The sequence below is a fragment of the Salvelinus namaycush genome, chromosome 32 (assembly GCF_016432855.1).
Source record: "Salvelinus namaycush isolate Seneca chromosome 32, SaNama_1.0, whole genome shotgun sequence".
NCBI classification, from domain to species: domain Eukaryota; kingdom Metazoa; phylum Chordata; class Actinopteri; order Salmoniformes; family Salmonidae; genus Salvelinus; species Salvelinus namaycush.
In genome coordinates, this window is record NC_052338.1 from 23,141,140 (window position 1) to 23,254,506 (window position 113,367).

Below are 113,367 nucleotides of genomic sequence, written 5' to 3' on the forward strand. Positions count from 1 at the left end.
GACACCTGCCAGTTGGTCAGCACATGCCCGGAGCACACGTTCAGATAATCCGTCTGGCCCTGCAACCTTGTGTATGTTGACCTGTTTAAAGGTCTTACTCATGTCGGCTACGAAGAGCGTGATCACAGTCATCCGGAACAGCTGATGCTCTCATGCTTGCCTCAGTGTTGCTTGCCTCGAAGCAGGCATAGAAGTGATTTAGCTCGTCTGGGACGGCTTGTCACTGGGCAGCTCGCGGCTGTGCTTCCCTTTGTAGTCTGTAATAGTTTGCAAGCCCTGCCACATAAGATGAGCGTCGGAGCCGGTGTAGTACGATTCATAGCCTTGTATTGGCGCTTTTGCCTGTTTGATGGTTCGTCGTAGGGCGTAGCAGGATTTTTTTATATGCTTCTAGGTTAGAGTCCCGCACCTTGAAAGCGGCAGCGTGCACGCATGCCTTTTCTTATAGCTGGCCCCAGTGGGAATCAAACATTGGAGGCTGCTGAGGGGAGGACGACTCATATTAATGGCTGGAATGTGATCAAATGTGGTTGATACCATTCCATTGACTCCATTACTATGAGCCGTCCTCCCCTCAGCAGCCTCCTCTGGAATCAAAACAATGACCCTGTCGTTAAAAACCATAAACTCTAGCAACTGAGCCACACAGGAGCCTACATGTCCTCACAGCCAGTCTTTCTCTTCACGTAGAGGAATGACCTCAGACAGAGGTTTAGACTTAGCATGGTCCTGGTGTTGGTCTCCATTGACAGGTACATTACAGACCTCCTCCAGTGTCATTCTGGGAGTCACCGACGCCTTCAGTCTCTACACCAGGAGAGAGGAACACATTCATATATCCGTCCATCTATCCATCTGTTCATCCATGTGTCCATCCGTCCATCCATCCAGACATTATCCATCCATCTTGGTGGATTCATGTTCATTCATAGGGTGGCAGGTAGCCTAGCGGTTAAGAACATTGGGCCAGTAACTGAAGGGCCGCTGCTTTGAATCCCTGAGCTGGCAAGGTAGAAAAATCTGCTGTTATGCCCTTGAGAAAGTCAGTCCAACTCGCAACAGCTGAAGACATGGGCCTTGATTAAGGCAGCCCCCCTCACCTCTCTGATTCAGAGGAGTTGGGTTAAATGTAGAAGCTGCATTTTGGTTGAATGCCTTCAGTTGTGAAACAGACTAGGTACCCCTTTCACATACAAATTTGTCTACCTTACCACTAAACAAGTGCCTTTCCTTCCAAGAAGCTCAGGCATGGCTCCAAAAGGTAGCGATATGTCTTCCCTTAACAAAGTGGGCTGTGCTGGACAATGGCAATGGCCAGTATGGCCTGCAGGTAGAAAATGTTGGTGAGGGCCTCCCGAGTGGTGCAGTGGTGTAAGGCATTGCATCGCAGTGCTAGCTGTGCGACTCTTATAAAGAAACGGTCTGAGAGATGTGTGAGTTATTGCAGTCAAAACAGGAGGTCTGTGAGAAAGCACCTCAAAGATAAAAGAGATTCATAGACACAGAACCCTGCAGGGAAGTGAAAGAGATAAGAGACTAGTCAGACATACCACTATAAATCAACTTGGGGAGTGGACATTTACTGCTGAGCCTTTAGATAACGCTGAAACTATTGTTTGTATAGCTGTGTATGCATGGGCTTTGTCTCATGAGTAGAAGGTAATGGCGTAGGCAGTGACATCACTAGGGGTTGACTGAAAACATAATAAAATAACTTGGACCCTTTTCTATTTTGCAGAACTGCGGAGAGACATCAGTTGTATGTTTGATGTTTGATCTTTGACTTCTGCCTACAGCTGTATTTCGATTCAAATTGTTATGATTTCTAAGTGCACATTTTGAGTATTCCTTATTTGTTAAGTTAAAAAACGGCGCACAGAAAAATGGAACCAACAATATAAAATAAATCTTTAGAAAATTAAGATCACAAGACATTTCCATTGAAGACATGTTCAGCATTGCCAGATAATGGGGCAGATAGCCTATTGGTTAGAGCGTTGGGCCAGTAACCGAAAGGTTGATATATCGAATCTCCGAGCTGACCAGGTAAAAATCTGTCGTTCTGCTCTTGAACAAGGCAGTTAACCCACTGTTCCTAGGCCGTCATTGTAAATAAGAAATTGTTCTTAACTGACTTGAAATAATAAATAATGAATATTTCTTGGACGCAAGAGGAGTTGTTTTGGAGAGAAAAACCAATGAATAATGTCATATAACAGGGCATAATCATTCAAGGCCAGATGAAGCAAACAGATACAGCACATTCATTCTGAAAAAGAGCTCACATTGGAACACTTACCAAATATCCAGCTTAGGGCAACAACTTCAGATAAAGAAGTGAACATCAGTGTTATAACCACAGCATGGTCTAACAATTGGAAGATTTAGACCCTGCCCTGTAAAGACCAAGGCCCAATGGGATAATAGGATATTATTTGTTTGAATAGGATAATGGCACCAAGATTACCTCTCTTGAAACCAGATACACATATGCATGCATGCACACACACACACACACACAAAGAGAAATAGAAACATGCATTGACACGCGCACACACACACACACACACACAGGTACACGCTCACACCTTAGTAATGCAGTAAAGGCCAAGCAGGAAGGTCAAGCAGTAGACAAAGTAATAGGGTCACCACCTCTTTATACACCAGCCTGAGAAGACTCTTTGGAACAGAGCTGTCATAATACAGTTCCCACAACCCTACAAGACAAAACACACATCAAACTATACACAAGATAAAACACACAAACTATAGACAAGACAAGACACGCATCAAACTACGGACCTGACAAAACACACATCAATCTATAGATGACAAAACAAACATCAAACGACAGACAAGACACACATCAAATTATAGACGAGATACAAATCAAACTATAGACAAGAGAAAACACACAAACTATATACAAGACAAAACATACATCAAACTATAGACAAATCAAAACAGATCAAATTATAGACACGACAAGACACACATCAAACTATAGACAAGACACACATCAAAATATAGACAAGACAAAACACACCAAACTATATACAAGACAAAACACATATCAAACTATAGATAAGACGAAACAAAAACACATCCAACGATAGACAAAACAAAACACATCAAACGATAGACAGGACAAGACACACATGTAATTATACACAATACAAAACACACATCAAAACTATAGACAAGACACACATCAAACTATAGACAAGACAAAACACACAAAGTATAGACAGGACAAGACACACATCTAATTATACACAAGACAAAAAACACATTAAAAAACAGACAGGACAAGACACACATCTAATTATAAAACAAGACAAAACACACATCAAAACCATAGACAAGGAAAAACACACATTAAAACTATAGACAAGACCACACAAATATCAAACTATAGACAAGATAAAACACACAAACTGTAGACAAGACAATACAAACATCAAACTATATATGAGACAAAACAAAACACACATCCAAAGACAGACAAAACACACATCAAACTATAGACAGGACAAGACACACATATAATTATAGACAGGACAAGACACACATCTAATTATAGACAAGACAAAACACACATAACAACTATAGACAAGACAAAACACACATAAACCGATAGACAAGAAAAAACACGCATCAAACTATAGACAGTACAAGACACATATAAACTATAGACAAGACACAAATCAAACTATAGACAAGACACAAATCAAACTATAGACAAGACAAAACACAAAGCAAACGACAGACAAGAAAAACATCTAAATTATAGACAGGACAAGACACACATTTAACTATAGACAAGACAAGACACACATCAAAACTATAGACAAGACACAAATCAAACTATAGACAAGGCAGAACACACATCAAACTATAGACAAGACAAAAAACACACATTAACTATAGACAAGACAAAAAACACACATCAAACTATAGACAAGAAAACATACAAATCAAACTATAGACAAGACAGGACACATAAAACTATAGACAAGACAAATATCAAACAATAGACTAAACAAAAACACATCCAACGATAGACAAGACAAAACCCACATCAAACTATAGACAAAACAAGACACACATCAGACTATAGACAAGACAAGACACACATCAAACTATAGACAAGACAAAATACGCAAACTATAGACAATATAAAATACAAATCAAACTATAGATAAGACAAAACACACATAAAACAATAGACAGGACAAGACACACATCTAACTATAGACAAGACAAAACACACATCAAACTATAGACAATGCAGAACACACATCAAACTATAGACAAGACAAAACACACAACAAACTACAGACGAGAAAGAAACACAAAACACACATCAAACTATAGACAAGACAAAACACACATCAAACGATAGACAAGACAAAACACCAGTCAAAATATAGACAAGGACAACATACAAATCAAACTAAAGACAAGACAAAACAGACATCAAACTATAGACAGGACAAGACACACATCTAATTATAGACAAGACAAAACACACATTAAAACTATAGGCAAGACAAAACAAACATCAAACTATAGACAAGACAAAAACACATCCAACGATAGACAAGACAAGACAAAACACAAATCAAATGATAGACAAGACAAAACACACATCAAACTATAGACAAGACAAAACACACATCAAACTATAGACAATATAAAATAGAAATCAAACTATAGATAAGACAAAACACACATCAAACTATAGACAAGACAAAACACACATCAAACTATAGACAAAACAAGACACACATCAAACTATAGACAATATAAAATAGAAATCAAACTATAGATAAGACAAAACACACATCAAACTGTAGACAAGACAAAATAGAAATCAAACTATAAACAATATAAAATAGAAAACAAACTATAGACAGGACAAAACACACATCTCATTATAGACAAGACAAAACACACATCAAAACTATAGACAAGGAAAAACACACATCAAACTATAGACAGGACAAGAAACATCAAACTATAGACAAGACAAGACACACATAAAACTATAGACAAGACAAAATACACAAACTATAGACAATATAAAATACAAATCAAACTATAGATAAGACAAAACACACATAAAACGATAGACAGGACAAGACACACATCTAACTATAGACAAGACATAAATCAAACTATAGACAAGACAAAACACACATCAAACTATAGACAAGACAAAACACACATCAAACAATTCACGAGACAAAACACACATCAAACGATAGACAAGACAAAACACACATAAAACTATAGACAAGGACAACATACAAATCAAACTAAAGACAAGACAAGACACACATCTAATTATAGACAAGACAAAACACACATTAAAACTATTGGCAAGACAAGACAAAAACACATCCAACGATAGGCAAGACAAGACAAAACACAAATCAAACGATAGACAAGACAAAACACACATCAAACTATAAAGAATGACAACATACAAATCAAACTATAGACAAGGAAAAACATACATGAATCTATAGATAAGCCAAAAACACACATCAAACTATAGACGAGACAAAACACACATCAAACTATAGACAAGACAAAACACACATCAAACTATAGACAAGACACAAATTAAATAATAGACAAGACAAAACATACATCAAACTACAGACAAGACAAAACACACATCAAACTGTAGAGAAGACAAAATACAAATCAAACTATAGATAAGACAAAACAAACATCAAACTATATACAAGACAAAACAAAAACACATCCAATGATAGACAAGACAAGACAAAACACACAAACTATAGACAAGACAAAACACACATCAAACTATAGACAAGACAAAACACACATCAAACTATAGACAGGAAAAACATATCAAAACAATAGACAAGACAAAACACACATCAAAGCTATAGAAAAGGAAAAACACACATCAAATCAAATCAAATCAAATTTTATTTGTCACATACACATGGTTAGCAGATGTTAATGCGAGTGTAGCGAAATGCTTGTGCTTCTAGTTCCGACAATGCAGTAATAACCAACAAGTAATCTAACCTAACAATTCCACAACTACTACCTTATACACACAAGTGTAAAGGGATAAAGAAAATGTACATAAAGATATATGAATGAGTGATGGTACAGAACGGCATAGGCAAGATGCAGTAGATGGTATAGAGTACAGTATATACATATGAGATGAGTAATGTAGGGTATGTAAACATAAAGTGGCATAGTTTAAAGTGGCTAGTGATACATGTATTACATAAAGATGGCAAGATGCAGTAGATGATATAGAGTACAGTATATACATATACATATGAGATGAGTAATGTAGGGTATGTAAACATTATATTAAGTGGCATTGTTTAAAGTGGCTAGTGGTACATTTTTACATAATTTCCATCAATTCCCATTATTAAAGTGGCTGGAGTTGAGTCAGTATGTTGGCAGCGGCCGCTAAATGTTAGTGGTGGCTGTTTAACAGTCTGATGGCCTTGAGATAGAAGCTGTTTTTCAGTCTCTCGGTCCCTGCTTTGATGCACCTGTACTGACCTCGCCTTCTGGATGATAGCGGGGTGAACAGGCAGTGGCTTGGGTGGTTGTTGTCCTTGATGATCTTTATGGCCTTCCTGTGACATCGGGTGGTGTAGGTGTCCTGGAGGGCAGGTAGTTTGCCCCCGGTGATGCGTTGTGCAGACCTCACTACCCTCTGGAGAGCCTTACGGTTGTGGGCAGAGCAGTTGCCGTACCAGGCGGTGATACAGCCCGACAGGATGCTCTCGATTGTGCATCTGTAGAAGTTTGTGAGTGCTTTTGGTGACAAGCCGAATTTCTTCAGCCTCCTGAGGTTGAAGAGGCGCTGCTGCGCCTTCTTCACAACGCTGTCTGTGTGGGTGGACCAATTCAGTTTGTCCGTGATGTGTACACCGAGGAACTTAAAACTTTCCACCTTCTCCACTACTGACCCGTCGATGTGGATAGGGGGGTGCTCCCTCTGCTGTTTCCTGAAGTCCACAATCATCTCCTTTGTTTTGTTGACGTTGAGTGTGAGGTTATTTTCCTGACACCACACTCCGAGGGCCCTCACCTCCTCCCTGTAGGCCGTCTCGTCGTTGTTGGTAATCAAGCCTACCACTGTAGTGTCATCCGCAAACTTGATGATTGAGTTGGAGGCGTGCATGGCCACGCAGTCGTGGGTGAACAGGGAGCACAGGAGAGGGCTCAGAACGCACCCTTGTGGGGCCCCAGTGTTGAGGATCAGCGGGGTGGAGATGTTGTTACCTACCCTCACCACCTGGGGGCGGCCCGTCAGGAAGTCCAGGACCCAGTTGCACAGGGCGGGGTCGAGACCCAGGGTCTCGAGCTTGATGACGAGTTTGGAGGGTACTATGGTGTTAAATGCTGAGCTGTAGTCGATGAACAGCATTCTCACATAGGTATTCCTCTTGTCCAGATGGGTTAGGGCAGTGTGCAGTGTGGTTGCGATTGCGTCGTCTGTGGACCTATTGGGTCGGTAAGCAAATTGGAGTGGGTCTATAGACAAGACAAGACACACATCAAACGATAGACAAGACACACATCAAACTATAGACAAGACACACATCAAACTATAGACAAGACACACATCAAACTATAGACAAGACACACATCAAACTATAGACAAGACACACATCAAACTATAGACAAGACACTCATCTAACTATAGACAAGACACACATGAAACTATAGACAAGACAAAACACACATCAAACTATAGACAAGACAAACCAAAACACTCAAACTATAGACAAGACAAAACACTCATCTTTTAATCTTTCACAAATAACAGATTGTGTTAGTGTGTGTGTGTGTTTGCGTGTGTGCGTGCACATGTGTGTGTGTGCTTGTGTGTGCATGTGTGAATATACCTTACATTACAGACTTAAAACTTTATTGAAGTTTAGGTTGTATAAAACATAACAATACAATAGAATGAGGGGTTACAGATGTTTTTAAAGGTTTCTATGAACCATAGAAGTTGGCTCAACAAGTCTGGACATTTTAGAGTCAGTGATTACTGCAAGGCACTCAAAGAGGTGAGAAAGATGAGAAACTTGGGCTTGAGTCCCAAATGGCACCCTATTCCCTATATAGCACACTACTTTTGACCAGAGCCCTATGACCTCATGGGCTCTGGTCAAAAGCAGTGAATAAATATGGGGAATAGGGTGCCATTTAAAATGCACCCTGAGTTATTTACCTCCTATTTTCATTCTCTGTTTAGAGTTACGTTAAGCTGAGTCCTATTCATTGTGAATTCTTATATGTTATATGCTTCAAACACATCAATCTCACTCCCCGGGCACACTGTACTCATCCTGGTCTGACCAGGTAAAAACAACATCCTCGAGGTTAATCTTATAGAATGAGAAGAGCGAAGGGTTTCCCCCCATATCTCTGGCGTAATTAATGGAAGAAGCACAGTTGGCTGCAGCGTTTAGTTTAGTTCAATGATAAAGAGAGTGGAAGGTACTACGTTTACAGGCCTGTTTCCTAGCTCTTAGCCATAATGTCAAGATAGAAGAGGGAAGGGAGGGGAGAGAGAGAAAGAGAGAGGGGGGAGAAGGAGTGACCCATAATAAAGTAAATGATGTGGCAGAGAAAGCAGACCAGTTTGACCTCCTATTGCTTTCACAGGTTTGACCATTTTCATTAAGTAATGGAATTACTGAGTAACTCATGTTATATCATGATAATACAATTATACTTTTCTCTAAACACGTCACTACAATAAACACTATTCATAACAATTTTATAAAAACATATTTAACTGTAGAAGGAAGCATGATATAATGTATATTGTAAAATAGGAGGTTTATGTGGACATGTAGACTCCAGGTAAGTGTCCTGTTTGGCAGAGCTGACGTAGACACTTATCTACTGCCATTGAGTTAAAAAAATAACAGGTGTTTCAGTAACACCAGGTTCATTTGTCAAAGAACACATTTTTTCTCAATACTGTCCCTAGAAAAGAAAAAATAATGAAATGCTACGTCACGCATAATCAAGGCACTGTCGCATGAAAGTAATGATGATAGTACAATACTACACTATAATAGTGGTCCGGCAGGTAGCCTAGCAGTTAAGCGTGTTGGGCCAGTAACCGAAAGGTGGCTTGTTTGAATTCCTGAGCGGCAAGGTGGAAAAATCTGCTGTCCTGCCCTTGAGCAAGGCATTAACCCCCAACAACTGCTCCCCGGTGCCATTGAACTGGATTAAGACAGCCCCCTGCACCTCTCTGATTCAGAGGGGTTGGGTTAAATGTGTTACACACATTTTGGTTGAATGCATTCTGTTGTGCAACTGACTAGGTATCCTCTTTCCCTAATAAATCAACTCTTCTCTCTCGCATGTTTTTACAGGCTCATACATCTCTCACAAGGCTCATCAAACAACCCTGACAGAAAGTTGTCTAATACTGACCTCTACTGGACAATATTAGAAGCTACACGCTATAAACCATAGCCTGGGACAAGTTTTTCAAAAGTTATCTGATCGGATTTCTGCAATCGGAGAGGATTAAATGCATAGAAATGGAACGAATAGAACAGGCGTCCCCATTTAACTAAATTATATGCCCTTTCTTTTTATTCTATTTCTTTGCATTTAATCAGATAGCTTTTGAAAAATTGGGCCCTGGGCACTGGATCACAAGTTATTTACCATTGTGGACAATCAGGTCAATTGTGAGTGAGAGTAATGTATACACGGACAGCTGATAATAAAGGCAGTGTGTTTGGTGCTAGTAGTTCTGTTTCACAGGTTGTTGCTGTGATGTTGTAGGCCATGGCAGAATTGGGCCATTGGTAAGGCAGGGCTGGAGTCATACTGTCCAGTAAGTATTCAAGGCTCATGTTAATGTCAAGGCTGGGGTCCTGGGAGTCGGGCTAAGCTGTGTGCAGGCTCCTAAAGATGCTGGGTCCCGACAAGGCTTGGCTAAGGTCCTAAGGATACTGCTGGGTAAAGCTCAGAAAGTCTAAGTGCACACTGTGGGAGAATGGTGGAGAATTGGGATGCAGCCTAATAAGTCAAGTGTGGGTGAGTTAGTCAGAGATACTGAGTCCTGGTTCTGGATGGACTGGATCAGTCAGGGTGCTGGGCAGGGCCAGTACCAGGGTCCCTCTCCTGCATGGCTCTGTCCCCCTGTCCTCTCAGCGCCAGGTAGCGTTGGACTACCACAGCCCAGTCTGTCACTTGCTCCACGCGCACCTGGCCAGCCAGCCTGGAGCTGGAGGGGAGGGGCTGGGCCTGGCCATCTGGGGGGCATAGAGAGAGTTTGAAAGATAGGAACAAGAATGTAGGAACTATGTTTGTTGGAACTTTTATTAATGAGAATCAAGAATGTAAGATGCTCAAACATGTATTTTCTTTCACGTGCCATGCATGTAAGTATCAGATAATATTAGAACCACAAATCACATATGCATTACCAAATGATTACTTTGAACAGTTAATTGAAGTGAATTGAAATACATAAAATCTGTGAATCTCAATCAATTGAAATCAGTGAATTGAAATGGATCAGTACAATCAGAGCCTCACCCTCAGGTAGAATCTGTGTCCTTTTGTTGGTCCTCATCCAGCCCAGGGAGGTGTGAGCTGGTATGTCCAGAGAGCGGGGGTCAGGCCCAGGCAGACCCTCTGCATCCTCCTCTTCAGTCATCAGGTCCCGGCCCTCTGTAGAGCAGATCTTACCTGGGGGGTTATACATAACACATACTGAGTGTACAAAACATTAAGAATACCTTCCTAATATTGAGTTGCACCCCACCTTTTGCCCTCAGAACAGACTCAATTTGTCGTGGCATGGACTCTACAAGGTGTGGAAAGCGTTCCATAGGTATGCTGGCACATTTTTACTCCAAAGCTTCCCACAGTTGTGTCAAGTTAGCCGGATGTTCATTGGGTGATGGACCATTCTTGATACACACAGGAAACTGTTGAGCATCAAAAATCCAGCAGCGTTAGTTGTTGACACAAACCAGTGTGCCTGGCACCTACTACCATACCCTGTTGAAATGTACTTAAATCTTTTGTCTTGCCCATTCTTCCTCTGAATGGCACACAATTCCTGTCTCAATTGTCTCAAGGCTTAAAAATCCTTCTTTAACCTGTCTCCTATTCATTGAAGTGGATTTAACAAGAGAAATCAATAAGGGATCATAGCTTTCACCTGGATTCACCTGGTCAGTCAATGTCATGGAAAGAGCAGGTGTCCATGTTTTGTACACTCAGTGTATATATAATACACGATGTAGCATTACACTCATGGTTTGCCTCCTTGGGATCATTTGTAGTTGTTAAAACTGCCGATATTGAATCTATGAATTCCCTGAACAAGGTAGGAACACTAGTATGAAACTCACCTCCATGTTTGCAAAGCACCTTGGCGAAGAAGAAGAGGTTGGTGAAGAGGTTGAATGGAGACGGCGTGCCCGACTTCCTACTCATGTCCCGTATGAGCACGGCCCGGCCAAACTTCCACTCAGTGTCCGAGCGGGCCTGAATGCGCTGGTAGGTGTCACTCATCATGGCAATGAGCAGGTTGATCAGCACGATCACCGTCACCACCAGGTAGATGCCAAACGCCAGTTGGGCGACCACGCCGGCAGCTGGGGGCGAGCCCACTAACGTAGGCATTTCTTTAGGCTCCGTCAGGCCGAAAAGGGCAAAGAAGAGCAGGACCGACACCTCCCGAGGGGTGTGGCCTGCTGTCTCCGGCTTCACAAAGGTGGCATTGTAGACGGCACACAAGCTCATGGTGAAGGCGGTGTGGAAGAGCGCCAGGATGACGGCAAACCTTCCCAGATCCTTCATCAGGTCACTGATGAGGACAGAAGCCAAAAAAATAAAAAATAAGGCCTTATTATTGCAGATAATACTTAAGTGAACAATAACATCATATTTACAGAGGTACAATGCATTTGGAAAGTATTCAGACCCCTTGACTTTTTAAACATTTTGTTACGTTACAGCTTATTCTAAAATGGATTCAATAACGTTTCTCCCTCATCAATCTACAGTCAATACCCCATAATGACAAAGGGAAACAGGTTTCTAGAAGATTTTGCAAATGTATTAAAAATAAAAAAAACAGAAATACCTTATGTAAGTATTCAGACCCTTTGCTATGAGACTCGAAATTGAGCTCAGGTGCATCCGGTTTCCATTGATCTACAACTTGACTGGAGTCCACCTGTGGTAAATTCAATTGATTGGACATGATTTGGAAAGGCACACACCTGTACCACAGTAAGGTACCACAGTTGACAGTGCATGTCAGAGCAAAAACCAAGCCTAGAGGTTGAAGGAATTGTCCGTAGAGCTCCGAGACAGGATTGTGTCGAGGCACAGATCTGGGGAAGGCTACCAAAACATTTCTGCAGCATTGAAGAAGTTTGGAACCACCAAGTCTCTTCCTAGAGCTGGCCGCCCGGCCAAACAGGAGAATGGCCTTGGTCAGTGAGGTGGAGATGGGAGAACCTTCCAGAAGGACAACCATCTCTGCAGCACTCCACCAATCAGGCCTTTATGGAAGAGTGGCCAGACGGAAGCAACTCCTCAGTAAAAGACACAAGGACTCTCAGACCATGAGAAACAAGATTCTCTGGTCTGATGAAACCAAGATTGAACTCTTTGACCTGAATGCCAAGCGTCACATCTGCGGTGTGGTGAAGCATGGTGGTGGCAGCATCATGCTGTGGGGATATTTTTCAGCGACAGGGACTGGGAGACTAGTCAGGATTGAGGGAAAGATTTTTAATAAATGTGCAAACATTTCTAAAAACCTTTATTTGCTTTGTCATTATGGGGTATTGTGTGTCGATTGATGAGGGGAAAAAACTATTTAATCCATTTTAGAATAAGGCTGTAACGTAACAAAATGTGGAAAAAGTCAAGGTGTCTGAATACTTTCCAAATGCACTGTAGGAGCAGAGGAAGACCTGTTTAGTTAAAACGTGTTGCAGTATCAGTCCTGCTGACATGTTGATCTGCTCCTACCTAGTAAATAGCCTACTTGTATAGTTTTCTCCACTGATCTTCTCTCACCTGATGATGATGGCCCAGGGGCCGAACAGGTGGTGGAAGGTCAGGAACTCCAGCAGCTGGATGAAGCCTAGAGTCATGGCCACGGCTAGTAGGACGTTCCGGGTGAAAAGGCAGTGGAGATGGGAGGGGGGCCAGAGCTGGAGAACCAGGGCCAGGAGATGGCAGAGCAAGGCAGCGGCGGAGAAGCCCAGGACAAGCACTCGGATCCAGGCTAGGCCGTGGCGCTCCCCTGGCTGGGTGAGCTCAGACACCAGCATGCCCCCCAGCCAGGCCAGCAGCAGCCACTCACTCCATCCAGGCAGCAGGTGACCCAGGTGGATGGGATTCAGCGGGGGGTAGGCGATGGTGAGGATGAAGAGGGCCAGGAGAAAGACGTGGGACACCAGGTAGCTCATGAACTTCACGATGGGGATGGTGTTGAACCTGGTGTGGTTTTGAAAGATTTTACATTAAATCCTAAAATAATATTAAATCCCAAGATAATATTGTCTGGCAATCAACTATCATACAAAACTGTCATTGATTCCGCAGAGGAGTTTATATGTTTTAAGTTAATTGCTGAATAATTGATTCATGATTGGTCAAAAATAACGAGTCTTAGTTCTCTTTTTGTAACTGGTAGAGTTTGAGATACAATGTTTGAATGTAAACACATCCCACTCGGCACAAACTGGTTGACTCAACGTTGTTTCAATGTAATTTGTCAATGTATTGTGACAAGGAATCTAAGTGAAAAACACATTGGATTTGAAAAAAAAAAAAATGTTTTGAGGGTGGAATCTCAACCACAGGATTATGTCATCATTGTAAAAATTGTACATTATCAGAAAAAAAAACCTTGCTATTTATTTGGTCTCCCATGCAGGGTTTTAACCAAGCCTGGCCCTGCTTAGTGTTGACATTGGTCACTGACTACTACCAATGTGCTATCGCAAGAATGATTATTGAGAGATCTCTTAATAACTAAATATATTCACTGTTGCTATCTAAATTATTCCAAAAAGTAGGTTTAACAGAGCAAATGAAATGTAACCATACTTTATAGGTCATATATTATCATTGAGACTATTTAGGTCTATACAGCATTTGGGAAGTCAACAGCTATTGTTTCAATTCAACCCATGGTTTAACTAAAAATAGACAATACACATAGCCCTAGGGTTTCAAACTTTGGTTGATTTCAAATGTAATCTTCAAGTTAATCCTTAATATGTTAGTCACGTCTCCATCTCAACCAAAAATCTAAGTTAAAGAATACGACTAAATCAAATCAAACTTTATTTAAAGTACATTTAAACTTCGATAATATTAGATTTAGACCTATTCTTGAATTTAGATGTTTGGTTGAGTTGGAGATGTTAATCCAACATATCAATGATTAATTTGTAGGCAAACCGGGTATTGAATTGTGTTTGTTGTCAACGCAACCAAATGTTAACATTTAAAGGATATTTATCTTCTGCTTGGATAGTTCCATCTGTGCCACTGACTTAGTCTGGCTTTAATTACAGTTTGTCTACCTAATTAGTAATTGATATGTTCGATTCACGTCTCCATCTCAACCAAAAATCTAAGATAAAGATTAGGACTAAATCAAATAAAACTTTAAATGCACTTTAAATAAAGTTTGATTTGATTTAATCCTATTCTTTAACTTTGATTATTGATTGAGATGGAGACTTGAATCCAACATATAAATTATTGATTTGTAGAAAAGCTGGAATTAAAGCCAGACTAAATCAGGATTAAGCCAGCGGCTCAGATGAAACTATTCAACCATTATCCTTTAAATGGTGATATTTGGTTGCGTTGACAACAAAACACAATTCAATATTCTTTTGTAATACAGTAAATAGCCTAAAGTTAAGGCAAACTACAAACTAATGTAACAGCATTTATTCAACCTTAAAATGAGTAACACATCCATGGCCACATTTTGAAGTTAGCCTACTGTAACTATAAATGTTTTCTTATGTAATCATAGAAAGCGTGCATGTTCAAGATAGCATGCAAAGGTCTCAGGTCTGTGGAGATCTTCACAACATAAATATCCGTGCAGAATCTCAAACAGCATTGATCACTTGCACCATGTACTTTTAATGTAATCTCAACTGCTATCCAGGTCATTTGGTTCTGCTATTAGATGAAGCACAGGGATAACACATCCATTTGTTGTATAAATACAAGATATCTGACATTGTTTTCCCATTTTGCTTTTAAATGGTTGAAAGCACAGTGATAACACATTTAGATGAACCAAAAACCTGACATTGTTTTCCCATTGGAATTTGGTTCTGCTTTTAGATGGTTGAAAGCATAATGACAACACATCGGTAATTCTACAAACTTCTGGCTGACTTTTTGAGTTGGTAAATAAAGGTTGAAATCTCATTTATCAATGTCCACGTTGAAATGACGTTGTGTGTCCAGTGGGTTAGCCTCAAAAGGGCTCCCATTAATAAAGGCTATGAACCTGTATCTATGAAAGTCTACTCTGTACCTGTGTTTGAGAGGCAGTGAGAGGAACAGCCACAGTGGAGGGCAGAGCAGCAGGCCAAAAAACAGCAGCAGGATCCTCCAGGAGTCCCACTGCAGACTGCCATACCACACCTCCGTCATGTACTTCTGGACAGCCGGGTGGGCCACCACTCCCTTCTGCCTCCCCTCGATCAGGCAGTCCAGCACGCTGGCCCCTCTATGGTCCACCGCCCTGAGTACGGCGCCGGCTCCCCTCCCCCCGGTCGAGGCCATGCTGAGCAGGTCGGAGGCCAGGCTTTCACAGTGGTGGGCTGCCGCCTGGAGGTCCACGTAGCGCTCCTTCTCCCTAAGGGCGGCCAGGCCCAGGGCTCGGGACAGACGCACGGCCGTGTCCAAGGGAGCAGCGGAGTGAAGAACTAGCTCCTCCAGAGTAGTGTTGGAGTTCAGCTTCCCACACACCATCAGGTCAAACACAAACTACAGACAACACACACCATCAGGTCAAACACAAACTACAGACAACACACACCATCAGGTCAAACACAAACTACAGACGACACACACCATCAGGTCAAACACAAACTACAGACGACACACACCATCAGGTCAAACACAAACTACAGACAACACACACCATCAGGTCAAACACAAACTACAGACAACACACACCATCAGGTCAAACACAAACTACAGACAACACACACCATCAGGTCAAACACAAAATACAGACAGCACACACCAACACACCATCAGGTCAAACACAAACTACAGACAACACACACCAACACACCATCAGGTCAAACACAAACTACAGACAACACACCATCAGGTCAAACACAAACTACAGACAACACACACCATCAGGTCAAACACAAACTACAGACAACACACACCATCAGGTCAAACACAAACTACAGACAACACACACCATCAGGTCAAACACAAACTACAGACAACACACACCATCAGGTCAAACACAAACTACAGACAACACACACCATCAGGTCAAACACAAACTACAGACAACACACACCATCAGGTCAAACACAAACTACAGACGACACACACCATCAGGTCAAACACAAACTACAGACAACACACACCATCAGGTCAAACACAAAATACAGACAGCACACACCAACACACCATCAGGTCAAACACAAACTACAGACACCACACACCATCAGGTCAAACGCAGACTACAGACAACACACACCAACACACCATCAGGTCAAACACAAACTACAGACAACACACACCAACACACCATCAGGTCAAACACAAACTACAGACAACACACCATCAGGTCAAACACAAACTACAGACAACACACACCATCAGGTCAAACACAAACTACAGACAACACACACCATCAGGTCAAACACAAACTACAGACAACACACACCATCAGGTCAAACACAAACTACAGACAACACACACCATCAGGTCAAACACAAACTACAGACAACACACACCATCAGGTCAAACACAAACTACAGACAACACACACCATCAGGTCAAACACAAACTACAGACGACACACACCATCAGGTCAAACACAAACTACAGACAACACACACCATCAGGTCAAACACAAAATACAGACAGCACACACCAACACACCATCAGGTCAAACACAAACTACAGACAACACACACCAACACACCATCAGGTCAAACACAAACTACAGACACCACACACCATCAGGTCAAACGCAGACTACAGACAACACACACCAACACACCATCAGGTCAAACACAAACTACAGACAACACACACCATCAGGTCAAACACAAACTACAGACAACACACACCAACACACCATCAGGTCAAACACAAACTACAGACACACACCAACACACCATCAGGTCAAACACAAACTACAGACAACACACACCATCAGGTCAAACACAAACTACAGACAACACACACCATCAGGTCAAACACAAACTACAGACAACACACACCATCAGGTCAAACACAAACTACAGACAACACACACCATCAGGTCAAACGCAGACTACAGACAACACACACCATCAGGTCAAACACAAACTACAGACAACACACACCATCAGGTCAAACACAAACTACAGACGACACATACCAACACACCATCAGGTCAAACACAAGCTACAGACAACACACACCATCAGGTCAAACACAAACTACAGACAACACACACCAACACACCATCAGGTCAAACACAAACTACAGACAACACACCATCAGGTCAAACACAAACTACAGACAACACACACCAACACACCATCAGGTCAAACACAAACTACAGACAACACACCATCAGGTCAAACACAGACTACAGACAACACACACCAACACATCATCAGGTCAAACACAAGCTACAGACAACACACCATCAGGTCAAACACAGACTACAGACAACACACACCAACACACCATCAGGTCAAACACAAACTACAGACAACACACACCAACACACCATCAGGTCAAACACAAACTAGGTACTCATCAACAACATTGATTTAAAAATATGTTCTGGCAGTGCCTGTTCTATTAAAATTGCGGTTTGCTGACATCTTGTGGTTAGACTAGAAAGAAAGTAGAAAATATAGGGAGAATATTGAAAGGGAAAGGGGGATACCTAGTCAGTTGTACAACTGAATGCCTTCAACTGAAATGTGTCTTCCACATTTAACCCAACCCCTCTGAATCAGAGGTGCCGGGGGCTGCCTTAATCGACATCTACGTCTTCGGCGCCCAGGGAACAGTGGGTTAACTGCCTTGCTCAGGGGCAGAACGACAGCCAGAAAGAGAGAGAGAACACCAACCTTCCTGTCCTCCAGCAGTCTCAGTATGTTGTTCTCTTGTCGTCGTAGCAGGAAGCTAACCGTCCCCTGGTGGTTATCTCCGGCAGCGTACTGCAGTGGTGTTCGTCCCCCCTGGCACTCTACACTGGCCGACGCCCCACTCTCCACCAGGAACCGCACCATGTCCAGACAGCCTGCTTTGGCTGCATAGTGGAGCGGGGTCCAGCCACTCTAGAATTGGGGGGGTCAGGTGTCAATGGAATTAGTGTGTGATCTGGCATAGTTTTTTATTATTGTCACCATGTCACCATAACATCCCCATAACATCCTCATAACATTGTCATACTCTCCCCATAATGTTTCCATAACATCCTCATACTCTCCCCATAATGTTTCCATAACATCCTCATACTCTCTCCATAATGTTTCCATAACATCCCCTTACATCCTCATAACATCCTCATACTACCCCATAACGTTTCCATAACATCCCCTTACATCCTTATACTCTCCCCATAATGTTTCCATAACATGCCCTTACATCCTCAGAACATCCCCATATTGTTTCCATTACATCCCCTTACATCCTCATAACATCCTCATACTCTCCCCATAATGTTTCCATAACATCTTCATACTTTCCCCATAATATTTAGATAACATCCCCTTACATCCTCATAACATCCTCATACTCTCCCCATAATGTTTCCATAACATCCTCATACTCTCCCCATAACATCCCCTTACATCCTCATACTCTCCCCATAATGTTTCCATAACATCCTCATACTCTCCCCATAACATCCCCTTACATCCTCATACTCTCTCCATAATGTTTCCATAACATCCACATATTCTCCCCATAACATCTCCATCTCCAGGTCAGTCTCACCTCTTCGGTGTGGTTGATCTCGGCCCCCTGGCCCAGCAGCACTCTGACCATGGCCACGTGGCCGCTGGCGGAGGCCAGGTGCAGACAGGTGCGGCCCTGCTTGTCCCTCAGGTGCAGCAGAGAGCTGGAGCGGCTCAGCAGCAGCCCCACCACAGACATGTGACCACTCTGGGCTGCCAGGTGAAGGGGGGTGGAGCCCTGAGGAGAAGGGGGAGGGACAGGAGGACGGTCAGTCTGGCAGATCCCCACACGTATATACCGTACACATATGCTCACACACAAGCTTGCAAAACACGCACATGCACACAAACATTTACACATAAACTCTTGCACAAAATGCATACACTCATGTAAAATGCATTCAGAAAGTATTCAGACCTCTTGATTTTTTCCACATTTTGTGACGTTACAGCCGTATTCTAAATTGGATTACATTGTTTTTATTCCTCATCAATCTACACACAATACCCCATAATGATAAAACAAAAAAAAATTTTTTTTTGCTAATTTATTAAACATAAAACATTGAAATATCACATTTACATAACTATTCAGACCCTTTACTCAGTACTTTGTTGAAGCACCTTTGGCAGCGATTACAGCCTCGAGTCTTCTTGGGTATGACGCTACAAGCTTGGCACACCTGTATTTGGGGAGTTTCTTCCATTCTTCTCTGCAGATCCTCTCAAGCTCTATGAGGTTGGATGGGGAGCGTCACTGCACCAGATATTTTCAGGTCTCTCCAGAGATGTTCGATCGGGTTCAAGTCCGGGCTCTGGCTGGACACTCAAGGACATTCAGAGACTTGTCCTGAAGCCATTCCTTTGTTGTCTTGGCAGTGTGCTTAGAGTCGTTGTCCTGTTGGAAGGTGAACCTTAGCCCCAGTCTGAGGTCCTGAGTGCTCTGGAGCAGGTTTTCATCAAGGATCTCTCTGTACTTTGCTCTGTTCATTTTGTAATGTGCCTTTTACTGAGGAGTGGCTTTCGTCTGGCCACTCTACCATAAAGGCCTGATTGGTGGAGTGCTGCAGAGATGGTTGTCCTTCTGGGAGGTTCTCCCATCTCCACAGAGGAACTCTGGAGCTCTGTCAGAGTGACCATCGGGTTATTTTTTAAATAATTTGTAATTTTTTTATTTATTACAAAAAACACAAGGAAGGGGTAACATTAAAGTATTAGAACATGATGGACAAACAATACAGCATCAAGACACTATCAAACATGTATCAGTCTTTCCGCAACAGAGCCATCCTTATGTGTGAGGGTGCGTGTGCATGATAGTGATATAAAATGTATGTCATAGTTTCCTTTTTCATGATCACAATCTTGTGAAACCCAAACCCTCCAAGATCCCCCCACAGTTCCCCAAAAGCTGTCCCTCCACCATTCGAGACCCCTTCCACAGTCTCCCCCCGGAAGAAAAAAAAAGAAAAAATACAATTAATTCCCCACCCCCAAGAACCCCCCAATGCACCAACAACCAAGAGAATGAACTAAAGAGAAAAAAGGAAAAGACAGAAGAAAAGAGCAAACAACAATGCAAAAAAATCTAACTAAATTATAAATTTAAAACAAAGGATATCAAGGACAACTGAAATCATAACAGCAATGCCTACTTTATATGTTTGTGTGCATGTCTGGCACTATTACATGTATGTGTGTGTTCTTGTATGTGTTTATTTGAATGAGAGTGTGTATATGCATGTGTACAAACACCTGCACGGCATCAGCCTCAGGCAAACCGGCATTAGTTGTAAAAACACTGCCACTTAGTGTCATTCAAATGTACTTTTATGTTTTATTTTGACTTTTTTCCCCTTTATCTTTTGACCATCATTCTCTCTCTCACACAGCAACTCCACTCCCACTTGTCTCCAACTCCACATACCAGCTTCCCTCAGCTTCCCTCAGCCCATCCCATCTATCTCTGCTGGCCACCCACTTCGTGTTTCTACGCAACACATGTCTTTCAACTATGCTATGATGTTTAACGTACAATTTCAATCTATCTAATCGAATCGAATCTACAGATTGCGTGTCGAAGATAAATACTTTTACTAAGAGTATTAGTAATTGACTGACCCGGTCTCTCCAGATCTCCTAACAGTACTATTTCTAGGGTCAATTTTAGATCAATGTTATGCATTTTCAACCATTCCTGAACCTGAGACCAGAAACAGGCTACCTGAGGGCTGTTGGTCTATTGATTCTGTATCCTCACAAAAAAATCTGCAGAGCTTCGATGATTTTATGCCCCAAATATTCAACATTTTGTTGGTGGCAAGAATTCTATATAATAATTTTAGCTGGAAAGCACAAAGTCTTGAATCTTGCGTTGTTTTATATATCAACTCATACCATAGAATCGGTACATCAAAAATCTCTTCCCAACTATTTTGCAATCTGTATGGCACAGTTGTCAACATCCTGGTCCTCAAATGAAACTGGTATACTTTCCTATTTATGATATTTTTATTCCTTCGCCAGTTTTGATCCTTTATATTGGGCAGACAGACCAGTTCCCTACCTCCTCCCGCTGCCACCCACTTCCTCCATTTTAATGGGCAATGCTGTAATCAATTGGTTGTACTCTTGGATTGAGCAGACCTTCCCGTACAATTCTGATAACTCCATGAAGGAAATAACTCTACCATTACAATTTACAATATCATTTAAGAACACAATACCCTTTTCAAACATCTTTCCCATAAATACAGGTATTTTATCAACCAGTACATTTGAGTTCAGCCATAATATTTGTTGTATCTTTTCAGGGGGGTGAAATTGAAATTGTAGCCAGCTCTGCAATGCTTGTTTGAAAAACACAGATACTTTGAAAAAAGTATCATTTTCAATTAATCGAAAATGAAACATGGCAATCTGCACAAAGGCAAAAAGGCAATTTTTAAACAATGGATGAGCTTTTCTTATTAATCTACTTGAGAACCATTTAGGGTTCAAATAAAACTTTTGAATGAGTGAAGCTTTTAGAGAGAGGTTTAGTGCTTTTATATTTAATAATCTCAACCCACCCAATTCATATTCATTATATATAGGCTCATTTTATTTTGTCTGGTTTAGCGTCCCAGATAAAGCAAAATATTTTTTGCTCATATGATTTGAAAATCGAATCATCAGGAGTAGGCAGCGCCATAAGTAAGTGAGTAAACTGAGATATGACTAAGGAGTTAATCAGGGCAATTTTTCCATAAATAGACAGGTATTTTATCTAGATCTTTAATGAGACATTGCAGGGATCTAGCTTACGGACTTAACATAAAACTTGAGTCATCGGCATACATGGACACCTTTGTTTTTAAGCCTTGGATTTCTAACCCTCGAATGTTGTTATTGGATGGGATTTTAATAGCTTGCATTTCGATGCCCATAACGAATAGATATGGTGACAGCGGACACCCTTGTTTAACTCCTCTTGACAATTCAAAACTCTCTGAGAAGTAGCCGTTATTTACTATTTTACACCTGGGGTTGCTATACATTATTTTTACCCATTTTATAAGAGAATTACCGAAATTGAAAAAAATCCAGGCATTTATAAATAAAATCCAGTCTTACTTTATCAAAATCCGCTATAAATACCATTCCTGGCTTCTTATACGTTTCATGATGTTCTATTATTTCTAGTAGTTGTCGTATATCATCTCCAATGTATCGTCCATATAAAAAACCTGTCTGATCAGGATGAACAAAACCTGGTAAAACCCTTTTAACCCTTTCATGCGTGAGTTCCAAATATTTCTAACGGTCGCCCCAGCGTGAGTTTTTTTATGCACGTGATGTTAGAACGTTCTCTCCATTCAAGAATGTGATTGTTATGTAACAGTACATTTAATCTGTGCTGCCCTCAAACCAAAGCACGCAGCCTGTTTTATTTGTCAATTTTAAATTATTTTCTAACAAGTTTTTTATTTTCTAATAACAGTTTGAAATGAGGTGTGTTCCGCCTCATTCATTCACATAAAAGTAGTCATTTTTACTTTTGCGGACCAATTAATTTTTTTGACATTTCTGACCCGGACAAAATTCCCCAAACACTTCTCAATTGTTTGTGCAGGACATTTACTCATCTGCCGTCCTGCATACACGTGTTCATATTTTCCACCTGTCGCCTGCATCGAAATCAAAGTTGTTTTCGTTACCAATAATACCTTTGGAAATGTGTGCGTTTCTATCAAAGTGCCTTAATACGTTATAATAGTTTCTGCATGTCGTGTTATGTCGTTTCTACTGTAACATCATGTTTTTGTGTATATTCCTTATAACCGCGGACACGCGATGTAACGTTACTCATTTCATAACATTTATGGTGTTATACTCAATGCTTAGGTATCTAGCTACATTCTCCTATTAGCTCTGGAAAACAATGCTAATTGCGTCAGGGAAGTATTAGCATGTGTTGTATTTCGAAGCTACCCTGGCCTTATGACTCCCAAGTGGCACAGCGTCTCAGTGCTAGAAGCGTCACTACAGAGACCCATCTTCAAATCAAGACTGCGTTTCTATCAAAGTAAGTGCCTAATTACGTTATTGTGTCGTGTTATACCGTTTCTACTGTAGCTCACTGTGTGAATGGAGCATAATATATTTGTGTATATTCCTTATAACCGCGGGTAACCGCTAGGTAACGTTACTCATGTTACTCACCTTTTATGGTGTTATATTCAATCGTGCTTATGTAGCTAGTTACATTATTCTATTAGTTCTGTAAAACAATGCTAAATGCGTCAGAAGTATTGGCATGTTGACGCTACCCTGGAAAAATATCTTATACCACTTGGTCGTTTTCTGAGTGCATTCCACAAAGCTGTTTATCATGTCAGCCTTATCCACTGCCCCCATTTTGAGGTAATAGTCAAGCACGCAGTCTGGTTTGATGTTTCTCTGTCTGGTTTGTTTCTCTCTCCCGTCAGGTGGTCCACCTTCCCTGTGGCCAACATGGTTGCTGTATGGACAGTGGAGAGGACATGGACGTCTCGTTTGTCATGCCACTTTACTGCCAGCTGTTAACATTTCTTATTTTGTATAACGGGTCATTTAGGATGGTAGTAGCGTTGATGAAATGCAGTCATAGCAGCAGAACTAGAAAGCAGTCTTTACTGTCACCAGGAATGTATACATTTCACTAATTGTGGTTGTCCCCCACTCCTGGCTCTCTCTTATCCTGTAGCTCCAAGGCATAGCGATTGGTCTCTACTATGTCTCCCACCAGCTCCTCTGTCAGAAACAACTTGAAGCACTCTGCCTCAGTTGGAAATGGCAAGGGGCGTTGCACTCCAGACTGGGACTCGCCAAAGCAAACAGCAGGGCCAGGAGGGGTGAAATGACTGGTGGCCTTCCAGCTACCACAGAACTCCTGTACTTCATCCACTGTTGGTATGCCTCCATCACCACCAGCATCTTCAAAGGGACCTGGGACTTCGTCAGTGGACAAGGGAAATTCAGATTTAGGGTTCTCAATGGCTACAAGGTTGGGGGGCAGCTCCTCACTCACTGTCAGAATCTGATTCCTGACTTTCATACTCTGACTCATTGTCAGAATTTTAAAAAAATCTCCAGAATTTCCACATTTGTTTGTTGTCTCCTTTTGAAAGACATTGCTAATGCTTCAGCTTAGCTCACTAGCTACATACATAAACAACAACACTGAATGGTTTACAGTGAGATGGTACGTGGTTGACTGCCGGCACGCGCCACTTGTATCAATAAATCACTATCAGAAAATGTTTTGTGTGGCAATTATTTGTGTATTTACGGTTTTATTCACATGTTTTCAAATCTAGGTGACAAATCATGCATTCCGATTATTGCACAGATTGTAATGGGCACATATTATGTGTGTAAAATACTTTTTTGAAGGTTGTACTGATTATGATGAGCTAAGCTAATTCCAGCTGTGTAGCCATGTTTGTTGACATTCAATGCATTCTGGGTTCACGTAATCGTCTGTTTGACCAAAGACGTTATAACAAAATGAGGTGAGTAAGAGTTCACTCATTTTTTGAGGACTTCCGAAAATGAATGGTGGGATGTGAACGACGGTAGATGACACACCCCTTCAACATGCATACTATAAACAGACCAAACTCATCTCGTCTTCTCTTATTGTCTTCGGTTTCTGTGAGGAAAAAATGCATGGGTGCGCGCTGAAACTAATAGTCGGATTACTTTCGATTTCTAAAAAGTGCTTTACCTAATTATTTCGATCAATGGTGAGCTCACCCGTGATGTGATTAATTATACATAGTAATTGCTATTAGCTAATTCATATTGTAGTTTGTCAGCCGAGAGTTAGAAAATATGACTGCGTGTGTTGGGTCAATCTTTCCTCAGTTAGCGCTAGGACAAATGTAGCCTACATTTTTCCGGTTAGGATGATTGTGTTATGCTATATATTCTTCTGTGAATATCTGAACATTGAATCCAAAAATAAACTGCTCACATTCTGGACATAACTTTGTAAGGACTGTGTTTGTGTAAATAGTTTCTGAAAAAAGTGTGGCCAACTCAAACGCTGATTGTTGCGTCATTCGAAACTGGCCGTTCTAAACGAGCGTTCTAAATGAGTGTTCTAATCACACAGGTGTGATCGTAAGCTTCAGGGACCACTGTAGAACGATCACACCCGTGTGATGGTACGTGTGAAAGGGTTAATTGTGAGTGCTATGGATTTTGCTAGTATTTTTCCATCACAACATTGAAGTGTAAGGGGCCTCCAGTTTTTTTTAGATAGACCGGGTCTTTATATTTGCCATCTGGGTCTTGTTTAAATAATAGAGAAATCAGATCTTCCTGCTGAGTACCTGACAGACTACCATTTCTATAGGAGTAGTTAAAACAATCTAACAATGGAGCTTTTAGTATATCAAAAAATACTTGATAGCCCTGGGGTTTTTCCAGACTGAAAGGGTTTAATAGCCTCAAAAAGTTCTTCCTCTGTAATTTGGCCTTCGCACTGATCTTTCTGTACATTTTGTTAATTTTCCATTTTTATATTATTTGGAAAGAATTCCTTACCCTACTCTTCATTCAGTGGGAGAGGATGAGATGGAAAAGAACATCTGCCTAAAATAATTAGCTTCCTCTTTTAAAATATAATTCGGAGAATCATAGATGACTCCGTCTTCAGTAACGAGTTTCTGCAAATTCTTTTTGTTAACATTCCCGTATTGGAGATTCCTGAAGGATTTTGTGCATTTTTCTCCATATTCCATCCAGTTTGCTTTATTTTTGTAAAGGATTACATTAGATCGTTCTTGAATTAGTTCCTTAAGTTCTTTTTGTTTTTCCTCTAACTTATTTTGTATCTCTGTAGTATCGTTTTTTATTGCTATCTACCTGTACTATTAGTTCATGGATTTCCCTTGTTAGTCTTGTTTCTTTAGCCAGAAACTGCTTTTTTATTATTGATGAATATTGAATTGAATGACCCCTGAAGGTACATTTAAAGGTATCCCAAACAATAAGGGGATTTGCTGAACCTATATTATACTGGAAAAATTCAGTTCTAAATTCTTTTGTCTTAGTTAAAAATAAGTTGTCCTCCAGTAAACTTTGATTAAATTTCCAATATCCCCGTCCACGTGGAAAATCTATAAGAGTTATGTGAATGCCAATTAGATGCTGATCCGTTTGCATTCTGTCTCCTATTAAAACTTTTTTAACCTTTGATGCATGAGAGAAAGAGACAAGAAAGTAGTCAAGAAAAGAAAGTAGTCAAGACGACTAGCTTGATTAAGTGTCCTCCATGTATATCTCACTAGGTCGGGGTTTTTTAGTCTCCAAATATCCACAATTTCTAATGTGTCCATAATATTTGTGATTTCCTTAAGGGCACGGTGATGATAGTTTGTAGAGTGATTACCTTTACGGTCCATTGAGGTACTTAACACTGTGTTATAGTCTCCTACCATAATGATTAGATCATTTGTTGCATGTAAGTTCAATAAATTGGTATAAATGTTTTCGAAGAAGTGTAGATCATCCTGATTTGGACCATATAGATTAATGAGCCAAATCTCTTTTTCGTCCACTTTCATATTCAAAAGGATCCACCTTCCTTGCGAATCATTCCTGATTATTTGCACATTCAGATCAACATTCAACATTAATTAATATCATCACACCCTTTGAGTTCCTTTGTCCATGACAGAAAATTATTTCACCACCCCATTCCTTATTCCACGTAACTTCATCTAAGGATGTAGAGTGAGTTTCCTGTAAACAGTATATGCTATATTCCTTTTCTTTTAGTCATGTAAAGACTGATCTTTTTTATAATCTGCCAAACCGTTACAATTATAACTAGCTATACTTATTTCACCCCTTACCATAACTAGATACTATTCTCAGGCTAAATTGACCATAATTAGTGCTTGTAAAGTTACTGCCATCAGGGGTATTATGAAGGTCAAAACTAGAGCTTTCAAATGTCTGATATTTTGAATTTCAGAAATAGGTTCTAGCAATATTTTTTTATTCCCTTGCCTGTTTGCTTGTTTTATTATATATATTTTTTTATTTCACCTTTATTTAACCAGGTAGGCTAGTTGAGAACAAGTTCTCATTTGCAACTGCGTCCTGGCCAAGATAAAGCAAAGCAGTGTGACACAGACAACAACACAGAGTTACACATGGAGTAAACAATAAACAAGCCAATAACACAATAAACAAGTCAATGACACAGTAGAAAAAAGAAAGTCTATATACAGTGTGTGCAAAAGGCACGAGGAGGTAGGCAATAAATAGGCCATAGGAGCGAATAATTACAATTTAGCAGATTAACACTGGAGTGATAAATGAGCAGATGATGATGTGCAAGTAGAGATACTGGTGTGCAAAAGAGCAGAAAAGTAAATAAAATAAAAACAGTATGGGGATGAGGTAGGTAGATTGGGTGGGCTATTTACAGATGGACTATGTACAGCTGCAGCGATCGGTTAGCTGCTCAGATAGTTGATGTTTAAAGTTGGTGAGGGAAATAAAAGTCTCCAACTTCAGCAATTTTTGCAATTCGTTCCAGTCACTGGCAGCAGAGAACTGGAAGGAAAGGCGGCCAAATGAGGTGTTGGCTTTGGGGATGATCAGTGAGATATACCTGCTGGAACGTGTGCTACGGGTGGGTGTTGTTATCGTGACCAGTAAACTGAGATAAGGCGGAGCTTTACCTAGCATAGACTTATAGATGACCTGGAGCCAGTGGGTCTGGCGACGAATATGTAGCGAGGGCCAGCCGACTAGAGCATACAGGTTGCAGTGGTGGATGGTATAAGGTGATTTGGTAAAACAAAACGGATGGCACTGTGATAGACTGCATCCAGTTTGCTGAGTAGAGTGTTGGAAGCTATTTTGTAGATGACTTCGCCGAAGTCGAGGATCGGTAGGATAGTCAGTTTTACTAGGGTAAGTTTGGCGGCGTGAGTGAAGGAGGCTTTGTTGTGAAATAGAAAGCCGATTCTAGATTTTATTTTGGATTGGAGATGTTTAATATGAGTCTGGAAGGAGAGTTTACAGTCTAGCCAGACACCTAGGTATTTATAGTTGTCCACATATTCTAGGTCGGAACCGTCCAGGGTGGTGATGCTAGTCGGGCGGGCGGGTGCGGGCAGTGAACGGTTCAACATACTGACTCAACTCCAGCCACTTTAATAATGGGAATTGATGGAAATTATGTAAAAATGTATCACTAGCCACTTTAAACAATGCCACTTAATATAATGTTTACATACCCTACATTACTCATCTCATATGTATATGTATATACAGTACTCTATATCATCTACTGCATCTTGCCATCTTTATATAATACATGTATCACTAGCCACTTTAAACTATGCCACTTTATGTTTATATACCCTACATTACTCATCTCATATGTATAGACTGTACTATATACCATCTACTGCATCTTGCCTATGCCGTTCTGTACCATCACTCATTCATATATCTTTATGTACATATTCTTTATCCCTTTACAATTGTGTGTATAAGGTAGTAGTTGTGGAATTGTTAGGTTAGATTACTTGTTGGTTATTACTGCATTGTCGGAACTAGAAGCACAAGCATTTCGCTACACTCGCATTAACATCTGCTAACCATGTGTATGTGACAAATAAATTTGATTTGATTTTGATTTGAAAAGCATGCATTTGGTTTTACTAGCGTTTAAGAGCAGTTGGAGGCCACGGAAGGAGTGTTGTATGGCATTGAAGCTCGTTTGGAGGTTAGTTAGCACAGTGTCCAAGGAAGGGCCAGAAGTATACAGAATGGTGTCGTCTGCGTAGAGGTGAATCAGGGAATCACCCGCAGCAAGAGCGACATCATTGATATATACAGAGAAAAGAGTTGGCCCGAGAATTGAACCCTTTGGCACCCCCATAGAGACTGCCAGAGGTCCGGACAACAGGCCCTCCGATTTGACACACTGAACTCTGTCTGAGAAGTAGTTGGTGAACCAGGCGAAGCAGTCATGAGAAAAACCAAGGCTATTGAGTCTGCTGATAAGAATACGGTGATTGACAGAGTCGAAAGCCTTGGCCAGGTCGATGAAGACGGCTGCACAGTACTGTCTTTTATCGATGGCGGTTATGATATCGTTTATTACCTTGAGCGTGGCTGAGGTGCACCCGTGACCGGCTCGGAAGCCGGATTGCACAGCGGAGAAGGTACGGTAAATTTCGAAATGGTCAGTGATCTGTTTATTAACTTGGCTTTCGAAGACTTTAGGCAGGCAGGATGGATATAGGTCTGTAACAGTTTGGGTCTAGGGTGTCACCCCCTTTGAAGAGGGGGATGACTGCGGCAGCTTTCCAATCTTTAGGGATCTCGGACGATACGAAAGAGAGGTTGAACAGGCTGGTAATAGGGGTTGCAACAATGGCGGCGGATAGTTTTAGAGAGGGTCCAGATTGTCTAGCCCAGCTGATTTGTACGGGTCCAGGTTTTGCAGCTCTTTCAGAACATCTGCTGTCTGGATTTGGGTGAAGGAGAAGCTGGGGAGGCTTGGGCGAGTAGCTGCGGGGGAGGCGGAGCTGTTGGCCGGGGTTGGAGTAGCCAGGAGGAAGGCACGGCCAGCCGTTGAGAAATGCTTATTGAAATTTTCGATTATCATGGATTTATCAGTGGTGACCGTGTTACCTAGCCTCAGTGCAGTGGGCAGCTGGGAGGAGGTGCTCTTGTTCTCCATGGACTTTACAGTGTCCCAAAACTTTTTGGAGTTAGAGTTACAGGATGCGAATTTCTGCTTGAAAAAGCTAGCCTTTGCTTTCCTGACTGACTGCGTGTATTGGTTCCTGACATCCCTGAACAGTTGCATATCGTGGGGACTATTTGATGCTATTGCAGTCCGCCACAGGATGTTTCTGTGCTGGTCAAGAGCAGTCAGGTGTGGAGTGAACAAAAGGCTATATCTGTTCTTAGTTCTGCATTTTTTGAATGGGGCATGCTTATCTAAGATGGTGAGGAATTTACTTTTAAAGAATGACCAGGCATCCTCAACTGACGGGATGAGGTCGATATCCTTCCAGGATACCCGGGCCAGGTCGATTAGAAAGGCCTGCTCGCAGAAGTGTTTTAGGGAACGTTTGACAGTGATGAGGGGTGCTCGTTTGACCGCAGAAACATAGCGGCTACAGACAATGAGGCAGTGATCGCTGAGATCCAGATTGAAAACGGCGGAGGTGTATTGTTGGTGGCCTTTCTAAGCCAGGATTCAGACACTGCAAGGACATCAGGGTTGGCGGAGTGTGCTAAAGCAGTGAGTAAAAAAAAAACTTAGGGAGGAGGCTTCTGATGTTGACATGCATGAAACCAAGGTTTTTTCTATCACAGAAGTCAACAAATGAGGGTGCCTGGGGACACGCAGGGCCTGGGTTTACCTCCACATCCCCCGAGAAACAGAGGAGTAGGATGAGGGTACGGCTAAAGGCTATCAAAACTGGTCGCCTAGAGTGGATTTCCGGGAGTGGTAGAATAGATTCAGGGCATAATGTGCAGACAGGGGTATGGTGGGGTGCGGGTACAGCGGAGGTAAGCCCAGGCACTGAGTGATGATAAGAGAGGTTGTATCTCTGGATAAGCTGGTTATAATGGGTGAGGTCACCGCATGAGTGGGAGGTGGGACAAAAGCGGTATCAGAGGTATAATGAGTAGAACTAGGGGCTCCATTGTAAACTAAAACAATGATAACTAACCTAAACAACAGTATACAAGGCATATTGACATATGAGAGAGACATACAGCGAGGCATAAAGTAATCACAGGTGTTGATTTGGAGAGCTAGCTAAGACAACAACGGGTAAGACAACAGCTAATCAGCTAAAACAACAGGTAAAATGGCAATGAATGGGCAGAGAGGGTTGGTTAACTACACACAGAGCCTGAGTTCGCAGCTGGGGCCGACAGATAAAAAAAATAAACAGAATGGAGTACCGTGATTAATGGACAGTCCAGCGGGCATCAGCTATGTAGCCAAGTGATCATAGGGTTCAGGGGGCAGCAATAGAAGGAACAGGGAAGCCGCGGAGTAGTCGTTACTACGCTAGCGACGCAGCGTTTAAAGTTAGTAGCCCGGGGCTAGTAGAAGCGTCTGCTCCGACGTCCGACGGAGGCCGGTTGAAGGCACAGCGGATGGAGTATTTGTCGGCAGAACTGTCGTGGTGGTGCGGCGGGGCGCCGTGTTGACTAAGGATCCAAGCCAGATGGCGAAAGAGGTATTGTAGTTGTAGTAATTTACAGAAAGTTAGCAGGCCGATGCTACCACGCTAACAGTTAGTAGGCCGGGGCTAAACAAGCTAGCAGTTACCACCCCGGGTTAGCAAGCAAGCAGTTAGCAGGGGCTAGCAGTTAGCAGACCGGGGCAGGCAAGCTAGCAGTTAGTAGACCGGGGCTAGCAAGTTAGCCTTTGGGGGACGTCGCGATGGGGACATGCGCATTGCTATATGCACACATATTCACTTACGCGCATGCACACACACGAAAAAAGCTTACCTGTATGTCTGTCACTTTGTCTGCCTGTACACCAGGGGAGTTGAGCAGCAATCTCACCACACTCTCATGGCCAGACTGGGCAGCCAGGTGCAGGGGAGTGTATCCTGACTGGAACACACACACACACACATGGAACACACACACACACACACACACACACAATTAAGGACTTTTTATGAAGGACTCTTTTATTCATGGGGGAAGACTGTTGATTTTCTGGTCATAAGTGAGTTGTGGGGTTGGCACTATAACGTTACCTACCTCTGAAGGGGGCTGCTGCACTGGTATTCCCTCCCTACTGTTACTGTTTGGGATGTCACTGCGCATGGTGGCCGGCACCTTGGTAAGGATCTCTGAGACAAAGTCCACCTGACCAAAACGGGCTGCTACATGCAACGCAGTCAACCCTGTCTGGGATCATAGTTACACATCAAATCAACATACCTAAACAAATGTATCTACTACAGTATATAAGGTATCCTACTGTAGTTAACATTTTCTAGTTTTAAGAGTAGGGACAGATACCTTGGAGCTGGTGATCTTAAAGGAGATGCTTCCCTTCAGCACGTCCATGATGTGTGTGTGACCGTTCTTGGCTGCCAAGTGAATGGCTGTCATCCCTTCCTGGGAAGATGAGAAAGTTAATAAGCTTTTGCATGAATCGATCTGAGCCTGTTTTGAATGAATCGATCTGAGCTACTTTTGAATGAATCAATCTCTGTTGAGCTATTCTTTACTGTAGACTGGGTTTTGTATGACACCCTAAAACTAAATTGAATAAATGTAGCTAGTCAGTAACTAGTTAGTCATAATTTCTGGTCAGTCTGCGGTCAGTCTTTGGTCAGTCCACCCCAGGTGAGGTTGTGTTCTCTCCATCACTCACTGCGTCCTCTTCAGCTACAGACGCCCCAGCCTCCAGGAGGACCTTCACCACCTCGGTGTGTCCCCCAGCAGACGCCAGGTGCAGAGGACAGGAGCCATTGGTCTGGGGATGAAGGAAAGTGGACAGAATGGATAAAACAGTCAAGCTGGTGACTAAGCTTATCAATCACCCCTTATCCCTTTGATTATCATATCAAATTATATTATATTTGTCACGTGCGCCAAATACAACAGGTGTAGACTTTAAGGTGAAATTCTTACTTACGAGCCCTTCCCAACATTGCAGAGTTAAAAAAAAATATATATATATATACATAGTAACACAAGGAGAATAAAATACACAAGAATAGAGCTATAAACAGGGAGTACCAGTACCAGATCAATGTGCTGCTATTACAGGGAGTACCAGATCAATTTGCTGCTATTACAGGGAGCACCAGTACCAGATCAAGGTGCTGCTATTACAGGGAGCACCAGTACCAGATCAATGTGCTGCTATAAACAGGGAGTACCAGTACCAGATCAATGTGCTGCTATTACAGGGAGTACCAGATCAATGTGCTGCTGTTACAGGGTAAAGGGACTAGGCATCAGGATAGATAATAATAAGGTATTTGAAGTAGATATGTACATGAAGGCAGGGTAAAGTGACTAGGCATCAGGAAAGATAATAATAAGAGTAAAATAAAAAACAGATTATTTCACTTATAATTCACTGTATCACAATTCCAGTGGGCCAGAAGTTTACATGAACTAAGTTGACTGTGCCTTTAAACAGCTTGGAAAATTCCAGAAAATGATGTCATGGCTTTAGAAGCTTCTGATAAGCTAATTTACATAATTTTAGTCAATTGGAGGTGTACCTGTGAATGTATTTCAAGGCCTACCTTCAAATTCAGTGCCTCTTTGCTTGACATCGTGGGAAAATCAAAAGAAATCAGCCAAGACCTTTTTTGTAGACCTTCACAGATCTGGTTTATCCTTGGGAGCAATTTCCAAAAGCCTGAAGGTACCACGTTCATCTGTACAAACAATAGTACGCAAGTATAAACACCATGGGATCACACAGCCGTCACACCGCTCAGGAAGGAGACACGTTCTGTCTCCTAGAGATGAACGTACTTTGGTGCGAAAAGTGCAAATCAATCCCAGAACAACAGCAAAGGACCTTGTGAAGATGCTGGAGGAAACAGGTACAAAAGTATCGATATCCACAGTAAAACGAGTCCTATATCGACATAACCTGAAAGGCCGCTCAGCAGAAGCCACTGCTCCAAAACCGCCATAAAAAAGCCAGACTACGGTTTGCAACTGCACATGGGGACAAAGTTTGTACTTTTTGGAGAAATGTCCTCTGGTCTGATGAAACAAAAATAGAACTGTTTGGCCATAATGACCATCGTTATGTTTGGAGGAAAAAGGGGGACGCTTGCAAGCCGAAGAACACCATCCCAACCGTGAAGCACGGGGGTGGCAGCATCATGTTGTGGGGGTGCTTTGCTGCAGGAGGGACAGGTACACTTCACAAAATAGATGGCATCATCAGGGAGAAAAATTATGTGGATATATTGAAGCAACATCTCTAGACATCGGTCAGGAAGTTAAAGCTTGGTCGCAAATGGGTCTTCTAAATGGACAATGGACCCAAGCATACTTACAAAGTTGTGGCAAAATGGCTAAAGGACAACAAAGTCAAGGTTTTGGAATGGCCATCACAAAGCCCTGACCTCAATCCTATAGCAAATGTGTGGGCAGAACTGAAAAAGCATATGCGAGCAAGGAGGCCTACAAACCTGACTCAGTTACACCAGCTCTGTCAGGAGGAATGGGCCAGAATTCACCCAACTTATTGTGGGAAGCTTGTGGAAGGCTACCAAAATGTTTGACCCAAGTTAAACAATTTAAAGGCAATGGTACCAAATACTAATTGAGTGTATGTAAACTTCTGACCCACTGGGAATGTGATGAAAGAAATAAAAGCTGAAATAAATAATTCTCTACTATTATGTTGACATTTCACATTCTTAAAATAAAGTGGTGATCCTAACTGACCTAAGACAGGTAATTTTTACTAGGATTAAATGTTAGGAATTGTGAAAAACGGAGTTTAAATGTGTTTGGCTAAGGTGTATGTAAACTTCCGACTTCAACTGTATGTGTATGTGTTATGTGTGTATACACTATCGGTCAAAGGTTTTAGAACACCTACTCATTAAAGGGTTTTTGTTTATTTTTACTATTTTCTACATTGTAGAATAATAGTGAAGACATTAAAACTATGAAATAACACAAATGGAATCATGTAGTAACCAAAAAAGTGTTAAATAAATCAAAATATATTCTATATTTGAGATTCTTCAAATAGCTACCCTTTGCCCTGATGACAGCTTTGCACACTCTTAGCATTCTCTCAACCAGCTTCACCTGGATTTTTTTTTAACAGTCTTGAAGGAGTTCCCACATATGCTGAGCACTTGTTGGCTGCTTTTCCTTCACTCTGCGGTCTGACACATCCCAAACCATCTCAATTTGTTTGAGGTCGGGGGATTGTGGAGGCCAGGTCATCTGATGCAGGACACCATCACTCTCCAGTGATGTACTGGGCCATCTGCACCACCCTCTGTAACGCTTTGCGCTTGAGGGCTGTGCATTTGCCATAACAAGCAGTGATGCAGCCAGTCAAGATCTTCTCAATGGTGCAGCTGTAGAACTTTTTGAGGATCCGAGGGCCCATGCCAAATCTTTTCAGCCAATTCATTGCGCATCAATAAGGGAATATTTTCTCTATTACTTTCCTTTCCTTTCTATGGCCAGCCAAGCCACTCATATTATAATTCATACACCGTTACAGTACTATGTTCCATTTCAGACAAGAACATGTTGTGGAATTACTGGTCATGCTCTAGATTGGTTTATAAATAACCTATCAAATCATACACAATGCGCAATGGCGGATGGTTGTAAATCTGAGTCCATAGAGGTGTGCTCAGGTGTTCTGCAAGGATCTATTTTGGGCCCACTGTTGTTCATTTTGTATATCAACAACATTGGGGATCTTATTGAAACAGCGTATGTTCATTTTTATGCAGATGATACTGTTCTTTATTCAAGTGGTAGTAGTTTATCTTTAGCTTTTGAAAATGCCCAAAGAGCATTTAACATCATACAACAGAATCTGTATGATTTAAAGCTGGTTCTAAATTCAGGTAAAACAAAATGCATGGTACTTTCAAATGCCAGACATGTTACTAATCATGTCACTGCTACATTGGCTGGACATACTATAGAGCAAGTTAAAGTGTACAAATATTTGAGTGTGTGGGTTGATGATAAGCTGAGCTTCACTGTGCATGTAGAGAACTTTATAAGGAAGCTCAAGCTGAAACGAGGTTTTTATTACCGGCATAAGGCTGGTTTTTCTTTGAGGCCAGGAAGGTGCTGGTACGATATACACTACTGGCGGTTTTAGATTTTGGTGATGTTATATATATGCAGGCCTCAACCACTACCCTGAGACCACTTGATTCAGTGTATCATGCAGCCCTCAGGTTCATTACAAATCAAAAACGTCTAACACATCATTGTGATCTCTACAGCGCTGTTGGCTGGTCGTCATTGACCTTGCGTAGGCTTAAACACTGGTATACACTGATTTATAAGGCCATATTGGGTAAAATGCAATTTTATCTCTGTTCTTTTTTAGTCAGGTCAGTAAATAAATATCAATTAAGGTCCCATTCTCATTTGCTTCTAACAGTACCAAAAATTAGAACTAGAAATAGTTTTAGTTACTTAGCTCTGTGGTCCTGGAATTCTCTCCTGAACATTTAAAAATTTGATGATCTAGTTTCGTTGGTGGAGTTTAAATACTTGATCGATGTATATATCATAGAAGAGTGTAATTGTTTCCTCTCAATGAGAAAAACCTGTATAAATAAAGGTAAAATTAAATTAAAAAATTAAAACAGAGCAAAACCCTCCTGCCCTCTGACATTGTTGTGGAATTATTGTGTTATTCTATAACATTGTAATTCTCTATTGTTCTGTTTCCATGTTACATTTTCAGCCAAGCACAGAGAAACACTACTTCCTGACTCCTTGTGACTCCTAACCCCTGACCTCTGACCTTGTTACTCAGCGTGGTCACTCCCCCCTGTTTGAACTTGAGCAGCTCCCTGATGACGGCCAGGCTGCCCTTGGCCGCAGCGATATGGGTGCAGGTGGCCCCCTCCACGTTGGCCAGGGTGGCCAGCTCTGGACGGTGCTTCAGGAACAGCTTGACCACCTCAGAATGGTCGTTCTCTGCAGCCAGGTGGAGGGGCGTCTGGCCGTGCTGGGGACAAGAGAGACATAAATGAATGGAAGGATGGATGGATGACTAACTGAATTAACCAATGAATGGATGTATGGATGGGGGGGATAGGCGGCCGGTAGCCTAGTGGTTAAGCGTGTTGGGCCAATAACTGAAAAGTTGCTGGTTCAAAGCCCAGAGCTGACTATGTGGCAAATTTGTCGATGTGCCCTTCAGTAAGGCACTCAACCCTAATTGCGCTGGATAAGTGCGTCTGCTAGGATAGATGGATGAATAATAGTTAAATGCAACCAGGGGGGAATCTGGCCATGCTGATAGGAAAGTCACAGGTAAAATAACGAAGAAATTAGACCAGGACTTGGTATGTAAAATGAGATTGTTGAAGTTACGACTACAGAGAAATTTCCTTCAGGCAAGATTTACATTTTAATTTGTCTATTTAATAGCCACACACAGACAAAGGCAGTGTCCGACAGAGAAACAGACTCACTATGTCTGTGGCAGTGATGTCTGCTCTGAGATGCAGCAGGCTGCTGCACACATCCAGCTGTCCACTGATGGCAGCGAGGTGGAGAGGAGTCTGCTTAGTCTGGGGGTCAAACACACACACAGAGGTTCAGAACACCTTATTTCTCTTTATGGATCAGGAGTGGACAAATAAAAGTGTTTCTTAAGAAAGAGAAAGATATGGCAAGAGACTTTGCTAGGTGTTCGATAATAACTTTATTTCCCTTGAGCACACAGATTAGCCTTGTGAAACTCGACTGACCCCAACGCTCGTTTCGTTTCACTTCAATATAATAGAACAGAATGTGAGCTTGTGAGTTCAGGTTAAACAAGGTTACACACAGATGCCTATGAGAATATATATGACATCTGCCCCAATAATAACCAAATGTACTCTTTTATTTCCTATGACTAGGGACATGTTCTCTAGACCTCCATAGTTGAGGGGTCATTGCTCAGCTCACTGACCAGAGAGAGAGCGTCGATGCTGGCCAGGTGTGTCTCCACCAGTTGTCTGACCAGGCTGGCAGAGCCGTTCTGGGCCCCCAGGTGTAGTGGAGTGAGGCCCAGCTTGGTCTTGGCGTTCACAAAGGCCTTATGGGACAGCAGAATGTCAGCAATGTCCTCGTGGCCCCGCTCTGCTGCCAAGTGGAGAGCTGCCTTGCCGTCCTGTCGGATACATCAGAGTTGTGTTCATTAGGCGCCAAACGGAAGAAACCGTAACAGGGAGGGACTATGTAAACTTGTCCCATAACAAACGCTAGTTTTGGTTTTGTAAGTGGAGATTTGCCTCGCCGTCCTGTAGGATACATCAGGGTTTTGTTCATTAGGGCACGCAGCACAGACATGACGATGTTATATCTTCTTTGGCTTTTATCCTGCTTGAGTCATGATGACCACATTGCAGTGACTCAGCAAAATGAACGTTTTACAGCTCAGCAGGCAGTGGCAGAGTTTAAGAGACAGAGTTAAGTTGTGGTACAGTATATTGAATTAGCCAATGGAAAAGTCTGAAACATTCCAGGGCCCTCACCTCATCAAAGACGTCCACCCTGGCGTGGTTCTGAAGCAGGATTCTAACAACCTCTGTGTGACCTCTCTCAGAAGCCAATAACAACGGGGACCAGCCATTCTGTATGGGCCCACAGAGAGTGCCCTCTCAGTAAAACAATAACACTACATAACCATAAGGCAGCAGACAGTTCATGCCACTTCGGAATTATACTCACCCGCAAAATACCCATTTAACAGCAGTACCAGTTATTTTACAGCAGTAAACCAATATTTAAATATCATGAGAAACTCTCCAGTAACACCCAAGTAACACAATTCTATCAGTACCTTGGAGTGCTTGTTGACTGCCATCTGCAGGCGACTGGAGGGAACACTGTTGAGCATCTCCTGTAGGACGTCAGTGTTGCCCACTCTGGCACAGTAGTGAAAGGGAGTCTCACAGGACTACAGGACCAGCCGAGAGCAGGGAGAAACCGAATGAGACACAGATTTACCTGTACACCTCAATAACATACACCAGAACATCTAACTACTATTCAGCTACCAAACAGAACATATTGTACTGTACCTCAATCTGCTGTAGTGTACAGCATTGCTTAAAGGGATAATTCACTTCACATCAACATCACAGTTTTTACTCTATACTGAAAGTATAATCTTGAAAACTTGACATTTTTGGGGATTGTATTGTAGCGATCCTCCATAACATGATCCATGTTACAATTCCCACCAAGTTGTTTAACACTATCGGCGCAATGTATAGGGTGTTTGTAGACAAATTAATAAAATGCTATAGCTATTGTTGACACACAAATACAAAGATACAAATCATGATATCAGACTGTTCCTTGTGCCATACCTCTCTGGTTGCTGCAGTGATGTCTGCATTATATTCCATCAGAGTCTTGATAATGTGTACGTCTTCTCCTTCTCTGTGGACACTCTCCTTCTGCAGCTCAGCAGCCAAGTGCAACGATGTCTCCCCTTTCTGCAGTCACACAACAATAGAAAACTGGTACGTCAAAATCAACAAATAAAGTGACATACAAAGAGGAGTTGGCCAAATTTCATGGAAATGTAAATGGAAAATGCAAAATGGAAAAACATTTCTATAATAGAACAATGATCACAGTAATATTTTTATAATAGAACCGCTATCCCATCATCTGGTCCTGTGTGGCTCAGTCGGTAGAGCACGGCGCTTGCAACGCCAGAGTGGCGGGTTTTAATCCCAGTGGATAAGTCTCATTGGATAAAAACGGTCTGTGAAATGGCATAAATGTTGATTATTATCATGAGTCTTATTCTCACCCTGTTCCCCTGGCTCACACAGCACTGGGCTTCCTCACGGCTTCTCTCACTGGTCAGATAGGTGAGAATGTCCTCCACCACATGGGCATGACAGTGGCGCACAGCGACATGGAGAGGGTTCTCTCCAGCCTATGAATACAGAAACACACACATATATAAACACACACATGCATGCATGCACATACAGTGCCTTCGGAAAGTATTCAGACCCCTTGACTTTCTACATTTTGTTAGGTTATAGCCTTCTTCTAAAATGGATTAAATAGTTTTTTCCCCCTCATCAATCTACACACAATACTCCATAAAAAACGGAAATATCACATTTACATAAGTATTCAGACCCTTTACTCAGTACTTTGTTGAAGCACCTTTGGCAGCAATTACAGCATTGAGTCTTCTTGGGTATGACGCTACAAGCTTGGCACATCTCTATTTGGGGTGTTTCTCCCATTCTTCTCTGCAGATCCTCTCAAGCTCTGTCAGGTTGTATGGGCAGCATTGCTGCACAGCTATTTTCAGTTCTCTCCAGAGATGTTAGATCTGGTTCAAGTCCGGGCTCTGGCTGGGCCACTCAAGGACATTCAGAGACTTGTCCTGAAGCCACTCCTGCATTGTCTTGGCGGTGTGCTTAGGGTCGTTGTCCTATTGGAAGGTGAACCTTGGCCCCAGTCTGAGGTCCTGAGTGCTCTGGAGCAGGTTTTAATCAAGGATCTCTCTGTACTTTGCGCCGTTCATCTTTGCCTCGATCCTGACTAGTCTCCCAGTCCTTGCCGCGGAAAAACATCCCCACAGCATGATGCTGCCCCCACCATGCTTCACCGTAGGGATGGTGCCAGGTTTCCTCCAGACGTGGTGCTTGGCATTCAGGCCAAAGAGTTCAATCTTGGTTTCATCAGACCAGAGAATCTTGTTTCTCATGGTCTAAGAGTCTTTAGGTGCCTTTTGGAAAACTCCAAGCGGGCTGTCATGTGCCTTTTACTGAGGAGTGGCTTCCATCTGGCCACCCTACCATAAAGACCTGAATGGTGGAGTGCTGCAGAGATGGTTGTCCTTCTGGAAGGTTCTCCCATCTCCACAGAGGAACTCTGGAGCTCTGTCAGAGTGACCATCGGGTTCTTGGTCACCTCCCTGACCAAGGCCCTTCTCCCCCGATTGCTCAGTTTGGCGGGGTGGTCAGCTCTAGGAAGAGTCTTGGTGGTTCCAAATTTCTTCCATTTATGAATGATGAAGGCCACTGTGTTCTTGGGGAGCTTCAATGCTGCAGACATTTTTTGGTACCCTTCCCCAGATCTGTGCCTCAACACAATCCTGTCTCAGAGCTTTACTGACAATTCCTTCGACCTCATGGCTTGGTTTTTGCTCTGACATGCACTGTCAACTGTGGGACCTTATATAGACAGGTGTGTGCCTTTCCAAATCCTGTCCAATCAATTTAATTTACCACAGGTGGACTCCAATCAAGTTGTAGAAACATCTTAAGGATGATCAATGGACACAGGATGCAACTGAGCTCAATTTCGAGTCTCATAGCAAAGGGTCTGTATACGTATGTAAATAAGGTATTTCTGTTTTATATTTGCAAAAAATAAATAAATAATGTTTTCTCTTTGTCATTATGGGGTATTGTGTGTAGATTGATGAGGATTTTGGGGGGATTGAATCAATTTAAGAATAGGGCTGTAACATAACAAAATGTGGAAAAAGTAAAGGGGTCTGAATACTTTCCGAAGGCACTTCGGAAATGTACAACCACATGAAAAAACACATACATGACCACAAAAAGGAAGTGTTTAAGACTACTGAAAGTGGGAAATAGACTCAATGTGTCATTGTTACACTGGTTAGACACAGAAAAGTGTTTCTACTTTACCTTAGATCTCCAGGTGAGGTCTCCTCCCTCCTCTTTCAGGGCTCTCATCATACGCAGTCCACCGTGGCGAGCAGCAACATGCATTGCCGTCTCCCCATTCTGATACAGAGAGAGAGAGAGAGAGAGAGAGAGAGAGAGAGAGAGAGAGAGAGAGAGAGAGAGAGAGGAGAGAGAGAGAGAGAGAGAGAGGAGAGAGAGAGAGACATAGAGAGAGAGAGAGAGAGAGAGAGAGAGAGAGAGAGAGAGAGAGAGAAAGAGAGGAGAGAGAGAGAGAGAGAAAGAGAGGAGAGAGAGAGAGAGAGAGAGAGGAGAGAGAGAGAGACAGAGAGAGAGAGAGAGAGAGAGAGAGAGAGAGAGAGAGAGCTGGAAGTTTATGTGGAACACAAACAAACAGCCTTGCTTTCAGATTCAGATAAGCCCTCTGATCTGATAAACCCACTCATCTCTGGCCACAGTGAAGGGAGAGCTCTAACCTCCTGCTCTGCGTTGACATCAGCCCCACTCTTCAGCAGCATCTCAGCCACCTTTTCCCCCTCCTTCACTCTGGCAGCGATGTGCAGCGGGGTCTCCTGGGCCTTCATGCAGGGGCAGAGGGAGGACAAAGGGAGGGTAGAGGTTAGCAGCACATGCCAACAATAGCAGTTACTATGGTACAAAAACCATATTACTTTCCACACCATTGTCAAATATACAGCACAAACGAACAAATGTTGGATTGTGTATGTTTCTAGGACATAAGTGTATGTCTCACCTTGCCTCCATTGAGTTGGACCTGAGCCCCAAAGCCCAGTAGCATCTGCACCACGAGGGGCTTGCAGTTCTGCACAGCGATGTGTAGGCCCGTCAGGCCGTCTTTAGTGGTGCTGTCCACGTGTGCCCCCTTCAGGAGAAGAGACTTCACTACAGCTGTGTGACCTTGCTTGGCTGCAGCATGGAGACACATTGCACCTGACTGTGGAGATGTGACGCCAGAGTATGATACATCAATTATAGGTAGGGTTCATATGATAGGATACATTAAATAACATAGTAAGAAAGGATCATATATATATAATGATGTATTCTAAATATTTGGCTATTCTCATACAGTATCTGTATAATACAGTGCATTTGAAGACGTGATATTCAAATACAATTTCAGGCCAGTGATTTATGCTACTTTTTTTAAAGTGCCCATTGGACACCTGGACTTCTTGTACCTTATTGGGCATGTGCAGTGGGACCCCTTTCTTCAGGAAGGTGAGGGCGGTCTCTGGGTGTCCACACTGGGAGGCCACATGCATCAGGGTGCTGCCATCCTAAGAGAAGACACTGTAATTTATATACAGTCTCTGGAAGACTGCACACTGGTTTTAGAAGGTCATACAAAGAGACGGACACAAATGTGATATTTTTATAATTTGAGGATCAACTGCTTGGGATTTCCAACTCTGACTTTTACATTATTCATGCTAATGACTACTACAGCTTCTATAGCCAGACACCATCACAGTAAATAATGACTACTACAGCTTCCATAGCCAGACACCATCACAGTAAATAATGACTACTACAGCTTCTATAGCCAGACACCATCACAGTAAATAATGACTACTACAGCTTCTATAGCCAGACACCATCACAGTAAATAATGACTACTACAGCTTCTATAGCCAGACATCATCACAGTAAATAATGACTACTACAGCTTCTATAGCCAGACACCATCACAGTAACTAATGACTACTACAGCTTCTATAGCCAGACACCATCACAGTAACTAATGACTACTACAGCTTCTATAGCCAGACACCATCACAGTAAATAATGACTACTACAGCTTCTGTAGCCAGACACCATCACAGCAACTACAGTACCAACTAAACACAGATGTAATGTATATCTAACAACCGCCACAGGACTCATATAGTTTATTATCTTAATCATGGTTCCATATGAGATCATAGTCCTATACTGTAACTGCACATATGGCTTGTTAAGATGTAGTGGTGGTAACCTACCTTAGTTCTGGCCAGCACGTTGGACTTGAACTTCTCTGTGAGGACCTCCACCACGTTGGTGTGGCCACGCTCTGCAGCGATGTGCAGAGGTGACCTGTCCATCTGGAGGTTAGAGGTCAGATAATGGTAAGGTGCACATGGCAAAAGACTGTTGAAACTCACTGGTGGACTACAATACAATACATAAATGGGCCAGTTTCCCTGACAGAGATGAACCCTGGTCTTGGATTAAGAGGCACTTTCAATGGAAAATCTCCATTGAGCATGCTTTTGATTAGGACTAGGCCTAATCATTATCCGGGAAAAAAACAGGTCTAAAACATGGCTGAAACAATGGGATTTAGAAGATAGGGTTTTTTGTATAATACAGTTGGGCTTCCGTCCTTCCTCCCCCACCTTGTCAGTGACATTAGGGTTGGCCTTGCTCTGGTAGAACAGTTTCAGCAGCAGCACATCTCCCTCCCAGGCAGCTATGTGGAGAGGAGTCTGTCCTTCCTCCTGTCAGACAGGAAACAACAGATGTACAACTCTACAATAACCACACCCAATAGCTGTGCTAGATGTTTTTACTGTCTCCATACCAATGTCTTGTCTATGAAAGTTTACCAGAACAGAATGCAGTGCAGAGAACAGTATATTAAGTTTGATTACTCATGCCTGTGATAGTCTTGTCTCCCTGTTTGCAAGGGGAAACTAATACACTGCCTACTCACATTTTGGATGTCTACATTGGCCCCATTCTCAATGAGGACTTTGGCTATCTCCAGGTCCGTCTTTCGGCAGCAGACATGGAGAGCTGCATCTCCACTCCCCTGAAGTACAGTATCAAACACATCATGTTGCACAGACTCCCTTTGTTGCAATGTTTCTACACAGTAGCCTGGTCCCAGATCTCTTTGTGCTGTATTGCCAACTCCTACAGTTGTTGTCATGGCAAAGAATATAGGAGTTGGCAATACAGCACAAAGACATCTGGGACCAGGCTACCTATCGATGTGGACACAATGGCCACTATATCCTCAGTTTCAAAGAGAAATGGTCAGCCAGATCTACTCTTTTACAATGTTCCCTCTCTCCCAGGCCAGCACGTTGCTGCCATAAGTAATGTGTAAAAAAATCGATTTTAATAGTGAACATAATTACATTACAATCATTGTGCATTGTGTCATAAACACCACATGTAAATAGAAAGGCCAGACCAAGCCTGTAAACCCTTGGAGGTGGAGCCCAGAACACAATCCTCAGAAGACACACGGGTCAGTAAATCACCCAAACAAGAAATTATAAAAAACTGAAAAACACGAAAAACATATTAAACACCCTGATAAAGTGGTTTGGGAGATTTGCACAGATTTTCCTTTAGAACTGGGCTCTTTTTCTGTAAGTGCTCGTTAACCTATTATCCCATTTTCACCATGACTTATTACAGGGCTAGCCACAATTGGAAACATGTTGCTACTTTGGGCTGTATTACTAAGTCATGGTTTAATATGTCACAGAGAGTAGTTTAATAGTGCCATTAGAGCATGAAGGGAGGGAGGGAATCAAAAGACTGGTGTCATGTGACATAATGTTATAAACACTAGACTGGTGTTATGTGACATAATGTTATACATACTAGACTGGTGTTATGTGACATAATGTTATACATACTAGACTGGTGTTATGTGACATAATGTTATAAACACTAGACTGCTGTTATGTGACATAGTGTTATACATACTAGACTGGTGTTATGTGACATAGTGTTATACATACTAGACTGGTGTTATGTGACATAATGTTATACATACTAGACTGGTGTTATGTGACATAATGTTATACATACTAGACTGGTGTTATGTGACATAGTGTTATGTGACATAATGTTATACATGCTAGACTGGTGTTATGTGACATAATGTTATACATGCTAGACTGGTGTTATGTGACATAGTGTTATACATACTAAACGGGTGTCATATGACATAATGTTATACATGCTAGACTGGTGTTATGTGACATAATGTTATACATACTAGACTGGTGTCATATGACATAATGTTATACATACTAGACTGGTGTTATGTGACATAATATTATACATACTAGACTGGTGTCATATGACATAATGTTATACATACTAGACTGGTGTTATGTGACATAATGTTATACATAATAGACTGGTGTTATGTGACATAATGTTATACATACTAGACTGGTGTTATGTGACATAATGTTATACATACTAGACTGGTGTTACGTGACATAATGTTATACATGCTAGACTGGTGTTATGTGACATAATGTTATACATGCTAGACTGGTGTTATGTGACATAATGTTATACATGCTAGACTGGTGTTATGTGACATAGTGTTATACATACTAGACTGGTGTCATATGACATAATGTTATACATGCTAGACTGGTGTAATGTGACATAATGTTATACATACTAGACTGGTGTTATGTGGCATAATGTTATACATGCTAGACTGGTGTTATGTGACATAATGTTATACATGCTAGACTGGTGTTATGTGACATAATGTTATACATGCTAGACTGGTGTTATGTGACATAGTGTTATGTGACATAATGTTATACATACTAGACTGGTGTTATGTGACATAATGTTATACATGCTAGACTGGTGTTATGTGACATAGTGTTATGTGACATAATGTTATACATACTAGACTGGTGTTATGTGACATAATGTTATACATGCTAGACTGGTGTTATGTGACATAATGTTATACATGCTAGACTGGTGTTATGTGACATAATGTTATACATACTAGACTGGTGTTATGTGACATAATTTTATACATACTAGACTGGTGTCATATGACATAATGTTATACATACTAGACTGGTGTTATGTGACATAGTGGTATACATACTAGACTGGTGTTATGTGACATAATGTTATACATACTAGACTGGTGTCATATGACATAATGTTATACATGCTAGACTGGTGTTATGTGACATAGTGTTATACATACTAGGCTGGTGTCATATGACATAATGTTATACATACTAGACTGGTGTTATGTGACATAGTGGTATACATACTAGACTGGTGTTATGTGACATAATGTTATACATACTAGACTGGTGTCATATGACATAATGTTATACATACTAGACTGGTGTTATGTGACATAATGTTATACATACTAGACTGGTGTTATGTGACATAATGTTATACATGCTAGACTGGTGTTATGTGACATAATGTTATACATGCTAGACTGGTGTTATGTGACATAATGTTATACATGCTAGACTGGTGTTATGTGACATAGTGTTATGTGACATAATGTTATAAACACTAGACTGGTGTTATGTGACATAATGTTATACATACTAGACTGGTGTTATGTGACATAATGTTATACATGCTAGACTGGTGTTATGTGACATAATGTTATACATACTAGACTGGTGTTATGTGACATAGTGTTATACATACTAGACTGGTGTTATGTGACATAATGTTATACACACTAGACTGGTGTTATGTGACATAGGGCTATAGCTGCTTGGGTGTACCCAACGCACTTCTGTACTTTGATTGGTTGTAAAGTACACGATAAGTTGTACATTTTGGGCCAATGCTTATATTTTGGTCTAACCTAATATCAAACTAATTTTGATTGATGTAACTGTCCATTCATTTTACCTACACAGATTTCCTATCCAGAGCTTCTCTTATTTTAAAACCTTAACCTTTACTTTAATATGTGTCAATAAACATTAGGTAGCTATTATTATGAATGCTATATATACAGTATAGTTCTTATTCCTAAATGAAACCATGAAACCCCAGACACCTTAGTTGGCTCTTACTGTTTTCTGAGCCCTAAGCTGAGGCTCAGATAGAGTTCCAAGGAGCTCCCTAACGATTCCAACATTCCCGGCTTCGACGGCTAAGAGCAGTGGAATGCAGCCATCCTGGACACAGACACAAAGAGATGGAAACAATGACTGTCTGTGAGCTGCAACCCAGCGCAGTCAAGAGCCAGAAAATCTCCTCAGGATAAAGATAATATACTGTGAAAGTCAGTGGGTGCATCTGAAATGGCACCCTATTCCCTATATAGTGCACTGCTTTTGACCATGGTCCATAGGCAGGGCCCATAGGGCTCTGGTCAAAAGTAGTGCACTATATAGGAAATAGAGTGCCACTTGGGACACAGCCTGTGCTTAGCTTATATATACAGCACAGTCGGTTATTCCAGTCATTCGAGACCACACAGTAATACACTTGATTGACGGATGAGGTGAGAAGTGATGGATGAGAGGGAGGAGAAGAGTGCGTCCCGCTGCGGTATCATGTGGCAGATACCCTACCTTGTCTGGTACGAGCCGGGCCTCTTTGCTGGAGAATTTTAGCAGTGTCTGGATGGTACCGAGGGATGGGGTGGCTCGGGAGGCAGCAAAGTGGAGAGGTAGCTGGTCCTTGGGCTGGTATAATGAAGAAAAGAGGACAGAATGAGGGATATGGTTGCAGGTTAGCGTTTTTTGTCAAGAATCTTGTTCTGGAGGGAGCACTACATAGTGGTCATTAGCTGGCACAGCCACAAAGTAATAAAATCAGATTTTAAACCTAACCTTAACCTTAACCCTAACCGTAACCACACTGCTAACCATAATGCCTAACCCTAACCTTAAATGAAGACCAACATTTTTGTTTTCATGACTTTTTACAATATAGCCAAGTTTGACTTTGCAGCTACCCCATCTAGTGGAATTTGCTCAGGTCTGCCTCCAAGGCAAGACACATGACAATAAACGGCAACCTGCCATATGGTTAGGAATGTGTTTTGGTGATGTAGCCAAAATCCATGTCAAAAATACGTCTGAGTCCAACACATTTTGTCCACTTGATTAATTATTTATCTAAACATCATCTTGGCATTTTCTTTGATCACACTGGGGGATTATTCAGTTTGGTTCACAGTTTCTGTATTCTTGTCTGTATGGGAAACAGCTGGTTATTTTGACGGCACTTTTCCCGCCACTAGTTTCCTTAGAGAGTCCAGGATTGTCAGCACCCTTGGGAATATGGGTCTGCACGATGGCTGTGAGCCAATAACCACCATGGCTCTTTTCTTCCTCTGGAGATTACCTCAAGCACATTTCTCTCTTTCTTTATTTCTCTCTGTTTCTCTCCCTCTCACTCTCTTACTTTCTCCCACTGTCTCTCTCTCTCTCACTCTCTCTCTCTCTCTCTCTCTCACTCTCTCTCTCTCTCTCTCTCTCTCTCTCTCTCTCTCTCTCTCACTCTCTCTCGCTCCCTCTCTCTCACTCTCTCTCACTCTCTCACACTCACACTCTCTCACTTTCTCTCTCTCTCTGTCTCTCTTAGCCAAATAATTCACAAGTAGATCACTTTATGTAAAATCATCTTTTCATGCTCTATAGTGTTGGCTGAGTTGGGCCTCTGCTTAACAGAAAATATAAATGCCTGCAGATGTTTGCATGGGCAGACATTGCTATAAGAAACCATCTGATAGATTAGTCATCAAAACCCCACTAGACAGTTTGATCCTATTGAAGGTACCAGGCTGTCATTTGTGTCCTCTAAGCCCATAGTGGTTCCTGTCCGTCAGACTGACTCTGGATGTCATAACAGGTCAGCTCAGCCAAAACTCACACAAATAATAGCAGTTTTCAGTTACCACTGAGGAGAAAAAAGGGCCAAATAAGCCAAACCTCAGGCCTGTTTAGGAATGCTATACTCCCTGGGCTGTCTTCAGCAAAACGTCTGGGGGAATAGGTTTGGAGGTAAAGGTAGAAGGGTGAGATGGAGAAAGGAATAGAATAGAATAAAATAAAATAAAATGATTTCAATATAGAATATAGAATAAAGAATACAAAGAGGCTTACACTGGGGCTAGAGACAACCTACCCCTCCTAGTGAGTCAGGATCTGCCTTTCTGGCCAGGAGCTTCACAATGTCTTCCTTGGAGTGTGCTGCAGCTACATGCAATGCAGTCCTGCCATCCTATAGGACACAAACAGAGAGACTACATAGTCAATTCTGGCCAAACATAATATCATTATTGCAGATTGATGATTAGCTCAGACTGTGCACACACACACACCACCCTAATTTACAAATTGCACTGCATTTAAGATCCTGCCAGGTCTCAGTAAATATTATCCTTCCATTGTGCAGTCTGACTTAATGTATGATTGAAGTATGATGATCAGTCTATAATGTGATTCAGAGTTGCTCAAACGAGTGCAGATGTGGTTGCAGCCACCAATCCATCAGTCTGGGATTACAGTTTTTCTACGAGGGATGCATTTTTTACCCATGCTGCTTTGTGGAGTAATGTATAACATCTGTAACCTCACATTGAGGCACACCACAGAGAAAATCCTTAGGACAGTCTGCAACCCGGGCATGGGATATTTCACAAGCCACCCATCATTTTTTTTTCTTATCACATGTTTTACTTCTGTCCAAATCTGAAATGTAAGTGCTCTGTTGGGGTGCAACAATAGCCTTGTTTGAGAGTAAATACCAATACTTACAGAGTTGGAAAGGACTCCAATGAGGCAATGCCAACAAAAAGAAGGAGAGGAGGAGCAGAGTGAAAGCTAGCTATGTGTACATTCTTACAAAAAAAGGTTCCAAAAGGGTCCTGCAGCTGTCCCCATAGGATAACCCTTTTTGGTTCTAGGTAGAACTCTTTTTGGTTCTATGTAAAACCCTCTGTGCAAAAGGTTCTACATGGAACGCAAAAGGGTTCTACCTGGAACCAAAAGGGGTTCTTCAAAGGGTTCTCCTATGGGGACAACCAAAGAACCCTTTTCGGTTCTAGATGGCCCCTTTTTTTCTAAGAGTGTATGTATGATGATCTACAAAATACATCCTCTCTCTAACTGAAGAGACCCAGTAAAAATACTGCTTGGCTCCACATAAAAAAATACATATTGTAGCAAGCTTAGTAAAGTATTAAAGTATGTTTGCAAACACACAACTTGTCAAACAGTGTGGAGTAAATTGACAGCATGACTGATTTTCTACCAGTGCCATAATTCATGGAGAGTAAATTCTTTGTTACACACCAGTGCAATGGTGAGAAGCTAAATATTCTATATAAAGGACAGAAAGACTCAATAATTAATAAGAACTATCTTTGAACTAACAAAAAGAATGGCCAGAAAATGACAGGATAAAAACTAAGATTTTAGGAAGTGACACAGAGACTGTAAAAAGTGAACTGTGGGACAGCCCTTCTCTCATTAAAGAGTCTGTAACCTCACATTCCTGCTCTCCAGAGTCTACGTATTCCGACTGACACAAGTAGTCCGTCTCTCTCTCTCTCTGCTAATAACCGCTCTGGCTTCCTCCTCATCCATTGGCTACACAGTATTCCAGAAGCACCGCAGTGCGGGAACACGCTGGCATGTTCAGACACATACAAATGCACACACGCACACGCACACGCACACACACACACACACACACACACACACATTGGCATGGTCAGACGTTGCATTTTGCCACCCCAACGGGACGAGACTGCCAAACCCAGAGAGAAACCCTCTCAGATCAGACGTTCTCAGCTCTGGCTCTCTGGCTCTCTGGCTCTCTGGCTCTCTGGCTCTCTGGCTCTCTGGCTCTCTGGCTCTCTGGCTCTCTGGCTCTCTGGCCTCAGACAAACGGCTCTAAATCGTTCCAGACAGAGTTGTGGGCTGTGCACATCTGCACACACTACTGCAAGGGACAAGGGATTAATGTCTCAGCACACACAGTGTTTACTGGACCGACTAGGACAAACCATTTATTAAGTCTCTGCTTACAGATGTACTATCTTAATTTGATCACTCTGTTGTCACAGAGAGCAGCAGGTAATGCAAATTGTAGTGTATTCAAGGTTTAAAAAACGCTTCTAAAGTTTGTAATAATTTATCCAGTTTAAAAAGTCAAAATTGATTTATCCTATCTAAAAATGTATCAACCGCTACAAAAATGTAAATGAATTATAATGGATAATTCACATTTCCTGTTGCTGCAGGATTATTTTCCTGCTGTGTGAAACTGTTCAAATTAAGATAGCATGGGGCTCTGGTCAAGATGGGTAAAAAAATAATGAGTCAATTGTGCAAATATTAGACTCAGATGCTATTTGGACCATCAACTTTTTGGGCTACATTGCCAAATACATTATGCCAAGATATTAAGCATTTTAAAAAAAAATACAAAAAAAATTAAATAAGCTGCATAAAGGTAATCCTGCAGTCCTACAGGAAATGTGATCTTTGTTTTGGCCTAGGCATGCTGGCTGCAGACTAGGCCTACTGTGCAAAGTGAGAATGATAGTAATGTATTGCATTCCAATTGCAGAATATGTCTACCAATATATCTACCAATATATCTATCACTATATCTAGCAATATGTCTAGCAATATGTCTAGCAATATATCTACCAATATGTCTACCAATAGGTCTACCAATATATCTATCACTATATCTACCAATATATCTACCAATATGTCTACCAATATATCTACCAATATGTCTACCAATATGTCTACCAATATGTCTACCAATATGTCTACCAATATGTCTACCAATATGTCTACCAATATATCTACCAATATATCTATCACTATATCTACCAATATGTCTACCAATATGTCTACCAATATGTCTACCAATATGTCTACCAATATATCTACCAATATGTCTACCAATATGTCTACCAATATATCTACCAATATGTCTACCAATATGTCTACCAATATATCTACCAATATATCTACCAATATATCTATCACTATATCTACCAATATGTCCACCAATATGTCTACCAATAGATCTACCAATATATCTACCAATATGTCTACCAATATGTCTACCAATATATCTACCAATATATCTACCAATATATCTACCAATATGTCTACCAATATGTCTACCAATATATCTACCAATATATCTATCACTATATCTACCAATATATCTACCAATATATCTACCAATGTCTACCAATATATCTATCACTATATCTACCAATATATCTATCACTATATCTACCAATATATCTACCAATATATCTACCAATATATCTATCACTATATCTACCAATATATCTAACAATATATCCACCAATATATCTACCAATGATAAATGTTTTAAGTGGCTTCACTAGATACAATGAAAATAAATTGCTACAGGCTTAAATCCAGACTTCTGGGGGTTTTGTGCATGGAGTGGAGAGATTGCATTTGCACACCATTAAATTCCCCCAGAAGTCATAAGTCAGTAAGGGTTTCCATGGATTGTAGGTTTGAGCTGAAGTGGAAACATTAGGGTAGAACAGCAACAATAGACTACAATCATAAACTATAACACATCAAATGAAAATATGAAATGAACGGAACTAAACCCGGGAGCAAATTTATCGGAAAATACAACACTTGAGCTCATACTAAATAGAAACATGCCCGGGATTTTACAATGGAGACTATGATGCATACAGTAAACCTTTATAATGATTCATAATTTCCTATTTTTCCCTATGGTAAGCTACAGCTAATTATTTCTTGCTCGGTCAGCCATCTGGGCAGCAAAGGTCTATAAAAGAGCCTTTGATTATTCCTTATGGCTGGTTAAAGTCATGGCTACTGCCTCTGGCAGCCTGGCATAGCACATGAGTAACCCTGAAGTCTGCAATCAGGCTAAACACAATGAATGGCCAACAATGAAACACTTGCAGATCCTGATTGACTAAGTTTATTGAGGGGTGAATTTGTTAGGCCTCGGTCAGTCTTAGCCTGATCCCAGATCTGTCCGTGCTATTTACCACAGGAGTCGGCAAGAGGATAAACAAAATGCTCTTTAAAAAACAAATAACCTAATAAAAGCATCATGTTTACTTTTTCCCACAAGAAAGAATGTGTTTTTCTGCTGATTACTCAACCTGATCCCAGATCTGTCTATGTTGTTTACCATAGGAGTTGGCAAGACAGCATGAACAAAATGCTCTTTAAAAAAAAAAAAACTGATAAAATCATCATGTTTACTTTATCCCACAAGAAAGAAAGTGTTTTTCTGCTGATTACTCAGCCTGATCCCAGATCTGTCTATGCTGTTATCATAGGAGTGGACAAGACAGTAGACAAATCTGTAATCAGGCTAAGTAATCAGCAGAAAAACCCATTCTGTCTGTGGGAAAAAGTCAACAGGATTCTTAAAATAAAAGCTTTAGATAAACAACAAAAGTGTGTAGCCTACATCATCCCAATTCCAAAGAGTTAATATTGCCATATAAAGCAGTATTGTATGTGGACGCTGTGGGAAGGGCAGTCTACTTTCCTAAACAAGCTTTAAAAAATGTCACCCAATAAAGGAACAATTCCCACTGTCAGCAGGCCTATGGTATTTTTAGATATTCAACTGCTTTTGTGCTCAATCTGCTTCAATGCTCAAGATTTCATAGATTTTTACTGTCTATCACAGCTGCTGTACACATGTGACATCATTTATTTTATAGTGAACATGGGGAGAAAAACACCTACTGAAATGATTAGTCTGTCTAGTTATGTCACCACTTTATGGCAGTGTGCGTTATCCATTTAATAAGGGAGGCTTCAGATATTATATCACACATTCTGGAGGTTCCTACTATCCCTGTTCCACCACAAAAATAAAATGTGTGAAAAAATGAAATTTCCCAAAATGTGGCTATTCATGAGGATATATAGCACACCAAATTATTGTTTTGTCATTCTCATCATTGTGTTGTTTTGATTGTGACTCGCTGTGCCCAGCTGGGTCATAAACGCAATAGAATAGGACCCAGAAGAGATGCCTAGTGAGTGTCTCTACTGTAAAGGTCAGCGCCGCCAGTATGCCCACTCCTCTGCCAACAACCTCTACCTCAGAAGCAACCCTGATCTACCCCACAGTTCTAATAGCAATACCACCAATTCTATTCCTATGATCTACCCCTATTACCCACTAGTCCTCTGCACTACTCTCGTGTCCAGTTAGAATGAGAATAATGGTGCATACTTACATAGTTGTTTCTTAATATGTAGCCTGAAAATAGACTTGGGAGTCATCCTGCAATGTCATTTTACAATGAGTTTATCAAGGTGTTACGGTATATGCTTACAGCAGTCGGATTGCTGCCCGTGGTTCAGTCCATCATCGTCGGAAACAATCCGACTGCTGCCCTTGGATCAGTCCATCATCATCATCCTCATCCTCATTTACACTTTCCAGTTTGAGTAATTTCTTACCTTTGTCCTTTCACTAGGGCTGCCTCCTAACTCCAGTAGTCTGTCTACTGCAGACAGGCGGTTCTCCCTCACTGCAATCATCAGGAGACTCAAGCCAGACTCCTGGAAAAGAGAAGAATCAACCATATCTATCTCATTAGCTGACTCAATAGTATCAAATAGCTATCCACCAACATTTCATAATTCAAATAAATTATTTGATATGCTTGAAATAAAAATGTTGCATATATTTTTTCCCCCAAAAAATTATGTTGGAAAAATATGCTGGTTTTAAGATACTAATAATCATATCTTTCTTTATAGCCCACAAATATGTGTAGGCTATAAATATATATATATATAAATTAATAGCCCAAATATATTTGATTAACATTCAGCTAATTTGAGGTATTCATTGACTTTACTGAAGTCCCACCCTTCATTACATATCATACTGATGCACATCATGATAATAAACCGGTAAAAAAAAAACAGTTTAGATTAAAAAACAACCACAACCATTTTACCTCATCGATTACGGTTAGTTCTGGGTCTCCCTTGTCCAACCCTTTGATTGTTTGCTCGAGCGCAATCCATTCACCCTTCAGAGACAGCTGCAAGAGTCGCTGGCTGGACCCAGAGTTGACTGAAGATGTCTCAGACATCTTTTACATAGGCTACCAATCGTTTTTTAAATGCACAATTTACACGAGTATATCTAATGAGAATATAGTTTTTTCTTATTGCGCGTGGCTAAAAGTTATGTCCCCGTGGCAGGTGTAATTCGAAAGTAGCATTCTGATTGTAGAATTTGTGCTTCAAGTTTCCCCGTCTTTGTATGAGGTAGAATAACCAGCATTCCGTTAACTCCAACATGGGAAAATCCACCGCCCCTATCCACCACTAGTTAAACTTTTATAACTCCGCCTTTGTGCTCTTGTTACCTTGGATTCGTCTGTAGACTAGCCAAGACCCCCACTTTTCCCTCTATTTTGTAGGCTAAACATGATGATAATGAGCATAGAGCTCTGATAGGCCTAGGCGCTTTAGTAAACTCCTTTTGGTAGTTTACTGTTCCTCCTCCATCTCCCCATCCTCATCATGTGTCTGTGTTTGTGTTAGTAGAACACATACTTAACCTTCATCTGTGATTAGAAGAATACATCATTTGTTTTATTTCATGGCTAATAAAAAACACAATAAGCATTGTTTATTCATTTTTTTGGGGGGGGGGGTGACACGGTGTTACAATGTTGCAATAATCTTTGTAGAAATTGGCATGATGTTACAGTCACTGAGCTATATTATAAGGTTACAATGCAGATCATCATCAGCTATCCCGGCCAAAGCTTTGTGTTACCATGGTAACTGATATGCGTCAACAATTAAGTCCTACGTGAAACGCGTTGCGTTTCATAGCAACTCAAAAATAGCAGAAGGGGAGACAGCGAAAAAGGGCATTGTTCATATTGCTGGAGATAGACAGTGGGGCTGGACGGCATACTTTATTACCAGTAACATTTAGGGGTTTCTGAAGTTCCTTTTCATATAAGACGCTTTTCTTTTTTTGTCGTTTGGCTAGGCGGAACTAATGACCATTATTTTGTGCCACACGGAACTTGAAGTTGAGGCAAAAGATCAATCAAGTAAACTAAAGTAACATTAGCAACAAGTAACAACATATGTGGATGAGACGGTGTTATAAACGCGCAAATGTTTAAAAACACCTTTCAAAGTGGATTCCTATCTATCTTGTATAGCATTGGGAGCAAACCTCTTCAGATATGGGATAAAAAGGTAAGCAACGACTTACACAAGCCTACGCATAAATTGGCTTGCTAACTAGCAAATTTGACATCGGCTTGCTAGCTAGGTAGCTAAAGAGCAGGGCTTGGTATGGTGCTAAACTCCAGGGAGCAAGCAACTAACGTTAGACATCTAACTAACCAGCTTACTCATGACAATGGCAATAGAAACCTAGAAGCTCGTTTGCTAACGTTAGCTGGTTTTGTGTTCCTCAAACTGCCCTGTGTTTAGCTAGCACTATGACATCTTGTTTTAGCTCAAATTTGACAGCAGTGTTACAGTATTGTCATTGTACTGTCCTAATCAAGGCTTAGCTAGCTAGCAAGCTAACTAACGTTTGTTTATTAGCTTGGTTAGATATCCAGTAGTTCTCCAGCTTCCCTTATCTTCCTGGGTTCACATTCAATACTCACACACATTTCTTAAAAGTAGTAACGTTAGTTAGTACAAGCTAGCTAACCCATTACAAACGGTTGCGTGTGCTGTTACAGGTCAGGAACGGCCACATAAAGCGGATTACAGACAACGACATTCAGTCGCTGGTGCTTGAAGTGGAGGGAACAAATGTCAGGTAAGCTTGTTCCATCTTCATAGCCCGTTTTGGCAGGTCTGCTGTTTGTGCATCTCTTCTTCAGTCAACTACATCCAACCATGTGTCCTTAAATTCAACAGCACAACCTACATCACTTGTCCGGCTGACCCAAAGAAGACACTTGGTATCAAACTCCCGTTCTTGGTTATGATCATAAAGAATTTGAAGAAGTATTTCACCTTTGAAGTCCAGGTAGGTTATCATCCAAGTCAACAATCAGAGCCATTGCATCTGTACAATCATGAAAGCTGTGCTTTATTGTATTATAATTATTTTAATCAAGTCCTCATAGGTTTCCGTTAGCCGGTAATAGACTACTTTTGTCCGATGCTTATTTTTTGGGAAAAGCGATAAATAAAATTTGCTGCTGGTCAATTGTCCAGGAGAATAAGAAAAAAAATTCCATTGCAAAATAATCATTTTTTAGCTTATTCATTGATGTAAATACCAGTCGATATAAATACATTTGACTGGTCATGCTTATCAGTCTATAGATTCATTTGCATAATTTTGTGGAATTAAATTGGCAGGTGTGTACAGTATATTTGTATGCATCTTATCACACGCTTACAGCATACAGATATAGCGCCTTTGAGTGGAAAATATGTCAGATATTGCAAGAGCTACTGCTGAAGCATCTTGTGGTGCTTTCAAGACAATTGGGAACTCTGGAAAATACGAGTTCAAATCATGTCAGTGATCTTCAGGTCGGAAAGTCGGAGCTGTATGCCCAAGTTCCTGAGTTGGAATTCCGAGTTAGATGACCGTTCAAAACTATTTTTCCCATTCGGGGCTCCCCCCCCCCCCCCCCCCCCAGTTCCCAGAACGCACTGAAGTCGGGAGGTTGGATATTTCAGAGTTCCCAGTTGTTTTGAATGCAGCATCAAACGGCAATGGAAGGCAGGCTTCATCAGTGCATCACACACCACTTTGCAAGGAGCTGGAGGCAGTATGCATTTTGAAAACATATACTTAATTGTTTGAAACCTGAAAGTTTTAATACAATCCCAGGTGTTGGATGACAAGAATGTGAGGAGGCGGTTCCGGGCCAGTAACTACCAGAGCACCACTCGGGTGAAGCCCTTCATCTGTACCATGCCCATGAGGCTGGACGACGGCTGGAACCAGATCCAGTTTAACCTGTCTGACTTCACACGGCGGGCCTACGGCACCAACTACATCGAGACACTCCGCGTACAGGTCAGTCAGAAAGGCTCATGGACCAGGGTAGGGTCATGGTCCAAGATGCATTATACGGATCTCTTACCTAGTCTGGTCCCAGATCTTTGTGCTGCCTTGCCGACTCTTATGGTCATTGCCATGGCAAGTTTGGTGACCATAGGAGTTGGCGAGACAGCACACACAGATCTGGGACCAGGCTAGCTCTTACATCAAATGTGTGTGGAGGAATAATAAGATACTGAACTCATTGTTACTGTAATACACACTTTAAAATTGGGTGTCAAACTAATTTTGGTGATTGTTAGTAAACTTGATGGTCAAATGGTAGAAATGTAGGTCCATTATCGTTTCTATTTGGTGTTAGTCATTTTAATGTATATTGAGTTCTCTCCCCCATGCTTTAAAATATTAGCAAGGGTATGTTCTGGACAAGATTAGATATTGCAATACCTTGCCTGTGTTTTTGTTCCAGATCCATGCAAACTGCCGCATACGGAGAGTGTACTTCTCTGACAGACTGTACTCGGAAGATGAGCTCCCTGCGGAGTTCAAACTTTATCTACCCGTACAGAACAAAGCAAAGGTGAGTACAAATAATGTCCATGCCAGTTGTCAGGTAGGCCTATAGCTCAGACTGTGTTTCTCCCTAATAGCACCCTATTCCTTTTATAGTGCACTACTTTTGACCAAGGCCCATAGAGCAAAAGTAGTGCACTATATAGGGTGCCAGTTGGAATGCAAACACTGTCTCGTATGCATCTCAAAGAATGAGCAAGATCAGTCAAAGTACAATATGTTGCAGTTCTTGTAGCTAATCGACACGTTTCTTTGCAGCAGTAAGGCAGCTGAATCGATTCTCCTCCCCCATTCCAGATGTGAATTTTATTTGCAGATAGGCTACATTTGTTGTAATGTTTTTGCTTTGAAGTATTTTGGAACCATGTGATTGTTTTCTCTGCACAATAAACATTTTGTATGCACAATACTTTTTTTTGTTTAGCATAAACATCTGCAATTCTGAGTAAACCCTCAAAATGATTGTGCAGCAAATGTGTCATTGACAAGCACTGGTCAGTGTAAGCTCATGGTTATTACATACAAGAAAACAAATAGCCAGGTTCCAGTTCCACAGGCAGGATTTTATTTAACTTGTGCAGTAGCTGCCAATGAGGAGCTCAGTGCAGTGACAGCATCTAATGTTACAAAACTCTTAGCACAGAGAACATGAAAGAAACATACGCCATGTTCTGGAACAGTCTCCCAAATGATAGGAGCCACATGGAAAGCAACCTGCCCTCACCTACTTACCCAATCTGACTGTTCTGGAAAAATATCACCCACTAGATGGGACTTAAAATAGATTACAGATCTGAAGTTGGATTACAATATTTATCAAATGTCACATTTTGTTGAGGGGAGGCTTTAAAAATACATATTACCTGCCCATCAAACACACTTGGGTTGAAATTGTAAATTAACATAGAAGCATTATTTCTTACAACTGTCCTGAATTAAAATAACGTGTACAAAAACAAACTGAAGTGACGCAATATTTATTTCCTACAACACATGACAATAGAAGCTGGAAAGAAAATACTAGGCACTTTGGAGTAAGTAAAACAAAAGTGAAATGCAGGCTCGATTTGGTTTGTGGCTCATGTAGAGATGTCAGGCACGAGTAGGATATTTGCTGAATAAAAGCATGTATAGACATGTCATATTGAAACCATGAAGGGTTGAGTGGGCTAAACTAGATGACAGTTCAAGTATACTAGTGACAAAGGTTCATTGAAGTGCAAATATAAATGCATACTGTGTTTGTTACTGTTTGGTTCACCATTTATTTATAATGGGATGTCAATATTGGCAAATAAAACACCCAACTTATTTTACGAGGACCATGTTCCTTTAGCAGATATATTCAAAGAGCACTAATTTCTTGGAAAACACCATGCACTGGTTATTACTGCAGCCACATGAAATACACAACTTAATACTCAGATCATTAAATAATCAAAGGCATGACAAACAGCATATTGATAGGTGTACAGTACCAGTCAAAAGTTTGGACACCTACTTATTTCAGTTTTTTTAATTTATACTATTTTCTACATGGTTGAATAATGGTGAAGACATCAAAACTATGGAATAACGTAGTAACCAAAAAAAAGTGTTAATATATTTGAATTATGTTATGAGATTCTTCAAAGTAGCCACCCTTTGCTTTGCACACTTGGCATTCTCTCAACCAGCTTCATGAGGTAGTCACCTGGAATGCATTTCAATTAACAGGTGTGCATGGTTAAAAGTTATAGAAATTCTGCGAAGAAACCACTACTAAAGGACACCAATAAGAAGAGGCTTGCTTGGGCCAAGAAACACAAGCAATGGACATTAGATCAGTGGAAATCTGTCCTTTGGTCTGATAAATCTCAAATTTGGACTTAGTTCCATCCGCTGTGTCTTTGTGAGTAGGTGAACGGATGATCTCCGCAAGTATGGTTCCCACCGTGAAGCATGGAGGTGGGTGTGATGGTGCTTTGCTGGTGACACCGTCTGATTTATTTAGAATTCAAGGCACACTTAACCAGCATTGCTACCACAGCATTCTGCAGCGATATACCATCCCATCTGATTTGCGCTTAGTGGGACTATCATTTGTTTTTCAACAGGACAATGACCTAACACAACTCCAGGCTGTGTAAGGGCTATTTGACCAAGGAGAATGGAGTGCTGCATCAGATGACCTGGCCTCCACAATCACCCGACCTCAACCCAATTGAGAGTTTGGGATGAGTTGGACCGGAGAAAAGGAAAAGCAGCCAACAAGTGCTCAGCATATGTGGGAGCTCCTTCAAGACTGTTGGAAAAGCATTCCAGGTGAAGCTGGTTGAGAGAATTCCAAGAGTGTGCAAAGCTGTCAAAGGCAAAGAGTGGCTACTTTGAAGGATGTCAAATATATTTTGATTTGTTTAACACTTTTCTGGTTACATGATTCCATGTGTTATTAGTTTTGATGTCTTCACTAATATTCTACAATGTAGAAAATAGTAAAAATAAAGGAAAAACCCTTGAATGAGTAGGTGTGTACAAACGTTTGACAGGTACTGTAGAGTTTTTTGCATTGGTCTTCATAGTTGTAGACTATTAAAGTAAGAAACAGAAAAGGCATACAAATGTTCTCCAGCTTTGGCAGGGTAGTGTTTCACAACAATTGCACATGACACACTACAGAGACACTTGGCTCTCGTCCTATCAGTGCATTCGAGAAATGGCATCTGAAGGCCAAAAACTTTTTGAAGTACATTCTTACTAATCAGTTGAGCTTCATATAAAACATTTCCCTTTCAAAATAAACATTTTTCCTTATTTAGTATAATATATTGCTCCTCTGCTTGCGGCCAACTGCTCATGGTTGTGACACGTAATGTAATACGTAGAAGTCGTGGACGTACATCAGTACGGCGATGGGCTGGCCAATGATGAGCGAGATCCAGACTGCCGCATTGCCATAGTTACCTCTCAGGAAGCGGCCGACGAACCAGGCGAGTGGAATCTGAAAGAAAAGTTTAGGCAATTATTGAAAAATCTAAAACCACCTACTTTAAAATGTGCGTATAACCATTAACAGAGGACCATGTTGTCAAACCCACTGTTTGATTATAAAAATACATTTTGTTTTTAGAAGAGGGTTTCTGACCTGAGACATCATGCCCATGAACGCCCACAGTCGGAACATTTTCAGAGGAACGCTCACCAAGTACTGAAATGAGAGAGGAAGATTATCAAATCGATGCAGCCTTTAAAACACTGACATGTACACCATCAGATTAAGTCAAGTGTGACACTGAGTCAGTGGCCATGTTGGAGAGGATCAAAACCATCATGGGTAAATTGTGACTGACTGATCTACAAATAATATTGAACCTTTAACTAGGTAAGTCAGTTAAGAACAAATTCTTATTTACAATGACGGTCTACCCCGGACGACACTGGGCCAATTGTGCGCTGCAAATCAAGGCCGGATGTGATACAGCCTGGATTTGAACCAGGGACTGTAGTGACAGCTCTTGTAGTGCCTTAGACCGCTGCACCACTCGGGAGCCCAAGTGGCTCTAACATGGAGTAGTTATTTATGTAGATCAGTCAGTCGGCTGCAATGTCGAACACGCCCAGAGTGTTAGATGGCATCACACATCTCAGCCACCCACACGAACCTCGTGAAAGAAGGCAGAGACCAGGAAGATGGCTGTCTGAGCGACCCACTTATTCACACCTCTCCTCATGAGAGGCTTGTAAAAGTGGCTGTGGAGTACAAGAGATGGAAATAAATGATTTATTAGTTGGGAACTGTAGACAATAACCAAGAGCGTTGTTTATAGCCATCTTAAAAACAACTGCTATAATGTCACAAGGTTACAGGACTTACTGTAGACAACTCAGAACACATGCTCACATCACACAAAGTCAGTGCTGTAGGAGGTGGTATTGTTCCAATCACAATGTTTATTTCTTAAACTCCTACTCACCGGAGGCACCACTTGTGCACAGGAATGTTCCAGTTTGACCAGAAATAAGTGACCGTCTCAGAGTTCCTGCAAAACAACAAGTGACTCGGTCAGAGACAAAGTTGCAGTTCATTATCTAGTCACTACTGTACATGATATGGAGGGAAAGGAGGCGCAGGGCAGCCTCATTCTTGAAGTAAAAAAATCCTTTATTTAGAAGACTTTGTCTAAGCTACTTTACCATTACATCTAGCACTACATGTAATCCAAACACATGGCACAATTCACATGGTATCACTGCACAAATAACGCAAGGCTAACTGGGAATAGTCATCCACTTACCACCAGTCCTGGTAAAACTCCCTGTCGCCGAACCGCATCAGCTCAGCTATGAAGTTCATGGAAGAGTGGAAAAACCAATAGAAAAAGATGAGCCAGATTAAATGATTGGGAACCTGTTGGGGTAGAAGGGAGAGGAGGGAAAGCCTTGTGCCATTAGACAGTCTGGACATCGGAAAAGTATTCAGACCTTCACTTTTTCACAATACAGCCTTATTCTAAAATGGATTAAACTTTTTTGATTTAAAAAAAATCCTCAATCTATACACAATACCCCATAATGACAAAGCTAAAACAGGTTGACATTTTAGCAAATTTATTACAAGTAAAAAATAAAATAAAAACTTATTACATAAGTATTTAGACCCTTTCCTAGGAGACTCGAAATAGAGCTCCGGTGCATCCTGTTTCCATTGATCATCCTTGAGATGTTTCTACAACCTGATTGGAATCCACCTGTGGTAAATTCAATTGATTGGGCATGATTTGGAAGGGCCACCTGTCTATATAAAAAGGTCCTACAGCCGAGACAGGATTGCGTCGAGGCACAGATCAGGGGAAGGGTACCAAAATATTTCTGCAGCATTGAAGGTCCCCAAGAACAGTGGCCTCCATCATTCATAAATGGAAGAAGTTTGGAACCACCAAGACTCTTCCTAGAGCTGGCCACCCTGCCAAACTGAGCAATCGGGGGAGAATGCCAAGCGTTACATCTGGAGGAAACCTGGCACCATCCCATTGGTGTAAAATACTACTGAAGTAGTTTTTTTGTGTATTTATATGACAACTTTTACTTCACTACATTCCTAAAGAAAATAATGTACTTTTTACTCCATACATTTTCCTTGACACCCAAAAGTACTCATTACATTTTGAATGCTTAGCAGGACAGGAAAATGTTCCAATTCACACACTTATCAAGAGAACATTCCTGCTCATCTCTACTGCCTCTGATCTGGCAGACTCACTAAACACAAATGAATTGTTTGTAAATGTCTGAATGTGTTTTCCCCCCCATGGATAGCCAGGGGCATACTCTAGCTAGCCGTAAATAATAAAATGTTGCCGGCTGGTTTGCTTAATACAATAAATTATTTCTACTTTTACTTTTGATACTTAAGTATATTTAAAACCAAATACTTTTAGACTTTTACTGAATGACTTTAATGAGTAATTTTCTATTAAGCTATCTTTACTTTTACTCAAGTATGACAATTGGGTACTTTTTCCAACCACTGCACAGTCTGTACGGTGAAGCATGGTGGTGACAGCATCATGCTGTGGGGATGTTTTTTAGCGTCAGGGACTGGGAGACTAGTCAGGCTCGAGGGAAAAATGAACAGAGCAAAGTACAGAGATCTTTGATGAAAACCTGCTCCAGAGCACTCAGGACCTCAGACTGGGGGCGAAGGTTCACCTTCCAACAGGACAACGACCCTAAGCACACATCCAAGACAATGCAGGAGTGCCTTCAGGACAAGTCTCTGAATGTCCTTGACTAGTCCAGCCAGAGCCCGGACTTGAACCTGATCAACATCTCTGGAGAGACCTGAAAATGGATGTGCTGCAACACTCCCCATCAAACCTGACAGAGCTTGAGAGGACCTGTAGAGAAGAATGGGAGAAACTCCCCAAATACAGGTGTGCCAAGCTTAAAGCGTCATACCAAAATAATACTTAAGGCTGTAATCGCTAGCAAAAGGTGCAACAAAGTACTGAGTAAAGAAAGGGGTCTGAATACTTATGTAAATGTGATTTTTTTCATTTATATATAAATTAGAAAAAATGTCAACTTTTTTTCCTTTATTATGGGGTATTGTGTGTAGATTGAAGGGGGGGGGGGGGGGGGGGGGGACTATTTAATCATTTTAGAATAAGGCTAACAAAATGTGGGAAAAGTGAAGGGGTCTGAATACTTTCCAAATGCAATCTCTACATCTTTAGTTATAGGGCCAGTTTCCGAAACACAAATTAAGCCTGGTCTTGGACTAAGAAACACTTCTGATGCAGTATATACACATTCTGTACATAGTGTAAAAAACAACAACATTAGGAACACCTTCCTAATATTGAGTTGCACATAGGAAGCTGTTCAGCGTAAAATACCACCAGCAGCGTTGCAGTTCTTGACACACTCAAACCAGTGCACCTGGATACTATTACCCTACCCCATTCAAAGGCACTTAAATTGTTTGTCTTGCCCATTCATTCTCCGAATGGCACACATACACAATCCATAGCTGTGTTCGAATACCCATACTGTATTCTAGAGGTCGACCGATTAATCGGGGCCGATTTCAAGTTTTCATAACAATCGGAAATCGGTATTTTTGGGCGCCGATTTGCCGATTATTATTATTTATTTTTTTACACCTTTATTTAATCTTTATTTAACTAGGCAAGTCAGTTAAGAACACATTCTTATTTTCAATGACGGCCTAGGAACAGGCAGAACGACAGATTTTTAACCTTGTCAGCTCGGGGGATCCAATCTTGCATTGATTACATTGCACTCCACGAGGAGCCTGCCTGTTAGCAAATGCAGTAAGCTAAGGTAAGTTGCTAGCTAGCATTAAATTTATCTTATAAAAAACAATCAATCAATGACTGTCATTGCTCCAATGTGTACTTAACCATAAACATCAATGCCTTTCTTAAAATCAATACACAAGTATATATTTTTAAACCTGCATATTTAGCTAAAAGAAATCCAGGTTAGCAGGCAATATTAACCAGGTGAAATTGTGTCATTTCTCTTGCGTTCATTGCACGCAGTGTCAGGGTATATGCAACAGTTTGGGCCGCCTGGCTCTTTGCGAACTAATTTGCCAGAACTTTACGTAATAAGGTCTGTGTTTCGTGCAGGCTTAAACCGCCTCGACGTTTTGATACCCGTGTAAATCTCACTAGGATAAGGTAACGTTTGTCAACATATTTTCATAAATCCACTCTACAATTTTTTTAATCTTCGCTTATATTTAGCCAATATTGATCAGAGTTACCTTGTCCTATGGATATCTACACAGTTATAAAATTGGCACGGTGATGTAAGCCTACACGAAACAGACCTTATTTTAAGTGAATCTAAAAATATTCTATGGAATAAATGAAGGAACCGCTTTTCAGATTTTGCTAGGTGTCATGGGAATTATGACTCGCACTTTGGTTGTCAATTCTTACCATGTCCATTATTAAAATAGGATTTCCTGCATATAGAAATTAAAGTTTTTGTTTTCAACATTCATCACTGGTAACTTACTCTATTTTTATTCAAACAGTTGAGAGTATTTGTCTCCTAAGCAGACTCTTCAGTATCATTGTCACTTCAGAGCTGTGTGCGTGTGTGTATTTATGTATTATATTAAGTTAAGTGTTCATTCAGTATTATTGCAATTGTCATTATTACAAAAATGTGTGTGTGTATGATATATATATATATATATATTTTAATTATTATTATTTTATTTTTTTATAAATCGGCCGATTAATCGGTATCGTCTTTTTTTGTCCTCCAATAATCGGTATCGGCATTGAAAAATCATATGTCGACCTCTACTGTATACTACATACTTAATGAGTATATACACACTACTTACTATTAGTTCATTTTAGTATACTGTAAACAAACTATCGTTTCAGTTGAGCTTACTAGAGCTTCGCATGTCTACGGAAAGTTGCTGTTGCAATGCAACCTCTTGCTAGCTTGTTAGCACAACAAATGTCTAGCTAAACAATTTACGATTTCGGGTCTGTTTGTAAATTCAATCTGGAGTGCCAGAGTGCGCTCGTAAATCCAGAGCAATCAGCTGGTGCGAGCGTTTCGCTCTTGGAGCGTTCAGAGCACACACGCTCTGGCCGAGGAGTAGGGTTGATCCGAGCATTCAAGCACCAAACCTAACTGGCTAACGTTGGCTAGCTACTTCCAGACACAAATGAGAGAACGCCTCACTCTGACCATTTTACTCGCCCTAGTAGAGCTGGTTAGGCTGTTTTCATGTTATCCATAGCATTGGTGACTGTGTTGCTGGCAACATTTTAACTATGCTTTTTTTGCAGACCTTTACTGACACCAGCCATATTCACTGGGAGTTGAGCATTGGTAAATTCATCAGTTAGTTATTCTGCGCGAGATTGCTCTGAAATCAGAATCAAATGTATTTATAAAGCCCTTTTTACATCAGCCGATGTCACAAAGTGCTATACAGAAACCCAGCCTAAAAGTTAGATTGCCAGAATTAACAATGCCCATTGAAACGCACAACTATACCACTTAGCTAAGAATTATCAAGTCAAACTTTGGGTGGGTAGATTGTGTAACGACCCTGGGTTTATAAGCGCGGAAATCGACTGCCGCACGAGCATGCTTTTGCGGCACAGTCGATAGCGCGGCGGACCTCGGGCTAGAAGGTCGAGGGTTCGAGACCTGCTCCCTGGCTGTTTCATTACAATACTATAGTTAGATAGTTAATATACTGCCTGGCAAGTTAGATTTATTAGTAGCCAATTAACGTTAGGTAACATACCGGTACATACTGCCTTAATTTTGCCGGTCTCCAGGAACAGACTGATGGGGATCCAAAATAAATACAAATACTGCTGAAATGCTTTGCAGTTCGTAAGGATAGTTTAGCTAACACGTTGTCACCCAACATAACGTGTAACGTATCTTATTCGAAAAGTCATTACTTTATTACATTGCTCAACATTTGTCATAGTTGAAGCAATGAATGTGTCCGATCGTCGGACTTTAGCCGCATATTTTCCGCAATTGTCATCAACTCTGAAAACGTGAAGCCACGCCCATTTTCTGAAGAACTGCATTATGGGCCCTAAGAGCAAATAGTGGTAACGTCTCAAACTCAAAATAGACACACCCTCGTCTACTTACCTCGCCTTATGCCCTTGGGGAATCCCCGCGATGGTCGTTAGTCCAAACGATTAGCCAAGCAAGGGAAGTTCGCAACATAAGCCCCTCAGCCGTTGTTTTTGATCGAGTTTGCCTGTGTACAATGTTAACTTTGGGGCCTGAAACCCCGCCCATAATTAAATTCCGATTGTACATCCGCTAAGAAAAGTCTGCCAAAAGTAAAACCTTGGCTGCATTCCAAACACTTAAGACACCCTCAGCCCTCAAATTAAGTGGACACTTCTGATGACGTGTCATGACGAGTTTACACTAGCAGTGCAAGGGGCAGTGCAAGGGGCAGGGGCGGGCAGTGCAAGGGGCAGGGGCGGGCAGTGCAAGGGGCAGGGGCGGGCGGGCGGGCGAGGGAGGGAGGAAGGAATTCATTTTAAATGGACAGCCCTTGACTGGAAATTTGTCACTCTCGTGATAAAAGTGTTTTCAGCCACCAGTAGCTTCTGAGTGCTCTACAGTCAATTATGATTGCATGTCTACTTATATTTATACATACACATTCTTATACTTACCACAGGGTTCAATTCTCGGGCTGACTCTTCTCTGTATATATCAACGATGTCGCTCTTGTTGCGGGTGATTCCCTGATCCACCTCTACGCAGACGACGCCATTCTGTATAAGCCTGGCCCTTAACTAACCTCCAAACGAGCTTCAATGCCATACAACACTCCTTCCGTGGCCTCCAACTGCTCTTAAAACGCTAGTAAAAACAAATGCATGCTTTTCAACCGTTCGCTGCCCGCACCCTAGCATCACTACTCTGGACCGTTCTGACTTAGAATATGTGGACAACTACCTAGGTGTCTGGCTAGACTATAAACTCTCCTTCCAGACTCACATTAAACATCTCCAATCCAAAATGAAATCTAGAATCGGCTTCCTATTTCGCAACAAAGCCTCCTTCACTCACGTCGCCAAACATACCCTCGTAAAACTGACCATCCTACCGATCCTCGACTTCAGCGATGTAATTTACAAAATAGCTTCCAACACTCTACTCAGCAAACTGGATGCAGTCTATCACAGTGCCATCCGTCTTGTCACCAAAGCCCCTTATATGCAATAAAATGCTAATTAATTACTTAAAAATCATACAATGTGATTTTCTGGATTTTTGTTTTAGATTCCATCTCTCACAGTTGAAGTGTACCTATGATACAAATTACAGACCTCTACATGCTTTGTAAGTAGGAAAACCTGCAAAATCGGCAGTGTATCAAATACTTGTTCTCCCCACTGTATATATATATTTTTTTGCTGGAGACATATCTCCCTCACTAACTTTAAACATCAGATATCTGAGCAGCTAACCGATCGCTGCAGCTGTAAATAGCCCACCCAATCTACCTACCTCATCCCCATATTATTTTGATTTACTTTTCTGCTCTTTTGCACACCAGTATTTCTACTTGCACATCATCATCTGCTCATCTATCACTCCAGTGTTAAATTTGCTAAACTGTAATTACTTCGCTACTATGGCCTATTTATTGCCTTACCTCTTCACACCATTTGCACACACTGTATATAGACTTTCTTTCCCCCCCCCCTATTGTGGTATTGACTGTACGCTTGTTTATTCTATGTGTAACTCTGTGTTGTTGTTTGTGTCGCACTGCTTTGCTTTATCTTGGCCAGGTCGCAGTTGTAAATGAGAACTTGTTCTCAACTAGCTTACCTGGTTAAATAAAGGTGAAACAAAAAAAATATGAACTATTAATATACGCCTACTGTATGATAGCTAGCAAATTAATTAGATAATTAAAGTTAGTCTGCCTAGCTACTTCTGAAGGAAAAGTTAACTTACAAGTATAAGTAAAAACGAATCTAAATAAGTTAGAAATTGTGGTATTAATGCACATGACGGCACAAACACTTCATAAAAGTAATGTTTTTGTTTGGTTAGCTTTTGGAAATTGTATAAACAAAACATTTTTCTTCTTCAGATGTTCCAGCTAGGCAGGCTAATGTTAGTTAGCTCATTAAATTTGCTATCATACAGTTGGCGTATATTAATAATTATATAATTAATATAAGTAGACATGCAATCATAATTGACTAATTGATAATTGATAATTGTGCATATAAAAGCACCCACAAGCTACCGGTGGCTGAAAACAACCATTGCGGGATGACCGAGTGACAAATTTCCGGGCAAGGGCAGTCCCAAAAAATAAAAATCCTTCCTGCCTCCCTCGCCCCTTGCCCTGCAAGTGTATAGTCATCAGAAGAAGTGTCCACTTAATTTGAGGGCTGAGGGGAGAGGGTGTGTCTTGTGTTTGGAATGCTGCCTTCATATTTTGGAGAATTTAGTACGACATCCGGAAACTTCTGGCATACTAACTCTATCCATACTATGACCAATAAGCATACAATATACTCAATTCAAGTCACAAATAGTACGTTTAGTGTGGTTAGTAGGAGAATTCGAACACCTCATGTCTCAAGATCCTTTTTTAACCTATCTCCTCCCCTTCATCTACACTGATTGAAGTGGGTTTAACATGTGACATCAATAAGGAATCATAGCCTTCACCTGGTCAGTATGCTGGAAAGAGCAGGTGTTCCTAATGTTTTGTACACTCAGTGTATATTGAGAAAGTATTTTCAGTCCTGGACTTGGCTTTGTCTGGGAAAATGGCTCATGACATGTATGGTGAACCAACATATCTTTTCAATGGGAAAATATGACAAATGTGAAACATGATAGAAATTAAACGGATTAAGTGTTAGGTTTGTATGGAGACATGGGTTTAGGTAATGTCTTTATTTGCACTCACAGCCAGTTTCAGCATGCGCTCTATCATTCTGGAAAAGTCCATATCCTGTCATGGGGGGGAGGGGGGATAAATGAAACAAAGTCACCCTTAAGCACAGAGAAATGGAGAAGTCCAATAGACAAAAGTCTAACAGACGGAAGACGTTAATATTTACCTGGAATGGTTTCATGGAGTTCTGAATAGTCGGCACCATCCACTGAAAGAAACATAGTTAAAGGTTTTTGTGAGACATGGTTAAGGTAGACCCAGCGATATGATGCAGATGTACAAAGTAAAAAGTATAGTGGGTCAATATCCGCAACAACTAATAGTTGGAGCGTGAGGCTCAACTTCTGTTTTGGTCCCGTGGCTACCACGTAAGAGCGTGAAGCGAACCCATGCACATGCTGTTACTGTGTGAGAGCGAAGTCTTGCATCGCAATATCGCTGCTGCTGCAACGTCATTTCAGACTCTATCTTGTTACTTGATAATAAAGCCACCCATTAATCAAAATGTACTCGTTTGATGAGTGAAAATAAACCAAATACTAACCAAGATATTAATAATGAACATACCTGTTGTACCAATCCAATCAGTAACTGTATGAAGAACAGCTGGAAAAGATTTCAGATCACTTTTTAGATTTTAAAATTCATTTACATATACAGTATGTTGTCATGACAGTAGCGTATATTATTTAGGGTGCATGCAAATCGCACATTCCCAGGTCTCTCCGTTTTCCTTATGTGATCTTTGACCTCACCATCTCAAAGAGTCTCCTGAGCAGGAAGCTCTTGCGTATCCGTGGTGACCGGGGGAAGTTCAGCTCATAGCAGAGAGTTGGGGCAAACACAAAGTAATATATATCTATGGAGGGTGGACAGTAAAAATAAAACACATTAAATTCATTCATTGTACAGCTTTTGAAATAAGAGTTTTGTATGCAGAAATGTATAATCTGTATGGATTTAATTGAATTTAATTGTAAACAGCTACTATTCATGCTCAGTTATGTTCAATATCTCTTTCTGTTCTGACCTCTGTGTGTGAGATTCCCAGGGTAGGACACATGAGCGTGTACAGCTGACCCATTTGACTGGGCGACTGATGGACCTATGGGTACACAAAATATGTGGATGTACAAGACAGATTATTTCTGACAGCAGTACTTCTGAACAACCAGTAGATGGAGATGGCAGCACAGTAACGTTTCAGAAAGTGGGACATTGCCGCACGAGGGTGCATTTAATCATGTGTTCGTATTTATTCAGGGGGCAAAAGATACATTTTTAAAACGCTGAAAGCTTTTCGCAGTAAACAGCCCAGCCAAAGACAGGTCACAGAAGTTACTCATACAGCAATGGGTCATACAGCTCATTAAATACCCGTATATTTCGCCTCACGTCACACGCATTTTTGGGGAGGTCAGAGTAATTAGGACAGCCAATCAGATTTCGGGCAGCATCTGTGTTACTGAGGGCGCGCAAATGGCGAGAAGACCCATAGCTGTGTGTGTGTGTGTCAACATGCTAATTTGGAGATGCTAACCAGTTGACATTATTACACCAGCACTGGAGAAAATATCAAATGTGTACAAAGATGGCAGCCTTAGCACTTTATTGTAGTTGCTGCCATTGATACACTGAACAGAAATATATATATATTTTTTTAAATCACAACATGCAACAATTTCAAAGATTTTACTGAATTACAGTTCATAAGGAAAATCTGTCGATTGAAATAAATTCATGAGGCTGCAGTTAAAGAACCTGGTGAGGACGACGAGCATGCAGGTGAATTTTCCTGAGACGGTTTCTGACAGTTTGTGCAGCTATTCTTTGGTTGTGCAAACCCACGGTTTCATAAGCTGTCCGGGTGGCTGGTCTCAGACGATCCCGCAGGTGAAGAAGCCGGATGTGGAGGTCCTGGGCTGGTGTGGTTACATATGGTATATGGTTGTGTGACCGGTTGGAAGTACTGCCAAATTTGATAAAATTACATTGGGGGCAGCTTATGGTAGAGAAATTAATATTCAATTCTCTGGCAACAGCTCTGGTGGACATTCCTGCAGTCAGCACGCTCCCTCAAAACTTCAGACATCTGTGGCATTGTGTTGTGTGACAAAACTGCACATTTTAGTGGCCTTTTATTGTACCCAGCACAAGGTGGACCTGTGTAATGATCATGCTGTTTGATTAGCTTCTTGATATGCCACAACTGTCAGGTGGATGGATTATCTTGGCAATGGAGAAATGCTCACTAACAGGGATGTAAACAAATTTGTGCACAGAATGAGAGAAAAGCTTCTTCTAAATATGGATCTTTTATTTCAGCTCATGAAACCAACACTTTACATATTGTGTTTATATTTTTGTTCAGTATACTTTGTTTGTACTATTTGCCATTTGTACTTTCCTCATTCGATTATGCACGCAGGCACACACAAACAGAAGTGTGAAGGGACACCTGGTCAGGAGTACTCACATGAATGGGAGCGGGTCAGGGTGCGGGCTTTGGTATGCCTAATCTCTCTGCACCACATGTTCACATCCTTATACGAGTACAACTTCATGAAGAGGATGGTATACACACACAGGGCAAAGGCTCCACCCACTGCACAAGACAAAATAGATATTATCAAGCTTTACAATACTACAACACTATTTTAGAAGTGGACAAATCCTCTGAGGGGTATTTAGTATTTTTGATAAGGTCAAGGAGTAAATATACTGTTACTCACAGATAAACATTAGGCCTATTTATATGGCCATGCAGTGTAAGCGTGTGTGTGTGTGAGATCATGATCAGGCCATCTCACCTGGGGTAATGGAGGTCAGCGTGAGCACAGTGGCTGATGGGAAAAAGAGGAGGGTGGTCAGATTGACCAAGTAAAGGAATGTTCCGGTAGTCTCTGAGATGGTGCCCTGCAGAGCAACAGAAATAAAAAAACATTGTTAACACAGAATTACTACATACAGTATAATAATTTGTGGGCCTGGGGTGGTCTAGTGGTCTAAACTGGTGCCTCCAGAATACATGTACCTGTGTGAGTGTGGTTTCAAATACAACCCACTGCTATTCTAGCAAACCCTCTCCTTCCTTTCATGTCAGTCACTGTCCTATCTAATACATATGAGGGGAAAATACAACGAGTGGGACTGACTCACTCCACACATACAGTGCATTCAGACCCCTTGACTTTCACATTTAGTTACATTACAGCCTTATTCTAAAATTATTATTTTTAAATCCTCAATCTACACACAACACCCCATACTTAAAGTGAAAACGGGTTCAGAAATTAGCAAATTTATTACAAAAAAAAAAAATAGAAATACCTTATTTACATAAGTATTCAGATCCTATGAGACTCGAAATTGAGCTCAGGTGCATCCTGTTTCCTTTGACCATCCTTGAGATGTTTCTACAACTTGGAGTCCACCTGTGGTAAATTCAATTGATTGGACATGATTTGGAAAGGCACACTCCTGTCTATATAAGGTCCCACAGTTGACAGTGCATGTCATATCAAAAACCAAGCCATGAGGTCAAAGGAATTGTCCGTAGAGCTCCGAGACAGGATTGTGTCGAGGCACAGATCAGGGGAAGGGTACCAAAACATTTCTGCAGCATTGAAGGTCCCCAAGAACACAGTGGCCTCTATTATTCTTATATGGAAGAAGTGTGGAACTACCTAGAGACTCTTCCTAGAGCTGGCCACCTGGCCAAACTGAGCAATCGGGGGAGAAGGGTTTTGGTCAGGGAGGTGACCAAGAACCTGATGGTCACTGACAGAGCTCCAGAGTTCCTCTGTGGAGATGGGAGAACCTTCCAGAAGGACAACCATCTCTGCAGCACTCCACCAATCAGGCCTTTATTGTAGAGTGGCCAGATGGAAGCCACTCCACTCCTAAAAAGGCACATGACAGCCTGCTTGGTGTTTGCCAAAAGGCACCTAAAAAGGACTCCGACCATGAGAAACAAGATTCTCTGGTCTGATGAAACCAATATTGAACTCCTTGGCCTGAATGCCAAGCGTCATGTCTGGAGGAAACCTGGCACCATCCCTACGGTGAAGCATAGTGGCGGCAGCATTATGTTGTGGGGATGTTTGTCAGTGGCAGGGACTGGGAGACTAGTCAGGATTGAGGGAAAGATGAACGGAACAAAGTACAGAGAGATCCTTAATGAAATCCTGCTCCAGAGCGCTCAGGACCTCAGACTTGGAATGTTAACCTTTGCTTCACAAGACAACAACCCTAAGCACACAGTCAAGACAACACAGGCATGGCTTTGGGACAAGTCTCTGAATGTCCTTGAGTGGCCCAGCCACAGCCCGAACCCTATCTAACATCTCTGGAGAGACCTGAAAATAGCTGTGCAGCGACACTCCCCATCCAACCTGACAGAGCTTGAGAGGATCTGCAGAGAATGGAAGAAACTCCCCAAATACAGGTGTGCCAAGCTTGTAGTGTCATACTCGAGGCTGTAATCGCTATCAAAAGGTGCTTCAACAAAGTACTGAGTAAAGGGTCTGAATACTTATGCAAATGTGATAGTTACATTTGCACAAATTTCTAAAAACCAGTTTTTGCTTTGTCATTATGGGGTATTGTGTATAGATTGATAAGGGGAAAAACAAAATGTAATCCATTGTAGAATAAGGCTGTAACGTAACAAAATGTGGAAAAAGGGGTCTGAATACTTTGAATGCACTGTACATATACTGAACAAAAATATAAAAACGCAACAACTACCAATTTTACTGAGTTACATTTCATATAAGGAAAACAGTCAATAATAAATTCATTAGGCCCTAATTTATGGATTTCACTTCACTTGTCAGGGAGGCAGCCATAGGTGGGCCTGGGAAGACATAGGCCTAGCCCCTGAAGAAGCCAGGCCCAGCCAATCAGAGTACATTTTCCCCCACAAGCGGGCTTCATTACAGACAGAAATACTCCTCAATTTCATCAGTTGTCCGGGTGGCTGGTCTCAGACTATCCCGCAGGTGAAGCCAGATGTAGAGGTCCTGGTCTGGCTTGGTTACACGTGGTCTGTGGTTCTGAGATGGTTGGATATACTGCCAAATTCTTTTTTTTTTAAAGACATTGGAGGCAGCTTATGGTAGAAGAATTAACATTAAATTCTGTGGCAGTAGCTCTGTTGGACATTCCTGCAGTCAGCATGCCAATTGCATGCTTCCTCAACTTCAGACATCTGTGGCATTGTGTTGTGTGACAAAACTGCACATTTTAGAGTGGCCTTTTTGTCCCCAGCACAAGGTGGACCTGTGCAGTAGTCATGCAGTTCAAAATCAGCTTCTGCCACACCGGTCAGGTGGATGGATTACCTTGGCAAAGGAGAAATGCTCACAAACAGGGATGTAAACAAATTTGTGCAAAAAATTAGAGAAATAAGCTTTTTGTGTATATAGAACATTTCTGGGATCTTTTATTTCAGCTCATGAAACCAACATTTTACATGTTGCATTTACACACACACACACACACACACACACACACACACACACACACACACACACACACACACACACACACACACACACACACACACACACACACACACACACACACACACAGCTAAAAAAGCCACATTGGTTTTTATTAGGGGGGGAATGCTTGACAAAACCTATTTAACAGATCTCTACCTAACAGGCATTTGAAATACTTGTTCACAAGCAACAGAGAGATTAGTGAGATTTCACAGCACATCCTTCACATTAGTCCCAGACATTATGGCATGACACTCACCACTGATAGCCTCCGCTCCGTGTACAAAGCTGCCATTATGAACACGTTCGAAACTGAGGAAAAATAAACACATTAGAGCCGGGTACTCCACAAAAGACAGCCGTGTAATATTCCTACAATATTGATTCCAAAATAAGAAAATTAGCCCCCACTTGGTGGGAAAACAGTTGATGATATTTTAGTTGGTATAATGACTTGTGTTGCTAAGCAACCAAAACCAGACAATAAGACATTAAAATAAATAGATTTGGGAATATGTACAACAATCACAATAGTAAGGCTAGCATGCCAAAGAGGAGAGCGGTTTAGTCTACATACCAATGATAAGGCAAGATGCAGGCCAGCTATATGGGTCTTTTAAGAACAGTGAAACCACTTGGATGGGGTCCACCAGTATCCCATATCTATCAGAGGGAAAGAAGATATTGATGGTTACTATTTTTACAAAAGAAGCTGTGGTCAAAATTAAAGGATTGGCAGTCGTGACAGAAGTGATTAACAAATGATCATATTGAAGTTGACTGCCTAAAGTGTTATAGTTATTTAAAGCTGCAGATACTTACTTTATTAGATTCTCCAGGAAAAGGCGTGCATTGCACAAGACCTGCAACAGAAGAGATTTTGCAATCAGAAGTAAACAAAATTCATACAAACATGGAGAAGACTGACCAGTGATCATTCATTACCAACACAGACAGACTGGTCACAGGTCAGTCTTCCGCCACATGTTGATGTGAGCCATACACTACAAGTGCCGAGGCAGTCATTTTGACTGCATGTGAATTGTAAATTCAAATATATTTCTGCAATTAAAAAATTTAAAAGAGTCATACCCCCCTTTGTCCTCGAATTTTCCTGAATCAATTTATCACACATTTGTTTGACTTTCAATATCACAAAAATAATGTTATAAGCGGTTAAGAGGGGGGGGGGGGCGGCAAAAAGTGACTTTATAATCCTCCTTGAGTCACATGCAGGTAAGACATTCTGATTTCACATAGTATCAGAAAGAGCAGATTAAGGTTTCCAAAACACTTACCTTTGCCAAACAACTTACAATTTAAGAGATGAACTCCATTTCAAAATATCACTTTTTCCAAGAATAACCCCTGATCCTTGGCGCTCCACACTTTGGAATGTTGCAGTGAAAACACCTGCCCATTGGCTTAGTAAGGGGAGGGTAAAGAGAGGCCCGGCAGTTTAAATGCTAATCTCAATGCTATAAAGGCTGATAAGAACAATCATCCATTCTGGCAACAGATAACCTAACCCTGGGGACCAACCCACAACAGGCAGCGGCACATGACATAGTATTGTTCATAGCTTGCTTCTGTATTACAGCAAAAACAAACTGGATGAGATGTGGGATCAATCGAGGTGAAATATCTAGGCTAATCGTCCTTGTGTTTCTCACCATGCAATGTTGTAGCTGTTATCGGTCTTCAGATTGGTTAGGCTACACACAGGCTAGCTAGCACTTCCATTAAAGGTTTAATCTGATTTATATTCCCCTTTTGGAACTTATACTGTATAATTAATTTCTATACCCATTGATTCTTGAAGAATATAACTTATGAGTCTTGAACTTGGTTCTGATGAGGTATGACACCTGAACTAAAAATATACATTTGTTTTACTATATTGTTTGTAAAGAATGTAATTGTAAACCAACACCGTATAGCCTCAAAACATGGTTAAAACTATACATTTGATTTCATGGATGGTCAGTCCTTGCATCTATTGTCTGGTCTATGAATTTGAGAGTGGTTACATTTCTCTAGCCCCATCCCTGAGCTGTTTACAAAATCAGGTCCATAGACTAGCCTTGTGAAACCATACTGATCTTGCAATAGCTCACATTGTTTCACTGAAGCTAAAATGTTAGCAGGCTATCCATAGACTATATCACAGCGGTCACTCACTGGTGGTGTCACGTTCATCTGAAGCTGACAGTCACACACAGAGACAACACTGAAAGAGCAAACCCTGTTCCCGAAACCTTGGCCCTGGATAGTGGAGTCGTGCAGACCCTGTTTGATTTCCAAACCGAAAATAGACTGTTGTTGCCATGTTAAAAAAAGAAAAAGCATAAGTCAACCTACAAGCAGCATACCAGACCGACTGCTTCATTACAAGGTTCGTTTCTGCAGCAGCAACTTCTTTACTACATTATTCAGAAGGGCTTGTTCAATTTGAGGAGCAACATATAAATAATAAATATTAATTGAACTGCTAAATTACTCCAATTTCTCCCAAACAATAATGATAGCTGTGGGTTACCTGTATGTTAAAGCCCCTTCAGAATATCAACCTAAAGCACACCAACATAGCTTAGCATCAATTATGCATGTAGCCAAAGGCTACCTAGTCTAACACGCATGACCTGTAAGATACAGAAACTGCAATATTTATGGTCCATTGAAACAGTCTACATACTGTAGATATTGCCTAGCGCCAGAGCCCTTTATTGAAATAGGCAGCTCTGGTCAGGCCTACATTAAGCAGCACGTGCAGAGGAACCAACCCTTTCGAACTGGCTGGGCATCACAGTGACCGAAGAATATCCTTGGTGAGCCAGCAATGTAAAAGATAGCTACAGAGGGTACTCCGTGCAACAGTTACATCACTTCTCTAGCTCACATACTCTAGCCAGCAACTTTCCACTTGAGTTTCAGACTCATTCATTAGTGGGTACAAAGAATGTAGGGATGATTCCCAGGGAATATGATGGGGGTGTGTCTGTTTGAATGTCACAGCGATCATGTTTCAAAGACTGGATTAATACCGGCTTTGGAAATTAAACTTCTCTCGCTCAGATGCTTTGAAGGCAACGGCAAGATTTTTCCTGCAGTCTCTTCAAAACAGAAAGAATTGGGTGTTTATTTTTAGTTATAATACATGAGATTCTGTCCATATTAATTTAATAAATTCTCATGTTAGAAATACGTATTATTGGATGTTCTGCCAGAAAAATAAAATACCATTACACTTCCATTAACACTTTTGAAGTAGAACAGGAAATGTTTATCATCAGAGGAAGAAGAAATTCTGAGTCCTCATTTGACCTTACCCTGGGGGACAGAATTAACTGCAACACATCAACTGACAAATCAAATGCTTGACAGGAGTCATGAATGCTCTGGCTACTGCCCACTCCATTAAACAATGCCAGCAGCCTAGCATACCTGGCAGAACATGTCAATGACTTGAACCATGCCTATCTGAACAGTGCAAACTTAAATTGATCAAACTTCAGAGACTACATTAGGCTAAACCTAGGTAATATGGACCTCTAGTTTATCTGATGGACATTTGTGCATGCCTGGTTGTGCTTATCAACATACAGTAGGCTACAGCCTCCAGTAGGCTACATGAACCAGATAAGGTGTACTAGTAAAAACAGGCAACGTTTGTAAGGTGACACACTGGAGAGATTATCAGGCTCCTCTCAGTACAGGAAGACGACGCGTTAGTGTTAAAATGCCCACCACAGAGCCTAACTGCCAGAGTGCCAAGAGAGGAGTGGAGTGGTGACCGTTTCTTTGACTGCTATAATATAAAGTGAAGTTTGTTTTTATAAAAACGGCAAGAGAGCGATCAAGAAAGAGTGTGAAAGAGCACGAAGGAGAAAGAGTGATTGAATGACTTGGCTAGCCTTTACAGTTGAATGAGGCAAGCTGTGTGACACATGACCAAGATGCTTCAGCTCTCATTCAAAGTCCAAGTCTCTTCATAGTTCATATAAAACTCCTCTCTCATAAGAAAATATAAGAGGGCCAGGGATAAAAGTTCTCTTATCAAACTGATTATTGTTTTGTTTGCCATGCACAGGCGTAGTGTGGATAAGATAAGTCAACAATGTTTACCATTGCTATTGAGAGACAGCTCTGAAAGACATTAACACACCATTGGGTTACTCATGATTCTCACTGTGTAGACAACAGCCCAAGAGAAACTGATATCTGCCTATCAATAAAACTGTAGCTATTGGCAGGAAAGCAAGGAATGTAGGCCTACTGAGACAGAACCAACTATCCATCCATCCACAAAGCTGATCAGAGTTGAGTCTTCACAGATTTTCTCAGACAGGAGAGAAGTAATTGACAGAAGAGTATTCAATATTCTACAAATTGCAGTCTAAGTTCGAGAGTCTAAAAAGGACAATGTGAGTTCATGCAGATTTATATCAATGGCTCCAATATGGCTGCTCAGTTGCCAGCAGCGTCACTGTATTCTCTATAATTTGCATAATCAACACATCCCCATAAAAAAAATCTGTCCGTTTAAACCAGAGATACAGTATCGGTTTTATTGCATTGGATGCATCTCAATCCACCCATGTCGCACTTCAGCATCTACCGACACTGACAACAGATCAATAAAAGAACCTCGTAATCTATGCCGAAAAGGGATCTGGCTTTTATTTGTTTTGCATTTTAGCTAACCCTAATCCTTTTCCTAACCCTAACCTGCTGCGTAAATTCTCCTAATCTGCTACGAAATGTCAAATATTACGTTAATTTCACAAAAGCTGGATCCCTTCTTGCCGTGACCATGAGAAGAGGAGACACATTGTATGATACAATGTCCATCAAACCTAGAGAACATTGTCCCAAAAAACTTGTAGTTATCATGTAATAACCCAATGATAATTTGTTGAGAACTTTATTCATAAGGAGGGGAAAAGTATGGACATTACAGCATAGGACAAATGCCTCAATGGGATAGGACAACCTGCTGTGTTGTGTTGACTATTGGTTGTCCCAGCCCAGCAATAGATGTAATATTTATATGGAACTAAAACCTGAATGAATTAAAACACCAAACACTTAAGTGCCATGAAGGTAAAGGTAACCTGAAGAAGTGATATTCTAACATCAGGAGTGCTTTTCATTTGTTTATGTACTACTGTAGGTTCACCAACAGACCTACAGCAATACACCCATGTCAACTGGACTCCCACTGTGAAGATGAGCAGTGCTGCAGGAGCATCAGGTTCTACTTCTTTTCCAGATATGAAAAGGAGACATCCCTCAGTTGGTTGTCATATGCTGTGCTTTTGACTGAATTATTCTGTTGTGCCATTTGAGTAGAGCACCTTCACCTTGTCATCATGACAAAAGTGCCCTATTAAATCGTATGAATATATCAAATGTAATTTGGAATGTGAAAAATACTATTTTGTCATCTGCTTTGCTCCGACCCATTGAATAAAAAGTATTTCTTATAGCCCTACTATTTTCTTTTCCAATTTAAAACAAATTTTGCATAGACAATGTAATTGTGGTAGTCTTATGCAAACCATCATCATTATCATAGTAGCACCTCCAAGTGCCACTCAGACATTCTGGGAGAAAAGTATCTTGCATTGAATTTGGTAGTAGTTGTGTCTGTGTGTATGATTAAAGCTCTTACTTCCATACATTCCACCACCTAGATTACAAGGGTTGGATTTGGACTAAACAATTTCATGTCAGCACAAGGCATGTACAACATCCAGTATAATGATACGCCTCATATACATTGTTCACTGGAATTGTTTAAAAAAAATTGAGAACATATAGCTGAACATTATGTAAACAATGTGTGAGCTCAGCTATTCTTTGCTTCATATGCACTATGTCAAGGGGTGCATTGCAAATGCCCATAAGGCTAATGCCATCATACTGTAGGCCAGTGGTTCCCAACACCGGTCCTCGAGGACCCCAACAGTACAGTTTATTGTAGCCCAGGACAAACACACCTGATTCAACAAAAATGTGTGTTGGGCCTCATTCAACAAAAATATGTGTTGGGGGTATTCAAGGACTGGAGTTGGGAATCACTGCTGTAGGCCTATGGCTGCATTGCATGCCATTATCAGCTGCAAAATGGGTTCACATGTCTGATATCCTGAAAATTGTAACAATCAAATAAAACTAATTGGAGAGCTTATGACTGAACAGAAAGATAATTTTCTGTTACCAGGTACCACCCCAAAGCCGTAAACACGGGCACCCTCATAGATATCATCCTAACCAACTTGCCCTCTAAATACACCTCTGCTGTTTTCAACCAAGATCTCAGCGATCACTGCGTCATTGCCTGCATCCGTAATGGGTCAGCGGTCAAACGACCTCCACTCATCACTGTCAAACACTCCCTGAAACACTTCAGCGAGCAGGCCTTTCTAATCGACCTGGCCGGGGTATCCTGGAAGGATATTGATCTCATCCCGTCAGTAGAGGATGCCTGGTTATTTTTTTAATTTTTTAAAATGCCTTCCTCACCATCTTAAATAAGCATGCCCCATTCAAGAAATTTAGAACCAGGAACAGATATAGCCCTTGGTTCTCTCCAGACCTGACTGCCCTTAAGCAACACAAAAACATCCTATGGCGTTCTGCATTAGCATCGAACAGCCCCCGTGATATGCAACTTTTCAGGGAAGCTAGAAACCAATATACACAGGCAGTTAGAAAAGCCAAGGTTAGCTTTTTCAAGCAGAAATTTGCTTCCTGCAACAAACCCAAAAAGGTTCTGGGACACTGTAAAGTCCATGGAGAATAAGAACATCTCCTCCCAGCTGCCCACTGCACTGAAGATAGGAAACACTGTCACCACCGACAAATCCACTATAATTGATTTTTCTACGGCTGGCCATGCTTTCCATCTGGCTACCCCTACCCCGGTCAACAGCACTGCACCCCCCACAGCTACTCGCCCAAGCCTTCCCCATTTCTCCTTCTCCCAAATCCAGTCAGCTGATGTTCTGAAAGAGCTGCAAAATCTGGACCCTTACAAATCAGCCGGGCTAGATAATCTGGACCCTTTCTTTCTAAGATTATCTGCTGAAATTGTTGCCACCCCTATTACTAGCCTGTTCAACCTCTCGTGTCGTCTGAGATTCCCAAAGATTGGAAAGCAGCTGCGGTCATCCCTCTTCAAAGGGGGGGACACTCTTGACCCAAATTGCTACAGACCTATATCTAGCCTACCCTGCCTTTCGAAGGTCTTCGAAAGCCAAGTCAACAAACAGATTACCGACCATTTCGAATCCCACTATACCTTCTCCGCTATGCAATCTGGTTTCAAAGCTGGTCATGGGTGCACCTCAGCCACGCTCAAGGTCCTAAACGATATCATAACCGCCATCGATAAGAAACAATACTGTTAAGCCGTATTCATTGACCTGGCCAAGGCTTTCGACTCTGTCAATCACCACATCCTCATCGGCAGACTCGACAGCCTTGGTTTCTCAAATGATTGCCTCGCCTGGTTCACCAACTACTTCTCTGGTAGAGTTCAGTGTGTCAAATCGGAGGGTCTGTTGTCCGGGCCTCTGGCAGTCTCTATAGGGGTGCCACAGGGTTCAATTCTTGGACCGACTCTCTTCTCTGTATACATCAATGATGTCGCTCTTGCTGCTGGTGAGTCTCTGATCCACCTCTACGCAGACGACACCATTCTGTATACTTCTGGCCCTTCTTTGGACTGTGTTAACAACCCTCCAGGCGAGCTTCAATGCCATACAACTCTCCTCCCGTGGCCTCCAATTGCTCTTAAATACAAGTAAAACTAAATGCATGCTCTTCAACCGATCGCTGCCTGCACCTGCCCGCCTGTCCAACATCACTACTCTGGACGGCTCTGACTTAGAATATGTGGACAACTACAAATACCTAGGTGTCTGGTTAGACTGTAAACTCTCCTTCCAGACTCACATTAAACATCTCCAATCCAAAGTTAAATCTAGAATTGGCTTCCTATTCCGCAACAAAGCATCCTTCACTCATGCTGCCAAACATACCCTTGTAAAACTGACCATCCTACCAATCCTCGACTTCGGTGATGTCATTTACAAAATAGCCTCCAATACCCTACTCAATAAATTGGATGCAGTCTATCACAGTGCCATCCGTTTTGTCACCAAAGCCCCATATACTACCCACCACTGCGACCTGTACACTCTCGTTGGCTGGCCCTCGCTTCATACTCGTCGCCAAACCCACTGGCTCCAGGTCATCTACAAGACCCTGCCAGGTAAAGTACCCCCTTATCTCAGCTCGCTGGTCACCATAGCAGCACCCACCTGTAGCACGCGCTCCAGCAGGTATATCTCTCTGGTCACCCCCAAAACCAATTCTTCCTTTGGCCGCCTCTCCTTCCAGTTCTCTGCTGCCAATGACTGGAACGAATTACAAAAATCTCTGAAACTGGAAACACTTATCTCCCTCACTAGCTTTAAGCACCAGCTGTCAGAGCAGCTCATAGATTACTGCACCTGTACATAGCCCATCTATAATTTAGCCCAAACAACTACCTCTCCCCCTACTGTATTTATTTAGCACCCCATTATTTCTATCTCTACTTTGCACATTCTTCCACTGCAAATCAACCATTCCAATGTTTTACTTGCTATATTGTATTTACTTGGCCACCATGGCCTTTTTTTGCCTTTACCTCCCTTCTCACCTCACTTGCTCACATTGTATATAGACTTATTTTTCGACTATATTATTGACTGTATGTTTGTTTTACTCAATGTGTAACTCTGTGTTGTTGTATGTGTCGAACTGCTTTACTTTATCTTGGCCAGGTCGCAATTGTAAATGAGAACGTGTTCTCAACTTGCCTACCTGGTTAAATAAAGGTGAAATAAAATACATTTGAGAATACAACAAAGAAACAGACAAATGAGAGATTCCCCTTCCACTGTTTATTGCAGGATTGTGATCAATCAACATAAATATTATTCAAGATGAACTAGTGACTAAGTTAACAATTAAAACACTTAACTTAAAAAAAATCTAAACCATTTCAAAGTGTACAAGTAAGCTAACGCATATGTAAAGGTTAAACACTTTAACAAGTAGGCTATTATTACTAAGCATAATTTCAGGTGAACAACAAAAAGTCAGTACCAGAGGTGGCCAACCTCTCTCCACTGATCCACAGGGGAGCAGACTTCTGTTCCAGCCCAGCAATAGCACACTCGATTATTAAGTAATTAGGTTTGATACATTGAATCAGGTGTGTTAGTGCTGAGCTGGAACAGAAGCCTGCACACCCAACAGGGTTGGCCAGCTCCAGTTGTAATACGTTTATACGTTGTGTAACTTTAAAACTGTATTTCTGTTCACAAAATGTGCTAACATAGGTACACATACTAGAGGTCGACCGATTAAAATCGGGGCCGATTTCAAGTTTTCATAACAAATCGGAAATCGGTATTTTTGGGTGCCGATTTGCCGATTTTTTTTTACACCTTTATTTAATCTTTATTTAACTAGGCAAGTCAGTTAAGAACACATTCTTATTTTCAATGACGGCCTAGGAACGGGCAGAACGACAGATTTTTAACCTTGTCAGCTCGGGGGATCCAATCTTGCATTGATTACATTGCACTCCACGAGGAGCCTGCCTGTTACGCGAATGCAGTAAGCTAAGGTAAGTTGCTAGCTAGCATTAAACTTATCTTATAAAAAACAATCAATCAATGACTGTCATTGCTCCAATGTGTACTTAACCATAAACATCAATGCCTTTCTTAAAATCAATACACAAGTATATATTTTTAAACCTGCATATTTCGCTAAAAGAAATCCTGGTTAGCAGGCAATATTAACCAGGTGAAATTGTGTCATTTCTCTTGCGTTCATTGCACGCAGAGTCAGGGTATATGCAACAGTTTGGGCCGCCTGGCTCTTTGCAAACTAATTTGCCAGAACTTTACGTAAATATGACAACATTTAAGGTTGTGCAATGTAACAGGAATATTTAGACTCATGGATGCCACCCGTTAGATAAAATACGGAACGGAATAAACGTTTTGTTTTCGAGGTGATAGTTTCCTGATTAGTCAAAGGTATATGGTTTAGAGAGATAGTCGACGCGTTATAATTCCTGTAATAACTTGCGGCTGAATTTGAAAGGGGTTCCTTCGTTATTTTACCGTTCATGTCTTCCATAGAGAATGTCTTGATCTACTTCAAATAAGGTCTGTGTTTCGTGCAGGCTTAAACCGCCTCGACGTTTTGATACCCGTGTAAATCTCACTAGGATAAGGTAACGTTTGTCAACAAATTTTCATAAATCAACTCTACAATTTTTTTAATCTTCGCTTATATTTAGCCAATATTGATCAGAGTTACCTTGTCCTATGGATATCTACACAGTTATAAAATTGGCACGGTGATGTAAGCCTACACGAAACACAGACCTTATTTTAAGTGAATCTAAAAATATCCTATGGAATAAATGAAGGAACCGCTTTTCAGATTTTGCTAGGTGTCATGGGAATTATGACTCGCACTTTGGTTGTCAATTCTTACCATGCCCATTATTAAAATAGGATTTCCTGCATATAGAAATTAAAGTTTTTGTTTTCAACATTCATCACAGGTAACTTAAACTCTATTTTTATTCAAACAGTTGAGAGTATTTGTCTCCTAAGCAGACTCTTCAGTATCATTGTCACTTCAGAGCTGTGTGCATGTGTGTATTTATGTATTATATTAAGTTAAAATAAAAGTGTTCATTTTTCATTCAGTATTGTTGCAATTGTCATTATTACAAAAATGTGTGTGTGTGTGTGTGTGTGTGTGTGTGTATGATATATATATATATATATATATATATATATATAAAAATATAAAAAATTCGGCCGATTAATCGGTATCGGCTTTTTTGTCCTCCAATAATCGGTATCGGTATCGAAAAATCATAATCGGTCGACCTCTAACACATACAGTATAATTCATGGTATACAAGGATGTACCCTTATTCTCTTGGGACCTCTTCATCTGCAGACAGGGTTTGACAGCGCTCTGTATCTGAGGACAGAAAACATCAAAAGAAACAGGCTGCATTATACTCAAATTAAACAGCACTGAATATTATGTTACCTTATCTCTGTCCTCAGTTTCTCGCTAGGGACTGGAACTGGAGAATATTTTCACAATGTCACCTTCCCTATCCAGAGTAGTCTACTCTCCCTTCTGACAGCTGGAACTGCGAACTAATCCTTTCACCCTCTTCCATGGCTGTTATCTAGGTAGCTAACAACAAATGCATTTGGAGTTAAAACGATACATACGTCAAGATAGCTAGCTGGTGATATTTAATTCACTTAACCCTCCCGTTGTCTCGGCGGGTCAGAGCGACCCCGGGCAGTTCCGAGTTGATTGCCCGTGTCTGTGTGTGGGTCGGAGTGACCCCGGCAGCGTTAGCAAGGTGTATGTTGTAACCCTCCTGCCCCTGTGTGGGCGGGGTCATAGTGACGTCAGAGGGGTCAGAGTGACCCCGGCGGCGTTAGCAAGGTGTATGTTGTAACCCTCCTGCCCCTGCCCCTGCGTGGGCGGGGTCATAGTGACGTCAGAGGGGTCAGAGTGACCCTCGGCAGCGTTACCAGTCGCTTCCCCCGTGTCTGTGTGGGTCAGAGAGACCCTGGCAGGCCGGGTCACAGTGACCCAACACCACCACCTGCTGGATACTAGTAAAAGGTCCTGCCCCAAAATTGACACGCTCAACATTCCGGGCAAGGGCCTGTGTCGAATACGGCCCTCTGTCCCCCATCGGGCCCTTGGGCCCCGTGTGAGTTTGGATATTGAATCTAAAAACGCCCCCCTACAAACTACTTTCCCTTGGTTGTGGAAATTGTGCCTTTCGGGTATGGCTGTTGTTACACAACCTTCCCCTTGCCTCGGCGGGTCAGAGTTACCCCCGGCCAGCGTTACGAGTCGATTCCCAGTGTCTGTGTGGGTTAGAGAGACCCTGGCAGCGTTAGCAAGTATGTTTGTTGTAACCCTCCTACCCCTGTCTGGGCCGGGTCACAGTGACCCGAGCCCTGTTGTAGGCCCTGCGTTATGAGTTGTTCCCCTCTGTCCCGGGGGCCTGGGGTCAGAGTGACCCCGGCGGCGTTAGCAAGGTGTATGTTGTAAACCCTCCCCTCCTACCCCTGTCTGAGCTGGGTCGGAGTGACCCGGGGCCTGTGTTAGGAGTTGTTCCCCTCTGTCTGGGCCGGGTCTGAGTGACCCCGGCAGGGACCAGTTGTCCCCAACAACTCAGTGCACGACCTCGGTGCTATCACACGGGGAGGCCAGCCGAGCGTCCCGGATGGGACCGAAGGGGCCGAAGGGCCCGAAGGAGCAGGCAGGGCCGACCACGCGCCTCGTCCATTCGCGTGCCTCGTCCCATTCACGTGGCCACCGTAAGCAGGGCGTAGAGAGGCTACTAATATCGTCAGGAAGAAGAAGAAGAAGAAGAAGAAGAAGAAGAAGAAGAAGAAGAGGACGAGGACGAGGACGACGACGAGGAGGAATACGACCCCGCCGAGCGTGAGCCCTCCGCCTACGACTGTAAGCAGGGCGTAGAGAGCCTACTAATATTGTCAGGAAGAAGAAGAACAAGAACAAGAACAAGAAGAAGAACAAGAAGAACAAGAAGAAGAAGAAGAAGATGAGGACGATGATGAGGACGACGACGAGGACGACGACGACGACGAGGAATACGACCCCGCCGAGCGTGTTGCCTCCGCCTACGACGCCTCGCAGTCCCGGTTTCAGCGCGGCTCAGGTCCTGGAACAGATATCCTCCAGCGTCGACCAAGAAGACGAAGAAGACTACTGCGATTCCGAAGAGGAGGACGTTTCGGAAGATGAAGACGGTGAGGAATACAACCCCGAGCGCGACGCGGACGACTACGAAGACGACTCGGCCTCGCGGTCGTGCTCCTCTTCGGAGGAAGAGCCGGAGGGAGAGCGAGAGGGAGACGCGGCCGCTGGCCGAGAGCGAGACAGAGAGCCAGACAGAGAGCGAGCCAGAGACAGAGAGCGAGAGCGAGACAGAGCCAGAGAGCCAGAGCCAGAAAGGGAGACGTTGCTGTCAAAAAACGGCAAAATCAAATGGTCCTCCGTGGCCTATCGCGGCCCGGACCGGCCCCGCGCCATCCGCCGGCCCTGCCCCGCCGTGACGCCGGGCCCCACGGCCTACGCCGCGTCGCGAGCGCTCGACATCGCGTCCGCCTTCCGTCTGTTTGTCACACCGGCGATAGAAAGGATCATCGTGGACATGACGAATCTGCAGGGGGTGAGAAAATACGGCGACGGCTGGCGACCCATGGACTCCACCGACCTGCGCGCCTACGTAGGGCTGCTGATCCTAGCCGGCGTCTACAGGTCCCGAGGCGAGGCCGCGGCCAGCCTGTGGGACGCCGAGAGCGGCAGGACCGTGTTCCGCGCCACCATGCCGCTCAAGGCGTTTCACAAGTACTCGAGGCTGCTGCGATTCGACGACCGCCAGTCGAGACCCGCGAGACTCGCCACCGACAGACTGGCGGCCGTGAGAGAGGTGTGGGACCTGTGGGAGGAGCGGCTGCAGGCCCTCTACAACCCGGGGCCCGAAGTGACGGTGGACGAACAACTGGTCCCGTTCAGAGGTACCGTCTATGCATCTGTGTACGTACGCGTAGCGTAGAGAGCACGGGCAGTCTATGTATCTGTGTTTGTACGTGTAGCGTAGAGAGCACGGGCAGTCTATGTATCTGTGTTTGTACGTGTAGCGTAGAGCACGGGCAGTCAATGTATCTGTCTATGTACGTGTAGCATAGAGAGCACGGGCAGTAGTAGCACGGGCAGTAGTAGCAATCGGCAAGAGTAGCAACGTGGAGCACGGGCAGTAGTAGCACGGGCAGTAGTAGCACGGGCAGTAGTAGCAATCGGCAGTAGTAGCAATCGGCAGTAGCACGGGCGGCGGAGGCGGCTGCGTGTAACGTAAACGCAGTGCGCCCCGATGGTGAGCCGGTAACGATGACGCTGGTATCTGTGTTTGTACGTGTAGCGTAGAGAGCACGGGCAGTCTATGTATCTGTGTATGACTCTGCTAATCTCCTCTCCCTCTCCTCTCCCTCCCCTCTCCCTCGCCGAAAGGACGCTGTCCTTTCCGACAGTACATTCCCAGCAAGCCGGCCAAATACGGCATCAAGTCGTGGGTGGCCTGCGACGCCAAGTCCAGCTACGCTTGGAAGATCCTCGCAGTGTTTCGTATCCCACATAGGATAGACTGTGCACTCCCAGCACTTACACAGACGAGGGGTAGCACTATGCATCACTTTCTCAACTCTATTTCAGGTACAACTTAGTGTTTACATTGGGATGGAAATGTAGCACATACCCCTGACAGACATGGTCAATTAGTCAGCCCTAGCAAGCAACTCCCGAATGCACTCTGTGAGACTGAGACAGAATATCATATTGTAGCCTAAGCCAGGTGCGTATATTATAGACGCAGAGATATTTAGCCAGAGACTAGGACAGTGTGTACGAGAGACAAACCAATAGACAGGGGCGAAGTGCAGCCACTATCACCTACATCGGACGAAGAAGGACATGAAACCAACAGTAGGGGGGAGCGACGGGAAGGTACATGCCGAAACACACCGGGTGACAGGATGGTTAGGATTACTATCATGCTCACCAGACACAGTGGTCCTAAACAACAGATATGTTATTTCTATAGTTTTACAATACTTTTGGAAATAGTTAGTTGATAATCGGGGACAGCCTGTCACTTCGCACACAGGGCCCTTGCCCGTAATGTGGCGTGTGTGAATTCTGGGGCAGGATGTTTGACTAGTATCCACTTGGTGGTAGTGTGGTGCAAGTAATGAATGTAATAACCCTCCCGTTGTCTCGGCGGGTCAGAGCGACCCCGGGCAGTTCCGAGTTGATTGCCCGTGTCTGTGTGTGGGTCGGAGTGACCCCGGCAGCGTTAGCAAGGTGTATGTTGTAACCCTCCTGCCCCTGTGTGGGCGGGGTCATAGTGACGTCAGAGGGGTCAGAGTGACCCCGGCGGCGTTAGCAAGGTGTATGTTGTAACCCTCCTGCCCCTGCCCCTGCGTGGGCGGGGTCATAGTGACGTCAGAGGGGTCAGAGTGACCCTCGGCAGCGTTACCAGTCGCTTCCCCCGTGTCTGTGTGGGTCAGAGAGACCCTGGCAGGCCGGGTCACAGTGACCCAACACCACCACCTGCTGGATACTAGTAAAAGGTCCTGCCCCAAAATTGACACGCTCAACATTCCGGGCAAGGGCCTGTGTCGAATACGGCCCTCTGTCCCGCCATCGGGCCCTTGGGCCCCGTGTGAGTTTGGATATTGAATCTAAAAACGCCCCCCTACAAACTACTTTCCCTTGGTTGTGGAAATTGTGCCTTTCGGGTATGGCTGTTGTTACACAACCTTCCCCTTGCCTCGGCGGGTCAGAGTTACCCCCGGCCAGCGTTACGAGTCGATTCCCAGTGTCTGTGTGGGTTAGAGAGACCCTGGCAGCGTTAGCAAGTATGTTTGTTGTAACCCTCCTACCCCTGTCTGGGCCGGGTCACAGTGACCCGAGCCCTGTTGTAGGCCCTGCGTTATGAGTTGTTCCCCTCTGTCCCGGGGGCCTGGGGTCAGAGTGACCCCGGCGGCGTTAGCAAGGTGTATGTTGTAAACCCTCCCCTCCTACCCCTGTCTGAGCTGGGTCGGAGTGACCCGGGGCCTGTGTTAGGAGTTGTTCCCCTCTGTCTGGGCCGGGTCTGAGTGACCCCGGCAGGGACCAGTTGTCCCCAACAACTCAGTGCACGACCTCGGTGCTATCACACGGGGAGGCCAGCCGAGCGTCCCGGATGGGACCGAAGGGGCCGAAGGGCCCGAAGGAGCAGGCAGGGCCGACCACGCGCCTCGTCCATTCGCGTGCCTCGTCCCATTCACGTGGCCACCGTAAGCAGGGCGTAGAGAGGCTACTAATATCGTCAGGAAGAAGAAGAAGAAGAAGAAGAAGAAGAAGAAGAAGAAGAAGAAGAGGACGAGGACGAGGACGACGACGAGGAGGAATACGACCCCGCCGAGCGTGAGCCCTCCGCCTACGACTGTAAGCAGGGCGTAGAGAGCCTACTAATATTGTCAGGAAGAAGAAGAACAAGAACAAGAACAAGAAGAAGAACAAGAAGAACAAGAAGAAGAAGAAGAAGATGAGGACGATGATGAGGACGACGACGAGGACGACGACGACGACGAGGAATACGACCCCGCCGAGCGTGTTGCCTCCGCCTACGACGCCTCGCAGTCCCGGTTTCAGCGCGGCTCAGGTCCTGGAACAGATATCCTCCAGCGTCGACCAAGAAGACGAAGAAGACTACTGCGATTCCGAAGAGGAGGACGTTTCGGAAGATGAAGACGGTGAGGAATACAACCCCGAGCGCGACGCGGACGACTACGAAGACGACTCGGCCTCGCGGTCGTGCTCCTCTTCGGAGGAAGAGCCGGAGGGAGAGCGAGAGGGAGACGCGGCCGCTGGCCGAGAGCGAGACAGAGAGCCAGACAGAGAGCGAGCCAGAGACAGAGAGCGAGAGCGAGACAGAGCCAGAGAGCCAGAGCCAGAAAGGGAGACGTTGCTGTCAAAAAACGGCAAAATCAAATGGTCCTCCGTGGCCTATCGCGGCCCGGACCGGCCCCGCGCCATCCGCCGGCCCTGCCCCGCCGTGACGCCGGGCCCCACGGCCTACGCCGCGTCGCGAGCGCTCGACATCGCGTCCGCCTTCCGTCTGTTTGTCACACCGGCGATAGAAAGGATCATCGTGGACATGACGAATCTGCAGGGGGTGAGAAAATACGGCGACGGCTGGCGACCCATGGACTCCACCGACCTGCGCGCCTACGTAGGGCTGCTGATCCTAGCCGGCGTCTACAGGTCCCGAGGCGAGGCCGCGGCCAGCCTGTGGGACGCCGAGAGCGGCAGGACCGTGTTCCGCGCCACCATGCCGCTCAAGGCGTTTCACAAGTACTCGAGGCTGCTGCGATTCGACGACCGCCAGTCGAGACCCGCGAGACTCGCCACCGACAGACTGGCGGCCGTGAGAGAGGTGTGGGACCTGTGGGAGGAGCGGCTGCAGGCCCTCTACAACCCGGGGCCCGAAGTGACGGTGGACGAACAACTGGTCCCGTTCAGAGGTACCGTCTATGCATCTGTGTACGTACGCGTAGCGTAGAGAGCACGGGCAGTCTATGTATCTGTGTTTGTACGTGTAGCGTAGAGAGCACGGGCAGTCTATGTATCTGTGTTTGTACGTGTAGCGTAGAGCACGGGCAGTCAATGTATCTGTCTATGTACGTGTAGCATAGAGAGCACGGGCAGTAGTAGCACGGGCAGTAGTAGCAATCGGCAAGAGTAGCAACGTGGAGCACGGGCAGTAGTAGCACGGGCAGTAGTAGCACGGGCAGTAGTAGCAATCGGCAGTAGTAGCAATCGGCAGTAGCACGGGCGGCGGAGGCGGCTGCGTGTAACGTAAACGCAGTGCGCCCCGATGGTGAGCCGGTAACGATGACGCTGGTATCTGTGTTTGTACGTGTAGCGTAGAGAGCACGGGCAGTCTATGTATCTGTGTATGACTCTGCTAATCTCCTCTCCCTCTCCTCTCCCTCCCCTCTCCCTCGCCGAAAGGACGCTGTCCTTTCCGACAGTACATTCCCAGCAAGCCGGCCAAATACGGCATCAAGTCGTGGGTGGCCTGCGACGCCAAGTCCAGCTACGCTTGGAAGATGCAAGTGTACACCGGCAAGGCGGCCGGCGGAGGCCCCGAGAAGAACCAGGGCGCGCGCGTCGTCCTCGATCTGACCGAGGGACTGCCGGGCGGTCACAACGTCACGTGTGACAATTTCTTCACCTCCTACGAACTCGGGCAGCGGCTCCTCGAGAGGAACCTCACCATGGTGGGCACGGTGCGAAAGAACAAGCCCGAGCTCCCTCCCGCGCTGCTCCAGTCCAAGGACAGACAGGTCTCGTCCTCCAGGTTCGCCTTCACGCCCACCGCCACTCTAGTGTCCTACCTGGCAAAGAGAAATAAGAACGTGCTGCTTCTGAGCACGCGGCACGCGGAGCCCGACGTTAGCGATCGCCGAGACCGGAAGCCGGCCCTCATCCTAGACTACAACTGCAACAAGGGCGGCGTGGACAACCTAGACAAGGTGGTCGGCACCTACAGCTGCAGACGGATGACCGCCCGCTGGCCCCTGGTCATCTTCCACAACATCCTCGACGTGTCCTCCTACAACGCCTTTGTCATATGGCGAGAGATCAACCCCGACTGGATGCCCGGGAAGCGGAACAAGAGGAGGGTGTTCCTGGAGCAGCTCGGAAAGGCGCTCGTGAAGCCCTTGATCCAAAGAAGGCAGCGTCTCCCCCGCACCGAAGCCGCCTCAGCACTTGTCAAAGTCATACGGGGCGAGCGTGTATCCGCCGAGGCTCGTCCGCAAGCCCTTGAGCGAGCCGTCGGCCCGGCCGCCGCCTCCGACCCAGCCCCGGCTGCCCGGCTGGAGGCGAGTAAGAGGAAGAGGTGTCAGCTCTGCCCACCCAAGAAGGACGCCAAGACACACACCGCGTGCTGCAGGTGTAAGAAATACATCTGCAAAGGCTGTTCACACCCATACTGTCACACTTGTGCCCACTGGGCCTTTAGCCAAGACGGGACAGGGTGACCCGGGGGGGACACTGTGTGCTAGGCATAATAGGAGGACAACGGGAGGGTTATCTAACTTTACATGCTGTATAGCCAGCTAATGTTAACTAGTGAACTTTACGTTATCAGCTCATTTGAGTTAGCCTGCATACTATACTGAGTTTCTGTAGCAAGCTCTAGCTAGCTAGCAATACATAATTTTCAAAACATATTTACTTACTTTAATAGGTTCTCCCACTGCCTCCATTTTCTGGGTCCTTTGCCTATTTAGTTTTTCTATCTTCCCGAAGATTCCTGTGGTAGCAAAAAATAGCCAGCCATCCAACAGACTGACTTGCCTTCCAACATGGTGCGGTTGCTAGGTGATTTGTGACGCAACTTCAAGCCCGCTATAGCAGTAAGGCCAAAAATTAAAAATTTTGATATTTTTTTGATACTTCAATCAAAATAGCAAAATTATCCTTGGTATGAATTTCTTAAAACAAATCCACATAGCTTAGTATAATTATTAATGATCAAATCTTACAAAAAAAATAAGTCAGGCTAGCACCTACCAGCATGACCACACACCAGTTGAGGATGCCTCTATAGTTACTGTAACCACTAGCTGAGCTGAGCAGGGACTCCTGGAGGACATGGCAGCTGAAGAGACAGTAATAAAGATACAGTATTAGATACAACTAATTAACTTCAGTTCAATAAAAAATAATAAAAAAACTGCTCATTGGACGGTGCACAGCGGCAACCCTCTACTCCAACCTAATATGCGGGCAACCGGGTGGCGCAGCGGTCACTACAGTCCCTGGTTAGAATCCAGGCTGTATCACATTCGGCCGTGATTGGGAGTCCCATAGGGCGGCGCACAATGGGGGGGGGGGGGGGGGGGGGGGGTAGACCGTCATTGTAATTTAGAATTTGTTCTTCACCGACTTGCCTAGTTAAATAAAGGTTACATAAAAATACGTGGGGGGGGGGGGGCAGAAGCAGACGACATCACGAATGGTCTCAAAATATATACATTTTTAAATGAGGCTAAAAACAGGTCTACGGCGATCATATAGTTGATTATAGAATTGACATTGCTTTAGGGGGGGAAATTATAATGTTCAGAATTCATTGCATCATATTTCCTGGCAGTAGGTTTATATCTGAGATTGAATTTCCCAAAACACTGGATATTGCACTTTGTACTTTGGGATAGTAAACTTTGTTAGGACTTTGGAAATTCCCAGAAGGCCAAGGACACTGGTTGTGAAAACTGGAGTAAAGGGGGTTTGTTTGGTATTGCGAAACCAAAAGACACCTCGCAGTGGAAGTGATAGGCCTATACAAAACAATCCCAGGGTTGAGGATCACTGAAGTGTACAGCCACAGTTGCACTAGTCAGGCACATTTAAAATGTACTGCAGCTTAACTAGTTACCTGATCTGCAAAGGTAACCTATGGACATTTGGCCTAGATTTCTTGCAAACATGTAAGCAAAGAGATCATATATGAAGTAAGTGAACCTATGAAAGATTAGTCCTTTCGACCTATATTATGAGGAACCCGTAGTTTGTACCTACCTAAAGTTTAGAAAACATTTCAGGGCGGCATGTAGCTTTGCGGTTAAGAGCATTGGGTCAGTAACCGAAAGGTTGCTGGTTCGAATTCCTAAGCCGCCTAGTTGAAAAATCTGTCGATGTGCCCTTGAACAAAGCACTAAACCCCAATTGCTCCTGTACATTTCTCTGGATAAGAGCGTCTACTAAATGACAAAAATATAATTCTAACAAAAGATGAGTGACAGCTGTAAATTAAAGACATCTTTGTGAGCCGAGCTCACAAAAAGCATTGCGTTATGTCTTACCTAAATCTTTCGCTGGTTTTGCTCCTCTCCTTGCGTGGTGTAGTGACCGGCTCGTGCACCCGTTTTTCCTCCTTCACTTTCCGGCTGCTGTGGCTCGGTTGGCTTGAAGTTTTTTCCCCTGCGCTGCCGTTGGCTTGTTTAAAATTGGCACACGCCGGCGTAGCGCAGATGGTGGTTCTCCTTGTTCTGCGTGTCATCATGGGGACTCTATCGTTTCTGTCACCCATTTTTTAAATGTGATGCATTCAACCGTACCTTGCTAGAATTGAACTAGACGTTTCTCCCTCGAGCCTCTGCTGTAAAGTCCAGCCCGACATGCTGTCGAGGAGAAGGCTGCAGTCCCAGTTTTAAACCTCAACATTATTTTGATTGAGGAGGGAGGAGCAATAGTTTGTAGGCGGTGCTGGGGGGGGGGGGGGGGGTGCTGTGATGTGCTGTGACGCAGCGCACAGTTTAACGCTTTTGGAGTTAGTCATTAATTTTGTTATAAAAATGGCGTATAAAATATGGGGAATATTGTTTATCAAAGTCTGGTTTTCCTCAAAGTGCACACATGGCAACTCATTTGCATGCCAGAAGACAAGAGTAGTGAAACGTTACAAGCGCTAGTGCACTGAGCCCACCTTCATGGATTTCCAATTGAAAGTGAATGAGCCAATGAGATGCATATATTTTTAAATTGCAATCCTTTTGCACCAATCAGATAACATGACATTTTAAATCCCTCAAAACAAGTTAAGTGGATTTCCTGGGACAATAGCAGATGATACATTTAACAGCTGTATGGTAGATCACAACTCGAACTGAGAATTCGTTGTAATTGTTATTTTCTGTTGTTAGACAAACGATTATAAACCTATATTTACTTCAGCAAGTGACGGTATCACAACATATGTATTGTTGATGTGTTATTCATTTTAACAGGCTATGAAAAAGGGGAAGAAACCAGCAAAGTACAGGAAGCCAGGAGAATGGGTATGGAAATACTCAGAGACATATAGGTAAATTAACTAAATCCGTATTCAATTGTTAACAAATAGCAGATAAAGTACTCATACATTGCACGTTGGGAATCGTTTTATAGATAGTTGACAGTTGAATAGACGAATAGTTTCACTAGTATGTAGCAGATCTCTGTTTGAATCCTCTGTGAATGCATATCGGCTGGTCAGCTGCCATACATGCTACGTGGAACAGCAAAGCAACGTGACTATCGATTGACCCAGAGCAGAGCGTGGATGGGATTTACCTATATTAATAATCCCCATAAGAATAGCCTGCCATTCTTCAATGGCAATATACAAATTGACATTTTAGAATCATCATCACGTATACTTCCGGCGCCGACAGAGATGGCCGCCTCGCTTCGCGTTCCTAGGAAACTATGCAGTGTTTCGTTTTTTTACGTGTTATTTCTTACATTGTTACCCCAGGTAATCTTAGGTTTCATTACATACAGTCGGGAGGAACTACTGAATATAAGAGCAACGTCAACTCACTATCATTACAACCAGGAATATGACTCTCCCGAAGCGGATCCTGTGTTTTGCCTTCCACCCAGTACAATGGATCTGATTCTTGCCGGCGACCCTAAACAACGACGCCGTAAAAGGGGCAAACGAAGCGGCCTTCTGGTCAGGCTCCGGAGAAGGGCACACCGCGCTCCACTCCCTAGCATACTACTCGCCAATGTCCAGTCTCTTGACAACAAGGTTGATGAAATCCGAGCAAGGGTAGCATTCCAGAAGGACATCAGAGACTGTAACGTTCTTTGCTTCACGGAAACATGGCTCACTCGAGAGACGCTAATGGAGTCGGTGCAGCCAGCTGGTTTCTTCACGCATCGCGCCGACAGAAACAAACATCTTTCTGGTAAGAAGAGGGGGGGTATGCCTTATGATTAACGAGACGTGGTGTGATCATAACAACATACAGGAACTCAAGTCATTCTGTTCACCTGACTTAGAATTCCTCACAATCAAATGTCGACCGCATTATCTACCGAGGGAATTCTCTTCGATTATAATCACAGCCGTATATATTCCCCCCCAAGCAGACACATCGATGGCCCTGAACGAACTTTATCTGACTCTATGTAAACTAGAAACCACACACCCTGAGGGTGCATTCATCGTAGCTGGGGATTTTAACAAGGCTAATCTGAAAACAAAACTCCCTAAATTCTATCAGCATATCGATTGTGCTACCAGGGCTGGTAAAACCCTAGATCATTGTTATTCTAACTTCCGTGACGCATATAAGGCCCTCCCCCGCCCTCCTTTCGGAAAAGCTGACCACGACTCCATTTTGTTGCTTCCAGCCTACAAACAGAAACTAAAACAAGAAGTTCCCGCGCTCAGGTCTGTTCAACGCTGGTCCGACCAATCTGATTACACGCTTCAAGACTGCTTCGATCACGTGGATTGGGATATGTTCCGCATTGCGTCCAACAACAACATTGACGAATACGCTGATTTGGTGAGCGAGTTCATTAGAAAGTGCATCAGTGACATAGTACTCACAGCAAAGATTAAAACATTCCCAAACCAGAAACCGTGGATTGATGGCAGCATTCGCACGAAACTGAAAGCGCGAACCACTGCTTTTAACCAGGGCAAGGTGACCGGAAACATGACCGAATACAAACAGTGTAGCTATTCCCACCGCAAGGCAATCAAACAAGCTAAGTGCCAGTATAGAGACAAAGTAGAATCGCAATTCAACAGCTCAGACACAAGAGGTATGTGGCAGGGTCTACAGTCAATCACGGATTACAAAAAGAAAACCAGCCCCGTCGCGGACCAGGATGTCTTGCTCCCAGACAGACTAAATAACTTTTTTGCTCGCTTTGAGGACAATACAGTGCCACTGACACGGCCCGCTACCAAAACCTGCGGGCTCTCCTTCACTGCAGCCGAGGTGAGTAAAACATTTAAACGTGTTAACGGACATATTCAATCAATCCTTATCCCAGTCTGCTGTTCCCACATGCTTCAAGAGGGCCACCATTGTTCCTGTTCCCAAGAAAGCTAAGGTAACTGAGCTAAACGACTACCGCCCCATAGCACTCACTTCCGTCATCATGAAGTGCTTTGAGAGACTAGTCAAGGACCATATCACCTCCACCCTACCTGACACCCTAGACCCACTCAAATTTGCTTACCGACCCAATAGGTCCACAGACGACGCAATCGCAACCACACTGCACACTGCCCTAAACCCTCTGGACAAGAGGAATACCTATGTGAGAATGCTGTTCATTGACTACAGCTCAGCATTTAACACCATAGTACCCTCCAAACTCGTCATCAAGCTCGAGACCCTGGGTCTCGACCCCGCCCTGTGCAACTGGGTACTGGACTTCCTGACGGGCCGCCCCCAGGTGGTGAGGGTAGGTAACAACATCTCCACCCCGCTGATCCTCAACACTGGGGCCCCACAAGGGTGCGTTCTGAGCCCTCTCCTGTACGCCCTGTTCACCCACGACTGCGTGGCCATGCACGCCTCCAACTCAATCATCAAGTTTGCGGACGACACTACAGTGGTAGGCTTGATTACCAACAATGACGAGACGGCCTACAGGGAGGAGGTGAGGGCCCTCGGAGTGTGGTGTCAGGAAAATAACCTCACACTCAACGTCAACAAAACAAAGGAGATGATTGTGGACTTCAGGAAACAGCAGAGGGAGCACCCCCCTATCCACATCGACGGTACAGTAGTGGAGAGGGTAGTAAGTTTTAAGTTCCTCGGCGTACACATCATGGACAAACTGAAATGGTCCACCCACACAGACAGTGTGGTGAAGAAGGCGCAGCAGCGCCTCTTCAACCTCAGGAGGCTGAAGAAATTCGGCTTGTCACCAAAAGCACTCACAAACTTCTACAGATGCACAATCGAGAGCATCCTGTCGGGCTGTATCACCGCCTGGTACGGCAACTGCTCCGCCCACAACCGTAAGGCTCTCCAAAGGGTAGTGAGGTCTGCACAACGCATCACCGGGGGCAAACTACCTGCCCTCCAGGACACCTACACCACCCGATGTCACAGGAAGGCCATAAAAATCATCAAGGACAACAACCACCCGAGCCACTGCCTGTTCACCCCGCTATCATCCAGAAGGCGAGGTCAGTACAGGTGCATCAAAGCAGGGACCGAGAGACTGAAAAACAGCTTCTATCTCAAGGCCATCAGACTGTTAAACAGCCACCACTAACATTTAGTGGCTGCTGCCAACATACTGACTCAACTCCAGCCACTTTAATAATGGGAATTGATGGAAATGTATGTAAAAATATATCAGTAGCCACTTTAAACAATGCCACTTTATGTTTATATACCCTACATTACTCATCTCATATGTATATACTGTACTCTATACCATCTACTGCATCTTGCCTATGCCGTTCTGTACCATCACTCATTCATATATCTTTATGTACATATTCTTTATCCCTTTACACTTGTGTATAAGGTAGTAATTGTGGAATTGTTAGGTTAGATTACTCGTTGGTTATTACTGCATTGTTGGAACTAGAAGCACAAGCATTTCGCTACACTCGCATTAACATCTGCTAACCATGTGTATGTGACAAATAAAATTTGATTTGATTTGATTTTAAAAGTTGATAGTGTCAGTCAGTAAAGTTGCCAATGCAGTTGAAGCAAAGCAAGACTGCAAAATATAGGTTGGTCATTCCTGTTATGTGGTGCCTTTTCTGTCCCCAGGAAATAACACCTTATTTATTGTAAAATGTGGATCCCAAAGGTCTTAAAATATAAACTTAGATGCCCTTTACCATAAAAACACAAAGATATGGATCTCAAAGGGAATTTGATGCATTTTTACCATGTAGCCGGGTGCTATTCAATGACTACGAGAAATAAGCCATTAATTAATACAATTTTCAAAATATTTATTCATTATTTTATAGTCCTACTTAAAATATCTGTAATCAATACTTTTTGTCATGATTATTGTATTTATTGTTACTGTATTTAAGATTTTCTGTGTTTCCCTGATTTCACTTTCCACCCTGTTAGTTTGTAGTAATACCCCTTCAAAAAACAGCCCCTGTCAATCATTTTTTTGGAGAGATAACAACCGTTTTTAAAAATGTAACCTTTATAGGCAAGTTAGTTAAAAACAAATGTTTATTTTACAATGACGGCCTACGCCAGCCAAACCTTCCCCAAACCAGGACGACGCTGGGCCAATTGTGCACCGCCCTATGGGACTCCCGATCACGGCCGGGTTGTGATACAGCCGGGTTTTTCAATGGTTTTTCTTAATTTTTTACTATTTTCTACATTGTAGAATAATAGTGAAGACATCAAAACTATGAAAGAACACATATGGAATCATGTAGTAACCAAAAAAGTTTTAAACAAATGAAAATATATTTTAGATTCTTCAAAGTAGCCACCCTTTGCCTTGATGACAGCTTTGCACACTCAAATCAAATCCATTTTTATTTGTCACATGCGCCAAATACAACAGCTGTAGACCTTTACAGTGAAATGCTTACAAGCCCTTAACCAACAATGCCGTTTTAAGAAAATACAAAAAAACAAAAAAAAAGTGAGTCTCTTCTTCTTATTGGTGTCCTTTAGTAGTGGTTTCTTTGCAGCAATTTGACCATGAAGGCCTGATTTAACGGAGACTCCTCTGATCAGTTGATGTCGAGATGTGTCTGTTACTTGAACTCTGTGAAGCATTTATTTGGGCTGCAATCTGAGGTGCAGTTAACTCTAATGAACTTATCCTCTGCAGCAGAGGTAACTCTGGGTCTTCCATTCCTGTGGCGGTCCTCATGATAGCCAGTTTCATGATAGCCAGTTTCATGATAGCGCTTGATGGTTTTTGCGACTGCACTTGAAGAAACTTTCAAAGTTCTTGAAATTTTCCGCATTGACTGACCTTCATGTCTTAAAGTAATGATGGACTGTTGTTTCTCTTTGCTTATTTGAGCTGTTCTTGCCATAATATGGGCTTTTTTTAACAAATAGAGCTATCTTCTGTTTACCACCCCTACCTTGTCACAACACAACTGATTGACTCAAACGCATTAATAAGGAAAGAAAATCTACAAATTAACAAGGCACACCTGTTAATTGAAATGCATTCCAGGTGACTACCTCATGAAGCTGGTTGAGAGAATGCCAAGAGTGTGTAAAGTTGTTATCAAGGTAAAGGGTGGCTACTTTTGAAGAATCTCAAATATAAAATATATTTTGATTTGTTTAACACTTTTTTTGGTTACTACATGATTCCATATGTTTTATTTAATAGTTTTGATGTCTTCACTATTATTCTACAATGTATACAATAGTAAAAATAAAGAAAAACCCTGAAATGAGTAGGTGTGTCCAAACTTTTGACTGGTACTGTATATATCTATATATCTAAACTCAGCAAAAAAAGAAATGTCCTCTCACTGTCAACTGCATTTATTTTCAGCAAACTTAACATGTGTAAATATTTTTATGAACATAACAAGATTCAACAACTGAGACATAAACTGAACAAGTTCCACCGACGTGACTAACAGAAATGGAGTAATCGGTCCCTGAACAAAGGGGGGGGGGGTCAAAATCAAAAGTAACAGTCAGTATCTGGTGTGGCCACCAGCTGCATTAAGTACTGCAGTGCATCTCCTCCTCATGGACTGCACCAGATATGCCAGTTCTTGCTGTGAGATGTTACCCCACTCTTCCACCAAGGCACCTGCAAGTTCCCGGACATTTCTGGGGGGAATGGCCCTAACCCTCACCCTCCGATCCAACAGGTCCCAGATGTGCTCAATGGGATTGAAATCCGGGCTCTTCGCTGGCCATGGCAGAACACTGACATTCCTGTCTTGCAGGAAATCACGCACAGAACGAACAGTATAGCTGGTGGCATTGTCATGCTGGAGGGTCATGTCAGGAGGAGCCTGCAGGAAGGGTACCACATGAGGGAGGAGGATGTCTTCCCTGTAACGCACAGCGTTGAGATTGCCTGCAATGACAACAAGCTTAGTCCGAAGATGCTGTGACACACCGCCCCAGACCATGACGGACCCTCCACCTCCAAATCGATCCCGCTCCAGAGTACAGGCCTCGGTGTAACGCTCATTCCTTCGACGATAAACGTAATCCGACCATCACCCCTGGTGAGACAAAACCGCGACTTGTCAGTGAAGAGCACTTTTTGCCAGTCCTTTGTGGTCCGGCGACGTTGTTGCTGGTGATGTCTGGTGAGGACCTGCCTAACAACAGGCCTACAAGCCCTCAGTCCAGCCTCTCTCAGCCTATTGCGGACAGTCTGAGCACTGATGGAGGGATTGTGCGTTCCTGGTGTAACTCGGGCAGTTGTTGTTGCCATCCTGTACCTGTCCCGCAGGTGTGATGTTCGGATGTACCGATCCTGTGCAGGTGTTGTTACACGTGGTCTGCCACTGCGAGGACGATCAGCTGTCCGTCCTGTCTCCCTGTAGCGCTGTCTTAGGCGTCTCACAGTACGGACATTGGAATTTATTGCCCTGGCCACATCTGCAGTCCTCATGCCTTCTTTCAGCATGCCTAAGGCATGTTCACTCAGTTGAGCAGGGACCCTGGGCATCTTTCTTTTGTTGTTTTTCAGAGTCAGTAGAAAGGCCTCTTTAGTATCTTCAGTTTTCATAACTGTGGCCTTAATTGCCTACCGTCTGTAAGCTGTTAGTGTCGACCATTCGGGAAACAGTGTTTAAACCCTTTACAAAGAAGATCTGTGAAGTTATTTGGATTTTTACGAATTATCTTTGAAAGACAGTGTCCTGAAAAAGGGAAATTTATTTTTTTGCTGAGTTTATGTCTAAGTTATTAAAACGGTTACATGCATTTGTTAGGGAATGGCACCATCACTCAATGCTCCTGAAATGTAGCGGTGTTACAGAGCACGTAGTGATGCAGACCCAGAGGGACGACAAAAGTACCTTGAGACAGAGATGACAGAGAGACAGCGAAAAAGAGGATAGCAGATATCAGTGAGAGAGAGAAGTGTGTTCTAAGGGAAAAATGGAGAGAGACGAAGAAAGAAGAAAAGACCAGCGCAACAGCCAGGGCATCTTTTCCCCCTCCCCCACACCTCCCCCACTTCCTGAACATGACCCAATGCCAGGGCCCTCAAGGTTAGAGCAAGCTTGAAGCTGGGCACTTTAATACTTTATTAGTCAGGATCTATTTGAGCTGTGTTCACAATATTTGTGCTCTATTCTATATTACTAAACATACCCATGTTTTTATTGATTGGTGTATTGGTTCATTCTTTGAATAATTGATTGATTAACTGATTGGTCAATTTGATTTATTTATTAGTTTACTGATTACAATACTAATAGTGCTTACTGTGTTTTAGGCAAAGACATCAAGGTCAAAGAAAGACCAACAATACAAAGAAAAGTGTCACAGTCGTGTGTATAGGTGGCAGGGAAGTCAGGCGCAGGAGAATCAAAACTTGGTGGAATGGAGTAGTTTAATAACTAAAACACATAACTCCAAAACCATGAAATACAAATGAAACAAAGTGGGTACGAGGACCCGTCGAGCACCAAAATACAAAACACGAAAACTGAACATAAAACAATCTCTGACAAAGACATGAGCGGAAACAGAGGGTTAAATACACAACAGGTAATGAATGGGATTGAAACCAGGTGTGTAGTAAGACAAGACAAAACCAATGGAAAATGAAAAATGGATCAATGATGGCTAGAAGACCGGTGACGTCGACCGCCGAGCACCGCCCGAACAAGGAGAGGCTTCGACTTCGGTAGAAGTCGTGACAGAAAAGGCTTATGAAAGAGATCAAAAAACTTCAAGCCAACTTGGAAAAATAAAAATACGAGACATTCCAATGTGTTAAGGGAAATTCCAAATCTCCTCGCTCAAAAGTGATGCCATGCTGAGGCATCATCCTGTCCATCCAACCATTAGAAGAAACCTTCTGTTACACTCATCATTGCTTGAAGACATTAGAACTAAATATCGCAACACCAGAAAAGGAGAGGCAGATGATTGCAAGAGTAACTATTGGGAACATGGTGAATAAGAACCGACTAGGTTTTTCAAAGGAGAGGGCTGGATTGGATGGATATATTTGTACCTTTTGTGTGGACGAAGAGAAACTGGGCAACTGCTGAATCCAAGAAGGGATGATGTGAGTCACATGACTACAGGGAGGAAACAAAATGTCACACGAAACAAACAGAAGATGCAAAAAAGGTCGCTGGCAGACAATGAAGAATCTACCCAGGAAGTTCCTGTCAGAAAGTCAAGATTCATTCTTCTGCACCTTTAGGCCATTTTGGGTTGTGGCACCAATGTAAACCCACAAGAATCTCCAATTCATGGCTAACGGCCTTTACAGCCGTGGGATTTTCTTGTCCAAAAACTGCAGTGAAAAGCACAATGAAGATGCATCAAGTGAAAAGTGTGTTGACAGGTCAAATCAAAGTTTACTTGTCACTTGCGCCGAATACAACAGGTGTAGACCTTACAGTGAAATGCTTACTTACAGGCTCTAACCAATAGTGCGGGGGAAAAAGGTGTGTGTGTGTGTGTGTGTGTGTGTGTGTGTGTGTGTGTGTGTGTGTGTGTGTGTGTGTGTGTGTGTGTGTGTGTGTGTGTGTGTGTGTGTGTGTGTGTGTGTGTAGGTAAGTAAAGAAATAAAACAACAGTAAAAAGACATTTGAAAAAAGAGTAGTAAGGCTATATACAGATACCTGTTAGTCAGGCTTATTGAGGTAGTATGTACATGTAGGTATCATTAAAGTGACTATGCATATATGATGAACAGAGAGTAGCAGAAGCGTAAAAAGAGGGGTTAGCGGGTGGTGGGACACAATGCAGATAGCCCGGTTAGCCAATGTGCGGGAGCACTGGTTGGTCGGGCCAATTTTGGTAGTATGTACATGAATGTATAGTTAAAGTGACTATGCATATAAGATAAACAGAGAGTAGCAGCAGCGTAAAAGAGGGGTTGGGGGGGGCACACAATGCAAATAGTCTGGGTAACCATTTGGTCACCTGTTCAGGAGTCTTATGGCTTGGCGTTAAAAACTGTTGAGAAGCTTTTTTGTCCTAGACTTGGCACTCCGGTACCGCTTGCCATGCGGTAGTAGAGAGAACAGCCTATGACTGGGGTGGCTGGGGTCTTTGACAATTTTTAGGGCCTTCCTCTGACACCGCCTGGTGTAGAGGTCCTGGATGGCAGGCAGCTTAGCCAAAGTGATGTACTGGGCCGTACGCACTACCCTCTGTAGTGCCTTGCGGTCGGACGCCGAGCAATTGCAGTACCAGGCAGTGATGCAACCGGTCAGGATGCTGTCGATGTTGCAGCTGTAGAACCTTTTGAGGATCTCAGGACCCATGCCAAATCTTTTTAGTTTCCTGAGGGGGAATAGGCTTTGTCGTGCCCTCTTCACGACTGTCTTGGTGTGTTTGGACCAATCTAGTTTGTTATTGATGTGGACACCAAGGAATTTGAAGCTCTCAACCTGCTCCACTACAGCCCCGTCGATGAGAATGGGGACGTGCTCGGTCCTCCTTTTCCTGTAGTCCACAATCATCTCCTTAGTCTTGGTTACGTTGAGGGATAGGTTGTTATTCTGGCACCACCCGGCCAGGTCTCTGACCTCCTCCCTATAGTCTCGTCGTTGTCGGTGATCAGGCCTACCACTGTTGTGTCGTCAGCAAACTTAATGATGGTGTTGGAGTCGTGCCTGGCCATGCAGTCGTGGGTGAACAGGGAGTACAGGAGGGGACTGAGCACACACCCCTGGGGAGCTCCAGTGTTGAGGATAAGCATGGCAGATGTGTTGCTACCTACCCTCACCACCTGGGGGCGGCCTGTCAGGAAGTCCAGGATCCAGTTGCAGAGGGAGGTGTTTAGTCCCAGGTTCCTTAGCTTGGTGATGAGCTTTGAAGGTACTATGGTGTTGAACGCTGAGCTGTAGTCAATGAACAGCATTCTCACATAGGTGTTCCTTTTGTCCAGGTGGGAAAGGGCAGTGTGGAGTGCAATAGAGATTGCATCATCTGTCGATCTGTTTGGGCGGTATGCAAATTGGAGTGGGTTTAGGGTTTCTGGGATAATGGTGTTGATGTGAGCCATTACCGACCTTTCAAAGCACTTCATGGCTATGGATGTGAGTGCTACGGGTCTGTAGTCATTTAGGCAGGTTACCTTTGTGTTCTTGGGCACAGGGACTATGGTGGTCTGCTTGAAGCATGTTGATATTACAGACTCAATCAGGGTCATGTTGAAAATGTCAGTGAAGTCACCTGCCAGTTGGTCAGCACATGCCCGGAGCACACGTCCTGGTAATCCGTCTGGCCCCGCAACCTTGTGTATGTTGAACTGTTTAAAGGTCTTACTCACGTCGGCTATGGAGAGCGTGATCACACAGTCGTCCGGAGCAGCTGATGCTCTCATGCATGCCTCAGTGTTGCTTTCCTCGAAGCGAGCATAGAAGTGATTTAGCTCGTCTGGTAGGCTCGTGTCACTGTGCAGCTCGCGGCTGTGCTTCCCTTTGTAGTCTGTAATAGTTTGCAAGCCCTGCCACATCCGATGAGCATCGGAGCCGGTGTAGTATGATTCAATCTTAGCCCTGTATTGACGCTTTGCCTGTTTGATGGTTCGTCGCAGGGCATAGCGTGATTTCTTGTAAGCTTCCGGGATAGAGTCCCGCACCTTGAAAGCGGAAGCTCTACCCTTTAGCTCAGTGCGAATGTTGCCTGTAATCCATGGCTTCTGGTTGGGGTATGTACATACAGTCACTGTGGGGACGACGTCCTCAATGCACTTATTGATAAAGCCAGTGACTGATGTGGTGTATTCCTCAATGTCATCGGAAGAATCCCGGAACATGTTCCAGTCTGTGATAGCAAAGCAGTCCTGTAGTTTAGCATCTGCTTCATCTGACAATTTTTTTATAGACTGAGTCACTGGTGCTTCCTGCTTTAATTTTTGCTTGTAAGCAGGAATCAGGAGGATCGAGTTGTGGTCGGATTTACCAAATGGAGGGCGAGGGAGAGCTTTGTACGCGTCTCTGTGTGTGGAGTACAGGTGATCTAGAATTTTTTTCCCCCTCTCGTTGCACATTTAACATGTTGATCGAGATTTGGTAGAACTGATTTAAGTTTCCCTGCATTAAAGTCTCCGGCCACTAGGAGCGCCGCCTCTGGGTGAGTGGTTTCCTGTTTGCTTATTTCCTTATACAGCTGACTGAGTGCGGTCTTAGTGCCAGCATCTGTCTGTGGTGGTAAATAAACAGCCACGAAAAGTATAGCTGAGAACTCTCTAGGCAGGTAGTGTGGTCTGCAATTTATCACAATATACTCTACTTCAGGCGAGCAAAATCTAGAGACTTCCTTAGATTTCGTGCACCAGCTGTTGTTTACAAATATGCACAGACCGCCCCCCCTCGTCTTACCGGAGTGTGCTGTTCTATCCTGCCGGTGCAGAGTGTAACCCGCTAGCTGAATATCCATGTCATCATTCAGCCACGATTCCATGAAGCATAGGATATTACAGTTTTTGATGTTCCGTTGGTAGGATATTCGTGATCGTACCTTGTCTAGTTTATTGTCCAATGATTGCACTTTGGCGAGTAATATTGACGGTAATGGCAGCTTTCCTAGTTGCCTTCTGCGGGTCTGGACGAGGCATCCGGCTCTTCGTCCTCTGCGTCGCTTCCTTTTGCGAATAATTGGGATGTCTGCCCTGTGGGGTGTTTGGAGAATAATTGGGATGTCTGCCCTGTGGGGTGTTTGGAGAATAATTGGGATGTCTGCCCTGTGGGGTGTTTGGAGAATAATTGGGATGTCTGCCCTGTGGGGTGTTTGGAGAATAATTGGGATGTCTGCCCTGTGGGGTGTTTGGAGAATAACTGGGATGTCTGCCCTGTGGGGTGTTTGGAGAATAATTGGGATGTCTGCCCTGTGGGGTGTTTGGAGAATAATTGGGATGTCTGCCCTGTGGGGTGTTTGGAGAATAATTGGGATGTCTGCCCTGTGGGGTGTTTGGAGAATAATTGGGATGTCTGCCCTGTGGGGTGTTTGGAGAATAATTGGGATGTCTGCCCTGTGGGGTGTTTGGAGAATAATTGGGATGTCTGCCCTGTGGGGTGTTTGGAGAATAACTGGGATGTCTGCCCTGTGGGGTGTTTGGAGAATAACTGGGATGTCTGCCCTGTGGGGTGTTTGGAGAATAATTGGGATGTCTGCCCTGTGGGGTGTTTGGAGAATAACTGGGATGTCTGCCCTGTGGGGTGTTTGGAGAATAACTGGGATGTCTGCCCTGTGGGGTGTTTGGAGAATAACTGGGATGTCTGCCCTGTGGGGTGTTTGGAGAATAACTGGGATGTCTGCCCTGTGGGGTGTTTGGAGAATAATTGGGATGTCTGCCCTGTGGGGTGTTTGGAGAATAATTGGGATGTCTGCCCTGTGGGGTGTTTGGAGAATAATTAGGATGTCTGCCCTGTGGGGTGTTTGGAGAATAATTGGGATGTCTGCCCTGTGGGGTGTTTGGAGAATAATTGGGATGTCTGCCCTGTGGGGTGTTAGGAGAATAATTGGGATGTCTGCCCTGCGGGGTGTTTGGAGAATAATTAGGATGTCTGCCCTGTGGGGTGTTTGGAGAATAATTGGGATGTCTGCCCTGTGGGGTGTTTGGAGAATAATTGGGATGTCTGCCCTGTGGGGTGTTAGGAGAATAATTGGGATGTCTGCCCTGCGGGGTGTTTGGAGAATAATTAGGATGTCTGCCCTGTGGGGTGTTTGGAGAATAATTGGGATGTCTGCCCTGTGGGGTGTTTGGAGAATAATTGGGATGTCTGCCCTGTGGGGTGTTTGGAGAATAATTAGGATGTCTGCCCTGTGGGGTGTTTGGAGAATAATTAGGATGTCTGCCCTGTGGGGTGTTTGGAGAATAATTGGGATGTCTGCCCTGTGGGGTGTTTGGAGAATAACTGGGATGTCTGCCCTGTGGGGTGTTTGGAGAATAACTGGGATGTCTGCCCTGTGGGGTGTTTGGAGAATAATTGGGATGTCTGCCCTGTGGGGTGTTTGGAGAATAACTGGGATGTCTGCCCTGTGGGGTGTTTGGAGAATAATTGGGATGTCTGCCCTGTGGGGTGTTTGGAGAATAACTGGGATGTCTGCCCTGTGGGGTGTTTGGAGAATAACTGGGATGTCTGCCCTGTGGGGTGTTTGGAGAATAATTGGGATGTCTGCCCTGTGGGGTGTTTGGAGAATAACTGGGATGTCTGCCCTGTGGGGTGTTTGGAGAATAATTGGGATGTCTGCCCTGTGGGGTGTTTGGAGAATAATTGGGATGTCTGCCCTGTGGGGTGTTTGGAGAATAATTGGGATGTCTGCCCTGTGGGGTGTTTGGAGAATAATTGGGATGTCTGCCCTGTGGGGTGTTTGGAGAATAACTGGGATGTCTGCCCTGTGGGGTGTTTGGAGAATAATTGGGATGTCTGCCCTGTGGGGTGTTTGGTGAATAATTGGGATGTCTGCCCTGTGGGGTGTTTGGAGAATAATTGGGATGTCTGCCCTGTGGGGTGTTTGGAGAATAATTGGGATGTCTGCCCTGTGGGGTGTTTGGAGAATAATTGGGATGTCTGCCCTGTGGGGTGTTTGGAGAATAACTGGGATGTCTGCCCTGTGGGGTGTTTGGAGAATAACTGGGATGTCTGCCCTGTGGGGTGTTTGGAGAATAATTGGGATGTCTGCCCTGTGGGGTGTTTGGAGAATAACTGGGATGTCTGCCCTGTGGGGTGTTTGGAGAATAATTGGGATGTCTGCCCTGTGGGGTGTTTGGAGAATAATTAGGATGTCTGCCCTGTGGGGTGTTTGGAGAATAACTGGGATGTCTGCCCTGTGGGGTGTTTGGAGAATAATTGGGATGTCTGCCCTGTGGGGTGTTTGGAGAATAATTAGGATGTCTGCCCTGTGGGGTGTTTGGAGAATAACTGGGATGTCTGCCCTGTGGGGTGTTTGGAGAATAATTGGGATGTCTGCCCTGTGGGGTGTTTGGAGAATAATTAGGATGTCTGCCCTGTGGGGTGTTTGGAGAATATCGTGTGAGTCCTGCCTGTTGTTGTTGTTGTTGAAGAAATCTTTGTCTAATCCGAGGTGAGTGATCGCTGTCCTGATATCCAGAAACTCTTTTCTTCCGTAAGATACGGTTGCAGAAACATAATGTACAAAATAATTTACAAATATCGCGGGGAAAAAACACATAATAGCACAGAGACATAACCTGTCTCTGCCAAAGAGATGAGGGTGTCATGGCCTGTCCCTGCTTTGAGTTTATATTTTATTTATTTAACTAGGCAAGTCAGTTAAGAACAAATTTTTATTTACAATGACAGCCTATCCCGGCCAAACCCGGACGACGCTGGGCCAATTGTGCGCCGCCCTATGGGACTCCCAATCACAGCCGGATGTGATACAGCCTGGATACAAACCAGGGACTGTAGTGATGCCTCTTGCACTGCAGTGCCTTAGACCGCTGCGCCACTTGGGAGCCCACAGAAGCAACTCTAGAAGCTCATGATGCTCCAAGATCTGTGTGCAGCATTGAAACCCCGTGGTGACCAGAGGCCATTCACTCTCACCATATTGGTCAGTGGTGTGTGGTGTCCTATGACAATGAGCCATACCCAGGAATCTTAACAGATGTACATGAGGATAACATCCAGGTCAAGTGCATGCACCGTAATGGAATAAACAAAT

General features: G+C 43.0%; 3 protein-coding genes across 5 annotated transcripts; 1 reads left to right on the forward strand and 2 right to left on the reverse strand.

Moving 5' to 3' along the window:
• Nucleotides 1-7,931: 7,931 nt before the first annotated feature.
• trpn1 (transient receptor potential cation channel, subfamily N, member 1) lies at nucleotides 7,932-56,269 on the reverse strand. Its single transcript, XM_038972358.1, has 30 exons — nucleotides 55,935-56,269; nucleotides 55,429-55,530; nucleotides 50,075-50,170; nucleotides 48,514-48,627; nucleotides 48,010-48,114; nucleotides 44,883-44,981; nucleotides 44,566-44,667; nucleotides 44,170-44,271; nucleotides 43,369-43,467; nucleotides 42,921-43,121; nucleotides 42,643-42,744; nucleotides 42,170-42,268; nucleotides 40,300-40,428; nucleotides 39,848-39,976; nucleotides 39,316-39,432; nucleotides 39,008-39,106; nucleotides 38,443-38,643; nucleotides 37,958-38,056; nucleotides 37,282-37,488; nucleotides 33,157-33,258; nucleotides 32,799-32,897; nucleotides 32,535-32,684; nucleotides 32,274-32,381; nucleotides 19,270-19,467; nucleotides 18,399-18,608; nucleotides 15,608-16,062; nucleotides 13,108-13,530; nucleotides 11,424-11,881; nucleotides 10,600-10,752; nucleotides 7,932-10,313 (listed from the first exon to the last, which is right to left on the reverse strand). The coding sequence occupies exons 1-30, from the start codon at nucleotides 56,070-56,072 to the stop codon at nucleotides 10,141-10,143; spliced, it is 4,869 nt and encodes a 1,622-aa protein (XP_038828286.1). The 5' UTR covers nucleotides 56,073-56,269; the 3' UTR covers nucleotides 7,932-10,140.
• A 611-nt stretch (nucleotides 56,270-56,880) lies between these two features.
• Nucleotides 56,881-61,709, forward strand: cfap20 (cilia and flagella associated protein 20). Of its 3 annotated transcripts, none has more exons than XM_038972076.1 (6): nucleotides 56,881-57,204; nucleotides 57,705-57,784; nucleotides 57,886-57,997; nucleotides 58,817-59,005; nucleotides 59,460-59,570; nucleotides 61,660-61,709. In XM_038972076.1, exons 1-6 carry the CDS (start codon nucleotides 57,121-57,123, stop codon nucleotides 61,690-61,692), a joined length of 609 nt encoding a protein of 202 aa, XP_038828004.1. In that variant the 5' UTR covers nucleotides 56,881-57,120; the 3' UTR covers nucleotides 61,693-61,709. The 3 variants fall into 3 exon arrangements, with proteins under 3 accessions (XP_038828004.1, XP_038828006.1, XP_038828005.1); XM_038972078.1 differs by lacking the exon at nucleotides 61,660-61,709 and adding an exon at nucleotides 59,825-59,972 and having other exon boundaries at nucleotides 56,882-57,204; XM_038972077.1 differs by lacking the exon at nucleotides 61,660-61,709 and adding an exon at nucleotides 59,822-59,972 and having other exon boundaries at nucleotides 56,883-57,204.
• A 270-nt stretch (nucleotides 61,710-61,979) lies between these two features.
• On the reverse strand, nucleotides 61,980-97,951 carry dgat1a (diacylglycerol O-acyltransferase 1a). Its single transcript, XM_038972314.1, has 17 exons — nucleotides 97,606-97,951; nucleotides 96,311-96,398; nucleotides 77,852-77,892; nucleotides 77,607-77,692; nucleotides 77,289-77,341; nucleotides 74,333-74,438; nucleotides 73,999-74,127; nucleotides 72,553-72,627; nucleotides 72,278-72,381; nucleotides 72,090-72,128; nucleotides 71,689-71,730; nucleotides 71,535-71,579; nucleotides 63,838-63,950; nucleotides 63,517-63,582; nucleotides 63,205-63,292; nucleotides 62,688-62,750; nucleotides 61,980-62,543 (listed from the first exon to the last, which is right to left on the reverse strand). The coding sequence occupies exons 1-17, from the start codon at nucleotides 97,830-97,832 to the stop codon at nucleotides 62,397-62,399; spliced, it is 1,512 nt and encodes a 503-aa protein (XP_038828242.1). The 5' UTR covers nucleotides 97,833-97,951; the 3' UTR covers nucleotides 61,980-62,396.
• Nucleotides 97,952-113,367: the final 15,416 nt, after the last annotated feature.

Coding starts and splice junctions, on each gene's coding strand:
- dgat1a (XM_038972314.1), bottom strand. CDS start 97,832: ATGGGTGACAGAAACGATAGAGTCCCCATGATGACACGCAGAACAAGG. Junction 96,399..97,605: donor AAAACCAGCGAAAGATTTAG/GTAAGACATAAC, acceptor CTGTCTCTTCAG/CTGCCATGTCCTCCAGGAGT. Junction 77,893..96,310: donor ACTGGTGTGTGGTCATGCTG/GTAGGTGCTAGC, acceptor CTTCTGTTGCAG/GTCTTGTGCAATGCACGCCT.
- cfap20 (XM_038972076.1), top strand. CDS start 57,121: ATGTTTAAAAACACCTTTCAAAGTGGATTCCTATCTATCTTGTATAGC. Junction 57,785..57,885: donor GTGGAGGGAACAAATGTCAG/GTAAGCTTGTTC, acceptor TAAATTCAACAG/CACAACCTACATCACTTGTC. Junction 59,571..61,659: donor CCGTACAGAACAAAGCAAAG/GTGAGTACAAAT, acceptor GTTTTTCAACAG/GACAATGACCTAACACAACT.
- trpn1 (XM_038972358.1), bottom strand. CDS start 56,072: ATGTCTGAGACATCTTCAGTCAACTCTGGGTCCAGCCAGCGACTCTTG. Junction 44,668..44,882: donor CCAATGTAGACATCCAAAAT/GTGAGTAGGCAG, acceptor CCTGTCTGACAG/GAGGAAGGACAGACTCCTCT. Junction 33,259..37,281: donor TGACCACGCTGAGTAACAAG/GTCAGAGGTCAG, acceptor CTTCATCCCCAG/ACCAATGGCTCCTGTCCTCT.